The sequence below is a fragment of the Bufo bufo genome, chromosome 5 (genome assembly GCF_905171765.1).
Source record: "Bufo bufo chromosome 5, aBufBuf1.1, whole genome shotgun sequence".
NCBI lineage: Eukaryota > Metazoa > Chordata > Amphibia > Anura > Bufonidae > Bufo > Bufo bufo.
Window position 1 is genome coordinate 229,035,801 of NC_053393.1, and position 144,179 is coordinate 229,179,979.

The 144,179-nt window shown below is 45.3% G+C and overlaps 1 protein-coding gene across 3 annotated transcripts; it reads right to left on the reverse strand.

Annotated features, from left to right (window-relative positions):
- Window positions 1-14,277: 14,277 nt before the first annotated feature.
- On the reverse strand, window positions 14,278-73,654 carry HERPUD2 (HERPUD family member 2). Of its 3 annotated transcripts, XM_040432302.1 has the most exons (9): window positions 73,459-73,654; window positions 68,329-68,702; window positions 57,288-57,365; window positions 53,905-54,018; window positions 44,117-44,277; window positions 43,546-43,665; window positions 23,037-23,345; window positions 18,523-18,631; window positions 14,278-15,417 (listed from the first exon to the last, which is right to left on the reverse strand). In XM_040432302.1, the coding sequence occupies exons 2-9, from the start codon at window positions 68,473-68,475 to the stop codon at window positions 15,256-15,258; spliced, it is 1,200 nt and encodes a 399-aa protein (XP_040288236.1). In that variant the 5' UTR covers window positions 68,476-68,702; window positions 73,459-73,654; the 3' UTR covers window positions 14,278-15,255. The 3 variants fall into 3 exon arrangements, with proteins under 3 accessions (XP_040288236.1, XP_040288237.1, XP_040288238.1); XM_040432303.1 differs by lacking the exon at window positions 57,288-57,365; XM_040432304.1 differs by lacking the exons at window positions 53,905-54,018; window positions 57,288-57,365.
- Between the last annotated feature and the right edge of the window lie 70,525 nt (window positions 73,655-144,179).

Consider the following 144,179-nt stretch of genomic DNA (forward strand, 5'->3'; position numbering starts at 1 on the left):
TGTGGATGTAGTGCACGTAGGTATGTACTATGACCTGATGCTGTGCGCTGTGAGATCACAGCGCGGCGGACAGAAGATGAGGGATGGTGAGTGAATTTGCCAAGTGGCAGCGCCGTCCAGAGCTGGAGTGGTAAGTTTATTTATTTTAAACGTCTGATTCGAGGTCTAAAGAAGTGTAGGCTTCGGGGGGAGCTTATCTGAGGCTGTGGGGGGTCTGAGCTGAAGCTAATGAAGGCTGGAGAGGGTCCGATGGGGGTCTGATCTGAGGCTCTCAGTTGTAATTAATGCTAGGAGCATCAGGTACTTATGCACTTGGCTGGCAGCTGCAGGTGCCTTCCTTAATCCAGCTGTATCGCTGTCCTCAAGACATAATGGGGGGTTGGGGCTTATCTGAGGCTGGGGGGGTCTGAGCTGAAGCTAATGAAGGCAGAAGAAGCTAATGGAGGCTGGATGGGAGGCTGATCTATGGCTAATGGAGGCTGGGGAGATCTGATCTGAGGCTGGGGAGTCTGAACCGAGGCTGATCTGAGGCTAATGGTGGCTAGGGAGGGTCTGATGGGGGTCCTATCTGAGGCTGGGGAGTCTGATGGGTGTGTGATCTGAGGATGATGTAGCCTTGGGAGGCTGATGGAGGTGGGGGGCAGATCTGAGGCTGAGAAAGGGACAAAGACAGAGACAGTTGCGAATGCAGAGGCAGGGACAGTGACAGGGAGAGTGAAAGATGGGTAAACCCCTCTCTGGGATGAGCTTGGCTGCCATTAATGCCAAATAAAGAAATAAAGAACTAAATATATAAAATTCTCAACTTAAAAATTACACTGCTATATTTAGCAAAAATTGTGCCTGTACTATACAGTTGCAAGAAAAAGTATGTGAACCCTTTGGAATGATATGGATTTCTGCACAAATTGGTCATAAAATGTGATCTGATCTTCATCTAAGTCACAACAATAGACAATCACAGTCTGCTTAAACTAATAACACACAAAGAATTAAATGTTACCATGTTTTTATTGAACACACCATGTAAACATTCACAGTGCAGGTGGAAAAGGTATGTGAACCCTTGGATTTAATAACTGTTTGAACCTCCTTTGGCAGCAATAACTTCAACCAAACATTTCCTGTAGTTGCAGACCAGACGTGCACAACTGTCAGGAGTAATTCTTGACCATTCCCCTTTACAGAACTGTTTCAGTTCAGCAATATTCTTGGGATGTCTGGTGTGAATTGCTTTCTTGAAGTCATGCCACAGCATCTCAATCGGGTTGAGGTCAGGACTCTGACTGGGCCACTCCAGAAGGCGTATTTTCTTCTGTTGCCATTCTGTTGTTGATTTACTTCTATGCTTTAGGTCGTTGTCCTGTTGCAACACCCATCTTCTGTTGAGCTTCAGCTGGTGGACAGATGGCTTTAAGTTCTCCTGCAAAATGTCTTGATAAACTTGGGAATTAATTTTTCCTTCGATGATAGCAATCCGTCCAGGCCCTGACACAGCAAAGCAGCCCCAAACCATGATGCCCCCACCACACTTCACAGTTGGAATGAGGTTTTGATGTTAGTGTGCTGTGCTTCTTTTTCTCCACACTTAGTGTTGTGTGTTTCTTCCAAACAACTCAACTTTGGTTTCATCTGTCCACAGAATTTTTTGCCAGTACTGCTGTGGAACATCCAGGTGCTCTTGTGCAAACTGTAAACGTGCAGCAATGTTTTTTTGTGGACAGCAGTGGCTTCCTCTGTGGTATCCTCCCATGAAATCCATTCTTGTTTAGTGTTTTACATAATGTAGATTCGCTAACAGGGATGTTACCATATGCCAGAGACTTTTGTAAGTCTTTAGCTGACACTCTAGCAATTCTTCTTCACCTCATTGAGCAGTCTGCGCTGTGCTCTTGCAGTCATCTTTACAGGACGGCCACTCCTAAGGAGAGTAGTAGCAGTACTGAACTTTCCCCATTTATAGACAATTTGTCTTACCGTGGACTGATGAACAGCAAGGCTTTTGGAGATACTTTTATAACCCTTTCCAGCTTTATGCAAGTCAATAATTCTTAATCGTAGGTCTTCTGAGAGCTCTTTTGTGCAAGGCATCATTTACATATGGCAATGCTTCTTGTGAAAAGCAAACCCAGAACTGGTGTGTGTTTTTTATAGGGCAGGACAGCTGTAACCAACACCTCCAATCGCATCTCATTTTGGACTCCAGTTGGCTGACACCTCACTCCAATTAGCTCTTGGAGATGTCATTAGTCTAGGGTTCACATACTTTTTCCACCTGCACTGTGAATGTTTACATGGTGTGTTCAATAAAAACATGGTAACATTTAATTCTTTGTGTTATTAGTTTAAGCAGACAGTGATTGTCTATTGTTGCGACTTAGATGAAGATCAGATCACATTTTATGACCAATTTGTGCAGAAATCCATATCATTCCAAAGGGTTCACATACTTTTTCTTGCAACTGTATATAATATATTTAGTGCAGGCACCATTTTGCTGCATGAATACAGCACATTAGATTTTTTTTAAATTGAAGCACAATTTCTGCAACTTACCCCTAAGTAAATTATATGTTTGACCAAAAATAGCAGTCAAATTTTTAAGTTGAGAATTTTGTATGTTACAAATATCCAAATGGTCCTCGGCAGCAAAAAGGTTCCCCAACCCTGAATTAGACACATCACTTATCCTGTGGATAAGTGATAAGCCTTTGTAGTGGGATACTGGAAAGTTATTTTTTAGAATATACCCTACTTTCTGGACTGCCTGCCTCCACTCGCAGAGCTACCAAGGGGGGTGAGGGAGTATGACCTCACTACACTGCTCTACAATACATGGTAACGATGCAATCCTGCCAGGGGCAGACTGGCCATAGACCCTCCAGGTAAATTTCCCAGGGGTAAATGCTCAGGGGGGCACATGAGCCCAGATCTCATGCTCTCAGTAGTAATTAATGCTAGGAGCCGGGCCGCTTTTGCAACGAGGCGAGATGAGAATCGTGCCTCAGGCGACATCTTGTGTTGCCTTTGAAGGGGCGACATCAGCACAGCCTGTAGCCGATGCCCCCCTTGCCAGTGGTGCTGTACTTTTCCCTTTGTAAGATGCATTGCATTTATTTTACAGTCTGATATGGGGAATCTGCGGTCTAATGGAGAGGTCTGATATGGGGGTCTGTAATCTAAGGGGGCCTGGAGGTCTAATGGGCGGTCTGGAGGGCTAATGGGGATCTTATATGGTGGTCTGGAAATATAATGTTTATCTGGAGGTCTAATGGCGTCCGATATAGGAGTGTGGTCTGAGGTCTGATATGGTGGACTGAAAGGCCTGGTCTGAGGTTTGATACATGGGGGGTTTGGTCTGAGATGGGGGGTTTCTGACAATGAGGTCTGATCTGTGGTCTGACAGAGGTCTAAAGAAGGTCTTGTCTGAGATGGGGGGGGGGGTCTCATCTGAGGTTTGATATAGGGGTCTGATCTGAAAGGTAAGGGGGTATTTATTTGTACTGGTGCACTATCTGTGTGGTACCAGTATTTTCAGGGGAACTGTTTGTGCAATATAGTATTGGGGAGCACAGTCGGCACATTATTAGGGGTGGCAGGATGGGATGTTCAGAAGGTGGGAGGATGATGGAAAAGTAGCAAACTAAGATGTCTGTTTGTCAAACTCTGCAGAGAGAAGAGATGGCTGAAAGAAATGATCGTGGTGGTCTGGTTTGAATGGAGAAGATGAGGAAAGAGTCTACATCAGAGAAGAGACGTCACTGGATGTAAGAGGTACATATGTGCGGCTGTATTACCCTGTATGTTCTGTAGTGCTGTATGTAATGTTTTCCAAGTATGTCTTTAAAGTTTTTTTTTGTTTTTTTTTTTCATACAAGCACTGCCTTCTCTGCTCTGGTTACCTGCTCACCACTGCAATTGCTGCGGCGAGCAGGTAAACAGAGCGGAGAAATCAGCTCTCATATGAGCGCTGCCTTCTCTTCAAACAGCTGATTGGCGGGGGTGCCAGGGGTCGGAACCCCCACCGATCTGGAGGGAATGGGTTAAGATGAGAATTTATCAGTCGGGTGACGTTTCAATTCTTACCTCAGGCAGCAGAAAGGCTAGGTGCACCCCTGCCCCTGGACACAAATCACTGAGGGATAGGAAAGGAAGGGGGGGGGGGGGGGGGCGCGCCATTTCATTTTTCGCCTCAGGCAGCATAAAAACTAGAAGAGGCCCTGGCTAGGAGCATTGTGCACGTAAAACCACTAAATAAATCAGAAATAATTCAGGGAAAAATACGAAAGCTCTGCGTTCATTGGAAAATTAAGATGCAATGCGCCTAGTTGACCCTCAGTTGACTAAGTTGTTTTCACATTGGGTAGTAGGATGTATAAAAAAGAAAAAAAAAGATAAAAGTAAAAAAAATATATGAAATTTAAATACCCCTTTCCCCATAATAAAAAAATTTAAGATAATTTGCACAGCCGCATCCCAAAATGTCCTAACTATTAAAATATAAACATTTATCCCATTTATCTCGTAACAGAAAAAGATTAAATGGATGATTTACTGTTCTTTACCTCCCCAAAAAAAATTTAATAAAAAGTGATCAAAATCATTCACACTCCAAAATGGTATCAATAAAAACTACAGATTGCCCTGAAAAAAAAATTAGCCCTTGCATCGCTCCATAGAGCCAACTATAAAAAAAAAGTTATGGGGATCAGAAAATGGCAATGCAAAGCAAAAATCTAGTTTTTAATTTTTTCAGTATTAAAACATAACAAAATCTATATAAATGTGCTTTTGCAGTAATAATTCTGATCCAGAGAATGAAGGGAACAGCTCAGTTTTATCGTATAGGGAATGCTGCAAAGATGAATCCCATAAAACCATGGCGGAATAGATATTTTTTTCCAATTGCAGCTCTTATGGAATTTTTTTCCAGCTTCCACGATATCGTATACAATATTTAATGGCACCAATAGAGTGCAACTTGTCCCAAATAAAACAAAAAACTAACTCTCATACAGCTATGTGAATAAAAAAAAATAGAAATGTTATGGCTCAGAAAAACAGGGAGTAAAAAAAATTAAACCACAAAAATGGAAAATTACAAGGTTCTGAAGGAGGTTAATCTCACCATGGGCATTACATAAATATGTAAATCTTGCAAAAGTTCCATATTACTCTAACTATAAGTGAAACTTAGTGACCAAATCCATGTTTTCGTCAAAAGGGATTTTTACATTATACTGTACTATAAACGACTGATGACAGTGGGTAAGAACCTCAGTCCCCCACATGATCTGAAAAACAGGGATGAACAATAAGAAAAACTTTTAAACTGTAAGGCCCAAGCATTATCACAGCTTATGAAGTTTAGTGTATAGTGACACCCAGTGGCAATAACTATAGTTTGCTTAAAGCACTTAAAACCAGACAGCTGAATTTTTTTTCTTTTTAACATTGGAACATTTGACTACTGTTAGAAAGTAGGATGTTTTTGAAGCAATTTGCTCCAATTAAATTTTCGCCTGCTATATGAAGCCATACTTACATAGCATTATCGCAACCCATCTATAAATTTAAAAGTACATTTAAAGGGCTTCTGTCACCCCACTAAACATTTTTTTTTTGGTTACTTATAATCCCTATAGTGCGATTTATGCATACATACTGTAATTAATCATTTTGGTTCAGCAGATTCTGTTAAAAACTTACTTTTAAAATATGCAAATTACCTTGCTACCAGCAAGTAGGGCGGCTACTTGCTGGTAGCAGCCGCACCCTCCTATCCTAAAGACGCCCCCTCCGCATGTTGATTGACAGGGCCAGCGGACGGGATCTTTCTCTGCTGGCCCTGTTTGCTATTAAGATCTCGCGCCTGCGCCGTAACGGTATTCAGTTGGCGCAGGCGCACTGAGAGGCGGCCGCTCCATCCTCAATGCGCCTGCGCTGATGACGTCACATCTACACCCGGCGCAGGCGCATTGAGGAAGGAGCGGCCGAGCGAGAGTCCTCCTCTCAGTGCGCCTGAGCCGACTGAAGACAGGTACGGCACAGGCGCCAGATTTTGAATGCAAACAGGGCCAGCAGGGAAAGATCCCGTCCGCTGGCCCTGTCAATCAACATGCGGAGGGGGCGTCATTAGGATAGGAGGATGCGGCTGCTACCAGCAAGTAGCCGCCCTACTTGCTGGTAGCAAGGTAATTTGCATATTTTAAAAGTACGTTTTTAACAGAATCTGCTGAACCAAAATGATTAATTACAGTATGTATGGATAAATCGCAGTATAGGGATTAGAAGTAACCAAAAAAAAAAAGTTTAGTGGGGTGACAGAAGCCCTTTAAAGCTTGACCATGGACATTTTCTTGCCCCTTGTTGGTGTTAAGTCAAATATTGCAAATGTTTTAACAAATTTATTGTAAATGTTAACTTTATGCTAAAAATCAAGTGTTGGCTGAATAATAAAGGATGGCCTTTCACTCCAAAATAAAAGGTCAAAGAGACTGTAAAAGTAAAAGACAGTTTTCATATCTACAATTGGCTGTTTATATTATAGGGGTTTCCAGGATTCTTCCAGTATCATCACCTTGGCCTATGCAGGTTCATGATTGAATATCATTTTATTCCAGTCATCTACCTTCCATGTTTGCTTCTCTTTAGCTTACAGTAACCTTGATTTTTTTTTTCTCTTTAGCTGTTAATGTTGGTTTTTATTTGACTTTTCTATATGTAAATCCTATTTTATTTAGTTGATTTTTTACCGTTCTGTCATACACAGGAATCCTAATTCTGCCCATTTGTTTTGTTGTACAACTTCTATGTTCAAGGCATCTCGGTTTGCGTTTTTCATCCTAATATTTTCTTTGGCCTACCAATATGTTTCCCTTTTATTAGCCTTCCCATTTACTTGCATCAAATTCTACAGACAGCTTAATAGGAACATCATCATCTTTTGCTGCACTTCATTTTAAATTTGCATCCTTATGGTACAACCACACGTGGAAGAAATGCTGCCGATTTTCTGAAATGGATTTCTGTTTGAAAAATCCAAAGCATTTTAAAGTGGATCAGACTTGAGCCTCATGTACAAGACCGTGCTGTTTTTTGCGGACCGCAAACCACGGATCCACAAAAAAAAACGGAAGCCGCCAGTGTGTCTTCCGCAATTTGCGGAACGGGCAGCCCATTGTAGACATGCCTATTCTTGTCCGCAAAACGGACAAGAATAGGACATGCTATATTTTTTTTGCAGGGCCTCGGAACGGAGCAACGGATGCGGACAGCACACGAAGTGCTGTCCGCATCTTTTGCGGCCCCATTGAAGTGAATGGGTCCGCACCAGAGCCGCAAAAACTGCGGCTTGGATGCGGACCCGAACAACGGTTGTGTGCATGAGGCCTAAAACAATGTGATCCAAAACTATTTTGCACATAACATGTCAAAGAGACTATCTCAAGTAAAGTACAAAAAATAACTAGTTTTTCTTGCTGAAGTATATTAAAATAACATCAAACGGTGGCACTTTGAGTTCTAAATTATTTTCATTATTGCAATGCACAACTCTCTTGCTGGAGCCATGTTTGCTTTCAATCAGTCAACTTGTACACCTTGTTAACCTCTGTAAGGCTACTTTCACACTGGTGGCAGAGTGATCTGGCAAGCAGTTTCGTCGCCAGAACTGCCTACCGGATCCGGCAAAATGTTTGCCAACTGATGGCATTTGTAAGACTGATCAGGATCCTGATCAGTCTTAAAAATGCCTGACCAGTCAGAAAAATGCATTGAAATGCCGGATCCGTCTTTCCAGTGTCATCCAGCAAAACGGATCCTGCATTTATTTATTTTTCACCTTTTTTTCGGTCTGCGCAGACCGGAAGGACGGATCCGGCATTCCAGTATTTTGAATGCCGGATCCGGCACTAATACATTCCTATGGAAAAAAAATGCCAAATCCGGCATTCAGGCAAGTTTTTTTGGGCCGGAGATAAAACCGTAGCATGCTGCGGTTTTATCTTTTGCCTGATCAGTCAAAATGACTGAACTGAAGACATCCTGAACGGATTGCTCTCCATTCAGAATGCATGGGGATAAAACTGATCAGTTCTTTTCCGGTATAGAGCCCCTAGGAAGGAACTCTGTGCCGGAAAAGAAAAATGCTAGTGTGAAAGTACCCTTAATCTGTGGCGCTGTTTAGTTTTTTTGTTTTGGCTAATTCCAGACATGACCACACCTACAGCAACCCATTAACTATAATGGGATACGAGTTTGTGTTCTAGATTCCATCATTCTGCTTAACAAAATGCCTCTGGATGCTGCGTTTAGTTTTTTTTCTGTTGGAATCTGCAACTAGGTCTCCTGCCAGAATCACCGCTGCAGACATTTAGCAAAAGGGTCAAAATTTTACACAATATGGGGTGGTGGTGGTAGTAGTAGTATCATAGTATTTAGCAGAAAAAAATAAAATTAACATATAATGTTTAGAATATATCTCTTTTTTGAATTGAAAAAAAAAATATCTATTTCTACATATTATTTGAATTAACCCTATGTTCCCTGGAAAATTTATAATAAAAGTTTTAATAAATGTGGAAATATGTTTTCCTTTTGCAGTTAAAGGGCTTCTGTCACACCACTAAACTTTTTTTTTTTTTTGCTTACTTATAATCCCCACACTGCGATTTATGCCTACATAATCCAATTAATCATTTTGGTCCTGTAGATTTTGTTTAAAACATGCTTTAAAAATATGCAAATTACCTTGCTACCAGCAAGTAGGGCGGCTACTTGCTGGTAGCAGCCGCATCCTCCGATCCTAAAGACGCCCCCTCCGCATTGTGATTGACAGGGCCAGGGAATGGAATCGCAGGGCGCCTGTTAGCATTCAAAATCTGGCGCCTGCGCCGCGGCCGTACCTGTCTTCATTCGGCGCAGGCGCACCGAGACGTGGCCGCTCCATTCTCAATACGCCTGCGCCGGGTGTAGATGTGACGTCATCGGCGCATTGAGGATGGAGCGGCCGCCTCTCAGTGCGCCTGCGCCGATTGAAGACAGGTACGGCAGGCGCCAGATTTTGAATACTAACAGGCAGGGCCAGCAGAGAACAATTACGTTCCCTTGCCCTGTCAATCACAATGCGGAGGGGGCGTCTTTAGGATCGGAGGATGCGGCTGCTACCAGCAAGTAGCCGCCCTACTTGCTGGTGGCAAGGTAATTTGCATATTTTAAAAGCATGTTTTAAACAAAATCTACAGGACCAAAATGATTAATTTGATTATGTAGGCATAAATCGCAGTGTGGGGATTATAAGTAAGCAAAAAAAAAAAAAAAGAAGGTTTAGTGGGGTGACAGAAGCTCTTTAAGGCTTCATTTAAATCTCCATCGAATATTACGTTCTTCTGTTCGGTCATAGAAACAGGAAAACTGAATTCAAGCCATAAATGAATCTGTCACACCAACAGTGCCTGATAGACCCTATTGACTATAATGGGGTCTTTTGGGTTTCTGTCATGCGTCCATCATCTTCCCAGACTACAAAATGCAGCATGGTGTCTGGCATTAAGTGTTATGGCTCATTCTCTGCAATATTTGACAGAGTGCTCTTCATGACCTGGATTCTAAAACTCATCAAGAGATCAGTTATTGCCATGAAATGTTGCACCCAAACATTTCTCCTTCAATCGGCAGAAAACATCTCATCTATCCTATGCCACCAGGGATACAATCTCTCCCAAGCCCAGACCATGAGACATGTCGACATTTACTTTACAATCTTACTATAAACCCCTTCAACACCCTACGTGTGGGTACTGACTCTTTCACTACCCATCAAAAACCAAGAATCTTACTATAAAGCTCCTTAACTACCCTAAATGTGAATAGTCATTCCTTTATTACACAATGGTGGTAAATTCAAAGCATAGGCAATCAAGGTTAAATCTTAGAAAAATGCAGATACCAGGAGGGAAGAACACATTATATATGTACACTGATAAACACGAATGAAGAAATGTGTTCTAAACCTTTGTTGTAAATTAGTGCTAGAAAGAAAATGATTCACTGTAGGCTACATTTTACTGGATTTTATTACACTTCTGTACATAACCTATATGGATTTGAACCCATCCGAAGAAAAAACTGTATACATTCATGAGAAAGCTTCCTGACCAACTTTAATAAAGATACAAAAAATAAGCAAACAAGGGAAAAAAGTTTAATAAATTGGAAAGGAAAAGGTTATTAAAGGGATTCTGTCACCTCTTTTTACCCTATAGCGTTGCGGACATGCACGGCTAGATCGCCGCTAGCATGTCCGCAATATACTTGTCCCATGGCGCTGTGTGGTTTTATTGAGTGTAAAAATAAAATATATATATATATATATATATATATATATATATGTGTAAATCAGCCTGGTAAGGAGCCCAAAGGGCTGTACTAACCGTTCTGGAGCCTAGCCACGCCCCTCTGTGAAGGAGACCAGCACCGCCTGTATCCACGAATCTCCTCCTTGCTCACGAAGTCAGATTGCTGTAATCTCGCGGTGCTCGAGCTCGCGCATGCGCAGTTCCTTCCCTGAGGCTGATGCCAGCACAGGGAAGAAACACTATGCCGGCACTGCGCATCGCGAGCTTACAGCGATCTGACTTCGTGAGCAAGGAGGAGATTCGTGGATACAGGCGGTGCTGGGCTCCTTCACAGAGGGGAGTGGCTAGGCTCCAGAACGGTTAATACAGCCCCTTGGGCTCCTTACCAGGCTGATTTACATACATATAAAATCATTTTTTAGACTCAATAAAACTACACAGAGCTATGGGACAGGTATATTGCGGACATGCTAGCTGCAATCTAGCCGTCCATGTCCGCAACTCTATAATGTAAAAAGAGGTGACAGAATCCCTTTTAAATGTTGTTGGGGGGGGGGAAAAATTGCTATATGTATACGCCCTTAAATAATTGGATTTTAGTTAGCTGTTGAACAGCAATTGTAACACAAGATTTCTTAAAGAGGACCTTTCACCGATTCTTACCCTATGAACTAAGTATACAGCCATGTAGAGCGGCGCCCGGGGATCTCTCTGCACTTACTATTATCCCCGGGCGCCGCTCCGTTCTCCTGCTATGCCCTCCGGTATCTCCGTTCCCTAAGTTATGGTAGGCGGAGTCTGCCCTAGCGCTGGCCAATCGCATTGCAGAGCTCACAGCCTGGGAGAAAATAAGCTCCCAGGCTGTGAGCTCTGCGCTGCGATTGGCCAGCGCTAGGGCAGACTCCGCCTACCATAACTTAGGGACTGGTATCTCCGCCTACTATAACTTAGTGAGCGGAGATACCGGAGGGCATAGCAGGAGAACGGAGCGGTGCCCGGGGATAATAGTAAGTGCAGTGAGATCCCCGGGCGCCGCTCTAAATATCGGTATAGTTAGTTCATAGGGTAAGAATCGGTGAAAGGTCCTCTTTAAATGATGAATACAATTATACAATTTGTCAAGACAGATTGACTTTGTTTCCTGTAGACAGTTTTAAAAACATCATATACTACTATTCAGTTAGGTATGTTATATTAGCAACTGCGAGAGTGAAGAACTGTGCTTCTTGTATGATCTCCTTACAGTTATGTAATCCTTTGCTGTAGCAAGGATTGATATCCAGGGGCTCTGGGAGCAGCATATGAATCAGTTGAATCTCACCATGTATGGCAGACTTAAGGCACTATTACAGACACTATCACCAGCTTGTATTGGCAATCAGCCGATCAACCATCGACTGATGGATATCTTTCATCAGGATGAAAGATCCCCGATTATCAGCAGCACATCTTCCTGTGTAATCAGGGATGTGCTGCCGATAATGAATAGAACAGACTGAAGGAGGAACAGTTAGCGGTAGCTAGTTTGGCACATGCGCAGTACAGGAGTAGAGATTGCCAGGATAGATTGGGAGACAGCTGCACTGTGATTAATAGTTCTGGTCTCAAGTTCTGAAGCATCAGATAGCCATATATGTAATAAATTTGAGTAATGCTGGACAAATGGGGGCTTCCCAACTGTGTCCTGATGGCAGATGCCAGGAGAGAGAAAGATCAGGCAATGGAATCCCAACATGCCTGGCTTATAAGACTCCTTATGCAAACTAGGCACTCTCCATAAGGTGAAATAGTACCCCCCACCAGCCCCCGCAAATCCTAATGAAGGCCTTTCACCCAGTTATGAGAGTCCTTCACAGTGATGAGGGTCAATCAACTCAAAACAGCTGTCTACAGATGAGGTACTGGCTTAGCTATTATCCAAGTTATGCCATAAGAGCACAGAATTATAGGATAGCTAACTTACATCTGGGGCCTCACAGGTTCAGCTTTTTGTTTTTGGAAAGAGAGCTAATTTGCATACTTGATCTTTTTGTTCTCATGAAGATAAGCCTCAGACGTCAAGAAGCGGTTTACTCCCTTCTCTCCATTTGAAACACATGCACAATGAAGAGTCCCAGATTTACTAATCCTAAAGATGGCGCAAGTATAGACAGGCTTTTTAGACCTGCACCACATTTATCACAGTGGCTCTGGCTGGATTGTTGGTTTACTTTGAGACAGATGTTTACGCCACAATTGTGGTGCAAAAAGGTACCACTTAGGCCCTGCCCCTTGTCAAGCATGTCAGAAAAAAAGTGTAGAAACCCTAGATGCGCCAAACTGTGCCACTTTTTAGACAGATTCTTGGCACAGACACATTAGTTAAACTGAGTCAGAGCATACATCTGTACAGGAGAAAAAGCAGTCCGCTTAACACACAACTATCTAAAGTCAATTGCAAAGATATTTTACACTGCTGTGAAGCATGGAGACCAATTGGATGAAGTCCTTCCCCTCTTCTCATGTCTCAGCACGAGACGATACTGTATGCTTACACCTGAGGCTGGCGCAGAGTGAAAAAGAATGCTGAGACTTGGATCACATTTAGTAACATGGTGTGCAGCAAAGAAATATACCAAATCAAATATTGTACCTTTAAAGTATACTTCTAATGGTGCAGAATTGTCTGCCAGAGAGATGGGAAGTGCCAGCATTCCGATATCAAAGGATGCCAAAAGCCTCTCCAGCAAAGTTGCAATTGAATAGCTGAAAGTATGCTACCATTGAATAGCTGAATGTACATGCCAAGGCCTCCTGCACACGACCGTATGGTTTTCCGTTCCCTTTTAAACTGATCAGTTTTTCCGTTTTTTAGTTTCAGTAGTGTTTCCGTTTTCTTTTGCCGTTACGGTTTTCCATTTGGTTTCCGTTTCTGATCAGTTTTTTGCGGATCGGAAACGAAAGCATACAATAATGTTTAAACAGTAAGCGCGTAAAAAAGTTGGGCTGGGCATAACATTTTCAATAGATGGTTCCACAAAAACGGAACGGATACAGAAGACATACGGATGCATTCCGTATGCACTCAGTTTTTTTTTGCGGAACCATTGACTTGAATGGAGCCATGGAACGTGATTTGCGGGCAATTGGACATGTTCCATGTTTAAACGGAATGGAAATACGGAAACGGAATGCATACAGAGTACCTTCCCTTGTTTTCGCTGCCCCATTGAAGTGAATGGTTCCACATACGGACCGCAAACGGAACGCAAAAAAATGGAAAAAAGATATGGTCGTGTGCAAGAGGCCTAAGGCTAATGAAAAGTAAAAAAATAGCAGGCAATGTCTCATTTGTGTCTACTGTATATGCCAAGAAAATACAAAAACAACATGCTCATACAATTAGAGTTTATAGAACTGATAATTGTAGAAAAAAATAATACTGAATTTCAAGATGCTATTACATATTCTTCGTTAACTAGAAAACAGTCAAAATATTGCATTATAATCTGATTTATATCGCTCTTGAGCATATACCAAATAAAAAGTAGTGAAAGCCTATTTTACATGTCTGGAAAATCATCACAAGTCATGATAATGTAACATTAGTTGCACATACAGTATCTGAATAACAGACGCAGTTCAAATAATTCTTATATACCTGCAGAAACTGAACTGAATGATTCCATGTTAAACAAGACTCATATGAAACACCCAAAATGCAATGTTGCAACTTATAAAAGGCTTTGCTAAAGAATGGGGGAGTACATTATCTGAATGCACTGAACCACAGCGGTTGGGAAAACATGGCTGCATACATGTCTGGTAGAAAATCATTAATACTAATTTAGCATTACAAAGGTCAAACTGATCAGCCGTATTGAAAGTGTGTGCATGGGGGTGTTACATTTATTACAAATTAACACTTTTTTTTTTTTTTTTGTAGTCATGGCAGTGTTCAATGCACATAATGCTACATGACGATGCTCTCCCCTCCAGGTTATAGAGGGGGCTCCCAAGTAAAGGATGTTTCTATGAAGTCTGTACGCTCTAATGGGGCATATGGTTAGGGACTGTTCCCTTGGTATAACTTCTTAAATTTCAATACTTTAAGTCATACAACATATGTATGTAAAATTACTGGTTTGTGCAAGCTAAAGACTGACCATGCATATCCTGACATTATGCTGAAAATGATGAGGTGTACTAAGCTTCTGATAAAAAATAAATAAATCTCTGCTTGAAAAGCTTATTCATATTGTTGCACGCTCTTAGGGTAGGTTCCAACTTCCAGCAGGCTGTTCTGGCAGAGAACACCCTGTCTGAGCTCACCGGATCTGGCCTATCCGGATACTGCGATTCACTGCCGGACCCCATTGACTATAATGGGATCCACCCACTTTCCGGCAGGAGTGTCGGGTTTCGGCCAGACAAAAACTGCTGCATGGCTGTGAATGGCACTAGCCAGCTAGTGCCAGATCTGGTGAGATCAAGCAGGCTGTTGTATGCCAGAACAGCCTGCTGGATCAGGAAATGGAGGCATGAACCTACCCTTAAACTCAAAGTTTCCAACTGACTGCTTTAGCTACCTATAATAGCCGAGTCACAAAGAGAAGTTTTGGAATAACAAATAAAAAGCAATATCAGCCTCAAGTCAAAATTTGCATGACTGTACAATAATTTCACTGATTAAATAAAAATTGAAGAATGGAAGACGTGTTTTTTTTTTCTGTTTATGAAGAAAATAAAAAGTTGATTGTGCTTAAAATACCAAGACAAGCCAGTCATAATAGTTCAGGGAAACAGACATGTTTAAGATAAATGAAAACCTGAAGTATAGTTTTTCAGACGGCACTATTGAAACGGAAACAGTTTGCCCTTCCCTGCATTTAGGTCTGGATAGCAGTTAGTATACAAGCTAGTTAACAACTTGTGGGGGCCCCTCAGGTATAAGGGACGTGAAGAATGTGGTTATGAATGACCAAGCTGATGCCACAAGTCCAGGGTGTGCAACTGCAGGGGCATCATCCGTCCTCTCTTCGGCTCCATCCTCTTGAATGCCTTCATCCATCCTATGCTCCTTTGGTTGAAAACAAACATAGGTTAGAAAGAATACATTCCAGAAAAATACAGTACCCCCGTGCATACAATAGACTGTCTTCAAAAAACACTTCTTGGTATTTTCACAATTCATCCAGAAGTAGATCCAGTAGAAAGGAGTATACACTCACCTAAAGAATTATTAGGAACACCATACTAATACGGTGTTGGACCCCCTTTTGCCTTCAGAACTGCCTTAATTCTACGTGGCATTGATTCAACAAGGTGCTGATACCATTCTTTAGAAATGTTGGCCTATATTGATAAAATAGCATCTTGCAGTTGATGGAGATTTGAGGGATGCACATCCAGGGCACGAAGCTCCCGTTCCACCACATCCCAAAAGATGCTCTATTGGGTTGAGATCTGGTGACTGTGGGGGCCATTTTAGTACAGTGAACTCATTGTCATGTTCAAGAAACCAATTTGAAATGATTCGAGCTTTGTGACATGGTGCATTATCCTGCTGGAAGTAGCCATCAGAGGATGGATACATGTTCTCATTCTGTTTACGCCAAATTCGGACTCTACAATTTGAATGTCTCAACAGAAATCGAGACTCATCAGACCAGGCAACATTTTTCCAGTCTTCAACAGTCCAATTTTGGTGAGCTTGTGCAAATTGTAGCCTCTTTTTCCTATTTGTAGTGGAGATGAGTGGTACCCGGTGGGGTCTTCTGCTGTTGTAGCCCATCCGCCTCAAGGTTGTGCGTGTTGTGGCTTCACAAATGCTTTGCTGCATACCTTGGTTGTAACGAGTGGTTATTTCAGTCAACGTTGCTCTTCTATCAGCTTGAATCAGTCGGCCCATTCTCCTCTGACCTCTAGCATCCACAAGGCATTTTTGCCCACAGGACTGCCGCATACTGGATGTTTTTCCCTTTTCACACCATTCTTTGTAAACCCTAGAAATGGTTGTGCGTGAAAATCCCAGTAACTGAGCAGATTGTGAAATACTCAGACCGGCCTGTCTGGCACCAACAACCATGCCACGCTCAAATTTGCTTAAATCCCCTTTCTTTCCCATTCTGACATTCAGTTTGGAGTTCAGGAGATTGTCTTGACCAGGACCACCCCCCTAAATGCATTGAAGCAACTGCCATGTGATTGGTTGACTAGATAATTGCATTAATGAGAAATAGAACAGGTGTTCCTAATAATTCTTTAGGTGAGTGTAAGTCAGTCCTTTAGATTCACAGTTTAAATCCACTTCTGGCTTCAGTTGAAATGCCTGCAGCAAAATATGCCTCAAAGTCTTCGGCAAGAAATTCTTGTGTGCACCATGTGACCGATGGATATAACATCACAGGCTGTGGAAGAGGTCACAGCACTCTAGCAATGTGGCTCCTTCCAACAGCTGATCAATGTAGGTGCTGGGAGTCAGCCGCCGACCTATCAGATATTGATGACCTATCCTGAGGATAGGTCATCAATATTTAATTCCCAGACAACCTCTTTAATGGACCAGCAACAGCAAGTAACATGAACTGACAATACAGTGAGTAGCCAAAACAACAGTACGCATTGATGTTGCCACTGCAATATCAAGAGACATAGGTGCAAGTCATAGGTTTATGCAATATCTAAACGTGGCAAAACCAAAATGGTAAAGTTAGCTAAGTAGTCATAGAAATAGTAACTTACATTCACAGGAGTTCATTGTGTACTACTCACAATTCAACAAGATTTACAAGGTTCATTAAAACAATTATAAGCATGCCCACCCCAAAAATGTTCTACTTCTATTGGTTTTTGCACAGTTGAGTCACATTATTGCAACCACTTCCTACTTTCGACATCGACAGCATGTAGCTCATGAGGGAAGTCACGTGTGGTGAGCTGGCTTGGAGGGTATATAAGGTATGTCAGGGGCTGTCGGCACACATATCCCTCGTTGCTGTCATGGGTGAAAGGGGAGATTTATTAGAGTTGCAAAAAGGGATGACTGAGTTTCGGGCCAAGGGTGACAGTATTTCTGAAACTGCGCAGTTTGTGAACTGTCCGCATGCTGCAGTGGTGAAAGTGTGGTGAGTGGACAAATGGCACCATTGCGAATAAAGGATCTGGAAACTGCGAACAAGCACGTGCCACTGATGTGAGAGGTGAACATCGCCCATCAAGGTTTGCGAGGGCGGACCAACACGCTACAGGGGAGCAGCTCACCGCCAAAATAAACCAGGGGGCTACCAGACGGGTGTCTAAAACAGTTGGGTGAACCCTACTGCGTATGGGGGCTCTCTAGAAGACAGGTGGTCACTGCACCTCTGCTAACAAAGTTGCATCGGTAGAAAAGGCTTCAATCTTCCTGCAGTATCGGAATTGGATTTCCACCGATTGGCAAAGGGTTGCCTTCTCTGATGAGTCACGTTTTTTGTTTTATCGAATGTCAGTCGAGAAACACCAGAAAACAAACATCCTGCAATCACTGCTGGAAGAACACAAGCTGATAGTGTCTGGTCTGGAGAATGTTTTGGTGGCATTCTCTGGGCCCACTCATCTATGTGAAAGGCACTCTCAACAAATATGTATGAATCCATCCTTGCAGATTGCGTAAGCCCATACATAATGATCATCTTGCCTGGGGCGGATGTGATCTTCCAGCAAGACAATGCAACATGTCACATGGCTAGAAATGTCCAACACTGGTTGGAATGGCATAACCAAGACTTCCAAGTACTACCCTGGCCCAGTTATTCCCCAGACTTGAACCCAATTGAGCATCTGTGAGACAACCTTGATCATCGTGTTCACTCTATGGATGCTCCGTCATGCACCCACCAGCAGCTGTGGGTTGCACTGCAGTCAGCATGGCTCCAGATACCCCTGACAACCTACCGGGACATTACCGAGTCACCCCCAGCCTGTCTAGCTGCTGTCCGTGGTGCACATGGCAGTAACTCTGGATATTCGCTGGTGGTCCTAATAATGTGATCGACTGGTGTATAAAGCGAACACTAGATTTAAACCTACAAAGACTTTATTTAAGAAGCTCATGTAGGTCTTCACATACAGTGGCATCACAGTATTGTTGGCAAATTAGTCTGTGCATCCAAGAGCCTCACACAAAAGCAGAGAAGCTACACACCATCTCCAGAAGATCGTTGTTGTTTTCTCGATCCTGAATGACATCTGCTTCTTCTCTAACCTGTGGCTGACCATCTTCTTGTCTGAATGGAAACCATCCAGCCTGGTGCCTGTGCATTAAAATGAGGGTATAAGGTTTTAACATTTGATGCAACTACAGAAGACGATTTACCGTACATCACTCCATGCCTATACACATCACTTTCAAAAATCAAAAATAAAATCAGCCTTACCAATGTATTTCTCTAGGGGTCTCTGGCTGTCATCAACATATACAGGGTGGGCCATTTATATAAATACACCTTAATAAAATGGGAATGGTTGGGGATATTAACTTCCCGTTTGTGGCACATTAGTATATGTGAGGGGGGAAACTTTTCAAGATGGGTGGTGACCATGGCGGCCATTTTGAAGTCAGCCATTTTGAATCCAACTTTTGTTTTTTTCAATAGGAAGAGGGTCATGTGACACATCAAACTTATTGGGAATTGGTGTGCTTGGTTTTAACGTAACTTTATTCTTTCATGAGTTATTTACAAGTTTCTGACCACTTATAAAATGTGTTCAATGTGCTGGCCATTGTGTTGGATTGTCAATGCAACCCTCTTCTCCCACTCTTCACACACTGATAGCAACACCGCAGGAGAAATGCTAGCACAGGCTTCCAGTATCCGTAGTTTCAGGTGCTGCACATCTCGTATCTTCACAGCATAGACAATTGCCTTCAGATGACCCCAAAGATAAAAGTCTAATGTGCCACAAACAGGAAGTTAATATCACCAACCATTCCCATTTTATTAAGGTGTGTCCATATAAATGGCCCACCCTGTAGATTAGGTACAGTCAAATGGACATATCCCACATGCAATCAATGTAAACAGTCCTTCCATAAGCTATACTGTGCTCCAATATCTTTCTGTCATCATAGGGACATAGTTTCCATCTTCATACATGTTGTGTTGGGTTCAGTATTTGAAGATATAAACGAACACACAACTCACATTAACCCCTTCTACCCCGGTACAGTTTTTGCCCTTCTGCCCAGGCCATTTTTTGCAAATCTGACGTGTCACTTTAAGTGGTAATAGCTTTGGAACACTTATTTATCCAAGCTATTCTGAGATTGTTTTCTCGTGACACATTGTACGTCACGATAGTCATAAATTACAATTTTTTAAATCAATATATTTCACCTTTATTTATGACAAAAATCCCAAATTGACCCAAAATTTAGAAAAATTAGCAATTTTCAAAATTTTCATTTATCTGCTTTTAAGACAGAAAAGGGTTAGCTAATAAAATATTTATTACTTAACATTCCCCATATGTCTACTTTATGTTGGCATCATTTTGTAAATGTCATTTTCTTTTTTTTAGGATGTTAGAAGGCTTAGAAATTTAGAAGCAGTTCTTAAAATTTTAAAGAAAATTTCCAAAACCCACTTTTTAAGGACCAGTTCAGGTCTGAAGTCACTGTGAGGCTTACATAGTAGAAACCCCCCATAAATTACCCCATTGTAGAAACTAAACCCCTCAAGTTACTCAAAACTGATTTTACAAACTTTGTTAACCCTTTAGGTGTTCCACAAGAGATAAAGAAAAATGGAGATGAAATTTCACTTTTTCAGCAGATTTTCCATTTTAATCAATTTTTTTCTTTAACACATCAAGGGTTAACAGCCAAACAAAACTTAATATTTGTTACCCTGATTCTGCGGTTTACAGAAACACCCCACATGTGGCCGTAAACTGATGTAAGGGCATACGGCAGCGTTCAGAAGAAAAGAAGCGCCATATGGTTTTTGGAAGGCAGATTTTGCTGGACTGCTTTTTAGATGCAATGTTCCATTTGAAGCCCACCTGATGCACCCTTACAGTAGAAACTCCCAAAAAGTGACCCCATTTTGCAAACTAATTTTATTGGTACTATTTTGGGGTACATATGATTTTTAATTGCTCTATATTACGTTTTTTGTGAGGCAAAGTAACTAAAAAATGGCTGTTTTCGCACAGTTTTTATTTTTTACAACATTTACCTGACAGGGTAGATCCTGTGCTATTTTTATACAGCAGGTTGTTATGGACGCAATTATATCAAATATGTCTACTTTCTTTGTTTCAGTTTTACATAATAAAGCATTTTTGAAAAAAAATATTATGTTTTGTGTCTCCATTTTCTGAACGCCTTTTTTTTTCTGCTGATAGTCTTATGCAGGAGCTTTTTTTGCAGGAAGAGTTGATGTTTTTATTGGTACCATTTTTGGGTACATATGATTTTTTGATCATTATTACACTTTATGGGGCAAGGTGACCAAAAAATTTGTAATTTTGGCAGTTTTAATTTATTTTTACAGCGTTCACCTGAGGGGTTAGGTCATGTGACATTTTTATAGAGCAGATTGTTACGGATGTGGCAATACCTAAAATGTATACTTTTTCTTATTTAAGTTTCACACAATAATAGCATTTTTGAAACCCCCAAAAAAAATTGTTTTCCATAGTCTGAGAGCCATAGCTTTTTTTATTTTTTTGACTGATTGTCTTAGGTAGGATCTCATTTTTTGCGGGATGAGGTGACGGTTTAATTGGTACTATTTTGGGGGGGGGGGGGGATACGCATTTTTGATCGCTTGGTGTTGCAATTTTCGTGATGGTGTTTTTATTCTTAATTTTTTTTATGGTGTTCACCTGAGGGGTTAGGTCATGTGATATTTTTACAGAGCAGGTTGTTACGGACGTGGCAATACCTAACATGTCTACTTTTTATTTATTTATTTCACTTTAGCACAATAGCAGCAGCTTTGAAGAAAAAAATTAAAATTTTAAAATCATATTTTAGTGTCTCCATTGTCTGAGAGTCATAGTTTCTATTTTTTTTTACTGTGTTTTTATTTTTTTACAGTTTTTATTTTTTTTACGGTGTTCACCTGAGGGGTTAGGTCACGTGATATTTTTGTAGAGCTGGTTGTTACAGACGCAGCGATACCTAATATGTATACTTTTTATTTTTTTTATTTCACTTAATATATTTGAAACAAAAAAATGTTTTAAAGTGAGTCTGTCACTTCCATATGGCCATATACAGTGCTTGTGGCTCTGTAGCAAACCTATACAGGATTGTAACGGTACCTTTGTTCTTTTCTTTAGACTTGCACAAGCAGGAAAAACTAAATTTAATTCATATGCAAATGAGCACTCGGTTTGATCGGTACTATTTTGTGTGACATACGCCTTTTTGATCGCTTGGTGTTGAACTTTTTGTGATGCAAGGTGACAAAAATGGCTTTTTTTATGTTTATCGGACGGGGTGGATCATGTGATATATTTACAGACGCTGCGATATCCAATGTGTGTTTTTTTCTTTTTTTTCTTATTATAAAATCTGGGGAAAGGGGCGTTTTTTTCTTTTTTACTTGAAACTTAATTTTTTTAAAATTAAAAACACAAACTTTTTTTAAAAACTTTATTTTTGTCCCACTCTGGGATTTCTACTTTTGGGGGTCTGATCCCCTCTGCAATGCATTACAATACACCTGTATTGTAATGCATTGCCTGTTAGTGTATTACACAGAGATCAGCAACCTCCGGCACTCCAGCTGTTCTGAAACTACAACACCCAGAATGCTTCATTCACTTCTATGGGAGTTAGAAGAACAGCCGAGCATGTTGCATGCTTTGAGTTGTAGTTTCAAAGCAGCTGGAGTGCCGAAGGTTGCTGATCCCTGCACAGGTTGCCTAGGAGACCTAGCCTGAGAGTGGATCTCCTGGGCACCCGTAGAATGCAGGTCCCGATGCACAGCATCGGGCTGCCTTGTCACCCATCGGGTCCCTGCCACAGCAGCGCGGGCAAACGATGGGCTCCCTCACCCGCAGCAAACCCCTTCCTTGTCGCGGTCAGGGCTGACCGCGGCATAGAAGGGGTTAATCTGCTGCATCGGCTTTAACAGCGATGCCGGCGGATAGAGCAGGGGCCCCCTCCAATGCCTGCCTGATCACCATGACGTACTATTACGTCAAAATGCGGGAAGTCACTGACTTCCATGACATAATAGTACGTCCTATGTCAGGAAGGGGTTAAATGTCGATATCCTAACTGGCTGGTATATAGGCAGCATTGTAAGTACTAGTTTTTTTGAGTGTGCCCGCTGAGGATTTAAATTTTGTTCAGTACACTGGCCTGATACAACTTAGTAGTGCTGCTGAAAATATTACATGTGTTTCATAGACAACCCCTTTAAATAATTTAATGTGCAGTAAAAGTCACATTTCACTGTTAATTCTGACAGGTCTCTAACTACTCACATTTAACCTAGAACACTCTTAGTACTTTTTAATGGATACAATTTGAACTTAGAGGTGCAACTCACGCTAATGCTCTATTCAATGCTCTATTCAATGCCATATATTGGAGATTCAATTTCCAAAACAAATTTAACTTAATACATTTATTATCTACGGATATATCAGTATTTATTTATTTAGCCATCTATCTATGGTGACTGGGTCTATACTTACATGTATACAAGTATCATAGCTCCCATAACCATGACAAAGCGGCTAAAGGAAGAATAGAAGTACACAATACTGAGGAGTATAGCTGCTCGGGATACCGTGTACATCCAGTCGAGCCAATCACGGTTAATATCCTCTTCATTCATTACAGGGCCTCCTTGAGCATTCATTTGGACATTCTGATTTGCCTCTGGTGCAATGTTTGGCGCTGCTCTTGGAGGATTCGGCGGAGGTCGTTCAGGATTTACGGTGGGAATGGCTGGTGGCTGTGCCACATTACCAGGTAAAACTTGGCTGGAGGCAGCTGCTTGACTGCATGATCAAGAGAGAAAACAGGTTATGACAAAAGTTATATGATGTAAAATCTGTAACAAATACCTAAAGGGAAACCGTATTTGTTAAATCAGAAATGCATGTAACATACAGAATAAAAATATATTAAAAATGCAGAAAACGACATCTATTTGTAGTTGAGCTTGTGGCTTGACCCAACTACCTTATTGAGATTTTTAACCTGCTGGTTTTGTGCTCTTATATAGCGTACTGCAGTCTTACCTACTTGATTTCAGAATAGGATACTGGGTCGATGGCACGGAATCTCCCTGAGGGTTCATGCACACGACCGTAAGTAGTTTGCGGTCCGGAAAAAAAGGATCCGCAAATAATACAGATGACGTTGCGTGCATTCCGTATTTTGCGGAACAGAACAGCTGGCCCCTAATAGAACAGTACTATCCTTGTCCGTAATGCAAACAATAATAGGACATGTTTTACATCTTTACGGAACGGACATACGAAAAACCGAATGCACACGGAGCAACTTCAGGTTTCTTTGCGGACTTGTTGAAATAAATGGTTCCGCATATGGTCCGCAAAAAAAGGGAACTGAATAAGTTTGTGTGCATGAGCCCTAAGGCAACTTTGCTTGATAGCCTGAGATACTGACCCCCCCCTATACACGGTCAGTCTTGATATTGTGACGCTGGCAGTAAAGGGTTGTCCCGATTCCTTACTAGTGCTAATCTAGCTATGTATTCCCAGGTTGCTATGAACTACTATGCCTTGTGTAAACTAATAAGCTCAGTACGCTCAACGCATTTCTGCACTCTTTTAGTGTCTCATCAGGAGAGAGCAGAGGTGAAGCAAGGAGCCTATTATACGAGTATACTAGCAGCCGCCACACCATACAGCATTAAAATGTATGGCCTCTGACGAGGTGAATGATGCCTCGCACAAAAGAGCTCTCAGAAGACTTCCGATTAAGAATTGTTGACTTGCATAAAGCTGGAAAGGGTTATAAAAGTATCTCCAAAAGCCTTGCTGTTCATCAGTCCACGGTAAGACAAATGGTCTATAAAGGGAGAAAGTTCAGCACTGCTGCTACTCTCCCTAGGACCTTGAACCCAAACCTGAACTTCTGTGAAGAAGTTCGGGTCTGGGTACCACATTCAGTTTTTTATCACGCGCGTGCAAATCACATTGCACCTCCGTGATAAAAACTGAACAACGGAACGCAATCGCAGTCAAAACTGACTGCAATTGCATACCTACTCGCGCGGGTTTGCCGCAATGCACCGGGACGCATCCGGACACGCTCGTGTGAAAGAGGCCTAAGGGTCAGCCCTTAGAAACACCAATTTACATTGCGTTGTACTGATAAGGTTTCAAACAGACTGCGATGTCTTCCTCCGGCAACAAGAGGCCACTGTGTCGCTGAGTAAGTGAGAAATGAAAGTTGTTGCTTCCAGAGGATGTAGGAGGAGTTGAAGTTCCCGGACAAGAGAGAGAGAGAGTGCTGCGTCCTTGCTGAGGTGTACAGAGAGAGTCTGCTGTTATGGGACAGAGCTACAGGGACTATAAAAGTGTTTTTCCTAGCTGTGTGGGACAGATCAACAGAGACTGCAAAGTGTGTTCCAGAGGAGCAAAGTGTTCAATTCAGAGACCAGTGACAGGACAGGTTTCTCCTGTCAGAGCTGAACTATGTGGATGCCTGCACCTGCAATCTAGAGAGAGAGAGAGGAAAAGACCGCGCTGGGACAAGCAAGCGACCGGATGAGGAGCCCGACTGCACCTGCCAGACTAAGACAAGCAGCTACCTGCAGAACTGAGTGTGCACCGATGCTAATCTGTGGTAGGACATAGAGCAGGAAACTTAGTCAGTGCGTTTTAGAAACGTGCCTGGTTAGCAGGGGCAGACAGGAGAATATTATTGGAGAGTAGCTTGCATTTTTTTGTGTTTGCTGTTTAGAGCGCATTTTGTTTGGATGCAAAGTTCAGTTATCCTTCCTGTAAATTTATGTAAACCTGTTTACACTGTCATTTGTCGATTGCGCCTCTGGTGCATCGGCACAATACTGTTAATCCGATTTTCCGGCCGTTATATTTTGCCCTTTAATAAAGCCGGTATCTGCTTCAGCCTCCTTGTCTGCTGTACTGTATTTGAATCTGCTGTACTGTATTTTCCTCCCCTGACTGCTACAAGCAGGGTACAGTCACAGAGATGGAGGCGGCTGAAGGCAATGTGCATGATGTTAATGGGAGTACCTCAGGCAATGGTGGAACCCCTGCAAGAGCACTCCCTATGGGCACGCTGTTTAACTTGGTGTCCAAATTTGATGGCCAGAACATGTCACTGTCTGACTGGGTGACAAGGTTGCAGAGCGCTGCTAGGATTTAGAATGTCAGCTCAGAACTACAAGTAGAAATCGCTTTGGCCGCTTTAGAGGGTGAGGCCCGAAGAAATGTGTTCCTACAACCAGAAGCCACGCGCAATACATTGAAAGAGATCGTGCGATTCCTGGAAGAAATATACGGTGAAACAGCTAGTGCAGGGCACCTCTGGGCAAAATTCTACTAAGGGGTCTCACAATATGCAACTGCGCTACATGAAGTATTGGCCGAGGTACAGGAGAAAAAAAAAAAAAGAAGAAGAGGCAAACCGGCATGGGACCTGTGGACCGGATACTGCGGGAACAATTCATTCTGGGGCTCCACAGCCCTCCCCTGAAACAGGCCCTGCGAAAACGAGTCAGGGTGGACTCTACCCTAACCTTTCGACAAATATTGACAGAGGCTTTGGCACGAAGCAAGGAAGAAAGTTATACTTCCGGAGTGATACGGACCCAGACCGTCACACCCCTAGGGGTTACTAAGAATGAAGAGGGTCTGGTCAGGGTGGTACAAGACTTGGAGAGCTTCCTGAGTGCTATGCACGAAAAGTTGACCCCGTGGGTTCCTACGGCAGAATATCCTTACCCTAATTTACCTTCTCACCAAGTTCCTCAATATCCTCCACTGAGGCCAGTCAGTCAAGTCCTAAGGGCACGCCCCGCACGCAGGCAAAGAGAAGGCCGTCAAGAGGCACAGTGTTGGCAGTGTGGAAATTACGGACACTTTGCCAGAGGGTGTCGGAATGATCTGGCTGGACACCCAGAACCACCGTTAAACTTCCGGCCCACGCAGTAGCAGGGCGTACTGCGGGGGAAGTGGAGAGCCAAGTTACCCAGCATGGCTCCGAACACCTGGTCGTAGGGTGTCCCACCGTACGAGCTAAATTTGAAGGTGTGCCTGTCGACTGCTTAGTGGATACTGGGTCACAGGTGACGACTATGCCTGAGTCATTCTTCAACCGTTACTTTCAAGCCTTTCAAAGGTTGATCCGATTCTGTGGGGCACAGAAGAGTGTCCTAGCACATCAGTCCATGGGTACTATCCGAGTACCGGGAAGGGCTACCCTCACCCTGGCCAGGAGACTGTACTGACCCTGCCCGTGGGAACCTTCCACAAACTTGAAGGTATGGATGTGATCATTGAACCGGTGGGCCTAGGGGAGCTAGGCTAGGATGCCCTGGTGGCCCGGACACTGGCAGTGGTCCAGAATGGACGAGTACCCATAAGAGCTGTGAATATGGGACATCTAGAAGTCTCCTTGACGCCAGGAGTGAAACTGGCTCGTGTGTACCTACATCAGGGAGAAGTAACGAGTCAGAGAAAAGTGACTCTAGCTCCGGGAGGTGATGCTGTTTGGACCCTGGCAGTTACTGCCAGCGCAGAAGAGGCGCCGACCCCAGAATGGAATGGGAGAACCATCTTGGACCAAAATGGAGATAGATGTGAAGGCTCTCAGTTCGGACCGCTTGCAAGCAGTTGAAACCATGCTGTGGGAGAACCAGGCTGCGTTTGCCCACCATTCCAATGACTTTGGCTGCACAGATGCTATCACGCATGAGATACCGACGGGGAACGTTCCTCCAATTCAGGAGAGATATCGTCAGATTCCGCTCAAGTTGTACCAAGAAGTGAAGACGTTCTTAAAACAGATGATAGAATCCGCGGTGGTGCGGGCAGCCAGAGCCCTTGGGCAGCCCCAATGGTGCTTGTCAAGGACGGCACAATTCGATTTTGTGTGGATTACTGGCGGTTGAATGTGTGCACCGCCCGAGACTCATACCCTCTGCCTTGCATCGAGGAGTCTGACGGCTCTAGGATGGGCAAAATACTTCTCCACACTGGATCTAGCAAGCGGGTGCTGTCAGGTACCGGTGGCAGAGCAGGACAGGGCAAAGACAGTATTCATACTCCCCATGGGACTATTTGAATTTAACAGGATGCCTTTTGGGCTGTTTAATGCCCCGGGCACCTTACAGTGGCTGATTGAGAGATGTCTGGGAGACCAGAATTTTTAAGCCACCCTAATATACCTGGACGACATTGTGTACTCTGCTACTTTTCAAGAACACCTGAACTTAGGGTAGGTGCTCGAATGACTGCGATCCCATGGCCTGAAGGTAAAGCCAAAGAAGTGTCATCTCTTCAAGAGGGAGATCGAGTACTTGGGCCATACGGTGTCTCAAGACGGAGTGCTGCCGTCCCAAGACAAAGTGGCTGCAATACGACAATGGCTAGTGCCCAGAACGCTGCGGGAGTTGAAGGCCTTCCTTGGACTGACCGGATACTACCGGCGGGTCATCAAAGACTACGCAAAGATAGCGGGCCCTCTGAATGAGTTGTTGAGAGGAACAGCTGGGAGACCCAAGGGGCAAAGTGTTCCCTGGGGACAGAAGCAGGAGGAGGCCTTCCAGGCCCTGAAAGAAGCCCTGACATCGGCCCCCATCTTGGCTTATGCTGACTTCGACAAACCGTTCCACTTATCTACTGATGGCAGTCTTTACAGACTTGGGGCAGTCCTGTCGCAGGTACAAGATGGTCACGAAAGAGTTATCGCCTATGCCAGTAGGTCCCTGCGGTATACGAAGCGAAACCCCCATAACTACAGTTCCTTTCGGCTGGAACTCCTTGCCCTGGTGTGGGCCATGACTGAGAAGTTTGCGGGATATCTCACAGGGGCTAAGATCTTTGTACGGACTGACAACAACTCCCTGGCTCATCTGGACACTGCCAAGCTGGGAGCCCTGGAATAACGTTGGGAAGCTCGCCTTGCAAAGTATGATTTATCGATTCGCTACTGAGTACACTAATGCCGATGGTCTGTTGAGGGTTACTTTTAAAACTCCAGTAGGGGATCTCGAACAAAAAGAAGAGGATGAGACTCCAAACTTCCGCAAGTGCACACCCCCGGCAGTTGCGGCGCAGACAAGTGGAGAGGTCTGTGCTCTACCCAAGGCATTAGGCAGAACTAATGAAGAATGGGGCAGAATACAAGATGAAGATGTTGGTCTGCGGCAGATGAAAGGCTTGGTAACCCAGCGAGGGAAACCCAATAGAGAAGAAAGGACTAGATGGACCTAGATGCCGAGATGAATTATATTTTACATCAATGGGACAGACTGGAAGTTCACAGAGCTGTTTTGTACCGCAAGTGGCAGCAGACTGCTGACCTAGAGGCGAGGTGGCAAGTAGTAATTCCCAGAAGCGTGGCACGGGAGATAGCCAAAGAAGCCCATGAATTTGGAGCTCACTTCGGGCCAGTCAAGACCTACCAGTGGCTGCAGCGTTATGTATATTGTCCGCGACTGGAGGCCATGGTTGAGGAAGTTTGCCAACAGTGTTGAGTGTGTGTGAACTCACCAAAAGCACGGAACAGAGGGCACCCCTACAGGACATACAGACCAAAGAACCGCTGGAAGTATTAATGATAGACTATCTCCTCGTGGGACAATCAGCCAGAGGCCTACAGTACTGCCTGGTCATGATTGACCACTTCTCCAGGGAATGGGGCCAGCGAGCGCTTTAACCGGACACTGCTTCAAATGCTGAGGGCGCTAGAAGAAGACAAAACACACTGGCCTGACTATCTGCCTGAATTAGTCTGGGCTCACAATGATCGGGTCCACACCACCACCACCGGCTACAACCCATACATGTTACTGCAGGGCTCGACAAATCCCAGGCGCCAGGTCGCCATGGCGACCAGGAATTTAGTCCTGGCGCTTGGGTATTTGTCAGCACGTTTTCAAAGGTGCCCGGGCGATGGGTGCGGAGCTGCCGTTCTGTCCGGAGGCAGCACAGTTTGAAACAGCTCCATCACAGCACACAATAGCAGAGACGCTGGCAGCAGGGAGGGGCTCGGGAGGAGTGTAATCTGATCCTAGAGTGGAAGCTGCTTCTGCCAGCCCCTCCCCTCCCCGCCCACCAACCAATCAGAGCTGAGGCAAGGCAAGCACTAGCAGCTCTGGGTCTGAGTCACTGACACAAGTACAGGGAGTCTAAGGCTACTTTCACACTAGCGTTCGGGGCTCCGCTTGTGAGTTCCGTTTGAAGGCTCTCACAAGCGGCCCCGAACGGATCCGTCCAGCCCTAATGCATTCTGAATGGATGCGGATCCGCTCAGAATGCATCAGTCTGGCACCGTTTGTCCTCCGCTCAGCTTGCAGCGTTCGGGTGTCCGCCTGGCTGTACGGAGGCAAACGGATCCGTCCAGACTTACAATGTAAGTCAATGGGGACGGATCCGTTTGAAGTTGACACAGTATGGCTCAATTTTCAAACGGATCCGTCCCCCATTGACTTTCAATGTAAAGTCAAAACGGATCCGTTTGCACTATCATGAACAAAAATGATAATGCAAACGGATCCGTTCTGAACGGATCTAAGCGTTTGCATTATAGGTGCGGATCCGTCTGTGCAGATACCAGACGGATCCGCACCTAACGCAGGTGTGAAAGTAGCCTAAGTAAGAAAGAATCGAATGAGTCACAGGTTAAAAGAATCTGAAGATCCGATTAGTTAGTGACTCATTCGATTCTTTGAGTTAAAAGAACAGTCAGTCAGACTCTAGAACAGGTTACACTGAGGCTGTCGGCTGATGCTTTGCAGCAGTGATGAGGTTAAGGGACCGGAGCAGAGATAAGAGAAGTGACAGGACACAGTTTAGATTACAGTTTGAATTAACCCTTTAGGATCAAATTGGCTTCTCAAGGAGATCTATATGTTAAAGGCATCCCTTCTTCTGTCTCATTCAGTAGCTATAGAACTAAGGGTACTTTCACACTTGCGGCAGGATGGATCTGGCAGGCTGTTCACCCTGTCGGATCCGTCCTTCCGCTGTTTCGCCGGACCACCGCTCCGTCCCCATTGACTATAATGGGGGCAGAGCTCTGGCGCAGCACGGCAGTGCATGGTAAAAGTCCTGCATGTCCAACTTTTTAGTCCGGCGGCCTCTCACCGCGAACTGCCATGCTGCGCCGGAGCTCCACCCCAGTCCCCATTATAGTCAATAGGGTCCGGGGACGGAGCGGCGGTATATGTAACATGGTATACAGCATTATTGGGGGCAGGGCCGGCCTTAGGTGTCCAGGCACCCTGTGCGAGCTAACCTTGTGGCGCCCACCCCCCCAAAAAAAAAAAAAACACTGCTTGTTGCTGGCATCATGGCATAGGCTGGCTGACTATCCAACCAAGTAGTTACCAGCCCACACACCCCAAAGGCCGGTGTAATGTCATACTTCCCTACTTCGTGAGATTTCCCTACCCTCGTCACTTCCGGTCGCACCGGACATGACGTGAGGAGGTGTGCAGCGCCGCGCAGGCGCACAACGTCAGGTTAGGGAAGTTTCACAGCAGAGTGCGCATGCGCCAGGAGTCTCGCCGGCGGTTAGGGTAGGGAAAAACTATGGGCCAGTGCGCAGGCGCAGTGATCGGATGGATGTTCTCAGCTGAACACCGGCCGACACTGTGCATGCACCGGGAGCCTCACCAGCGGTTAGGGAAGGGAAAAATTACGTACGGGCCAGTGCTTTTTCCCTACCCTAACCGCTGGTGAGGCTCCCAGCGCATGCGCAGTGTCGGCCGGTGTCCTGCTGAGAACATCCATCCGATCACCGCACCTGTGCACTGGCCCATAATTTTTCCCTACCCTAACCGCCGGCGAGGCTCCCAGCGCATGCGCACTCTGCTGTGAAATTTCCCTAACCCATCGTTGTGCGCAGTGAGCCCCCCCCAATATAATAAACATTGGTGGCACAGTGCGCCCCCCCCAACACCCCAGTATAATAAACATTGGTGGCGCAGTGCGCCCCCCCAACACCCCAGTATAATAAACATTGGTGGCGCAGTGCGCCCCCCCAACACCCCAGTATAATAAACATTGGTGGCGCAGTGCGCCCCCCCCCCCCCCAACAACCCAGTATAACAAACATTGGTGGCGCAGTGCGCCCCCCCAACACCCCAGTATAACAAACATTGGTGGCGCAGTGCGCCCCCCCAACACCCCAGTATAATAAACATTGGTGGCGCAGTGCGCCCCCTCTCAATATAATAAACATTGGTGGCGCAGTGCGCCCCCCCTCAATATAATAAACATTGGTGGCGCAGTGCGCCCCCCCTCAATATAATAAACATTGGTGGCGCAGTGCGCCCCCCCTCAATTTAATAAACATTGGTGGAGCAGTGCGCCCCCCCTCAATATAATAAACATTGTTGGCGCAGTGCGCCCCCCCTCAATATAATAAACATTGTTGGCGCAGTGCGCCCCCCCTCAATATAATAAACATTGGTGGCGCAGTGCGCCCCCCTCAATATAATAAACATTGGTGGCGCAGCGGGCAGTGCCAATGAGGGTTAAAAAATAAAAAAAGAATTAACTCACCTCCTCCAATTGATCGTCTTCTGTTCTTTCTTCATGACCTGTCAAAGGACCTGTGGTGACATCACTGTGCTCATCACATGATACATCACATGATCCATCACCATGGTAATGGGTTCATGTGATGAGCTCAGTGACGTCACCACAGGTCCTGAAGAAAGACCGGCAGCTACGCGATCAACTGGAGGAGGTGAGTTAATTTTTTAAAATTATTTTTTAACCCTCATTGGCACTTCCCACTGAGCCACCAATGTTTCTTATACTGGGGGGGGGGGGTGCGCACTGTGCCACCAACGTTTCTTATACTAGGGGCGGTGCACTGAGCCACCAATTATGTTTGTTTCTTATACTGGGGTGTTTGGGGGGGGGGCGCACTGTGCCACCAACGTTTCTTATACTAGGGGGGGGGGCGCACTGAGCCACCAATTATGTTTCTTATACAAATACAGGAGGCGGGTGCCGGAATCAAATAGCCGGCACCTGACCTCTGTGACAGGGAGCTGCGATCAGCGGCAGTTAACCCCTCAGGTACCGCACCTGAAGGGTTAACTCAACTGCAGCTGATCGCAGCTCCCTGTCACAGAGGTCGGGTGCCGGCTATTTGATTCCGGCACCCGCCTCCTGTATTTGTATTCAGGTCAGTTTTCTTCATTGGTGGCGCAGTGGCCACAGCCCCTCCCCTCCTCCTTCTGTCTCTCTTCTTATTGGCAGCGGCGGGGGCAGCAGGCAGGTCAGACAGGGGAGGGGGAGATGGAGGGGGCGCCCCGAGGGAGAACACAAGTACAGCCTCGCCTGCCGCAGATTACATTGCGAGCTGTCGGCCGCCCCAGCGCCCCTGTTACTATGTCGCCCTGTGCGGCCGCACAGCCCGCACACCCCAAAGGCCGGCCCTGATTGGGGGGGCTCTATGGAGAAGTGGGGGGGGGGGGGGCACTATGGGGGCACCTACTAGGGGCTTTATGACACGGCTCCGCCTGGCTCCTAACTTTTTTAGCTGGCTCCTAGATTCCAAGGAAATTTGTCAAGCCCTGTGTTACTGTTCAGAAAAGCTGGTCGGGAAATCGTTGAATTGAATTTAGGACAACCAGAGGACCTAATAGAGGTGGTCGATACTCCTCCAGCTCCGGCCGGCTCGGCGCATGCGCACTAAGGCCCCATTCACACATTCGCAATTCCGCTCCGCATTTTGCGGAACGGAATTGCGGACTCCTGATCCGGAATTGCGGCCCGGATCCGGAATTGTGTACCCGCACTTACGGGTCTGCAATTCTGATCCCGAAAAAAATAGAACATGTCCTATTCTTGTCCGCAATAGGCATATTCATTGCCGCTGTCCGTGTTTTGCGGATCCGTGGATCCGCAAAACACACACGGATGTGTGAATAGACCTTAAGTATGGTGAGGCCGGGCATTCAACGCGCAAGCTCTCACCATTGATTTTGGCAAAGGACAATGCTCACCAGCCGGCCGGAGCTGAAGGAGGATCATGACGTCACAGTGGAGGGGGCAGGCTGGATGGAGCAAGGGGAGGTACGGGGAAAAAGTGAAGGAGGGCTTGGGCTCCAGCAGAAGGCGTGCCTGGGCTCCTATACAGTTATGCACGCCCCGCTGGCCACCTAGAGACCACATTTGCATATGAATAAAAAAGTTAATTTTCTGCACTTCGGAAATACACAGAATACTAAGACAGGTATGTTTTGCATTGTGGAAGACGGCACCGTCTCTTCATACAGCTGATCGGCAGGGGTGCTGGGCGTTAGGTTATCAATATCAGATCGGTGGGGGTCTAACACCCAGCACCCCTGCTGATCATCTGTATGAAGAGACGGTGCAGTCTTCCATCTCTCTTTCTGCTGCTATGTCTATGACAAAGCAGCAGTGAGCAGGATGAGAGAAGGCAGAGAGCACATGCACACTGCGTGCGCGCCTTCCCTTCATACAGCTGATTGGCGGGGGTGACGGGTGTTGGACCCCCGCCGATCTGATATTGATAACCTATCTTGAGGATAGGTCATCAATATTAAAAGTCCCGAGAACCCCTTTAAGATTAATAAGTCACAACAATCAATCAGAGATAAAAAAAAAGACATTTTTTCTAGTAAAAAAAATATATTTTATTTTTTGAAAACACATGTATAGAACTAACACAACTGTAACAACTTGTAGAAAAAAAAAGACAACATATTATCAAATCCATATCACAAACAGTGTGAAAAAATACCCCCAAACCAAAAGGAATTGCTGTTTTTTACCCGGTACAAAAAAAAACAAAGTCAATAAAAAAAAAAAAAAATAATAAAAAAAAATTATATATTTATTTATATTTATACAGTGGGATGCGAAAGTTTGGGCAACCTTGTTAATCGTCATGATTTTCCTGTATAAATCGTTGGTTGTTACGATAAAAAATGTCAGTTAAATATATCATATAGGAGACACACACAGTGATATTTGAGAAGTGAAATTAAGTTTATTGGATTCACAGAAAGTGTGCTATAATTGTTTAAACAAAATTAGGCAGGTGCATAAATTTGGGCACTGTTGTCATTTTATTGATTCCAAAACCTTTAGAACTAATTATTGGAACTCAAATTGGCTTGGTAAGCTCAGTGACCCCTGACCTACATACACAGGTGAATCCAATTACGAGAAAGAGTATTTAAGGGGGTCAATTGTAAGTTTCCCCCCTCTTTTAATTTTCTCTGAAGAGTAGCAACATGGGGGTCTCAAAACAACTCTCAAATGACCTGAAGACAAAGATTGTTCACCATCATGGTTTAGGGCAAGGATACAGAAAGTTGTCTGTTTCCACAGTTAGGAACATATTGAGGAAATGGAAGACCACAGGCTCAGTTCAAGTTAAGGCTCGAAGTGGGAGACCAAGAAAAATCTCGGATAGACAGAAGCGACGAATGGTGAGAACAGTCAGAGTCAACCCACAGACCAGCACCAAAGACCTACAACATCATCTTGCTGCAGATGGAGTCACTGTGCATCGTTCAACCATTCGGCGCACTTTACACAAGGAGATGCTGTATGCGAGAGTGATGCAGAGGAAGCCTTTTCTCCACCCACAGCACAAAAAGTGCCGCTTGAGGTGGGCTAAAGCACATTTGGACAAGCCAGCTTCATTTTGGAATAAGGTGCTGTGGACTGATGAAACTAAAATTTAGTTATTTGGCCATAACAAGGGGCGTTATGCATGGAGGAAAAAGAACACAGCATTCCAAGAAAAACACCTGCTACCTACAGTAAAATATGGTGGTGGTTCCATCATGCTGTGGGGCTGTGTGGCCAGTGCAGGGACTGGGAATCTTGTCAAAGTTGAGGGACACATGGATTCCACTCAGTATCAGCAGATTCTGGAGACCAATGTCCAGAAATCAGTGACAAAGCTGAAGCTGCGCCGGGGCTGGATCTTTCAACAAGACAACGACCCTAAACACTGCTCAAAATCCACTAAGGCATTTATGCAGAGGAACAAGTACAACGTTCTGGAATGGTCATCTCAGTCCCCAGACATGAATATAATTGAAAATCTGTGGTGTGACTTAAAGAGAGCTGTCCATGCTCGGAAGCCATCAAACCTGAATGAACTAAAGATGTTTTGTAAAGAGGAATGGTCCAAAATACCTTCAACCAGAATCCAGACTCTCATTGGAACCTATAGGAAGCGTTTAGAGGCTGTAATTTCTGCAAAAGGAGGATCTACTAAATATTGATTTCATTTATTTTTTGTGGTGTCCAAATTTATGCACCTGCCTAATTTTGTTCAAACAATTCTAGCACACTTTCTGTAAATCCAATAAACTTCATTTCACTTCTCAAATATCACTGTGTGTGTCTCCTATATGATATATTTAAAGGGAACCTGTCACCGGGATTTTGTGTATAGAGCTGAGGACATGGGTTGCTAGATGGCCACTAGCACATCCGCAATACCCAGTCCCCATAGCTCTGTGTGCTTTTATTGTGTAAAAAAAACGATTTGATACAAATGAAAATTAACATAAAAGAGTCATATCTCACTTGTGTGACCAGAGAAGTCATATTTTCAAGCTCTGACTCCTCTCAGGTTAATTTACATATGTATCAAATCGGTTTTTATACACAATACAAGCACACAGAGCTATGGGGACTGGGTATTGCGGATGTGCTAGCGGCCATCTAGCAACCCATGTCCTCAGCTCTATACACAAAATCCCGGTGACAGGTTCCCTTTAATTTACATTTTTTATCGTAACAACCAACGATTTATACAGAAAAATCATGACAATAACAAGGTTGCCCAAACTTTCGCATCCCACTGTATATATATTGCTACAATCTATCACAAAAATGACAAGCCCTAGAAGTCACATTAACTGAAGGATAAAAAAAAAAAAAAAGTTGCAGATAAAAATGTACTGACCCAAAACTAAAACATAAAATATATACATTTGACCCCACTCTGTCTCCTATACACAGATGCGGAAAAGGCCTTTGACAGAGTGGGCTGGCCTTGGTTGTTCACGGTGCTACGATATCTTGGTATCGCCGGTCCTCTGGCATCATGGATAAGAGCTTTATATGAGTCTCCCTCTGCGTCCGCAAAGGTGAATGGTGTTTTTTCCCCCGTCCTTTGCGATACGGAATGGGACCCGCCAGGGTTGTCCCCTCTCCCCGTTGATTTTTGTTCTTACCCTTGAGCCGCTCCTGAGGACAATCCGACAGAACCCGAATATATCGGGACTCTCCGTGGAGGGTAAAGAATATAAGATAGCGGCATATGCGGACGACCTGTTTACTTTGACTAATCCCAAGACTTCCTTCCCTAATTTGATGGCGGAATTTCATACGTTTCATGGTCTCTCGAATCTGAAGATTAATTTTCAGAAATCAGAGGCCTTGAATGTCTCCCTTCCTGCTATACTCGTGGCAGACCTAGTGGCCTCCTTCCCTTTCAAGTGGGCTTCTGGGGCAGTGAAATACTTAGGTACATATATCCCCACAAATCTGAAAGAGGTATACCACAGAAACTTTATCCCTCTCCGGGAACGGATTAGGGAAGATCTTAAGAAGTGGTCGAAAGGACTGCACACATGGTTTGGAAGATGCGCCATTTTCAAAATGAATATTCTCCCACGAGTGTTGTACCTCTTTCAGACCCTCCCTATCAAACTACCCGCTAGCTTTTTTAACAAGATGCATGGAGACATATTTAGGTTTATTTGGGCAAAGGGTAGCCTGAGACTTGCCAGATCTCTCTTACGCATACCGAGGGACAAAGGGGGACTAGGAGTACCTGACTTACGTAAATACCACTCGGCTTCCCTGCTCCAGAGGATAGTGGATTGGTGTAGGCATTCGCAGCTCAAGCAATGGGTATCAATTTACCAATTATGCTCGAACTACCCATTAGAGTCTCTGCCCTGGGTGGCTTTTAAACTACCTTCAGCCCTAGCTAATCATCCCACAATTGGACCCACTATCTCACAGTTCCATAGAATCAGAGATAATCCTCTGATCTCCCCTTCCCCCTCACCATTATTTCCCATCTTGGGGAATCCCACTTTCCCTGCGGGATGCAAGGGCGGTCCGTTCCTGCAGTGGAGAACTAATGGTAGGTCCCGAGCTCCCTTCTTCAGAACCTCAGGCAGATGGCGCACTTATGACGAGATTCTAAGTATAACAGATCCCTGCTCTTTGGGCTTCTGGAGAGCTAGGCAATTGACGCACTTTCTTTCATCTATTCCGACATCCACGGGATATGACAGGGCTCTCACATCGTTTGAAAAAACCTGTGTTGGGGTAGGCGCCTATAGACATTCTCTTTCTGAATGTTATCAGTCCTTGATAGCTCCTCGTCAGGACTACCTTCCTCCGTTTGTGGCTAAATGGTCACAAGACCTAGGAGTTAACATCCCTCCCGACCACTGGTTAAAACTCTTCGTTCTACTGTACAGGTCTTCCATAGTGAGTAGGTTCCAAGAGGCGGGCTACAAGATAATGTCCAGGTGGTACTATGTTCCAACTAGATTGCAGAAAATGTTCCCATCTGCGTCTCCTAATTGCTGGCGCTGTGACTCCGATATGGGCTCCATGTTACACATTTTCTGGGATTGCCCAAAAATTCGTCCTTTTTGGCAGCTGGTACATAAGACCTTGGCTTCAATTTTCCGATTTACGATTCCACACACCCCTGGTTTCTTTTTACTATTTTTCTCGTATCTGCCAATGAGTGTTCTCCGGAAGTCTTGTCTGTGCTCCCTGGTGATAGCGGCTAGGTCATGTATCCCCGCGAGGTGGAAGCTCTCGGTGCCTCCGACTATCAGTTTTTGGATCCAAAACGTGGAGGAGATCCGGAGAATGGAGGAACTTACCTCCCAGCTGAGGGCTAGGCATAAAGCCTTTCTTGATTCATGGGCCCCCTGGTTTTCTTTTCAGGAGTCTCAGGAGCTTCTGGTCTAAACTGTGGATTCTACTTTATACTTTTGATTCACCCTATACTCAGTCCCCACCCCCCCCCCCCTCCCCCCTCCCCCCTTAGTGTCTATTGTCTGTGTGTATTGTCTTCCTACTACTGTTGTTATTGTCTAAAAACGGCTCTTCCTAATCTGTGTCCATTTATGCACTTTACTCATACTGGTAATGTTGTTTTAATGCTAGGATTATGTTCTTATTTGCTTTTTCTTTTCTTAGCCTGATATGGCTATGGGCCAGTCGAAAAGGGTCCTCGCTTCGACGAGGTTACTTTCATTATATCACAAATGCCATAAGATATTATTATGGGAATTGATGTATGATGGGATATTGTTGATGTCCTATATATCTGATACAAGGATTGTATTGTATAATTTTACTAATGCATATTTGGACTTTTGTATTTATTTAAATAAAGGATTAAAATATTATATATATATATATATATATATATATATACATATACATTTGATACTGTTGTAATTCCTTTAGAATAAAGATTTCTTTATTAATGCTCCAAGGTGCATGTTATTCAAAACACAATGGAGGAATTCCTACATTCTCAACAAAAAAATATGTATAAAAGTAACCCAAAGTGGTTCTAATAAAAATTACAACTTGTCCTGCAAAAATACAGCTCTGTTGCTGGAAAGAAAAAAAATGAAAAAATGGAACAAAGGCCTCAAAAATAAAAATACAGCCACAAAATGGGATATTTTTTAAAACCATCCTAAAATCTAATTGTGAGAGGTACATAAGAGAGGTTGATAAATAGAATTGTAAAGAAAGCAATAAAATGACAAAGAGAAAGCATTTTAAATCACTAAAACAGCAGAGGAGCAAGGAAGCATTGAAAAACTATAAAGGAAAAAAATAGAATATGTAAAAGGCAAATAAAAGCAGCCAAACTAGAGACCGAGAGATTAATTGCTAAAGATAGTAAAACTAACCCTACAATGTTCTTCAATTATATAAATGGTAAAAAGTGAGGGGGGAGTTACAGAGAGTGATGAGAAGAAAGTAAAGCTACTAAATATTTTTTTACACTGTACCACACTGCATTTGAGTACTGTAGTCAAAAATTTATTAATGGAGGAGAACAAAAAGAGGAATAACGGCAAAAAAATATGGGATTTTGATGGAAGGAAAAAAAAAACGGATTACAATACTTGCCAGAGGAAAATGGGAAAAAGAGCTTCTGTCTTTTACGGAAGAAAAATGGAATGATGCTCTCAGAAGTTATACTAAGGTGTCAGAAAGGGGCTCACATAAGATCTCTCAGTTTTTTATAGTGCATAGGCTACATCGATCTCCTTGGGTGTTAAAGAGAATGGGTGAGAGAACTTCTGATAAGTGCCCAAAATGTATGGGAGAGAAGGCGGATTTCATACATTGTTTTTGGAGATGCCCCAAACTTTTTAGGTATTGGAAAGAAATTGCAGAGATTGTATTAGTATTTCTGGGTGTTCAAGTTTTTGAAGACCTAGTAGTTTGTATATTAGGGGCTACAGAACATCTTAAGCTAAATAAAGAGATACGATTGGTTTTAGGTAAAGTATTATTTCAAGCTAGACTTCTTATACTTAGGAAATGGGTAAATGGAGATCCCCTTACAGTAGGACAGCGGCAAGAAGCAGTTACTAATTTGATTAAAGTGGAACGGGTGTCAGAGATATAATGAGAGAACAGAAAAAAATTGATAAAATATGGAAAAAATGGTTAAACTAGGGCCGGATGTTTGTGTGTGTTTTATTTTTATATTTCTTTTCTCTCTCTCTCTCTCCAAAGGGTGGGGGGTGGGTAGTTGGGGTAAAATGTTATTATATTATTGATTGGTGTAATATGGATCTTCAGATTTTTCTGATTTTGTACATGTTCTTATATAAATGAAATAAAAAAAGATTAAAAAATAAATAAAAAATAAAAAAATGTCTCCACTGTATTCACTGAAGAAAATAAACTGTCAGATGAAATGCAGAATGTAAAAGTAAATTCCCTGTCTGACGCAGGAAGAAGTAATCGCGGGGACCAGATGGCATACACCCCCCTATCCTAAGAGAATTAAGTAATGTCATAGCCGGACCCTTATTTCTGATATTCAAGGACTCTATACTGACAGGGAGTGTTCCACAGAATTGGCGCAAAAACTGAGTCCGGAAACTATAGGCTGGTAAGTTTAACATCTGTCGCAGGTAAACTGTTTTAAGATTTTTTAAGATCAGTCATGTCAAACTACTTTAAATCAGTTTCTATGAGGAGGTAAGTTCTAAACTTGACCGCGGCAAATCAATGGATGTCGCATATCTGGACTTCTCCAAAGCATTTGACACTGTACCACATAAAAGGTTAGTATATAAAATGAGAATGCTTGGACTGGGGGAAAATGTATGTGGGTAGGTAACTGGCTCAGTGATAGAAAACAGAGGGTGTCTATTAATGGTACACACTCAGATTGGGTCACTGTCACTAGTGGGGTACCTCAGGGGTCAGTATTAGACCCTATTCTTTTCAATACATTTATTAATGATCTTGTAGAAGGCTTGCACAGTAAAATATAAAAATTTTGCAGATGACACTAAACTGTGTAAAGTAATTGACATGGAAGAGGACAGTATACTGCTACAGATGGATCTGGATGGATTGGAGATTTGGGCAGAGAAGTGGCAGATGAGGTTTAACACTGACAAATATAAGGTTATGCACAAGGGAAGGAATAATGCAAGTCACCCGTACATACTAAATGGTAAAACACTAAGTAACACTGACATGGAAAAGGACCTAGGAATTTTGATGAACAGCAAACTAAGCTGTAGAAACCAGGGTCAGGCAGCTGCTGACAAGGCCAATAAGATAAAGAGTTGCATCAAAAAAAAATAGTTGCCCGTGATGAGAACATATTCCTACTACTTTACAAATCACTAGTCAGACCACACATGGAGTACTGTGTACAGTTCTGGGCTCCTGTGAACAAGGCAGACATAGCAGAGCTGGAGTGGGTCCAGAGGAGGGCAACTAAAGATGATCAAAATTAGGGTTATTCACTTTAGAAAAAAAGACGACTGAGGGGAGATCTAATTACTATGTATAAATATATCATGGGTCAGTACAAAGATCTCTCCCATCATCTATTTATCCCCAGGACTGTGACTGTAACGAGGGGACATCCTCTGCTTCTGGAGGAAAGAAGGTTTGTACACAAACATAGAATAGGATTCTTTACAGTAAGAGCAGTGAGACTATGGAACTCTCTGCCTGAGGAGGTGGCGATTGTGAGGTCACTAAAAGAGTTCAAGAGGGGCCTGGATGTATTTCTGGAGTTTAATAATATTACAGGTTATAGCAACTACAGATGGGTTGTTGATCCAGGGAGTTATTCCGATTTTGCCTTCCTCTGGATCAACTTGCAGGATACCAGCCTTATAAACTATGTTACTATGTAAAAAGTGAACGGGAGCAGCACTGCTGAACCAGCTCTGTCCACTATACACGAGACTGAGCTGTAGTCCGGGCGCCGAAGCAAGCTACTGCAGAACAGCTGATCGCTGAAGTGGGGTGTCGGACCCACACCGATCAGATATTGATGACCTGAGGGGTGCACTTAATACATTCTCTCATTTGAATTTCTTTGCCTCAGGCTCCATTCACACGTCCGCAAACGGGTGCGGAACGGGTGCGGACCCATTCATTTTCTATGGGGACGGAATGGATGCGGACAGCACACAGTGTGCTGTCCGCATCCGCATTTGCGGAGTGCGGCCCCGATCTTCGCGTCCGCAGCTCAGCAAAAGATAGAACATGTCCTATTCTTGTCTGCAGTTTGGGGACAAGAATAGGCATTTCTATAGGGGTGCCGGACGGGTGTGTTGCGGGTCCGCAACACACCACGGACGTGTGAATGGAGCCTTAGGCCCCTTTCACACGGTAGAGAATTCCGTGTGGGTGCAATGCGTGAGGTGAACGCATTGCACCTGCACTGAATCCAGAACCATTCACTCCAATGGGGCTGTGCAGATGAGCGGTGATTTTCACGCATCACTTGTGCGTTACGTGAAAATCGCAGAATGTTCTAAATTCTGCGTTTTTCACACAACGCAGGCCCCATAGAAACGAATAGGTTTGGGTGAAAATCGCATAGCATCCACAAGCAAGTGCGGATGCAATGCGATTTTCACGCATGATTGCTAGGAGATTATGTTAGTAAATTGATTAAAGTCAATTTACTGTATTATTTTCCATTATAACATGGTTATAAAGGAAAATAGCATTCTTAATACAGAATGCTTATTAAAATGTTGCTTGAGGGGTTAAAAAAAATAAATAAATAAATAATAATATTAACTCGCCTATCGCGCAGCCGGCATAGTCTTCTTTCTTCTTCTTTGTGGACCTGCAAAAGGACCTTTGATGACGTAATCGCGCTCACCACGTGGTGAGCGCGATTACCTCATCAAAGGTCCTTTTGCAGGTCCTCAAAGAAGAAAGAGGACGATGCCGACTGCGCGATCAAGTGGATGAGGTGAGTTAATTATTATTTTTTTTTAACCCCTCAAGCAACATTTTAATAAGCATTCTGTATTAAGAATGCTATTATTTTCCCTTATAACCATGTTATAAGGGAAAATAATAACATCTACACAAAACCGAAACCCAAACCTGAACTTCAGTGAAGAAGTTCGGGTCTGGGTACCACATTCAGTTTTTTATCATGCGCGTGCAAAACACATTGCACCCCCGCGAGAAAAACTGAACGCAACGCAATCACAGTCAAAACTGACTAAAATTGTGTGCGCAATATACCCGGGACGCATCCGGAGCAAATCCGGGACGCCCGTCTGAAAGAGGCCTTACAAGTGCATAAATCTAATACATGGAATAGAAGAAGTAGGCTTGCAAACAAATAACGAACATAGCCTAACTTTATGAATTGTAAGAATGCAGTAAATAAGTTAACTCATTCCTATACACACAAACTTACTACACATGTAAAAAGAAGACGACATGAACTTACTACTGCATGTAGTACTGTCGTGCATATACTTGTTGCCACCACATCATCTGTAAGGGGGTGAAGGCTGAATAAGCAGGAAATCCCGCTGGTGGTGCTTGTGCAGGAAGATTTCCTACAGATCTAAGGAAAGTATAGCTGTTAATCTGACATTAAACAGGGTTTCCAGATTTGTAAAATAGATGGTCTCTCCTTAGGACAGATGGTCTGACTCTTGGCACCCACATGTATCAGCCGTTCGGCAGGCTTACTATTTGTAGTGCAGAACTCCATACTTTTAGTAGCGGTGGTGCAGGGTATTGCAGCTTTGTGCCATTCAGTTGAGCTTTCTGTTGTACGAACAGTGTCCAGACTGATGTAACAATGAACAGGTTGCAGCACTCACCCCTCTGCCAACGACTGATTGTGGGGGCAGCCAAGAGTTGGATCCCCACCAATTTAATATATTTAAGAGCGTATTCTTAGCATAGGCCATCAATTTTAAAAAGCTCAAGTAGAAAATGCAAAAAGAATCCTGTACAGAGGTAGTAAAAAAAAAAAAAAAACTGCACGCACATCATTATACTGGACTTACGGTTGTCTGTTGTATGGAAATGAGTGGTTGTGCATGGCATCTGTATATGTATGAGGATTATGGCGATGTCGTAAGTTTTCCTCGGTTCTAGAGTTTGATGGTGTGGACGGCATATCCCGGCTCGCAGATACAGGGAGATATGATCCTGAGTGTTCTAAATTCTGGAAAAAGAACATCCAAATTTAGAAATGACAAATGACCGACACGTGGAAAAAAAAAAAAAAAATTAATTGTAAAAGGTTGTACAAAAAAAAATTCTCCGGTTTATTAGTGTGACTGCTCTTACACTACAACAAAACGGCCTAGCTGTTTTAATCCCCTGTTCACAAAAGAATCTCATCTCTCACCAGTACATCTGTTATATGCCCACATTAACTCATTAGCGCCTATGACACTGTTGGCTCTGTTACATCATCACATTCAATAGGCACTTGACACACTTATATAAACCAGCCAAAGCAGTCCTGCAGTGACATAATGGATGACTTCAGCCAATTTCAGACATAGATCTAATTCACTGCCAGTTGCTTATCATTCCTCAGTAATCTCCTCTGTGCTTTTTATGCTTGACTGGATAACATATAGGAGACATCTTATCTGTCCTCATTTCATGTAGTGACCCAAAATACAACTCAATAAGTGCAACAACAAAAGCTTCCCCACTTTAAAAAATATAAAATCTAAATCCCTAACAGGCAGCCATGAGAACTTCTTTAGGGCATGTCCTCACAAACCGGTCAAAAACCCACTGTGGACTTCACCCTGCTGCATTTAACCACCTCAGCCCCCTTAGCTTAAACACCCTTAAAGACCAGGCCACTTTTTACACTTCTGACCTACACTACTTTCACCGTTTATTCCTCGGTCATGCAACTTACCACCCAAATGAATTTTACCTCCTTTTCTTCTCACTAATAGAGCTTTCATTTGGTGGTATTTCATTGCTGCTGACATTTTTACTTTTTTTTGTTATTAATCGAAATTTAACGATTTTTTTGCAAAAAAAATGACATTTTTCACTTTCAGTTGTAAAATTTTGCAAAAAAAAACGACATCCATATATACATTTTTCTCAAAATTTATTGTTCTACATGTCTTTGATAAAAAAAAAATGGTTTGGGTAAAAGTTATAGCGTTTACAAACTATGGTACAAAAATGTGAATTTCCGCTTTTGAAGCAGCTCTGACTTTCTGAGCACCTGTCATGTTTCCTGAGGTTCTACAATGGCCAGACAGTACAAACACCCCACAAATGACCCCATTTCGGAAAGTAGACACCCTAAGGTATTCGCTGATGGGCATAGTGAGTTCATAGAACTTTTTATTTTTTGTCACAAGTTAGCAGAAAATGATGATTTTTTTATTTATTTTTTTCCTTACAAAGTCTCATATTCCACTAACTTGTGACAAAAAATACAAACTTCCATGAACTCACTATGCTCATCAGCGAATACGTTGGGGTGTCTTCTTTCCAAAATGGGGTCACTTGTGGGGTAGTTATACTGCCCTGGCATTCTAGGGGCCCAAATGTGTGGTAAGTAGTTTGAAATCAAAATCTGTAAAAAATGGCCGGTGAAATCCGAAAGGTGCTCTTTGGAATGTGGGCCCCTTTGCCCACCTAAGCTGCAAAAATGTGTCACAAATGTGGTATCGCCGTATTCAGGAGAAGTTGGGAAATGTGTTTTAGGGTGTCTTTTTACATATACTCATGCTGGGTGAGAGAAATATCTTGGCAAAAGACAACTTTTCCCATTTTTTTATACAAAGTTGGCATTTGACAAAGATATTTATCTCACCCAGCATGGGTATATGTAAAATGACACCCCAAAACACATTGCCCAACTTCTCCTGAGTACGGAGATACCACATGTGTGACACTTTTTTGCAGCCTAGGTGGGCAAAGGGGCCCACATTCCAAAGAGCACCTTTCGGATTTCACCGGCCATTTTTTTACAGATTTTGATTTCGAACTACTTACCACACATTTGGGCCCCTAGAATGCCAGAGCAGTATAACTACCCCACAAGTGACCCCATTTTGGAAAGAAGACACCCCAAGGTATTCGCTGATGGGCATAGTGATTTCATGGAAGTTTTTATTTTTTGTCACAAGTTAGTGGAATATGAGACTTTGTAAGAAAAAAAAAAATAATAATAAAATCATCATTTTCCGCTAACTTGTGACAAAAAATAAAAAATTCTAGGAACTCGCCATGCCCCTCACGGAATACCTTGGGGTGTCTTCTTTCCAAAATGGAGTCACTTGTGGGGTAATTATACTGCCCTGGCATTCTAGGGGCCCTAATGTGTGGTAAGTAGGTAAATGACCTGTGAAATCCTAAAGGTGCTCTTTAGAATGTGGGCCCCTTTGCCCACCTAAGCTGCAAAAATGTGTCACAAATGTGGTATCGCCGTATTCAGGAGAAGTTGGGAAATGTGTTTTAGGGTGTCTTTTTACATATACTCATGCTGGGTGAGAGAAATATCTCGGCAAAAGACAACTTTTCACATTTTTTATACAAAGTTGGCATTTGAACATTGCCCAACTTCTCCTGAGTACGGCAATACCAGATGTGTGACACTTTTTTGCAGCCTAGATACGCAAAGCGGCCCAAATTCCTTTTAGGAGGGCATTTTTAGACATTTGGATCCCAGACTTCTTCTCACGCTTTAGGGCCCCTAAAATGCCAGGGCAGTATAAATACCCCACATGTGACCCTATTTTGGAAAGAAGACACCCCAAGGTATTCAATGAGTGGCATGGCGAGTTCATAGAATTTATTTTTTTTTGGCACAAGTTAGCGGAAATTGATTTTTTTTTTTTTTTTTTCTCACAAAGTCTCCCTTTCCGCTAACTTGGGACAAAAATTTCAATCTTTCATGGACTCAATATGCCCCTCACGGAATACCTTGGGGTGTCTTCTTTCCGAAATGGGGTCACATGTGGGGTATTTATACTGCCCTGGCATTCTAGGAGCCCTAAAGCGTGAGAAGAAGTCTGGAATATAAAGGTCTAAAAATATAGCAAGTATGGGGGGGCACTCACAAAAGGGACCACCACGGCAGTGACAGTGATTATACACTTTAATTTGTTAAAATTTTAAGAACATACCCCTAAAATCATACAAACATACAAATACATATCCCACATATGCCCCACACTCAGTCTCTGCGTCAATGCGTAGGTATTCAAGTATAGAACCGCGTGCAAAAGATATATTGTAGTAATGACACCAGTTCTGTGGATAAATGCGCCAGCACCAGTGTACTGCTTAGGTGCAGTGATTGAATACGCCGCTTCAATGTCCAGTGCACTTGGTATAGTGAAGCACAAGTCCAAAACCCAATGCGGTATGGCCCCACAATCGTGGGTATGACTCACTTGCCTCTACAGTGCTCAAAATCGAGCCCGGTCTTACCCGTCTTCACTGCCTCCTCCGCAGCGGCGATCCAGGCGGCCGCTCACCACACAGCGTCTCACGTGGTGTGCTCGGCCTGAACGTGGCGTCCCACGTGACCTGGTTGCCTTGGGGACCGGATACACGCTCGTATGACGTCACTATTGAGCGACTGCCTTGGAATCCGTACGTGATGCTTTGTTTACTTTGCTTTTGATTTTTATGTAGCCGGCTTCTTCCTTCTTTAAATGGATCCACGCTCACTTCCAACCGCCAGACGCGTTTCAGGGTCCTACACCCCTTCCTCAGTGGCCAACTGAGTGAGCGGATCCTCACTCCTTTTAAATGGGATAACCCCGCCCACATTTCTCCATATTCCTTATATCATTGTATTCTATGGAGTGGATTTGCCCCTTGTGGAGTGGGTTCCTATTCCTAGTACATGGATCATACGTTCATATATCAATTCGTTATACATATTTAAAACAATAAATACCCCTAACAACATATCTATTACATATATATAGATAAGAATGAATAAAAATACATAAAATAGATACTGAAGAAGACTGCAAGGTCATATCTTCTATCCGCATAGAAAACGCAATAAAAACGCAATAGAAACGCATACGTGTATATTGCGTTTTACATATAAGGCAAACGTACTCATTCGGGGGAACTGTATTATTCATCCCGAAGGACCGATGAGTGAGATTGGGGAGCCTTCCGGCGAGGAGGGGAGATCACAGTGTCGATAAACGACCAAACTGCGATGTCCCATCCCTACCGGAAAATCCCCCTACAGGAACCCAAACACTTCCATTTCGGCGTTGAGGCCTCTAGGAATGATTGTATCATACTCAAAGATCCTTCGGGATTCTTGTCGTGACATGTGTGCAATATGATTACCCCCTCTCCATGCCTTTTTAACTCTTTCTATTGCTACAAACTTAAGGCCTGTAGGGTCACAGTTATGTATTGTTTTGAAATGTTTGGATACGGAGTGCGTCTCTAGGCCTTTTTTAATGTTTGCCACATGTTCCGCTACCCTCTTTTTTAACGTTCTCTTGGTCCTGCCTATATATTGTTTCCTGCATCCACATTGTAACAGATATATAACATCTGTGGAATCACAGGTCAGGCATTCTTGTATGTCCAAACTAAATGTGTTAACTGTAGACTTTACTACTGTAGTTTTTTTGGGGAAACTAGTTATTTTGCAATTAGCACATCTGCCACACTTAAAAAACCCATTTACTGCTAACCAATTTTCCTTTTTATGGTTATCTTTTCTCACCTTCACAGTTGGAGCTACTTTCCCAGCCAAGTTATTTGCCCTTGTGTATGTTATTTTTGGTGCTTCACTTAAGAGGGGCCCTACTATCTTGTCATTCAATAAGTGTCCCCAGTGCTTCCGGATACTCTTTTCCACTAATTTAAATTGTGAATTAAATGGAAGAATAATCCTCAATGTTTCATCGCATGACTGGGGACCACTAGCTAGAAAAAACTCTTTTCTTTCCATTTTCTTTACCTTCTCCAGTGACCTATCTATCACTTGAACTGGATAGTCTCGTTCTAATAGTTGTTGTTTCAAAATAGTCGCTTCTTCCTCGAATTTATTGACATCAGTACAGTTCCGTTTGAGTCTACGGAACTGACTGGTTGGCACGTTAATCAGCCATCGAGGAAGATGACAACTGGCAAATCTAATAAAGCTGTTTTTAGCGACTGGTTTGAAGAAGGTATTACAATGTAGTTGGTTTCCCCTTACCCATATCTCCAAATCCAAAAACTCAACTTTCAATTTGCTCACATTGGGGCTGAACACTAAATTCCTGTCATTGACATTAATATTCTGGAGAAATAAATCCAAAGATTCAGATGTGTCCTGCCAAATGAATAAAATGTCATCTATGTAGCGCCGCCATAGCACCAGATCCGTCCCCAGCCTGGGCATGATGATCTCCTTCTCCCATTGAGCCAAAAACAAGTTGGCATAGCTGGGGGCGAATCTAGTGCCCATGGCGGTGCCCGTGCGCTGTACATAGAAATCCCTTTCAAAAGAAAAATAGTTATGGGACAGAATATATCTCACTCCCTCCAATATGAACTCCAACTGTTCCATGGAGAGACCGGCATCTCCCGACAGTTGTTCTTGCAATGCCTGCCGGTCTCTCCATGGAACAGTTGGAGTTCATATTGGAGGGAGTGAGATATATTCTGTCCCATAACTATTTTTCTTTTGAAAGGGATTTCTATGTACAGCGCACGGGCACCGCCATGGGCACTAGATTCGCCCCCAGCTATGCCAACTTGTTTTTGGCTCAATGGGAGAAGGAGATCATCATGCCCAGGCTGGGGACGGATCTGGTGCTATGGCGGCGCTACATAGATGACATTTTATTCATTTGGCAGGACACATCTGAATCTTTGGATTTATTTCTCCAGAATATTAATGTCAATGACAGGAATTTAGTGTTCAGCCCCAATGTGAGCAAATTGAAAGTTGAGTTTTTGGATTTGGAGATATGGGTAAGGGGAAACCAACTACATTGTAATACCTTCTTCAAACCAGTCGCTAAAAACAGCTTTATTAGATTTGCCAGTTGTCATCTTCCTCGATGGCTGATTAACGTGCCAACCAGTCAGTTCCGTAGACTCAAACGGAACTGTACTGATGTCAATAAATTCGAGGAAGAAGCGACTATTTTGAAACAACAACTATTAGAACGAGACTATCCAGTTCAAGTGATAGATAGGTCACTGGAGAAGGTAAAGAAAATGGAAAGAAAAGAGTTTTTTCTAGCTAGTGGTCCCCAGTCATGCGATGAAACATTGAGGATTATTCTTCCATTTAATTCACAATTTAAATTAGTGGAAAAGAGTATCCGGAAGCACTGGGGACACTTATTGAATGACAAGATAGTAGGGCCCCTCTTAAGTGAAGCACCAAAAATAACATACACAAGGGCAAATAACTTGGCTGGGAAAGTAGCTCCAACTGTGAAGGTGAGAAAAGATAACCATAAAAAGGAAAATTGGTTAGCAGTAAATGGGTTTTTTAAGTGTGGCAGATGTGCTAATTGCAAAATAACTAGTTTCCCCAAAAAAACTACAGTAGTAAAGTCTACAGTTAACACATTTAGTTTGGACATACAAGAATGCCTGACCTGTGATTCCACAGATGTTATATATCTGTTACAATGTGGATGCAGGAAACAATATATAGGCAGGACCAAGAGAACGTTAAAAAAGAGGGTAGCGGAACATGTGGCAAACATTAAAAAAGGCCTAGAGACGCACTCCGTATCCAAACATTTCAAAACAATACATAACTGTGACCCTACAGGCCTTAAGTTTGTAGCAATAGAAAGAGTTAAAAAGGCATGGAGAGGGGGTAATCATATTGCACACATGTCACGACAAGAATCCCGAAGGATCTTTGAGTATGATACAATCATTCCTAGAGGCCTCAACGCCGAAATGGAAGTGTTTGGGTTCCTGTAGGGGGATTTTCCGGTAGGGATGGGACATCGCAGTTTGGTCGTTTATCGACACTGTGATCTCCCCTCCTCGCCGGAAGGCTCCCCAATCTCACTCATCGGTCCTTCGGGATGAATAATACAGTTCCCCCGAATGAGTACGTTTGCCTTATATGTAAAACGCAATATACACGTATGCGTTTCTATTGCGTTTTTATTGCGTTTTCTATGCGGATAGAAGATATGACCTTGCAGTCTTCTTCAGTATCTATTTTATGTATTTTTATTCATTCTTATCTATATATATGTAATAGATATGTTGTTAGGGGTATTTATTGTTTTAAATATGTATAACGAATTGATATATGAACGTATGATCCATGTACTAGGAATAGGAACCCACTCCACAAGGGGCAAATCCACTCCATAGAATACAATGATATAAGGAATATGGAGAAATGTGGGCGGGGTTATCCCATTTAAAAGGAGTGAGGATCCGCTCACTCAGTTGGCCACTGAGGAAGGGGTGTAGGACCCTGAAACGCGTCTGGCGGTTGGAAGTGAGCGTGGATCCATTTAAAGAAAGAAGAAGCCGGCTACATAAAAATCAAAAGCAAAGTAAACAAAGCATCACGTACGGATTCCAAGGCAGTCGCTCAATAGTGACGTCATACGAGCGTGTATCCGGTCCCCAAGGCAACCAGGTCACGTGGGACGCCACGTTCAGGCCGAGCACACCACGTGAGACGCTGTGTGGTGAGCGGCCGCCTGGATCGCCGCTGCGGAGGAGGCAGTGAAGACGGGTAAGACCGGGCTCGATTTTGAGCACTGTAGAGGCAAGTGAGTCATACCCACGATTGTGGGGCCATACCGCATTGGGTTTTGGACTTGTGCTTCACTATACCAAGTGCACTGGACATTGAAGCGGCGTATTCAATCACTGCACCTAAGCAGTACACTGGTGCTGGCGCATTTATCCACAGAACTGGTGTCATTACTACAATATATCTTTTGCACGCGGTTCTATACTTGAATACCTACGCATTGACGCAGAGACTGAGTGTGGGGCATATGTGGGATATGTATTTGTATGTTTGTATGATTTTAGGGGTATGTTCTTAAAATTTTAACAAATTAAAGTGTATAATCACTGTCACTGCCGTGGTGGTCCCTTTTGTGAGTGCCCCCCCATACTTGCTATATTTTACTTTTCTACTGGTCCTGAGGGTGGGACCTGGGGGTGAGCACCTGTTCCGTATAGAGAGAGGGTGAGCCGCTGTATTCTTCTTTTTCTACTTTATAAAGGTCTAAAAATGTTTACGCATTTGGATTCCGTGAGGGGTATGGTGAGTTCATGTGAGATTTTATTTTTTGACACAAGTTAGTGGAATATGAGACTTTGTAAGAAAAAAAAAAAAATTCCGCTAACTTGGGCCAAAAAAATGTCTGAATGGAGCCTTACAGGGGGGTGATCAATGACAGGGGGGTGGAAAATGACAGGGGGGTGATCAGGGAGTCTGTATGGGGTGATCACCCCCCTGTCATTAATCACCCCCCTATAAGGCTCCATTCAGATATCCGTATGTGTTTTGCGGATCCGATCCATGGATCCGTAAAAAACATACGGACATCTGAATGCAGCCTTACAGGGGGGTGATCAATGACAGGGGGGTGATCGGGGAGTCTATATGAGTGATCACCCCCCTGTCATTGATCACCCCCCTATAAGGCTCCATTCAGATATCCGTATGTGTTTTGCGGATCCGTAAAAAACATACGGACATCTGAATGCAGCCTTACAGGGGGGTGATCAATGACAGGGGGGTGATCAGGGAGTCTATATGGGGTAATCACCCCCGTTATTGATCACCCCACTGTAAGGCTCCATTCAGACGTCCGTATGTGTTTTGCGGATCCGATCCATCTATCAGTGGATCCGTAAAAATCCTACGGACCTCTGAATGGAGCCTTACAGGGGGGTGATCAATGACAGGGGAGTGGTCAATGACAGGGGGGTGATCAGGGAGTCTATATGGGGTGATCAGGGGTGATCAGTGGTTGATAAGGGGTTAATAAGTGACAGGGGGGGTGTAGTGTAGTGTAGTGGTGCTTGGTGCTACTTTACTGAGCTGCCTGTGTCCTCTGGTGGTCGATCCAAACAAAGGGGACCACCAGAGGACCAGGTAGCAGGTATATTAGACGCTGTTATCAAAACAGCGTCTAATATACCTGTTAGGGGTTAAAAAAATCACATCTCCAGCCTGCCAGCGAACGATCGCCGCTGGCAGGCTGGAGATCCACTCGCTTACCTTCCGTTCCTGTGAGCGCGCGCGCCTGTGTGAGCGCGTTCACAGGAAATCTCAGCTATCGCGAGAGGACGCGTATATGCGTCCACCCAGAAGAGCAGGGCCGCCGCCAGGACGCAATCCTGCGTACGGCGGTCCTGAGGAGGTTAAAGGGGTGACATCTATGATGAAAAATCTCATCCATTTTGCTGCAAATGTATTCTGCTGCTGATCTTCAGCCTACAAAGCAGAACGAAAAATTTGCGGCATTTCCGCAACGTGTGAACCAACCCTAAACCCACATGCACATGGTGCATATTGGATTGTCGTCATGAAAATCTGCAGCCTAATACAGTACCAGATAAGACATTTTTCAACGTCGAAATTGACCTGCAGTGCGGATGTCAATTGTTTGCAAGGAGATTCAGTGCAGATATTACGGTTTGCAATGTAAAGTGTGCTATCTTGTAGCACATGCAGACTTTGGTGTGGAAACAAAGAGAAATACCGTATGCAAGAAAATCCAAGCAGAAGCTCAGCATAAACTGCAGTGCTGCATGCATGCACCCTTAGTGCAGGACCGAGAGGAATTTTAGGCGTTTCGCCTATCCGACAACTTACTGATCTACTGCTGGTGTTGTCAGTTGCAGCGCTCTCTCTGCTGGTGCTTGGTTTGGGGGAATTTGGTGGGGTCCTGGAGGCACATACTAAATGAACCATGTGATATTCATCTTGCTGAAATGAGAAAGAATAACAGTCTAACGGCCTATTCACACAGTTTCGACCACACTTGTTCACTTCAGATGCCACAGACCCACCAGCGGCTTAGCTCCATCGCATGCCACAGCTTTAACCGACTGTCCCCACAATGCACCATTAATGGATACGTTCTTGGCACGGTCCTGGCTTTTATCCGCCGGGCCTTAAAGGAGTTGTCTCACTTCAGTAAGTTGCATTTATCATGTAGAGAAAGTTAATACAAGCCACTTACTAATATATTATTGTCCATATTGCCTCCTGTGATGGCTGGATTCATTTTTCTATCACATTATAGACTGCTCGTTTCCATGGTTACGACCACCCTGCAATCCATCAATGGTGGTCATGCTTGCACACTATAGGAAAAAGCACGAGCCTATGTGCGCACCCATGGTCCCGGCCACCAGAGAGGCTGATGCTTTTTCCTATAGTGTGTAAGCACGACCACCACTGATGGATTGCAGGGTGGTCTGTAACCATGGAAACGAGCAGTGTATAATGTGATGGAAAAATGAATCTAGCCAGCAAAGGAAGCAATATGGAGAATTACAATACATTAGGAAGTGGCTTCCATTGACTTTCTCTACATAATAAATGCAACTTACTGAAGTGAGACAACCCCTTTAAACTGCAGAGCTGCCTCCCACTGAAGACAAAGGGAGGCAGCCACCGCTGGAATTTTGGCGCAGTGTCCACGCCAAAACTCCAGGGGCAAAATCTGCTGTGTGAACAGCCCCTGAATCAGAAAAATATTACACACGAAACATCTCAGACCACCTCACTGTTGGAGATTGTACATGCAAATGAACTACCACATTCAAATGTCACAGGGTGAACAAAAAGCACAGCACCAATGCCAGTTCTGACATAAGATCTCTTTCACACGTTTACAATAACCATCACTCGATAAGTGCTAAATACAGTCATCCCTCAAGTTACAATATTATTTGGTTATGGAATGACCATTGTAAGTTGAAACCATTGTAACTTGAGTCCATAACTCTATGGAAAAATGGTAATTGGTTCCTAAGTCCCAAAATGTCAACCCAAGATAAGAGAAAATGCAGATATAAGAAAAATATTCAGATAACTAAGGCATATAAAGCAAGTCCTTACATAGAACAGTCAGGAAAAGCTGCTGTAAGAAGGAAATCACGTTCTATGATGAGGACGGGAGCTTCTTCAGAGTCCTTTACAGTATGCATTCAATAGAAAAATAACATTGAGCCACCAAAAAAAGTCATGCACACTCCAAAATGGTATCAATAAAAACTACAGATCGTGCTGCAAAAAAAGGTGCCCTTAGGGTCCATTCACACGTCCGTTGTTTCTTTCCTGATCTGTTCCGTTTTTTGCGGAACAGATCTGGACCCATTCATTTTCAATGGGTCCTGAAAAAAATCTGACATTGAGCTGTCCGTTTTTTTTCAGGACCCATTGAAAATGAATGGGTCCAGATCTGGTCCAGATCTGTTCAGCAAAAAACGGAACAGATCAGGAAAGAAACAACGGACGTGTGAATGGACCCTTAGACTACTTTCACACTTGCGGCAGAGTGATCCGGCAAGCAGTTCTGTCGCCGGAACTGCCTGCCGGATCCGGAAATCTGCATGCAAACGGACAGGATAATGTCATTTAGTTCTAGGAAATCATCTAAGCTTTTTTCAAAACGGTCCACTGTTCCTGCTGTGACTACATCCTGAGAAAGTCTATTTCACAGATTTAGGGTCCATTCACGCGTCCGTAGTGTATTGTGGATCCGCTATACACCCGATCTGCACCCCCATAGAACTGCCTATTCTTGTCCGCAATTGCGTACAAGAATAGAACATGTTCTATTTTTTTCGGGAGCCGCGGACTGGAAAATCGGGAAATGCAGATGCGGACAGTATAGTGTGCGCTGTCTGCATCTCTTCGGGCCCCATAGAGAATAAATGGGTGCGGATTAGGACCCATTCTACGGACGTGTGAATGGACCCTTACAGTTCTTACAGTAAAGAAGCCTTGATGCTTCTGGAGACTGAACTTTTTCTTCTCCAGTCGGAGGCAGTGCCCCTTGTCTTTTGATGAGATTTTACATGGAAGAGCTTTCCACCATATTTTTTATGCGTCCTATTTATATATTTGTATAGGTTAGGGACAGTTCACATCACTGTTATTTTCCCGTTCTTCTGATCCTGCAGAAGAACAGAAAATTAAGGAAGAAAAAAACACAGATCCCATGCATCAGTTAGGCACATTTGGGATCTGTTTGGATCATTTCCGTCTGAGATCCATTTTTCAAGACGGAAAACACAGTACTGCATGTAGTAAAGGTGATGTGATGCCTCCTCTCAACATTAAATGAATTTCATTCTTTCCACAGGACGACACAGCAGGAGATTGTTGGGATGTAAGCGTTCCTTCCCAACAATCGCCTGCTCGTCAATGGAGACCACCGCTTTAGCATGCAGCGATCTCCTCCACAGTATGGGCTAATGCCATTGCTCGTCCCCATACTGACTGGTTGTTTGCCAGCGGCAGAGGCTGTTCACACAGTATGATTTGCTGCCGTAAAAAGACGATTTTTGTGTCCACATGAATTATTTTTTACCTGGGTAATCAGTAGCATTTTTACAATGCTAGTTAGCGATTAACTTGCGGATTCTCGGACTGTGTAAAGGGCCATTAATGCCTATGTACACCTTTAGGGGCATTTTTATTATGGCATTGTACTCATTTTGAGTTAATCATTTTTTCAACTGGTCTTTAATAAAAGTTTAGAGCACTTTTCTCTGTAACAGGATCTGAATTTCATCTCTGTTCTGTCAGGCAACTCAGCTGATGGGCTCATTATTTCTGACCTTATAAACACTCATAGCTAAATTCTTCTCTTACTGATAAGCATGTGGCTTAAATAATTGTTTATGACAAAGTGAAAGTACCAGTCACACAGCTAGAAAAACAGTTAACCCTTTGTGACAGAACGGCTCAATATTTTTAATAAAGACCCAATGCAAAAATGATTTTTAGCCCAAAATGCCTTTAAGACCCTCCATGTCCCTAATCAGTAATACTTTTCATGGGATAACCCCTTTCAAGTCATTGTAAATGTTTAGCAAATACTTTAGAGTTCTACACAGATTATTTATTGGGGGACGTCTGTAGCATCAAGATACTATCTGAAGTTTTTGGATCAAAACACTTTGCAGGCAGCAAACTCACAGGTAGAATTAGGAAGGCATAGCAATATTCTGAATACTTACTTTCCTGAGAACATCTTTCAAACGCAAGTGATCAAGGAGGAGTTTGCCAGAATACACAAGCCTTTGATCCTTGGTTTGCTAGAGAAAAAAAAGTCTGACGTTACAGATAGCAGGTAGCACACCAAGTACGACAGATTCTATGGCAACAAATAAAGCATGGTACAATTACTTCATAACAGTCCAACAAAAACACTAGTGTATAGTTGCCAATGTTTGAGGGAATTTAGGTTATTTGGGGGATGCTTGATCCACAAAAGCCAGGGATTTGGCTCTAGTTTTTGAAATCCTGTATTTTTCCCAAATACGACCTGTTGTCTTTTTACTCCAAGTAATAAAAATCTGAATGCAGGAATCCTTGATGGTCTTTAGATTCATATACTTTCAAAATAATAAAAAGGTACACTCTCTCCATAGCCATTTTAACATGGTGACTGGGAAAAGTACTGGAGGGGTGTATATCTCACCCAGGATGCTCAGTAAAAGAACCCAGGAAAGCTGGGTGGTTTCAGAAAAGTGTAGTTTGCAGGGGCACTTTTTTTTTTTTTTTTAAGTGCTTTATGGGCCTGGATTTTTTGTGAATGGCATGTTAGCATTGGTAGTGGGACCTGCCATTCCCTCCACACTCCAGTACAACACTTTTACCTAGCCTGAGGTAGACACGGGTGTAGCTGCAAAGCTCATTACTGTGGGGATAAATACAGGGCTGAAATGCTCAGTGTCAGAACCTCGAAGCTAGTTGACTTGGTGGCTGAGTGAAGCCTGATCTTCCGGAGTTTTGTGAAATTAGCGAGGTGAGGTGACAACTATGTTTAGTTAGCACCCAGACGGGCAAGGAGTTTTGTTGTTTATGTTCTGTTTGCCATGAATTCACTCAAGTGTATAACTAGGATGGAAAAATGAAGATTACTCTTACCGGTAATTGGATTTTCCTGAACCCACGACAGCACCACGAGGATTTGCCCCCAAAGACAGGAAACCTGAAGTACAAAAAGGCGGAGGCTCTCCTCCCACTTCAGTAGGTCTTTCCAAGGATGAGAGGAACTCCTCACAAAATTATTAGCATTAAAACCTCCAATCAAGTTATGTATATATATTTTTTCTTTTTTTCGTCCCCCCCCCACACACCCATACCCGTGTAAAATTTGCACCAACCACCAACACAAACAGGGAAGGGAAATAAGGGTGCCGTCGTGGGTTCAGGAAAATCCAATTACCGGAAAGAATAATCTTGATTTTTCCCATCACCCACAACAGCACCAAGAGAGTGAATAACCAAGGAGACCCTTAAGGTGGGTTGACAGCAGAAAGCACTTTAGTAGCGAAGGTTTAATCAGAAGAAGAGTCTAACTGTAACTGGTAATGTCTGAAAAAAGTGGTTGGAGAAGACCATACCGACGCTTACAGATATCCTCAAGAGAGATAGAAGCCCTCTCAGCCCAAGAGGTAGAAATAGCTCTTGTATAATTGGCCCTAAGGCCTTTTGGAGGAGACTTTCCTGAAGATGAATAATGTCAAAGATATTGTTGACGTAATCCATCTAGCCAAAGTATTTTTAGATGCAGTATGACCTTTACTTTTTCCCCTAAAACACAACAAACATCGAGGAAGATTTCCTCCAGTCTTTAGTTTTGGACAAGTACTGTATCAAACATCTCCTAACATCAAGACAATGGAAAGACTCTTCGTCAGATGGAGGCCCTTTATCTGCGGATGAAAAATCGGCCCCTGAGACAGAAGGTCGTGGACTTCCCGAAGTTCCCATGGGACAGACAACTTTCTTAACCAGGTGAACCACGTCCTTCTGGGCCAAAAGGAAGCTATCAAAATGACTCTCAAGCAATCCTCCCTTATCTTTTGCAAAACCCTGGGAATCAAGGGAAAAGGAGGGAGTGCATAAGCCAGAGGGAAATTCCAACTGTGAAGGAAAACATCCAGTCCACAGGGGAATCCTTCTGGAGACAGGGAATATAATTTGTTCACTTTCTTGTTCTGACTTGTAGCAAAAAAAGTCTATTGAAGAGAGCCCCCAACTGTCTTTTTGAAAATCCTCTGATTTAGACCTCACTATCTGGGAAATCAAATCATGACTTAGAAAATCTGCCTGAACATTTTCTGTCCCCTTGATGAGAACCACATAAATGGATCTGCAATTCTGTTCGGCTAAATGGAGAATCTCGCCCGTCAAAATCGTCTAGATAAGGGATAAAGAGAATGTCCTTCTCTCTGATATGAGCCCCCATTTCTGATATCACCTTTGTGAACACAGTTGGTGCCATTGACAGTCCAAAAGGAAGGGACTGAAACTGTAGATGTCTGACGACTCCCCCTAACTTTACCGCTACTCTGAGGAAACTTTTGATAATCCTGATGAATAGGGAGATGAAAATAGGCATCTTTTAAAGGGAACCTGTTCACCAGGATTTTGTGTATAGTGCTGAGGACATGGGTTGCTAGATGGCCGCTAGCACATCCGCAATACCCAGTCCCCATAGCTCTGTGTGCTTTTATTGTGTAAAAAAAACGATTTGATACATATGCAAATTAACATAAAAGAGTCATATCTTACTTGTGTGACCAGAGAAGAGTCATATTTTCAAGCTATGACTCATTTCGGGGTTAATTTGCATATGTATCAAATTAGTTTTTATACACAATAAAAGCACACAGAGCTATGGGGACTGGGTATTGCGGATGTGCTAGCGGCCATCTAGCAACCCATGTCCTCAGCTCTATACCCCAAATCCAGGTGACAGGTTCCCTTTAAGTCCAGTACCGACAGAAGCAATTGGGAAAGAGCAGATTTATAGCTGATCTTATAGTCTCCATTTAGAATTTTTTTTACGAGCAAGAAACAATTTAGCTTTTTTAAATTTATAAACAGTCTGGTTTTCTCACTAAAAAGAGAGGAGAATAAAAACCTTCTCCCTCCTGACCACTCAGAACCGGAATTAGAACTCTCTTTTTTATCAACTCTAGAACCTCGTTCTATAGGAGTCGTTTCCCCCTCCAGCAGTCTTTGTGACCACAAACCTTACCGGAGGAGGAGAACGAAACTCCAGCTTTAACCCTGACCTATGGTGTCTAGGATCCAAGAACTGCTGGAAACTTGTTGCCATGCAGGAAGAAAATTTGCTAACCTTCCTCCTACATGCAATATGGTCTCATTGCTGATTGTACTTTTTCTTTTTACCCAAGGATTGACTGAAGAAAAAAAAAAAACTTCCACCTCTCCTTTGTGACCTAAACTTAAATTGTTTGTCTTTTTATCTCCTTCTCTACTACCTCGAAAGGGACGGTCAAACCTTACCTTTACCTTTTTTAAAGTAAATCTCCATCTCAGCCCTTTAGCCATAAAGCCCTACGGGCAGAAGATCTAGCTGCTAACCTAATAGAATCCGCCGAGGCATCCGCTAAACAATCTGCTGCTTTTTAATGGTGAGAAGCCCTGCTAAGATTTCTTCCCATTTGTTTTTAATCTGGTCCTCTAATTCTGAAAGCCAAATAATTAAGGAACGGGCCGTACAAGTGGACACAATAGAGGGTCTAATAGAAGACGTAGAAGCTTCCCAGTCCCCTTTCAAGAATCCATCCGCTTTTTTATCTAAGAGGTCTCTAAGAGAACACTACCTCTTAGTCACTTTATAAATAGCTACGTCTATCTTAGGTGCTTTATTACAAGGCTTCATGCTGGAGGTAACTAGTCAGTTGTCTGTAAGTCAGACCTCACGCTCCTGTAATTCGCCCACTGGCCCCTGGTATTGCCCATACGGCACAGGTAGGTGAGTGTTAGGACCCGAGCTACTTGAGAAACCTTGGTACGGTGCTCGGGCTCAGACATGTCCTCCACAGTAGGATATGTTGGCTGATCTCTCAATTTTAACATCAGTTTGAGGGTTTAGCAAGAACGCAGAGTGCACCTGTCTTTGCTATTATTATATTGCTCTATTCAAAGAGGCACAATTAGGGCTGCAGCAAAAGATTATTTTAGCAATCAAGTATTCTACCAATTATTTTTACAATCAATCAAGTACTCTAATAAGAAAAAATGAATCGACTGTTTTCCTTTATAAAAACTCATCAGCCCAAGTGCATCAGCTCTCCCCCACCCCAGTGCCACCAGCTTTCCCCCACCCTTGTGCCACCAGCTTTCCCCCACCCTTGTGCCACCAGCTTTCCCCCACCCTTGTGCCACCAGCTTTCCCCCACCCTTGTGCCACCAGCTTTCCCCTACCCTTGTGCCACCAGCTTTCCCCCACCCTTGTGCCACCAGCTTTCCCCCACCCTTGTGCCATAGTCTCCGCTCCCCCTTGTGCCATAGTCTCCGCTCCCCCTTGTGCCATAGTCTCCGCTCCCCCTTGTGCCATAGTCTCCGCTCCCCCTTGTGCCATAGTCTCCGCTCCCCCTTGTGCCATAGTCTCCGCTCCCCCTTGTGCCATAGTCTCCGCTCCCCCTTGTGCCATAGTCTCCGCTCCCCCTTGTGTCATAGTCTCCGCTCCCCCTTGTGCCATAGTCTCCGCTCCCCCTTGTGCCATAGTCTCCGCTCCCCCTTGTGCCATAGTCTCCGCTCCCCCTTGTGCCATAGTCTCCGCTCCCCCTTGTGCCATAGTCTCCGCTCCCCCTTGTGCCATAGTCTCCGCTCCCCCTTGTGCCATAGTCTCCGCTCCCCCTTGTGCCATAGTCTCCGCTCCCCCTTGTGCCATAGTCTCCGCTCCCCCTTGTGCCATAGTCTCCGCTCCCCCTTGTGCCATAGTCTCCGCTCCCCCTTGTGCCATAGTCTCCGCTCCCCCTTGTGCCATAGTCTCCGCTCCCCCTTGTGCCATAGTCTCCGCTCCCCCTTGTGCCATAGTCTCCGCTCCCCCTTGTGCCATAGTCTCCGCTCCCCCTTGTGCCATAGTCTCCGCTCCCCCTTGTGCCATAGTCTCCGCTCCCCCTTGTGCCATAGTCTCCGCTCCCCCTTGTGCCATAGTCTCCGCTCCCCCTTGTGCCATAGTCTCCGCTCCCCCTTGTGCCATAGTCTCTGCTCCCCCTTGTGCCCTCCTCCTGACACCTGGAGTGCACAGCGTCATTGGTTGCTATGAAGCTGTGCACTTCGGGCGCCCGGCAATAGTCACGCCCCCACCCCCTCGGTGTCACCAACTTATATTTCCAGCAGGGGCGCTGCCGGCACTCCATCGTTCTGCGCTGCTCTGGCATGCGTATGTCAGGAGGTTAGTGCAGCGCAGAACCATGGACGTGCTGTGGAGTGTCCGGAGGCCCCCTGCTGGAAAGGTGAGTATTCCAAGTGCATTGTGGGCCAGCAGGAGACCACAGAGCTGGAGTAATAGCAAGCGCTTCACTACCGCTCCGTGGTTACGTGACACAAATGAATCAGATTTTTTTGTGTCGAGTTACTCAATTTAATTGAATACTCGTTACAGCCCTAGGCACAATCCTCTTCCGAAAAGGGGTATTTCCTTTTAGTATTTTTACAACTATGAACCCTTTTATTGGGCCTATTCCACTCCCCTTTAATCAAAGTTGTTACATTTTATGGACTGGAAAACATATTTGATGCCTAATGTCAAGACGCCAAACATCATATCCTGCACGCACAGATTTAGGCTCTTTTGAATCTTCGATACCCATAGTTGATTTCACTTCTTTCAATAAACGATCAATATCCTCTACTGGAAAAAAGGGTCTTCCCATTTCTCTTTCATCTTCTCCAGAAGAATAAGATGAGACCTCAGAACAGGGGTTTTCAAAGGAAGGGAGTCCAAGGAACACAAAATTTCTATTGGCTGACCCCGTCTAGGCTTTTGTTCTCTTTGTACTCCAGACTTTTTGTGGCCAGGAAAGAGCTAACCTCGGATTTGACTAAAGATTTTTATAAAAAGACAGCGATACAATTTATTTTCATATTCAGAAGCCTTTTTGGGTTTTCCCTGTAACACACACACACACATATATATATATATATATATATATATATACATACACACATACATACACACACACACACCATTAATACAGGCTTTTTAAAAAACAAAAACAATGGCCAGAAGCCCCAGGTACCAGAGCTGGAGTGGATTATCCGCCTTATCTTTTCTTTCTTCCTCCATAATAGCTTGCGAGCAAGTTCCATGCTCCTAATCCAGGCCATCCAAAGAAACCCACTAGGAGACGTTCACATGCAGCGTTAAACTCCCATGTAACCTGCCGGCAGCTACATCCGTGTTTCACGCTCTTTATGCGCCTCTTCTGACATCATCACTCATCGCACTATGCCACATCCGTCACATGTGCGTTCCAGGCCTTGTTCTCAGACGCCTTTACTTCCTGTAAGCCGCCAGGCTTCAGTAAGTAACCGCTCCTCCCCTGGGCCAAGCAGAAAGATGCCCAAGGTGCGCATCTATGCCACCAAGCAACATGCCCCCATAACGCTCCAGAGCCCTCAAGATCGGCTACTCTGCCCTCTGCCGGACCTCCAGCGCATCACAACATGCCGCCAACCTCCATAGAACGGGGGAACTGCAGGTAAAAAGGGCACCCAAGGGAGAAGCCACACAGGAAACCATACTGAAGTGGGAGGAGAGCCTCCGCCTTTTTGAACTTCAGGTTTCCTGTCTTTGGGGGCAGATCCTGTCTCTTGTGGTTAATGGGGGAAAAAAAAAAAGCATTATTTGGACTTTTTACCTGTTGAAACCTATGCGTGTAATTAGATAAAACTGGGTCAGTCGCTACACCAAACTGAAAAACCTATGGCTAGGTGCTCTACCCGGCGACTATTTTTTTTAACATTATATATATATATATATATATATATATATATATATATATATATATATAAAAATAAAATAAATATATCTTTTTTTTTTTTATTCTTAATAAAATTTTCATTCATTTTAGTTGATCAACTATAACATTATCTTTTAATTTTTTATCATTCTCTCACTAAGTTGTCTGAATTGGAAATATAATAAATTATTAACAGTATCACGTACATTGTGGTTAATACACACGACCCTAGATATTTTGAGTGCCTATGTCGTGTAATGACTGTCCTGGCCTACAAGCACAGACCCGTCACACTATCCAGGACGTGTTCACATCGCTGTTTAGTTTTCTGCGGTAACATCTGTCAATGCCGGATCCAGAGATACAGCCTGCTGGAACTAATAATCTAGCCTTAGTGTATTTTTTTTATTGTTGATTTCTTCTGTAACTGGGGTTGTAGTCCCAGGTACAGGGGAATACAACCTACGGGGCCTTGCTGCAGAGGTGACCTAGGTCTAAGACCCAGCAGCACCTGCAGTCACCTGGAAGCCCAGAGATCATGTGATTGATAGGACAGGGGCAGGAAGCATCATGGCCAGTGAATGGGAGCTGAGCTTCAGTACGCCAGCATAGCATTCAACACAATGTACAGAGCCTTCTGCTTCCACTCCATACAGGGTTAGCTTCTGGCACCACAGCAGCCCAAAACAGCTTTTCAGGGGATAGGTCATCAATATACAGGGCATGGAGAGCCCCTTTAAAGCATATGAAAGCAAAAATTTATTGTGCCCCCACCAATGTCCTAAAGCAGTCATCAATGGGATACAAGCTTTTACTGGACATCTGTATTGCAGGGATCTCAAGTCTCCCAGACGTTCAGGGAGTCTCCCGCTATTAGATAGCGGCTCCCTGAAACCCAAATAGGAAAGGTTTACTGATAGCAGAGCAGAGAGATAAGAGAAGTGACAGGACACAGTTTAGATTACAGGTTGAATTAACCCTTTAGGGTCAAATTGGCTTCTCAAGGAGATATATATGTTAAAGGCATCCCTTCTTCTGTCTCATTCAGTAGCTATATAACTATTGAGAGAGATGTATTTTTTTTTTATATATTTACACATTTAACCCTCCATTTTAATTCTATTATTTACCCCAGTGTTAAATTCACTCCCCCTGGATGCTTGTTTTTTTCCTACAGTGGGGTAGATAATTACACACAGGGTTTTAAAGAATAAACTTCCTGACTCAGACCAAGAGCCGAATGGAATGGAAGCATCCGCGCATGCGCATTGCGCAACCTAAGCTTCGGTTCACTTGCTTCTTGTCAGCTCAGCAAATGAACCGAAGATTCGATTCATGAATTGGTTCATTTGAATGAACTGATTCAAATGAACCGATTCATGTGAAAGATCCGAACTTCCCATCTCTAGTTTACTAGCAGTAAACCTTTCCGGCAACCTGTAGCAGTGTCCCCTTCTCGGCGCGTGCGCACAGAGCAAGAAGAAGCCGATGCCAGCAGTCTGCAACGGCGCATCAGGCTGAGCCTGTGCGCACGCGCGGGATCTCGAAGCGGGAGGAGGGGGAGGGAGAGGCGGCACTGAGGAGTAGAAGGCGGCGCTGGGCACGAACGGCGATGCGTGCGGCCGGGCACCATGCATCCACAGACCTCCCCTGCTTGGGCACCTTAATTCAATGATTGACAGGTTAGTAAAACCAGTTTTTCCGCAGAATAAAGCCACAAATAGCTTTTATAAGGCCACCTTAGAAACCAGAATGCTACCCTGGACATGAGCATATGTTTAGCTCACATGGCTTATAGGTGGTGACAGAATCCCTTTAATCATATACATAAATAGGATAATTTGGGGCAGGGTAATGAGCCCAGTCCTCCACACCATAGAGCAAAGTGTGCAGATACTGCATATGTTTGGAAAATGTAATAAAAAGTTTGTGAAAGAAAAAAAAAGAAAACCTCCCTGAAATGAGAAGTGCACCTCCCTGAAATGAGTTTTTGCAGGTCGGGATGTCTGGTATTGTGATTAAGCCACTAGAAAAGTGCTATAGACAGCCTTGGGAAGGAAACTGATTTCTCCCCAGCTCCGAAGACTTTGTATTGAAATGAATTACCTCTGACCATATGGATAAAGGTTCTCCAGAATATACAACTAGTTTAAGTGAAGAGGGTAGTGGGAAAGTTTGGGAAACTAATCCGTGGTTGCCCCAGCACTTGCAAGATGTTAAGAAATCTACCACAGATAGCAGTTAGTATGCTGCCCATTCCTACTGAGGTATAAGGTGGAGTTTGTGATGGCTTTGGATGTTGGTGGGAAGGGGGGGGGGGGGGTAGAAAGTGATTACTTTGTACATTTTACTATAGCGCTCAATGGTCATACCACTTGTATCACACTACTTTTTACATTATCATTGTACTGTGACATCATTGATTTATTTTTCCTATACTACATGTATACTACATAAAGCATACATGGTGAGCTTTCTTTTACTCCTGTGCTATGATGTCATCCTGTGCATTAAACTTGTACTATGACATCACTGTATACTTACTATGGTGTAAAGGCACTGCATAGATTATTCCTGTACTGAGATATCAGTGGGCGTTATTCCTGTACTGTGACATTAATGTGCACTTCATTGTGTGCATTTATCCCAATTCTGTTACAACATCCCTGAACTAGTCATTCCACTACGGGAACCAGTCACCTGGATTTTGTGTATAGAGCTGAGGACATGGGTTGTTAGATGGCCGCTAGCACATCCGCAATACCCAGTCCCTATAGCTCTGTGTGCTTTTATTGTGTAAAAAATCCTATTTGATACATATGCAAATTAACCTGAGATGAGTCCTGTCCCTGACTCATCTCACATACAGGACTCATCTCAGGTAATTTGCATATGTATCAAATCGGTTTTTTGACACAATAAAAGCACACAGAGCTATGGGGACTGGGTATTGCAGATGTGCTAGCGGCCATCTAGCAACCCATGTCCTCAGCTCTATACACAAAATCCCGGTGACAGGTTCCCTTTAAAGAGGGCCCTTTCACCGGTCCGGACATTATCATATAACTAGCGGGTTGTGTAGGGCATACTGAAGTCATGTTACAGCTCTTACTATTTTCTCTATGTGCTGCTCCATTCGTATTGCTTTCCCGCCTGGTATGTAAATTCATACCATCGGTACAGGGATGAGGAGACTGCTTTGTTTCTGAAAGTATGTAGGGGAAAAAAGGGTTGAAGAGCAGCTCACAAACAGTAGTGCAAAACCTTGAAAAAGACCAAGGTCTTGTTACATATGTGCAAAAAGAAGCCAAGGCAGCACCCAAGTATCCATGTCAAACAATGGGTGATTTATTAACCCATGTGATAGCAGCAACGTTTCAGCTCACTCCATGGAGCCGTTGTCAAGCCATGGCTTGACAAAGGCTCCATGGAGTGAGCTGAAACGTTGCTGCTATCACATGGGTTAATAAACCACCCACTGTTTGACACGGATACTTGGGTGCTGCCTTGGCTTCTTTTTGCACATGTGTTTCTGAAAGGGCGTCTCCTTCTCCCTGGCTATAGCGCTGTCCATTTGCAGTGGAGAGTGCCACAACAAGGGAGAAATAAAAAGCTCACCTTCTTCCTGGCTGTGACGCGCTCCACTGCTATTGGGCAGCTCACCGCCAGGGAGAAGGAGACACCCCCTGAGAAACAGGGCCAAACCCTCCTCTTTGTACCGATGGTATGAATTTACATACCAGGCGGGAAACAAATACGAATGGAGCAGCACATAGAGAAAATAGTAAGAGCTGTAACATGCCATCAGTATGCCCTACACAACCCGCTACTTATATGATAATGTCTGGATCGCTGAAAGGCCCTCTTTAAATATTACTGTGTGCATCATCCTTTTTCTGTAACATCATTGTGACCATTATCCCTGTACTGTGGGACATTAGGGTGTACATTACCCTTGTAATGTGACATCACGGTGTGCATGTTGCCTCATGCACACAACTGTGTCCATTTTGCAGTCTGCAAACCATGATTCCCCAAAATACAGATGCGGTCCATGTGCCGTCACCTTTTTTTGCGGACCCATTAACTTCAAGACCACAAAATACATATGGGTCATGTGCATGCGGCCTTAACCTTGTTCTGACATCACTGTGTGCATTAAGGGAGATCAACATTTTCATGGTCTTAATTTTCTGCTGAAGGCGGTTTTGGTGAAGTGGGCCCCACTGTTATGTGTTATGCCCCTGAAATCAACAATACTCACTGGTTTGCTGGGGTAAACCTTAGAGAGATGAGTTTTAAGCTTCTCCACTGTCCAGTCTAGGAAGCAGTTAATGGTTTGGTCATCATATTTCTGATTGGGAGCTTTAATCACCAAAGTCACAGGATTATCCATCACAGATTGATCCATGGCAATGTAAAACTAACTTTCCAGGTCCGTCCTTTAAGAAAACCCCAGTATTTCAACAAGCTTGCGACATTGTAACATCACACTGTGTTTTGTCTCATCACTGCATCATCTCAGACTTCAGAAGTTATGGCAATCAAGGTGAAGAAATGTAGAATATGCTGAGCAGCCCCTGGACACTGTAATACTGCCCATTAAGAGTCCTTTAAAAGCGGTTATTCCTTGGAGACCTGAAAAAAAAAAAAATATATGAAACATTCCGTAATAGATCTTGAAATGTAACCTAACTTCATCTGCATAAGGCCTTTAAAGGCTATGTATACCTTAGGAGGCAATTTTTGTTTATGATTGTATTTTACTCATTTTTTTGCTAAAAATCTTTTTTTCAATTGGTCTTTATTAAAAATGTTAAAACCTTTTTTCTAGCTGTGTGACTGGTACTTTCACTTTGTGCCGGTCATACTGAGAGATCATAAACACTTAGTTAAAGGGGTTGTCCGGGATCAAATGTATTTTTTCAAAAATAGTTTACTCGCTATTACTATCCGAGTCAAGGTTCCCCCGATGTTTTTCGGTATTTTTTACACTGCTGCATGGCTTCTACGGTCCCCCACAGATTGTTGACATTGATGTTTATTTGTGTGATGACTTCCTGCCACACTGCACTGCGGGTCCCGTCCCTGCACCTGCCCCCCCCATACATATTCTGCCTCCTGCCGCACATCGTCCACTCCTCCATCTATCCGCCCGCCTCATACATATTCTGCCTCCTGCCGCACATCGTCCACTCCTCCATCTATCCGCCCCCCCTCATACATATCCGCACATATTCCTCCCCCATTAGAAAGATCCATGCCCGGTGAAAACACCGGACCAGTGGGGCATGGCTTAGCGCAATCTTTGCAAGCCTAGTTGCCTCCCCTCTGTGCGCTCTGCATAATGACTTAGACTGACGGTGACGTCACCGGGTTCCCTGCGAAGCGGAAGAAGAGGCTTTGCTCGCCTGCAAGGGACCCGGTACGTCACCGATTTTACAAAAATAGTCACTTCTGGACAATAATTTGCAGTATCAAAATGGGGCTTCAGAAATATGTGGCGCAGGTAGGACATGCATGTGTGAAATATGTATGTCACTCTAGTACTATTACAACAATGTCCCCAATCCCGGACAACCCCTTTAAGACACATTCTTTTCAGTAAGATAAGAGCTGTGCTTTAAAGAGTGTTTATAATGTCAGAGAGCAGAGATAAAGAGTCCGTCAGCACCCCCACTGACGGAAAAGAGGGAATATCCAGAGGCCGCTACCAGAGCATCTCAGCCGAGTACAGAAAAAATGATTCCATATTATTAAAGACAAACTGAAAAAATTATTTTTAGCTGAAACTAAGTACAATGCAATAATAATAAAATGCCCCGAAAGGTGTACATAGCCTTTAAGACCAACCCTGCAAGATGAGCAGCAAATTGGCTTTTAAAGTCACGCTTTAGGCAGTGTTCACATCACCGTTTAGTTTTCAGTTTTTCTAATCCCATATTCTGGGCATCTATTGTGCTCATTTTGCATCCGTTTTTGTCAGTTCCGTCGGAGATCAGTTATGTATAGAACTCCTAATCACTAGATTTTTCTCCTGTCTAAAATAACAGAGGCAAAATGAGCACAATGGAAGCTCAAAACAAAGAATCCATTTTTTTTATTTTTCGGTTCTCTTGACGGATCAGAAGAACAGAAAACTAAAACGATGATGTGAACCCGGCCTTCGTGGTAAACTTTCACCCTTTGGTCCAACCCTGCTGAGAAGGCAGAGTAGCTTACTACCATCTCTGCTTTCCAAAATGCTAAATACATGGCACTAGACTGTATGCTGCAATGCTGCTTACTGTATTAATCGTGGCGATCATATGATGACTAGGGTTGCTCTTAGGCAACCCAGAGGAACTCAAAGATGAAGGGATGTACAGTAAGTAAAAAAATAAATAAAAAAAAAACACAATGGAAAACAGACTATGTAAAAAGTAGTAATAAATTAAGGCTAAATTCACAAATCTGTTTCTGCCCGGGCCCAGCATAGCTGAATACTGCCGTTCACCGCCAGACCTCATTCACTATGATAGGATCCGGGCTCTTTAGGGCACGTTGCATGCAACAGTTTTTGTTTGCCTGGAAAGAGGCTGGATGCCACTATAGTCAATGAGGTCCAGCGGTGAACGGTAATCTCCAGTAGGCTGTTCTCTGCCAGATCAGTTAAATGGAGGTACCCTAACAAAGAAAAAAAAAAAAACCATTGCTAGCCTAAGGCTGGGTTCACACGGGCGTTGCGGGAAAATGTGCGGGTGCGTTGCGGGAACACCCGCGATTTTTCCGCGCGAGTGCAAAACATTGTAATGGGTTTTGCACTCGCGTGAGAAAAATCGAGCATGTTTGGTACCCAAACCCGAACTTCTTCACAGAAGTTCGGGCTTGGGATCGGTGTTCTGTAGATTGTATTATTTCCCTTTATAACATAGTTATAAGGGAAAATAATAGCATTCTGAATACAGAATGCATAGTAAACTAGCGCTGGAGGGGTTAAAAAAAATAAAAATAATTTAATTCACCTTAGTCCACTTGATCGCGTAGCCCGGCATCTCCTTCTGTCTCCTTTGTTGAACAGGACCTGTGGTGAGCATTCATTACAGGTCAAGGACCTGTGGTGACGTCACTCTGGTCATCACATGATCCATCACCATGGTAAAAGATCATGTGATGACCGGAGTGACGTTACCAAAGGTCCTTGACCTGTAATGAATGCTCACCACAGGTCCTGTTCAGCAAAGGAGACAGAAGGAGATGTCGGGCTACGCGATCAACTGGATTAAAGCGAGTTAAATTATTTTTTTATTTTTTTTAACCCCTCCAGCGCTAGTTTACTATGCATTCTGTATTCAGAATGCTATTATTTTCCCTTATAACCATGTTATAAGGGAAAATAATAATGATCGGGTCTCCATCCTGATCGTCTCCTAGCAACCGTGCGTGAAAATCGCACCGCATCCGCACTTGCTTGCGATTTTCACGCAACCCCATTGACTTCTATGGGGCCTGCGTTGCGTGAAAAACGCAGAATATAGAGCATGCCGCGATTTTCACGCAACGCACAAGTGATGCGTGAAAATCACCGCTCATCTGAACAACCCCATTGAAATGAATGGGTCGGGATTAAGTGCGGGTGCAATACGTTCACCTACCGCATTGCACCTGCGCGGAAATCTCGCCCGTGTGAACGCAGCCTAAGGCTGGATCCAGACAGCATATTAAGATTCATCCATGTTGTGGATGCAGGATTTTGTCTCCACCGGTCCCTAGGACCGTGTCCTAGAAGTGCATGCACTGAGGGCTAGTGTGGAAAAACAGAAGTGGGAATTGAACTACTTGTATGGGTCTGTGGCCAGTCCGCTGCAGACATGGATAGCACACAGACTTCAAATACGCCCGTCTGAATGAGGGCCAATATATGTCACATGCTACTAAACTGCTGCACAAGAAATCACAAGAAAAGCAGCAAAACCTTAGGGTACTTTCATACTAGGGTTATTCTTTTCTGGCACTGAGTTCCGTCCTAGGGGCTCTATACCGGAAAAGAACCGATCAGTTTTATCCCCATGCATTCTGAATGGAGAGAAATCCGTTCAGGATGCATCAGGATGTCTTTAGTTCAGTCTTTTTGACTTTTCAGGACGGAGATAATACCGCAGCATGCTACGGTTTTATCTCCGTCCAAAATTCCGGAAGACTTGCCGGAATGCCGGATCCGGCATTTTTTCCCATTGACATGCATTAATGCCGGATCTGGCACCGAGTGTTCCGGCATTGCGGTCTGCGTATGCTCAGACCGCAAAAAATGTGAAAATAAATAAATGCCGGATCCGTTTTTCCGGATGACACCAGAGAGACGGATCCGGCATTTCAATGCATTTGTCATACGGATCAGGATCCTGATCCATCTGACAAATGCCATCAGTTTGCATGCGTTTTGACGGATCCGGCAGGCAGTTCTGGCGACGGAACTGCCTGCCGGAATCCTCTGCCGCAAGTGTGAAAGTAGCCTTAGTAAATTAGAATAAGCCCATATATACACTAATAACTCCCCCAAACTATTCACCCTGTCCGACCAAAGGGCGGCCAGTCCAACAATGGCACGTCTATGGCGGCCAGTCCAACAATGGCACGTCTATGGCGGCCAGTCCAACAATGGCACGTCTATGGCGGCCAGTCCAACAATGGCACGTCTATGGCGGCCAGTCCAACAATGGCACGTCTATGGCGGCCAGTCCAACAATGGCACGTCTATGGCGGCCAGTCCAACAATGGCACGTCTATGGCGGCCAGTCCAACAATGGCACGTCTATGGCGGCCAGTCCAACAATGGCACGTCTATGGCGGCCAGTCCAACAATGGCACGTCTATGGCGGCCAGTCCAACAATGGCACGTCTATGGCGGCCAGTCCAACAATGGCACGTCTATGGCGGCCAGTCCAACAATGGCACGTCAATGGCGGCCAGTCCAACAATCGCACGTCTATGGCGGCCAGTCCAACAATCGCACGTCTATGGCGGCCAGTCCAACAATCGCACGTCTATGGCGGCCAGTCCAACAATCGCACGTCTATGGCGGCCAGTCCAACAATCGCACGTCTATGGCGGCCAGTCCAACAATCGCACGTCTATGGCGGCCAGTCCAACAATCGCACGTCTATGGCGGCCAGTCCAACAATCGCACGTCTATGGCGGCCAGTCCAACAATCGCACGTCTATGGCGAGCGACCGGATCTGCATAGACATTGCCATGCAGAGTTTAACATTTCCACTAATTTTACTGTATTTCTATGGGGTGGTCATTGTCACTTCAGGTGAAGACCTCAATGCCATCATGTTGGCACTGGACAGGCACAGGGTCCTCCAGTGCAGCAGTCTGCCTGTGCTCGGGTACTGCTGCATGCACCATTACCTTCTAGCTTCTTGTTGTCCTCTCTAGAAACCCCCTCCAGTTCCTTGTGTCAGCTGAGGGTCCCTGCCTCGGACACAGCTGCACAAACAGGGAGGGATTGTGGACAGGCGTCTAACGGAATTACGTCAGCAAACTCCACCTGAGGAAGAACTGCAGAGCCCTCCTCCTCCTGGCCCGCCGTCATTCCCACACAGCACCGCGGCTTGTGTGATCGGCTACGCAGCAGCGCGTCACGAAGGCTACGAGCGGCTGTGCTGCTGTACAGATAGTGAACGCTAGAGGGCAGCAGCGCATCACTGTCTGAGCTGTAATCACAGGAGGGCTTGGGGGAATACACGGGGCACTAGTCCCTCGTGCGGATTATATCAGCCGTGAGGCGTTTTATTACACCATTATTATATGAACACGTCAGTTAGTATCCATTGAGATAATGGGAGGCAGTAACTTTCAATACTTAATATAAGATCTAGCACAAGTGATGGACATTTTCACCTCACATGATACCTGCTGGTTCAGATTATAGGGGCAGTTACCATGGAGTCACCAGCACCCCTCAAAAACTGAGCTTCATCAGTCTAAACAGAAGCTCAAATCTCTTCTGTCCACACCACCTGACATTTGTGCACAAATACCTCCCAAAAAGATACCACCCAGTTTCTGTAGTGTACGGGAGCTGTAATGCCCGTCACTACAGAAGGGTCACTTGTGTGCTGTCGTTTCCCCTTATTTAAGGGAAAGTTGGTATAAGTCATCTTTATAAAATGTTATGTAATGTAATGCTATGTATTTCCCTGTTACTGTGAAATGTGCATGTACAGGCCTGCTAGGGGTGTCATTCCAGCTTTGAGTCACTAGAGGGAGCTAGGGAGCCCTAGTTTATATAAGGCCCAGTCAGGGTAAGGAGAGGCAGTCTAGAGTCTAGAGTTAAGGAGTTGGAGTTGGAGATTAGACTATGTCAGAGTCAAGTCCAGGCCTGAAGCCTGCAGACCAGGAGAGGGTATTGCAGTCCCTGTAATCGGGTTCCAGATCCAAGGAGAAGGTTCCCCTCCTGAGTTCATATATGCAGAAGCAGGAACACCACAGTTAACCAGCCTGAGGAAACTGAGAGAGACAGAGGCAAGTCCAGAAAAGCAAGAGGTACTAAAGACAACAGAGGAGGTACTTGATAATTATAAGACCAAGGATATACGCCAGAGCTAGGGCATTGGGCCTTGGAGAAGAGTTTCTATGTTCCAGGATCAGTCAGGAATAGAGTGCAAGCCGCCTGTACTGCAAGTCCTGTGTTTAACACTCTGAAGTCACCTTGCTATATATATTGCCTGCATCAAATGTACTGCAACCAACTGTCTACAAAGGAACTGCGCTTCCATCTATGTCCATGTATGATGACTACTAAAGTTTGAGTTCTGTTTTAACATCACGTGGTTCCTCAGTTATTCCTGCTATCAGCAAACGGCGTGCCACCGTTTAATTGGCACTGGCGTCACGAACATTACTTATCATCACCTGCCCTTGCAGAGAGTCAGCTGTCTCAGGTTAGTGTCACAATTGCACTACAACACCCAGGAACATTTTTAAACCTAACTTGAGTACGCTGCATTTCTCACCACACCATACCAACTCAGTAATAGTGCCCCGCACACTGACAGCGCCCTCTTTGTATGACACACTGTAAGTGTCCCCTCAAAGTAGGTATTCCTCATTAGTGCCCCCTCACAATAATAGTGCCCCCTTTGGGCTCTCTACAGTAAGAATGCCTTCTTTGTGTCCCCACGCAGTGATAATTCCCCCTTTTTGCCCCCTCACATTAAGAATGCCCTCTTAGTTCTCGCCTTACAGTATAAATGGGCCCTATGTGCCCAAACACAGTAGTTATGCCCCGTTAGTGCCCCCTTCAAGTAAGAATGACCCCTTGGTGCCACCTCATGATAGTCTTTCCCCTTTAGTAACCTACTCACAGTAGTGATGCCCCTATAGCTGTATTAGCCCCGTTGCTCCGATGAACACAGCACATCATCCTGGCTTGTGCCGCCTCCTGCGCAGCAGACACCTTTACATCACTGCCTCACGCCTGCCTGCACTGGCCGGGGAATGGGGGTGCCAGGGCTTTTCAACTGGATCTGCATCCAGAGGAGCTGACATTGGGACAGGTTGCCGCCCTTCAGAAAGATACATAAATTTGGGACTATCCCACTGTTCTCTCACTCACGCACTGTCACGGCCTTTGGTTTGCGCTGTGACACTGTTGCCACACTTGCGGTTGCCCGCGGCAACATGTTGCTGTGAGAGCATGCGGTGGCAGTGTCTTGGCCTTCTGGGTGATTGCCATGACATGGTTGCCACGCATGCTGTTGCCGGTGGTAACATGTGGTTTAGTATGCTTGTGTGTGCACTTCCCCTTTAAGTTGTAGCCTCCCTCTGTCTGGTTCTGTAGGAGGTGACCTGCTCCCTTATTACTCCTTTTGGCCAGGCTGATCCCTTTTTACCCTTTGACACCGCACGGTGGGGGGTTTCCCCCACTCCCCATCATGACAGTGTCAAAGGGTAAAAAGGGATCAGCCTGGCCAAAAGGAGTAATAAGGGAACAGGTCACCTCCTACAGCACCAGACAGAGGGAGGCTACAACTTAAAGGGGAAGTGCACACACAAGCATACTAAACCACATGTTACCACCGGCAACAGCATGCGTGGCAACCATGTCACGGAAATCACCCAGAAGGCCAAGACACTGCCACCGCATGCTGTCACAAAAACACGTTGCCGCGGGCAACTGCAAGTGTGCCAACAGTGTCACAGCGCAAACCAAAGGCCATGACACGCGCATCGTGCATAGAGTACAACCTGTTGACCAATAAACAAGTTAGACCACAAAGAAATGTCCTCTTATTTGGAAGACAGGAATGGTCTATGCTGAATGTCAGACTGCACACTGTGTGAACGTGTATGAAGACAAAACAGTAAAACAGATGCTAGTCACCAGCGATAGTGGATCTGACTATACGGAGCCACCATCACACACGGGTTCTGCGTACAAGATTGTAGCGGCTGCCATACAGTCACAAGAAGTGAGAGTGCAGCCCCCAGCAAGTGCAGCACGATCCAGACCACACTGAAGTCCGTTTCTACCTAGACTGACTCCTCACAAAAGGCACACAATGTCTGCTAGCCAGGCATCATCATACAGGACCAGGTCACGAGTAAGCTGCTCTAGCAAGTCCTCAATAAAAGAAAAGGCTGCTCTCGCCCGTGCAGAAGTTGAGGCTGCAAAAGTAAGGTCTTCCATCACTGCACAAGAGATGCAACTAAAGAAAGAGCACACCTGCAAGCGTCACTGGAAGAAGAGAAAGCATGCCTGCAAGCGTCAAAGGGAAAAGAGAGAGCATGCCTGCAAGCATCACTGGAAGAAGAGACAGCATGCCTGCAAGCATCACTGGAAGAAGAGAAAGCATGCCTGCAAGCGTCAAAGGGAAAAGAGAGAGCATGCCTGCAAGCATCACTGGAAGAAGAGACAGCATGCCTGCAAGCGTCACTGGAAAAACTTGCCGCAGAGAAAGATGCGACAGCCGCAGTGGCCAAAGCAGAGTTCCTAAAAGCCTTGGAGTTCCCCAAATACGAGAAACACAGCCAAGTACTTGGGCCAGACCTAGATAAACAATATCCAACACAGCATGTCTCAGAATACGTCCATCCGCAGATGACTATGATCCGGAATATCAGCCAGCCTATACAGAGTGTCAAAGATCCTACTTACCACAGTACCTCGAGCAGGACGGTATGCGACAAAATGATGCTGACCATAGCTACCGCCCTACAGAACGAAAGCTACAACCTTTTCTTCGACTTTGCGTCAGAACGGTATTATACAGACTTCACTAAGCCAGAAACCCCTAAAAGGTATGGTGATACACCACAAATGCAGCATAACACCAACACACCGGGTAGTATTGGTGCTAACCAGGCCACCATGGACTTCGCTAAGCTCTTTGCTAAACGGGAGCTGGTTACCAAAGGACTTATAAAGTTCATTGATCGCCCCGAGAACTACAGGGCATGGCGAGCCTCCTTCCAAAACGCCATAAGAGACTTAGATCTTTCCTGTAGTGAGGAGTTAGATCTCTTGGTAAAGTGGCTTGGAAGAGAGTCTGCTGAACACGCCAAAAGAATCAGAAACATAAACTATCCGGGCAAAGGCCTAAAGATGGGGTGGGAAAGACTTGATGAGTGTTATGGGTCAATAGAAGCTATAGAAAATGCTTTATATAAGAGAATTGATAATTTTCCCAGAATAGTGGATAGGGGTTACCAGAAGCTCAGGGAACTCAGTGACTTGTTAATAGAGGTACAGGTTGCTCAGGCAGAAGGAGATCTGCCGGTGCTAGCATTCCTAGACACCGCCAGAGGTGTCAATCCGATTGTCCAAAAACTCCCTTATAACCTACAGGAGAAGTGGATTATGCATGGTTCCCATTATAAACAGTTTCATAATGTACCATTCCCCCCCCCCCCCCCTTCGTGGTGTTTGTAGACCTTGTTACTCAACAGGCGAGGATTAGGAATGATGCAAGTTTTGACTTTACTTTGTCATGTCCCACTACCCCTGGTGCCAAACCTCATAAAACTCCAGTGGCAGTCCACAAAACTAATGTTGCCTCCACAGGTTCTTCTTACAGGCAGTTTAAGACTTCTCAAGAACAAACTCAAAGATCTTACCAAAGAATGCCCCCTGCACAAGAAACCACATCCTCTACTAAAATGCAGAGCCTTTAGGGAGAAGTCTTTAGAGGACCACAAAGAATTCCTCAAAGAAAACATCTGCTTCAGGTGCTGAGCTACAACATTGCACTTCGCCAGGAACTGTAAGGTCAGTGTGATATGCACAGAATGCGGTAGCACAGAAGACAACAAGCCTTTACACCCTGGACCACCATCTCAGGTATCATCCCAAGCAGAGGAGCATGACAGAAAGCAGATAGACATGGACGTAGATACCCAAGTAGTCACATCTCACTGTACAGATATCTGTAAAGGACTTGTAGGAGGGAAGTCCTGCTCAAAAATCTGCCTTGTCAGTGTTTATCCGGTCAGCCACCGAGATAAGGCTATCAAGGTATATGCAATCTTAGATGATCAAAGCAACAGGTCTTTAGCTAAATCCACCTTCTTCGGCACCTTCAACATCGTAGGGCCCGGTTCTTCTTAAGGACATGTGCAGGTACCGTTGAGACGGCGGGGAGGAAAGCAACTGTGTACAAGGTAGAGTCCGTGGATGGTCAGGCCTGCTTGTCACTGCCAACCATACTGGAGTGCAATCACATACCTGACGACCGGTCTAAGATACCTACACCAGAGGTAGCAGCATACCACCCCCAACAGAGGCGTATAGCTCACCTGATACCAGAACTGGACCCAGAAGCCGAGACAGTCTTACTCCGGGGAAGAGACATACTATGAGTTCACAAGGCTAGAGGACAGATTAACGCTCCATACGCTCAGAGACTTGACCTAGGATGGGTCATCATAGGAGACGTCTGCCTAGGAGGAGCACACAAGCCGACCTCAGTGAACAGTAAGCTCACCAACACTCTTGAAAATGGACGTCCTTCCCTATTCCAGCCATGTCACAGTAGTTTCCTGATAAAAGAACTGCCACACAGTGCTCCTGTGCCTTGTCCTTTTGCAGATACCTCCTGTGAAGACCACGCCTGCGATGGTGAGCAAGATCTCTTAGGGTGCACAGTCTTCCACAGGACAAGAGAAGACAGCAGGGTTGCAATGTCAATAGAAGACAGGCTGTTTTTGGATATCATGGATAAAGGAATAGTAAAAGACAAGTCAATAAGGTGGGTCGCACCTTTACCGTTTAAACCCCAGAGACAACGCTTACCTAACAAAGAACTTGTCTATAGTCGATTATCTCCCTCAAACACAAACTTCAGAGGACACCAGAGATGAGAGAACATTTCTTTACCTTCATGGAAAGGCCAGCCTTCACGTGGCACAACCCTATGCTCCCGTGCTATCAACTGAAGTCAAGATGCAAAGACTGTATATCTTCTGCGATGCCTCAGTCAAGGCGATTGCAGCCTTAGCATACTTAAAGACCATAGACGTCAAAGAACGATGCCATATAGGATTTGTCATGAGCCAGACCAAACTGTCGCCACTCTGCGAACACATGATTCCTAGACTGGAGCTCTGTGCTGCTATGCTTGCAGTGGAGTTGGCCAGGGACATAGCTAGAAGTGACTGGGCCCCACAGCAAATTTTTGTATGGTCCCCCCCGCGCTTCTCAACTCCCTTCTACTGTGTAAACCCCACTACTTTGGCTAGTTACGATCTAGACCAGACCAGGCTGCCATGCCATCCTTTTCCTATATAATATATATATATATATATATATATATATATACACGCACACTGTCTGTCATGTAACATGATTTTGTGTGATTTTGTAGTAAAAGGTCACAGAGAGGCACAGAGCATTATCAATCATGTTAATGCTCTGTGTATCTGCTATCCCGAACGGGGCTTGACACTCTTCCACGCAACGGATCCGCTCGTGTGAAAGACCCCTTATATGCTCAGATTATCAGTAACAAGCATCCTCACTAGGGTTAAGCGTACTGATCTTCGAAGCCAAGATCCAAAGTCAATTTGCTTCAAACTTCATTATTGACGAAGTCTTGGGAGACTTCGGTCAATAACTTCGGTATTTGATTATTTAACTTAAAACAGATTTTAAACAGGAATCTAAAGTCGGCTTCAGAACCAAGGTACCAGTCAGTACCGAAGCCAACTTCTGATATTCATTTTAAAATCGGTTTTAAAAAAACGCAAAACACTGATTCTGCCCTAGGGCGTGCCGTCCTTTATTTTTGGCTTCTGCAGAAATTTCCTATCCTTGCCTGTGGAACCGCCATCCGGACATACAGGCATGTAATGCACTTTGTGTCATTTACATTTTTTGCCAGGCCCATTGTAGTGATTGGTTATACATACAGGCCTAAAAAAAAATGAATGGACATGGGGAAAATTATATTTTATGCATGAGCTCAAATGTTGATGTGCTATCCGGATCGGCTATCAGTTTCACAAAAGCAGATAATTTCCTTAAAAGGGTTTTCAGCTTTTTTCTATTGATGACCCATTCTCAAGATAGGTCATCAATATCAGATCAGCGTGGGTCCGACACCAGACACATTCCAAGTCCCACTCAGTGTAGCTTGGCGGCCAGTGCTGGATGCCACGGAAGTCCATCCTTCTCCTCCTCTAATTTTACTAAGATGTAGAGGCTGAGAAGGAGACACTCGGGTCCGCAGCACTGAAGCCAGCCGTACTCACCCTTGTTGGGATCTTTCTCATTGGACTGCAGTCTTCACTGACATTCTTCTGTTCTTCTCCTCTACAAGTTCTGCCGATGCACTGCTCCAAGCAATGCAATCTAGAAGGTAGAAAAAAATGTTTTGTAATATACTATTAGCCCAAAAAGGTAGAAAATGTAAGATGAGGGTAAGAAAGTCAACGAATCCTAGACATGACCTGAGCAGTGCGCTTGCCTATTTTCAGTTTTGGTGTTTCGTTATAAGAGATAAGTGTGGGCACCACAGGTGGGACCCACACCTAACTGCCATTGGTGGCATTTTGCAGCAACATTGTAACGATGAGCCGGCGACGCGCTTTCTCCTTCCTGTGCCGCCAGCATCCCACCTCTGTGCAGGAGCGAGGACGTGGCCAGCGTCCTCATCTCCAGGGGGCGGGGATTACCCGGCCGCGCACGCCTCCTCAGCGCGGCCGGCGTCCTCCTAGCTGATGTGTGAACTGAGTGCCCATCGTGAGTAGTTAGCGCTCAGATGGTTTGGCCAGGACTTGGGTCATGTGACGCTGGCAACACCACGTGACTCACTTGTTCCTGCTATTTAAACACCCAGCCTGCTGGTCACAGGTTGCCTATGATTGGTCTTTCAACCTCACTAGTGTTTGCCTTCATGTGTGTCTTTGTGTACTCGACCTCGGCTTGATTTTGACTCTTGATCCTGTGTTACCCCTTTGTACTGTGTGAACTCCTGACCTCAGCTTGTATTTGACGTTGATTTTGGTGTTTCCCCTGGTACTGACGTGATCTCCTGATTCTCACCTCGGCGAGTTTTGACCATGGTATTGTGTTCTGCTTAGCGTTTGCTTCTGTGTGTTCTGTCCTAGCTTTGTTGTTTTCTCCACTTTTGTTCCTCCCTATAAACCCCCGCACGTACTTAAGCTAGGGATCGCCGCCCAGTTGTACACCATCAGTTAGGACAGACTGTGCAAGTAGGTAGGGAAAGTGGTGTGGGTGGAGCTTAGGGCTGCATTTATCCCTACCATTTGTGACAAACATGCCACCAATGTCTAAGATTACACAACCCCTTTAAATACTTAATTTTTATTTTTTTATTTCCTCCTTTGCTTCCAAGATCAGGAACTTTTTAATTTACATAGTAATTTTTTTCCAATAAGCGCTTCTAGTAAATGCTCCAGACCCCCTGTGTGGCGATCAGAGGATCTTGTGTACGGCAGCCCCTGTCATAGTGAATGACAGGAGGCTGCTGCACAGTGTTTCCTACGGAGCCCCTGTCTGATAGGAAACTAGTAAAATCATTATAGACTCCAATGCTAGTTAACTACAAAAATCTTATAGGGGTCCGAAAATGGCAAAAAAAAAATAGTTTCCCAGCGGGAGATTAGGGAGATTAACAAGTGGCTCAAGAACTGGTGTAGGAAGGAGGGGTTTGGGTTCCTGGAGAATTGGGCCGACTTTTCTATCGGCTGCAGGCTCTATCGTAGGGATGGGCTGCACCTCAATGGGGAAGGGGCAGCTGTGCTGGGGAGAAAGATGGCTAGAAGGTTGGAGGAGTGTTTAAACTAGGGACTGGGGGGGAGGGAAATTATATTACAGGAGGGGAAGATAGGGCAGATAGAGACCGGGGGCAATGTAGTGGGACTGGGGGAGGAATGGAAGGAGGGACTAAAAACAGTTCAGAGGGAAAGGTGTAGGGTAAAAAAAATATACATAAACCTCTCAAATGTATGTATACTAATGCCATAAGCCTGATTAATAAAACTGGGGAGCTGGAATTAGTGATGTGTGAGGAGAACTTTGACATAGTGTGAATAACTGAGACATGGCTGGATGATAGCTATGACTGGGCAGTTAATGTACAAGGTTACAGTCTGTTTAGAAAGGATCGTCAAAACCGGAGAGGGGGAGGGGTTTGCCTTCATGTAAAGTCTTGTCTAAAGCCCACACTCCGTGAAGATATACACTCACCTAAAGAATTATTAGGAACACCATACTAATACGGTGTTGGACCCCCTTTTGCCTTCAGAACTGCCTTAATTCTACGTGGCATTGATTCAACAAGGTGCTGATAGCATTCTTTAGAAATGCTGGCCCATATTGATAGGATAGCATCTTGCAGTTGATGGAGATTTGAGGGATGCACATCCAGGGCACGAAGCTCCCGTTCCATCACATCCCAAAGATGCTCTATTGGGTTGAGATCTGGTGACTGTGAGGGACATTTTAGTACAGTGAACTCATTGTCATGTTCAAGAAACCAATTTGAAATGATTCGAGCTTTGTGACATGGTGCATTATCCTGCTGGAAGTAGCCATCAGAGGATGGATACATGTTCTCATTCTGTTTACGCCAAATTCGGACTCTACCATTTGAATGTCTCAACAGAAATCGAGACTCATCAGACCAGGCAACATTTTTCCAGTCTTCAACAGTCCAATTTTGGTGAGCTCTTGCAAATTGTAGCCTTTTTTTCCTATTTGTAGTGGAGATGAGTGGTACCCGGTGGGGTCTTTTGCTGTTGTAGCCCATCCGCCTCAAGGTTGTGCGTGTTGTGGCTTCACAAATGCTTTGCTGCATACCTCGGTTGTAACGAGTGGTTATTTCAGTCAACGTTGCTCTTCTATCAGCTTGAATCAGTCGGCCCATTCTCCTCTGACCTCTAGCATCCACAAGGCATTTTTGCCCAGAGGACTGCCGCATACTGGATGTTTTTCCCTTTTCACACTATTCTTTGTAAACCCTAGAAATGGTTGTGCGTGAAAATCCCAGTAACTGAGCAGATTGTGAAATACTCAGACCGGCCCGTCTGGCACCAACAACCATGCCACGCTTAAAATTGCTTAAATCCCCTTTCTTTCCCATTCTGACATTCAGTTTGGAGTTCAGGAGATTGTCTTGACCAGGACCACACCCCTAAATGCATTGAAGCAACTGCCATGTGATTGGTTGACTAGATAATTGCATTAATGAGAAATAGAACAGGTGTTCCTAATAATTCTTTAGGTGAGTGTTAGTGAAGGACATGAACATGTGGAGTCACTGTGGGTAGAGATACATGGAGGCAAAAACAATAATAAAATACTAATAGGAGTTTATTATAAACCACCTAATATACCAGAGTCCACAGAAAATCTGCTACTAAACGAGATAGACAAGGCGGCAAATCATAATAAGGTCGTTATTATGGGGGACTTCAATTACCCAGATATAGACTGGGAAACTGAAACTTGTATATCTCATAAGGGAAACAGGTTCTTGGCAATAACAAAAGACAATTACCACTCCCAACTGGTTCAGGACCCGACTAGAGGGACGGCCATACTGGACTTAGTATTAACCAATAGGCCTGACAGAACAACAGACGTGCAGGTTGGAGGACACCTGGGAAATAGTGACCATAAAGTAATAACCTTCCAATTATCATTCAAAAGAGCGTTTCTACAGGGAGGAACAAAAATTCCAAACTTCAAAAAAGCTAAATTTAGCCAACTAAGAGAGGCCATAGGCCTAACTAACTGGGACAAAGTCCTCAAAAATAAAAATACAGCCACAAAATGGGATATCTTTAAAAACATCCTAAAATCTCATTGTGAGAGGTACATACCGTATGGGAATAAAAGGTTAAGGAACAAAAAGAAACCAATGTGGATAAATAGAACTGTAAAGAAAGCAATAAATGACAAAAAGAAAGCATATAAATCACTAAAACAGGAGTGTAGCACGGAAGCACTGAAAAACTATAAGGAAAAAAATAGAACATGTAAAAAACAAATAAAAGCGGCCAAACTAGAGACCGAGAGATTAATTGCCAAAGAGAGTAAAACTAACCCTAAAATGTTTTTCAATTATATAAATGTTAAAAAGTATAAATCTAAAGGTGTCGTCCCTTTAAAGAGTAATGAGGGGGGAGTCGCAGAGAGCGACATGGAGAAAGCAAAGCTGTTAAATATTTTTTTCTCCAATGTATTCACTGAGGAAAATAAACTGTCAGATGACATGCAGAATGTAAAAATAAATTCCCCATTAAAAGTGTCCTGTCTGACCCAGGAAGAAGTACATCAGCGACTTAAAAAGATTAAAATAGACAAATCGCCAGGACCGGATGGCATACACCCCCGTATCCTAAGGGAATTAAGTAATGTCATAGCCAGACCCTTATTTCTGATATTTGCGGACTCCATACTGACAGGGAATGTCCCACAAGATTGGCGCATGGCAAATGTGGTGCCAATATTCAAAAAGGGTCCAAAAACAGAGCCTGGAAACTATAGGCCGGTAAGTTTAAAGGGCTTCTGTCACCCCACTAAACTCTTTTTTTTTTTTGGTACTTATAATCCCTATACTGTGATTTATCCATCCATACGTGTAGATGTGACGTCACCGGCGCAGGCGCATTGAGGATGGAGCGGCCGAGCGAGCGTCCTCCCCTCAGTGCGCCTGCGCCGACTGAAAACAGGTACGGCACCGGTGCCAGATTTTGAATGCAGACAGGGCCAGCAGAGAACGAGCGCGTCCGCTGGCCCTGTCAATCAACATGAGGAAGGGGCGTCTTTATGACAGGTGGATGCGGCTGCTACCAGCAAGTAGCCGCCCTACTTGCTGGTAGACAGGTAATTTGTTTTAGTTTTTTGCAGTATCTACTGAACCAAAATGATTAATTACATTATGTATGGATAAATCGCAGTATAGGGATTATAAGTACCCAAAAAAAAAAAAGTTTAGTGGGGTGACAGAAGCCCTTTAACATCTGTTGTGGGTAAACTGTTTGAAGGTTTTCTGAGAGATACTATCTTAGAGCATCTCAAGGGAAATAAGCAAATAACGCCATATCAGCATGGCTTTGTGAGGGATCGGTCATGCCAAACTAATTTAATCAGTTTCTATGAGGAGGTAAGTTCTAGACTTGACAGTGGCGAATCAATGGATGTAGTATATCTGGACTTCTCCAAAGCATTTGACACTGTACCACATAAAAGGTTAGTATATAAAATGAGAATGCTCGGACTGGGAGAAAACGTCTGTAAGTGGGTAAGTAACTGGCTCAATGATAGAAAACAGAGGGTGGTTATTAACGGTACACACTCAGATTGGGTCACTGTCACTAGTGGGGTACCTCAGGGGTCAGTATTGGGCCCTATTCTCTTCAATATATTTATTAATGATCTTGTAGAAGGCTTGCATAGTAAAGTATCAATTTTCGCAGATGACACTAAACTGTGTAAAGTAATTTACACGGAAGAGGACAGTATACTACTACAGAGGGATCTGGATAGATTGGAGGCTTGGGCAGATAAGTGGCAGATGAGGTTTAACACTGACAAATGTAAAGTTATGCACATGGGAAGGAATAATGCAAGTCACCCGTACATACTAAATGGTAAAACACTCGGTAACACTGACATGGAAAAGGATCTAGGAATTTTAATAAACAGCAAACTAAGCTGCAAAAAACAGTATCAGGCAGCTGCTGCCCTTTCCAATAAGATAATGGGTTGCATCAGAAGGGGCATAGATGCCCGTGATAATTACATAGTCCTACCACTTTACAAATCGCTAGTCAGACTACACATGGAGTACTGTGTACAGTTCTGGGCTCCTGTAAACAAGGCAGACATAGCAGAGCTGGAGAAGATCCAGAGGAGGGCAACTAAAGTAATAACTGAAATGGGGCAACTACAGTACCCTGAAAGATTATCAAAATTAGGATTATTCACTTTAAAAAAAAAGACGACTGAGGGGAGATCTAATTAATATGTATAAATATATCAGGGGTCAGTACAGAGATCTATCCCATCATCTATTTATCCCCAGGACTGTGACTGTGACGAGGGGACATCCTCTGCATCTGGAGGAAAGAAGGTTTGTACACAAACATAGAAAAGGATTCTTTACGGTAAGAGCAGTGAGACTATGGAACTCTCTGCCTGAGGAGGTGGTGATGGTGAGTACAATAAAGGAATTCAAGAGGGGCCTGGATGTATTTCTGGAGCGTAATAATATTACAGACTATAGCTACTAGAGAGGGGTCGTTGATCCAGGGAGTTATTCTGATTGCCTGATTGGAGTCGGGAAGGAATTTTTTATTCCCCTAAAGTGGGGAAAATTGGCTTCTACCTGACAGTTTTTTTTTTGCCTTCCTCTGGATCAACTTGCAGGATAACAGGCCGAACCGGATGGACAAATGTCTTTTTTCGGCCTTATGTACTATTATGTAATATGTTATTTTTTATTTTTTTCCAGTATCAAAACGCGAAAAAAACTATACATATGTGGTATCCACCAGATATATACTGACCTGGAAAATCCAGATCACAAGTGAAAAAAAAAAAAATGTAAAACTGTGGCAAAGTTGTTTTTCCAATTCCACCACCATTTTTTTACCACTTCCCACTACATTTTATGCAATATTAAATGGTTGCGTTGGAAAGTACAACTTGTCCTGCTAAAAACCAGCCCTCATACAGCTATGTGAACGGAAAAATATAAAAAAAGTTAAGGCTCTGGGAAGGCGGAGAGCACAAAACGAAAATGCAAAAGGAAAAAAAAGCCTCTGGGGTAGAAGGGGTTAAAAAGTTTTTTCTTGCATCACCATTTTCTGACAACCATAACTTTTTCATATTTCTTTATGAGGGCTTTTTTGTGGGTGAACTGTAGTTTTTATTGATACCATTTTTGGGGTGAGTGCAATTTTTTTATCAATGCTAGGGCCCATGCACACAACCGTATGCCCTCCGAGACATACAGTCCATGAGCGAGCCATATGTCCTGGAGTGGCATTGATCGTGTGCACAGGAGTGCACAGCATCATAGGTTATGTGGGCGTTGGGCTGCACGTGAGACTACTGTCCCATAATAATACATTTTAGTAATCTATGAAGCTGTGTGCTCCCGTGCACACGATCAATGCCGATCCAGGACATATGGCCCGCTCAAGGACCGAATGTCTCAGAGGGCATATGGTTGTGTGCATAGGCCCTTATTCAAATTTTTTTTTTTGTTTGGTGCGTGTGTGTGTGTTGTGGGAAAGGGGGGTGGGGGCTGGAGTTGGTCACCAAAACCGTGTTTTTAGTATTTTTATATTTTAATAGTGAAGACTTTTTTTTTTTGTTTATTTATCTTTATATAAAACATTGGGAAGGGGGGTGATACTGTCTATAGCTTACAGTACATGGCAGCCTCCCCTTCCTGCCCGCTGTTCGGCCATGTACTAGTGCTTATTATGGCACATATAAGCGTTCATCCTCTGCATATATAAAAGTAACAAAATAAGCAGTAGTAGATGGCATAACAGCAAGCAGGGGGGCGCAGACAGGGGCCAAGGGGGCACAGACAAGGTCCAGGGAGGTGCACACTGGGGCCAGGGGTGCAGACAAGGGCCAGGGGGGACACAGATAAGGGTCAGGGGGGCAGACAAGGGTCAGGGAGGGGGCACAGATAAGGGCCAGGGGCCAGGGAGGCGCAGACAGAGGCCACGGGGGGCACAGGCCAGGGCCAGGAGGCGCAGATAAGGGCCAGGGACGGGGCACAGATAAGGGCCAGGGGCGCAGACAGAGGCCAGGGAGGTGCAGACAGGGGCCAAGGGGGCACAGACAAGGGCCAGGGTGGCACACACAGGGGCTAGGGGTGCAGACAAAGGCCAGGGGGGGCACAGATAAGGGCCAGGGGCGCAGACAAGGGCCAGGAGCGCAGACAAGGGTCACGGAGGGGCCACGATAAGGGCTATGGCCCAGACAGGGTCCAGGGAGGTGCAGACAGGGGCCAGGGGGGGTACAGAAAGGGCCAGGGTGGTGCAGAAAAGGGCCAGGGGTGCAGACAAGGGCTAGGGACAGGGAACAAATCAGGCCCAGGGGTGCAGACAGGGGCCAGGGAGTTGCGGACAGGGGCCAGGAAGGCGTAGCCAAGGGGAGCACACAGGCAGCGGGCACACACATGGGTGGACGATGGAAGGATGATGATGGACAGGCCAGTCCCCCAATGTCGCCGGCGGCGCACTATATGTGAAGGGGCCTGGCCTGAAAAACTGTATTAAAGAGGACCCTTTCATGGGTACAGACTTTGTTAACTAAGTAGCAGAACATGTAGAGCGGCGCCCAGGGGTCTCCCTGCACTTACTATTATATCTGGGCGCCGCTCCGTTCGCCCGCTGTTGCCCCCGTTACCGTCTCCCGCGCTGTATGCAAATTACTACTATCAGAACACCAGGGAGGAGACATCAGCTTCTCTCCCTGGGCGTTCCTTCTCCCTGGCTGTAGCGCTGTCCAATCTCAGCGCAGAGCGTCACAGCTAGGGAGAAGGTGAGTTTTTGTTTTCTCCCTGGCTGTGACGCTCTGCACTGCGATTGGACAGCGCTACAGCCCGGGAGAAGGAAGCTGATGTCTCCTCCCTGGTGTTCTGATAGTAGTAATTAGCATACAGCGTGGGAGACGGTAACGGGGGCAACAGCGGGCGAACGGAGCTAGGAGATCCCTGGGCGCCGCTCTACATGTTCTGCTACTTAGTTAACAATGTCCGGACCCATGAAAGGTCCTAGTTAGGGTTGAGCGAACCCGAACTTTAGGATTTTTGGACCCCGGACCCGAACATTTCCGTAAAAGTTCGGGTTCGGTGTTTGGCGCTTTTTGAAAGGCTGCACAGCAGCCAATCAATAAGCGTCATACTACTTGCCCCAAGAGGCCATCACAGCCATGCCTACTAATGGCATGGCTGTGATTGGCCAGAGCAGCATGTGACCCAGGCTCTATATAAGCTTGAGTCACGTAGCGCTGTACGTCACTCTGCTGTTACAAGTGTAGGGAGAGGATGCTGCTGGACTTGTGATTTCAGGGAGAGAATAGGAGAGAATCTAACTCAGCGATCTACCTAGCAATAGTTGTGTGGGTGCAGGACACAATCGTTTTACCCTGCCCTGAAACCATTCACCAAAAAAAATATAACTTTTATAATTCTGTTAGTTAACCACCTCAGCCCGCAGTGCTTAAACACCCTGAAAGACCAGGCCACTTTTTACACTTCTGACCTACACTACTTTCACCGTTTATTGCTCGGTCATGCAACTTACCACCCAAATGAATTTTACCTCCTTTTCTTCTCACTAATAGAGCTTTCATTTGGTGGTATTTCATTGCTGCTGACATTTTTACTTTTTTTGTTATTAATCGAAATTTAACGATTTTTTTGCAAAAAATGACATTTTTCACTTTCAGTTGTCAAATTTTGCAGAAAAAACGAGATCCATATATAAATTTTGCTCTAAATTTATTGTTCTACATGTCTTTGATAAAAAAAAAATGTTTGGGTAAAAAAAAAAAATGGTTTGGGTAAAAGTTATAGCGTTTACAAACTATGGTACAAAAATGTGAATTTCCGCTTTTTGAAGCAGCTCTGACTTTCTGAGCACCTGTCATGTTTCCTGAGGTTCTACAATGGCCAGACAGTACAAACACCCCACAACTGACCCCATTTCGGAAAGTACACACCCTAAGGTATTCGCTGATGGGCATAGTGAGTTCATAGAACTTTTTATTTTTTGTCACAAGTTAGCGGAAAATGATGATTTTTTTATTTTTTTTTTATTTTCTTACAAAGTCTCATATTCCACTAACTTGTGACAAAAAATAAAAAGTTCTATGAACTCACTATGCCCATCAGCGAATACCTTGGGGTCTCTTCTTTCCAAAATGGGGTCACTTGTGGGGTAGTTATACTGCCCTGGCATTCTAGGGGCCCAAATGTGTGGTAAGGAGTTTGAAATCAAATTCTGTAAAAAATGACCTGTGAAATCCGAAAGGTGCTCTTTGGAATATGGGCCCCTTTGCCCACCTAGGCTGCAAAAAAGTGTCACACATCTGGTATCTCCGTACTCAGGAGAAGGTGGGGAATGTGTTTTGGGGTGTCATTTTATATATACCCATGCTGGGTGAGAGAAATATCTTGGCAAAAGACAACTTTTCCCATTTTTTTATACAAAGTTGGCATTTGACCAAGATATTTATCTCACCCAGCATGGGTATATGTAAAAAGACACCCCAAAACACATTCCTCAACTTCTCCTGAATACAGAGATACCAGATGTGTGACACTTTTTTGCAGCCTAGGTGGGCAAAGGGGCCCATATTCCAAAGAGCACCTTTCGGATTTCACAGGTCATTTTTTACAGAATTTGATTTCAAACTCCTTACCACACATTTGGGCCCCTAGAATTCCAGGGCAGTATAACTACCCCACAAGTGACCCCATTTTGGAAAGAAGACACCCCAAGGTATTTCGTGAGGGGCATGGCGAGTTCCTATAATTTTTTATTTTTTGTCACAAGTTAGTGGAAAATGATGATTTTTTTTTTTTTTTCATACAAAGTCTCATATTCCACTAACTTGTGACAAAAATAAAACCTTCCATGAACTCACTATGCCCATCAGCGAATACCTTGGGGTCTCTTCTTTCCAAAATGGGGTCACTTGTGGGGTAGTTATACTGCCCTGGCATTCTAGGGGCCCAAATGTGTGGTAAGGAGTTTGAAATCAAATTCAGTAAAAAATGACCTGTGAAATCCGAAAGGTGCTCTTTGGAATATGGGCCCCTTTGCCCACCTAGGCTGCAAAAAAGTGTCACACATCTGGTATCTCTGTATTCAGGAGAAGTTGAGGAATGTGTTTTGGGGTGTCTTTTTACATATACCCATGCTGGGTGAGATAAATATCTTGGTCAAATGCCAACTTTGTATAAAAAAATGGGAAAAGTTGTCTTTTGCCAAGATATTTCTCTCACCCAGCATGGGTATATATAAAATGACACCCCAAAACACATTCCCCACCTTCTCCTGAGTACGGAGATACCAGATGTGTGACACTTTTTTGCAGCCTAGGTGGGCAAAGGGGCCCATATTCCAAAGAGCACCTTTCGGATTTCACAGGTCATTTTTTACAGAATTTGATTTCAAACTCCTTACCACACATTTGGGCCCCTAGAATGCCAGGGCAGTATAACTACCCCACAAGTGACCCCATTTTGGAAATAAGAGACCCCAAGGTATTCGCTGATGGGCATAGTGAGTTCATGGAAGTTTTTATTTTTTGTCACAAGTTAGTGTAATATGAGACTTTGTATGAAAAAAAAAATATATATAAAAATCATCATTTTCCACTAACTTGTGACAAAAAATAAAAAATTCTAGGAACTTGCCATGCCCCTCACGGAATACCTTGGGGTGTCTTCTTTCCAAAATGGGGTCACTTGTGGGGTAGTTATACTGCCCTGGCATTTTCCAGGGGCCCTAATGTGTGGTAAGTAGGTAAATGACCTGTGAAATCCGAAAGGTGCTCTTTGGAATGTGGGCCCCTTTGCCCACCTAGGCTGCAAAAAAGTGTCACACATCTGGTATCTGCGTACTCAGGAGAAGGTGGGGAATGTGTTTTGTGGTGTCATTTTACATATACCCATGCTGGGTGAGAGAAATATCTTGTCAAAAGACAACTTTTCCCATTTTTTTATACAAAGTTGGCATTTGACCAAGATATTTATCTCACCCAGCATGGGTATATGTAAAAAGACACCCCAAAACACATTCCTCAACTTCTCCTGAATACAGAGATACCAGATGTGTGACACTTTTTTGCAGCCTAGGTGGGCAAAGGGGCCCAAATTCCTTTTAGGAGGGCATTTTTAGACATTTGGATACCAGACTTCTTCTCACGCTTTGGGGCCCCTAAAATGCCAGGGCAGTATAAATACCCCACATGTGACCCCATTTTGGAAAGAAGACACCCCAAGGTATTCAATGAGGGGCATGGTGAGTTCATTGAAAAAAAATAATTTTGGCACAAGTTAGCGGAAATTGATTTTTTTGATTTTGTTCTCACAAAGTCTCCCTTTCCGCTAACTTGGGACAAAAATTTCAATCTTTCATGGACTCAATATGCCCCTCAGCGAATACCTTGGGGTGTCTTCTTTCCAAAATGGTGTTATTTGTGGGGTGTTTGTACTGCCCTGGCATTTGAGGGTCTCCGCAATCATTACATGTATGCCCAGCATTAGGAGTTTCTGCTATTCTCCTTATATTGAGCATACGGGTAATGAGATATTTTTTTTTCCGTTCAGCCTCTGGGCTGAAAGAAAAAAATGAACGGCACAGATTTCTTCATTCGCATCGATCAATGTGGATGAAAAAATCTCTGCCAAAAAAAGAAAAAGGAGGGGAAAGGCGTCTGCCAGGACATAGGAGCTCCGCCCAACATCCATACACACTTCAGCTCGTATGCCCTGGCAAACCAGATTTCTCCATTCACATCAATCGATGTGGATGAATAAATCATTGCCGGGATTTTTTATATATACAAAGTGTTTGCCAAAGTATATGAACACCGCCACCTCCTCAGCTCATATGCCTCGGCAAACGTATCTTTTACTGCAGAGGAGAAATCTCGTCTTGCAGCGCCGCATACACCGACTTGCGTGTAATCTGACAGCAGCGCAATGCTTCTGTCCGAATGCACATCAGTGCTGCAGCTGGTCGATCGGTTGGTCCACCTGGAAGGTAAAAAAAACAAAACAAAAAAGAAAAAACCAGGCCGCAAAGCAATAACTTTATTAACTTTAGAACAGAACATATTAACTTTTTTTAACTTTTTTACTTACCGGTAATTTTTTTTTTGTTTAGTTTTTTTTACTTTTATAGAACAAACCTCTCCTTCCCCATGGGACAATGTGCAAAGCGCAAATCGCCCAAAGATGTGGCGAAGTACGTTATGCACTTTATCCCAGGTGAAAGGAGAGGTTTGCAGCAGCTGTGAGAGTAAGGGCCCTAATAGCCCTGTGTGCCTGTCCTGGTGAGATGTGATCCCTATGCTAGGTGTACCTGTGTGTGGTACTTCCGGAAACACTCACCATAGCATAGGGCAGGGTGGTCTGGACAGTCAGGACAGAAATAGCGGGTGTCACGCCTTATTCCACTCCTGCTACAGACACGACATTTTTTTCGGGGTGGCGGTTGGGTTGAGGTACCAGCAACGACACTGGGGAAATGTCGCTCGTGTAGACAGCTAACTACACTGGTGGATGGGGCCACGGAACCTCCCGGATAAATGAGGTTCTCGATGATCTCTTCCTGGAATTTGAGGAAGGATCCTGTTCTCCCAGCCTTACTGTAGAGAACAAAACTATTATAGGCAGCCAATTGAATTAAATATACAGACACCTTCTTATACCAGCGTCTGGTTCTGCGGGGAACTAAATAGGGAGCCAACATCTGGTCATTGAAGTCCACCCCTCCCATGAGCGCATTATAGTCGTGGACTGAGAGGGGCTTTTCAATGACACGGGTTGCCCTTTCAATTTGGATTGTCGTGTCTGCGTGAATGGAGGAGAGCATGTAAACGTCACGCTTGTCTCTCCATTTCACCGCGAGCAGTTCTTCGTTACACAAGGCAGCCCTCTCCCCCCTTGCAAGACGGGTGGTTACAAGCCGTTGGGGGAAGCCCACGCGACTAGTTCGCGCGGTGCCACAGGCGCAAATCCGTTCTAGAAACAAATGCCTAAAGAGGGCCACACTTGTGTAAAAATTGTCCACATAAAGATGGTACCCCTTGCCGAATAAGGGTGACACCAAGTCCCAGACTGTCTTCCCACTGCTCCCCAGGTAGTCAGGGCAACCGACCGGCTCCAGGGTCTGATCTTTTCCCTCATAGATCCGAAATTTGTGGGTATAGCCTGTGGCCCTTTCACAGAGCTTATACAATTTGACCCCATACCGGGCACGCTTGCTTGGGATGTATTGTTTGAAGCCAAGGCGCCCGGTAAAATGTATTAGGGACTCGTCTACGCAGATGTTTTGCTCGGGGGTATACAAATCTGCAAATTTCTGGTTGAAATGGTCTATGAGGGGCCGAATTTTGTGGAGCCGGTCAAAAGCTGGGTGGCCTCTGGGACGGGAGGTGGTGTTGTCGCTAAAGTGCAGGAAACGCAGGATGGTCTCAAATCGTGTCCTGGACATAGCAGCAGAGAACATGGGCATGTGATGAATCGGGTTCGTGGACCAATATGACCACAATTAATGCTTTTTAGTTAGACCCATGTTGAGGAGAAGGCCCAGAAAAATTTTAAGTTCGGAAACTTGGACTGGTTTCCACCGGAAAGACTGGGCATAAGAGCTTCCCGGGTTGGCGGATATAAATTGTGTGGCATACCGGTTTGTCTCTGCCACGACTAAGTCCAAGAGCTCCGCAGTCAAGAACAGCTCAAAAAATCCCAGGGCCGAACCGATTTGAGCCGTCTCAACCCGAACTCCAGACTGGGCGGTGAAAGTGGGAACTACAGGTGCGGCTGAAGTTGGTGACTGCCAATCAGGGTTTGCCAGCACCTCAGGGATTCTAGGGGCTCTACGGGCCTGTCTGCGCGGTGGCTGCGACGGGGTAACTAGTGCACGTGCCACCGTACCAGCTTCAACTGCCCTTCTGGTGCTCGCCACGTCACCATGTTGTACGGCAGTGCTGGTACTAGGTCCAGGAAGGGCTGCGCTGCTGGTGTATGCCTCACCACGTGATCCGGCAGCGACAGCCCCACTCTGCTGCTCTTGAAGCGGATCCTGCATAACCTGTGGTCTAGCGACACGGGGCCGGGTACGCCTGGTGCTGCCAGGGACCTCCACCTCCTCGTCCGAACTTTGGGTCAGAGAGCCACTGCTTTCCACAGGTTCATATTCTGACCCGCTAGATTCGTCAGATGAGGGTTCCCACTCCTCATCCGACTGGGTCAGAATCCTGTAGGCCTCTTCAGAAGAATACCCCCTGTTTGACATTTTGGACTACTAAATTTAGGGGTATTCCCTGAGACTACCCAAGAAAAAAAGCAAGCCTGTCTTACAAAGGGGAGGCTAGCGAAGTACCGGAGGCCGCTGCGGTTGATAAAAAATATCAAAACTGATTTTTTTATCGCCGCAGTGCGTGTAAAGTGAATGTGCAGTGATCAAAAAACAAATTTTTTTTTGTCACTGCGGTGGGGCGGGCGTGGGTGAACGCACGTGTGGGCGACCGATCAGGCCTGATCGGGCAAACACTGCGTTTTGAGTGGAGGGCGAACTAAGGTGACACTAATACTATTATAGATCTGACCGTGATCAGTTTTGATCACTTACAGATACTATAAAAGTACAAATGCTGATTAGCGATACGCTAAACAGCGAATAAAAGTGACTGCGGTGCGGTGGGCTGGGCGCTAACTGACGCTAACTACCTAACCAAGGAGCCTAAACTATCCCTAAAACCTAACAGCCAATACTAGTGGGAAAAAAAAGTGACAGTTTACACTGATCACTTTTTGTCTTTCACTAAGTGATTGACAGGGGGCGATCAAGGGGTTAATTAGGATGATGGGGGTGATGGAAGGTGATCAGGGGCTAAGGTGTAGTGTTGGTGGGTACTCACAGTGATCTCTGCTTCTCTGCTGGATCCAACCGACGAAAAGGACCAGCAGAGAAGCCATATAACAGATCATATTTACTAATATGATCTGTTATCTGGCTTCTGATTAGATTTTTTGAAAATCGCCAGCCTGCCAGCCAATGATCGTGGCTGGCAGACTGGTGACGAAATACTTCTTTAACTTTTGCCGGCCCACGATGCGCATGCGCGGGCCGGCAATGCACGAAATCTCGCGTCTCGCGAGAGGACGCACCGGCGCGTCCACCCAGAACAACAGGACCGCCGCAAAGACGCAATCCTGCGTACGGCGGTCCTGAGGAGGTTAAGTGGGTGGCGGCGGCGGCCATTTTATGCATGCTCAGTGCACCAGCACTGCATCTGAGCTTTTGGAACATTGCAAATCACAATTTTTTTGGGGCAAACTACAACATCTGGATTAGTCAGTGTGCAATTTAAGATAGAAATACACCCATCATTTTCTGGGGTTTGAAAAACACACTTTTTTGACAAAAAACACTATTTTCAGGCCTTGCAGCATCAGCACGTGTGAAATTACAGGCTTATTTACTGCTGTCAAATTCAGTTGTTAAGCAAACAGTCGTTAGGGCACAAAAAATTTAGTTGGCAGCCTTTGATGCAGATGTCATTGTGAGATACACCCTTAATACATTTGGGTTACATTCAGAGATTTTAAATACCGCCATTTGGTGCACCAATATTGAATTCAGGCCTACAGAGGTTCATGCCCTGTGAGATACCACCTCTACATACAGGGGTTTGAATTAGGCATTTGAAATACAGCCATTTTTTTTGTGCAAAGATATATTTACTTCAGGCCTACACTGATTCAGGGCGTGTGTGATCCCCCTTATACATACAGGGGTTTGATTCAGCCATTTGAAATACAGCCATTTTGTGCAAAGAAATCTTTAATTCATGCCTACACTGATTTCGGGGCGTGTGAGATACCCCCCTACATACAGAGGTTTGATTCAGCCATTTGAAATACAGCCATTTGAAATATAGCCATTTTGTTCAAAGGTATATTTACTTCAGGCCTACACTGGTTCAGACGGTGTGTGATCCCCCTATACATACAGTGGTTTTATTCAGCCATTTGAAATACAGCCATTTGAAATACAGCCATTTTGTGCAAAGATATATTTACTGCAGGCCTACAGAGGTTCAGGCCCTCTGAGATACTACCTCTACATACAGGGCTTTGAATTTGGCATTTGAAATACAGCCATTTTGGGCAAAAAAATCTTTTATTGAGGCCTAGTCTGGTTCAGGCTGTGTGAGATACGGCCTTTACATACTGTCGTTCTATTCTACTATTAATTAACCACTTCAGCCTCCAGTGCTTAAACACCCTGAAAGACCAGGCCACTTTTTACACTTCTGACCTACACTACTTTCACCATTTATTGCTCGGTCATGCAACTTACCACCCAAATGAATTTTACCTCCTTTTCTTCTCACTAATAGAGCTTTCATTTGGTGGTATTTCATTGCTGCTGACATTTTAACTTTTTTTGTTATTAATCGAAATTTAACTGATTTTTTTGCAAAAAAATGACATTTTTCACTTTCAGTTGTAAAATTTTGCAAAAAAAACTACATCCATATATAAATTTTGCTCTAAATTTATTGTTCTACATGTCTTTGATAAAAAAAAAATGTTTGGGTAAAAAAAAAATGGTTTGGGTAAAAGTTATAGCGTTTACAAACTATGGTACAAAAATGTGAATTTCCGCTTTTTGAAGCAGCTCTGACTTTCTGAGCACCTGTCATGTTTCCTGAGGTTCTACAATGCCCAGACAGTACAAACACCCCACAAATGACCCCATTTAGGAAAGTACACACCCTAAGGTATTCGCTGATGGGCATAGTGAGTTCATAGAACTTTTTATTTTCGTCACAAGTTAGCGGAAAATGATGATTTTTTTTTTTTTTTTTTTTCTTACAAAGTCTCATATTCCACTAACTTGTGACAAAAAATAAAAAGTTCTATGAACTCACTATGCCCATCAGCGAATACCTTGGGGTCTCTTCTTTCCAAAATGTGGTCACTTGTGGGGTAGTTATACTGCCCTGGCATTCTAGGGGCCCAAATGTGTGGTAAGGAGTTTGAAATCAAATTCTGTAAAAAATGACGAGTGAAATCCGAAAGGTGCTCTTTGGAATATGGGCCCCTTTGCCCACCTAGGCTGCAAAAAAGTGTCACACATCTGGTATCTCTGTATTCAGGAGAAGTTGAGGAATGTGTTTTGGGGTGTCTTTTTACATATACCCATGCTGGGTGAGATAAATATCTTGGTTAAATGCCAACTTTGTATAAAAAAATGGGAAAAGTTGTCTTTTGCCAAGATATTTCTCTCACCCAGCATGGGTATATGTAAAATGACACCACAAAACACATTTCCCAACTTCTCCTGAGTACGGAGATACCAGATGTGTGACACTTTTTTGCAGCCTAGGTGGGCAAAGGGGCCCATATTCCAAAGAGCACCTTTCGGATTTCACAGGTCATTTTTTACAGAATTTGATTTCAAACTCCTTACCACACATTTGGGCCCCTAGAATGCCAGGGCAGTATAACTACCCCACAAGTGACCCCATTTTGGAAAGAAGAGACCCCAAGGTATTCGCTGATGGGCATAGTGAGCTCATGGAAGTTTTTATTTTTTGTCACAAGTTAGTGGAATATGAGACTTTGTATGAAAAAAAAAAAAAAAAAAAATCAGCATTTTCCACTAACTTGTGACAAAAAATAAAAAATTCTAGGAACTCGCCATGCCCCTCACGGAATACCTTGGGGTGTCTTCTTTCCAAAATGGGGTCACTTGTGGGGTAGTTATACTGCCCTGGCATTTTCCAGGGGCCCTAATGTGTGGTAAGTAGGTAAATGACCTGTGAAATCCTAAAGGTGCTCTTTGGAATATGGGCCCCTTTGCCCACCTAGGCTGCAAAAAAGTGTCACACATGTGGCATCGCCGTATTCAGGAGAAGTTGGGGAATGTGTTTTGGGGTGTCATTTTACATATACCCATGCTGGGTGAGAGAAATATCTTGGCAAAAGACAACTTTTCCCATTTTTTTATACAAAGTTGGCATTTGACCAAGATATTTATCTCACCCAGCATGGGTATATGTAAAATGACACCCCAAAACACATTCCCCAACTTCTCCTGAGTACGGCGATACCAGATGTGTGACACTTTTTTGCAGCCTAGATGCGCAAAGGTGCCCAAATTCCTTTTAGGAGGGCATTTTTAGACATTTGGATACCAGACTTCTTCTCACGCTTTGGGGCCCCTAGAATGCCAGGGCAGTATAAATACCCCACATGTGACCCCCATTTTGGAAAGAAGACACCCCAAGGTATTCAATGAGGGGCATGGCGAGTTCATAGAAATTTTTTTTTTTTGGCACAAGTTAGCGGAAATTGATATTTTTAATTTTTTTCTCACAAAGTCTCCGTTCCGCTAACTTGGGACAAAAATTTCAATCTTTCATGGACTCAATATGCCCCTCACGGAATACCTGGGGGTGTCTTCTTTCCGAAATGGGGTCACATGTGGGGTATTTATACTGCCCTGGCATTCTAGGGGCCCTAAAGTGTGAGAAGAAGTCTGGAATATAAATGTCTAAAAAATTTTACGCATTTGGATTCCGTGAGGGGTATGGTGAGTTCATGTGAGATTTTATTTTTTGACACAAGTTAGTGGAATATGAGACTTTGTAAGAAAAAAAAAAATAATTCCGCTAACTTGGGCCCAAAAAATGTCTGAATGGAGCCTTACAGAGGGTGATCAATGACAGGGGGGGTGATCAATGACAGAGGGGTGATCAATGACAGGGGGGGTGATCAATGACAGGGGGGTGATCAATGACAGGGGGGTGATCAGGGAGTCTATATGGGGTGATAACCACAGTCATTGATCACGCCCGTGTAAGGCTTCATTCAGACGTCCGTATGCGTTTTGCGGATCCGATCCATCTATCAGTGCATCCGTAAAAATCATGCGGACATCTGAATGGAGCTTTACAGGGGGGTAATCAATGACAGGGGGGGGTGATCAATGACAGGGGGGTGATCAGGAGTCTATATGGGGTGATAACCACAGTCATTGATCATGCCCCCTGTAAGGCTTCATTCAGACGTCCGGATGCGTTTGCGGATCCGATCCATCTATCAGTGCATCCGTAAAAATCATGCGGACATCTGAATGGAGCTTTACAGGGGGGTAATCAATGACAGGGGGGGTGATCAGGGAGTCTATATGGGGTGATAACCACAGTCATTGATCATGCCCCTGTAAGGCTTCATTCAGACGTCCGGATGCGTTTTGCGGATCCGATCCATCTATCAGTGCATCCGTAAAAATCATGCGGACATCTGATAGAGCTTTACAGGGGGGTAATCAATGACAGGGGGGTGATCAGGGAGTCTATATGGGGTGATAACCACAGTCATTGATCATGCCCCTGTAAGGCTTCATTCAGACGTCCGGATGCGTTTTGCGGATCCGATCCATCTATCAGTGGATCCGTAAAAATCATGCGGACGTCTGAATGGAGCTTTACAGGGGGTTGATCAATGACAGGGGGTAATCAATGACAGGGGGGTAACCAATGACAGGGGGGGTGATCAGGGAGTCTATATGGGGTGATCAGGGGTGATCAGGGGCTAATAAGGGGTTAATAAGTGACGGGGGGGGGGTGTAGTGTAGTGTAGTGGTGCTTGGTGCTACTTTACTGAGCTACCTGTGTCCTCTGGTGGTCGATCCAAACAAAGGGGACCACCAGAGGACCAGGTAGCAGGTATATTAGACGCTGTTATCAAAACAGCGTCTAATATACCTGTTAGGGGTTAAAAAAAACACATCTCCAGCCTGCCAGCGAACAGATCGCCGCTGGCAGGCTGGAGATCAACTCTCTTACCTTCCGTTCCTGTGAGCGCGCGCACCTGTGTGCGCGCGTTCACAGGAAATCTCGGCCATCGCGAGATGACGCATATATGCGTGACTCTGCGCAGGGCTGCCACCTCCGGAACGCGATCCTGCGTTAGGCGGTCCGGAGGTGGTTAAACACCCATTTTAGGGCAAGATCCTAAATTTAAAAAATATGAGGAGAGCATCAAATAAGGGACGTGGCCCAGGTCGTGGTGCTGCTGGTGGAGCTCCTGTTGCAGGGAGAGGACGTGGTCGATCTGTGCCAGCTACACGCACAAGTGAAACCCCTTCCTCAGGTGCGAGTAGGCGACAAAACCTGCAGCGGTATTTGGTCGGGCCTAATGCTCTTCTACGAATGGTGAGGCCTGAACAAGTACAGGCGATAGTAGATTGGGTTGCTGACAGTGGATCCAGTTCCTTCACATTGTCTCCCACCCAGTCTCCTGCTGAAAGACCATAGTTGGCACCTGCAGCCGATGTCTATCAGTCTTTCACCTCACCCCCTTGCAAATCAGCCAAGCAGTCTGAGCCCCAAGTCATGCAGCAGTCTCTTCTGCTTTTTGATTACTCTGTTAGCAGAGTTTCCCAGGGCCATCCACCTAGCCCTGCCCCAGAAGTGGAAGAGATTGAGTGCACCGATGCCCAACCACTTATTTTTCAAGATGAGTACATGGAAGGACCATCGCAGCACGTACGAAACACAGGTGCCAACTGCTGGGGCTTTCGAAAGTGTGCAGACCGACAAGGAAGTCAGGGGTGAAGACTGGATGGAATCAAGGTCATGCGAGTGACCGATGTAGTTCAGAGGAAGAGGCGGTGGTCGCACAGAGCCACCAGCACAGCAGAAGAGGGAGCAGGGTGCAAAAGCGGAGCGGCCGTCCTCTAGAAAGTACGCCTCCTACTGCCCACCGCAGCAAGGGACCGAGCACACCAAAGCCAGCTCCAAGGAGTTCCGTGGCGTGGCAGTTCTTCAGACAATGTGCTGACGACAAGACACAAGTGGTTTGCACGCTGTGCAATCAGAGCCTGAAGCGAGGCATAAACGTTCTCAACCTGAGCACAAACTGCATGATCAGGCATTTAAGTGCAAAGCACGAGCTGCAGTGGAGTAGACACCTCAAAAACTAAGAAAGGTCTCTGGCTCCTCCTGCTTCCTCTTCTGCTGCAGTCGCGGCCTCTTCATTCAACTCTGGAGTGACAGTAAAGGAAAAAAGACAAAGGAGACAGGAGGCCGCGCCTCGTGTGTGTGGCTGTATTACAGTCTGAATGCACTTCATACAAGATGCGCTTACCATGTGTTGTTGTGTGGAGCCACAACAACTTTATAAAGCTTGTGTCGGTATTCTCCCGTCCAGCATGCGGGTTCCTGTACTGCTGCCAAGGTTCCTTTTCTCTGCCCCAGTTGTGGCAAGAGAGGTAAAATATTAAAGATAAAATGGAAATTTTTCTGAACCTTTTTCCGGCGCTGAACACAGGAGGCGTAGATGCTTCTTTTTTAGAAAGAAAGTTTTTTTTTTTTTTTTTGTCAACGCGTTTCAAGGGCGTACAGCCCTCTTCATCAGGACAATAAAAAGTATATAAAATAGTATACTTTTTATTGTCCTGATGAAGAGGGCTGTACGCCCTTGAAACGCGTTGACAAAAAAAAAAAAAAAACTTTCTTTCTAAAAAAGAAGCATCTACGCCTCCTGTGTTCAGCGCGGAAAAAGGTTCAGAAAAATTTCCATTTATCTGGAGTGACAGTGCCACCTGGCACCCCACAAACAGAGGATCTGCCAGCAACACCAACACCTAGGTCACCAAGCATCTCCACAATGTCACACAGAAGCGTTCAGCATTCCATATCCCAAACGCTGGAGAGGAAGAGGAAGTACCCCCCTACCCACGCGCGATCCCTAGCCCTGAATGCCAGCATTTCTAAGGGCAACACTCTGCCCTTACCCCTGAAGACGCCGGTAACGGCGAAACATGTCGGGGGGCAGCGTGAGGCTTTAGTTTTAATACAGTGCAGTTTACAGCCCCAAACAGCATAAGGGGAATCGCACACTGAATGTTGAGCATGCTGGCAGCGCGCAGCCAGCAGCATCAGTGGTGATTAGGAGTGACCTGTACCCCACAGGAAGGGGATGCTGCATACACTATAGTACTCTAATAGACAAGTGAGGACTGTAACGCACTGCAATTTTAAGATATAGTTAAGGTAGCAATTCGTTTTACTAATATACAAATAAAAGTTAAGTATTAGGTAACTTGGAATAGGTGCTGGATTAATAAGTGTATATTAGTCCTCTGGACATCAGTAGTTATTATTTTGGAAAAAAAACACTGCATCCAGCACTAAGGGAAAGCACAGTTTTTCCTCACCCTGCTGCTGCTCGCCTGTCAGCGCTGCAGCGTAATTTCGGCTTTCCCGCTCACCGCCTCATATGCGACGTGCCCACAAGGTGGAACTCCACCTTGCACATGCTGGCCAGACTGTGCGAGCAGCAGCAGGCGATAGTGGAGTTTCAGCTGCAGCACGAACGGGTGAGTCGCTCGGCGGAACAGCACCACTTCACCACCAATGACTGGGCCTCCATGCGAGACCTGTGTCACTTGTTGCGCTGTTTCGAGTACTCCACCAACATGGCCAGTGCCGATAATGCCGTTCTCAGCGTTACTATCCCACTTCTATGCCTCCTTGAAAAAACACTCCTGGCGATGATGGAAGAGGATGTGGCACAGGAGGAGGAAGAGGGATCATTTCGTAGGGTTTCCGGCCAGTCATTCCTAAGTGGCTCCGATGGTGGGTTCCTGCACCCACAAACCCAAGGTACACAATTGTCCAGCAGGGCACAGTTCTGGAGGATGAGGAGGTGGAGGATGAGGAGGAGGAGATGCAGGAGGAGGAACCATGCTCACAGCAGGGTGGCATCCAGACCAGCTCATGGCCATCACTGGTGCGTGGATGGGAGGGGATACAGAGGACACAGACGATACACCTCCCACAGAGGACAGCTTTTCGTTGCCTCTGGGCAGCCTGGCACACATGACCGATTACATGCTGCAGTGTCTCCGCAACGACCGCCGAGTTGCCCACATTCTTACTTGTGCTGATTACTGGGTGGTCACGCTGCTGGATCAACCGTTACTAGGTCAACGTACCGTCCTTAATTCGTCACTGGAGAGTGGATCGTAAGATGCGCGAGTACAGGCGCACGCTGGTAGACGCGCTGCTGGTGGCATTCCCACTGACAGCGGGGGCACAGTGGAAGCACAAGGCGAAGGCAGAGGACGAGGAAGAGGTCACCAACGCAGGCTGGGGCACCGCCAGCACCTCAGAAGGCAGGGTTAGCATGGCCGAAATGTGGAAAAGCTTTGTCAGCACGCCACAACAACCAGCACTACCAGCTGATATGAACGTCTTAGCAGGAGCATTTCACCAACATGGTGGAGCAGTATGTGTGCACACGCCTACACGTACTGAATGACGGGTCCTGCCCCCTTAAACTTCTGGGTCTCCAAATTGGGCACATGGCCTTGAGCTTGCCCTTTACCCCTTGGGGGTGCTGGCCCTGCCCTGCAGCCAGTGTATTATCTGAACGTGTGTTTAGCATGGCAGGGGGCATCATCACAGACAAGCGCAGAGCCGCCTGTCCACAGCCAACGTGAACCAGGCTTGGATCCAGAAGACTTGTCTGTACCTTGTGTAGAATAGACATATATACCACCATCAAACATACATTCTTGTACTCAAGTCAGGTGCAATGATTCTTTGTTTTATTTATTTTTATATTGTCCCAATATTTTGGGGGCTACCTACCCCATTAAAAAAAAATATATATACATTGTTGGCTACCTCCTCCTCCTCCTCCATTGCTGCCTCCACCTACAACACCACATTCACCCCCCCCCCCCCCTCAACCTCCGACTCCATATCCACCTCCTTCTCTGAGTTGCAGGTTAATAATTTGTAATTTTTAGTTATTTTATTTACAGTTATTTCCCTATCCACATTTGTTTGAAGAGCAGTTGCCATGCTCTTAAGCACATTTTACTGCCTTTTTACATCCCTCTAGCCTTTTCAAAGCCATTTTAATGCAAAAAAATGCAAATTTTAGTGCCCTAAATTTGAAAAAAAATCTTATTTTCAATTGTCGGGTGACATTTTACAATTTTTTGGCGTATACAACCCCCTGCTGTGCCTGGGTGACAGGGGCCTAAATCTCTCAAAATCCTCTGTTCTATTGCTGGGTGACATGAACCCACTTTTGCCGTGAATGAACCTCTGCTTTGCCTGGATGACATGGGCCTAAATCTCTCAAAATCCTCTGTTCTATTGCTGGGTGACATGAACCCACTTTTGCCGTGAATGAACCCCTGCTGTGCCTGGGTGACATGGGCCTAAATCTCTCAAAAATCCTCTGTTCTATTGCTGGGTGACATGAACCCACTTTTGCCGTGAATGAACCTCTGCTTTGCCTGGATGACCATGGGGCCTAAATCTCTCAAATCCTCTGTTCTATTGCTGGGTGACATGAACCCCCCTTTTGCTGTGAATGAACCCCTGCCTGTGCCTGGGTGACAGGGGCCTAAATCTCTCAAAATCCTCTGTTCTATTGCTGGGTGACATGAACCCCCTTTTGCTGTGAATGACCCCTGCTGTGCCTGGGTGACAGGGGCCTAAATCTCTCAAAATCGTCTTCTGTTCTATTGCTGGGTGACAAGAACCCACTTTTGCTGTGAATGAACCCCTGCTGTGCCTGGGTGACAGGGGCCTAAATCTCTCAAAATCGTCTGTTCTATTGCTGGGTGACAAGATCCCCTTTTGCCGTGAATGAACCCCTGCTGTGGCCTGGGTGACAGAGGCCTAAATCTCTCAAAATCCTCTGTTCTATTGCTGGGTGACATGAACCACCTTTTTGCCGTGAATGAACCCCTGCTGTGTCCTGGGTGACAGGGGCCTAAATCTCTCAAAAATCCTCTGTTCTATTGCTGGGTGACAAGATCCCTTTTTGCCGTGAATGATCCCAGGCATGGATCCCACAGGACTTGTCCGTACCTTGTGCAGAATAGACATTTATACCAGCCTCAACCATTCATTCTTGTACTCAAGTGCACTTATTCTTTGTTTTATTTTGTTATATGTCCCAATATTTTGGGGGATACCCCAATTTAAAAATAAAAAAAACACAAATGCAGTGTTTGGCTACCTATCCTCCTTCACCGCCGCTTCCACCTACACCGCCACGTTACCCTACACCGCCACATTCCACCCATCCACTGCCTCCTCAACCTTCTACATCCAGATTGTTATTTTTAAATTTTTCAAGTATTTTATGTTATTTTAAGTCATTTCCCTATCCACATGTGTTTGCAGAACAGTTGCCATGCTCTTAAGCACATTTTGATGCCTTTTGCAGCCCTCTAGCCCTTTCCAGGTCTATTTTTAGAGCCATTTTAGTGCCCAAAAGTTTGGCTCCCCATTGACTTCAATGGGGTTCGGGGTCAAGTTCGGATGCCGAACCCAAACTTTGTTTTTCAAGTTCGGCCGAACTCGTAAGAACATCCAGGTGTCCGCTCAACTCTAGTCCTAGTCTTAAATAATATAACTGACATGCTGCCGGGCCTCTTGTCAGCCCAGGCCCAAAGCAGCCGCTTCCCCTGCTTCCCCGGTAGTTACACCACTGGTCAGGATTTTGGTTAGGGTTTTTACTAGAGGTGTCCATCTTTCTTCTGAGTTCTCATGCCTGATCCCTGTTTCCCCCTTTCCCTCCTATGCTTAGGTGTGGTGTTTCCCTCTCCACACCGAAGTGTGACATCCACAGATCATCACACCAGCTGTTTGGGGCGGTGTGTCATTACACAGCAAAACAGAGGATTGAAGGCCTCCATACTCGAACCTGATAATGGGATCCCAAACAGAACCTGAAATCATCATTAAAGATGATATGATTTAAAGGGCTTCTGTCACCCACTAAAGTGATTTTTTTTTGGGGGGATAGTTAAAATTAGTTATATAGCGATATATGAAAATATAATTGTGTTACTTACATTGATCCAGCAGTTTATTCAAAAAACGAAGTTTTTATCATATGCAAATTCGGTCTCTACCAGCAAGTAGGACGGCTACTTGCTGGTAGCTGCTGCAGAAATCCGCCCCCTCCTCCTTGTTGATTGACAGGGCCAGCCGGGAACTCCTCCTCCGGCCAGCCCTGTCGGCATTTCAAAAATCGCGCGCCTGCGTTTTGAATCGGCGCAGGCGCTCTGAGGATGAGGAGGCTCGTCTCCTCAGAACTCCCCTCAGTGCGCCTGCGCCGATGACGTCTTCTATTTCGGCGACGGTAGGGGTAGTGGGGAATGAACCACCCGGGGGTGCGAGCCTGTGTTAGCAAAGAAGGGGCTGTGCTTGGTTGAGCTGTGCTCAGGCATTGTTGTAGGCGAACTCAGCTGTGGGGAGATGATCAAGCCAGTCATCCTGCAGGTGGGAGCTGAATCAGCGTAGGTATTGCTCTAGGGTCTGATTAGTTCTCTCCGTCTGCCAGTTTTGACTGAGGGTGGAAAAGCAAGAGGGACAGGTTCACTTTAACCCCTGAGCGCCAGGCAGAAGTTCTCCAGAACTTTGAGGCAAATTGTATGCCTCGGTCAAGAGACCACGTCGTCCGGGATCCATGCAGCCTGAAGACCTCTCTGAGAATAAGATCGGTTGTCTGTTTGGCTGTGGGTAGGCCTTTGTAGGGGATGAAATGGGCCATCTTGGTGAGACGGTCGACCACGACCAGGATGGTGTTCATCCCTTTTGAAGGAGAAGGTCTACCACAAAGTCCATGGAGATCGAGCCCCAGGGCGGGAGGGACTCGGGATGGGGTTTGTAAACAGACCCACGGGAGAGTGAACGAGGAGTCTTTATTTGCGGCACAGACCGTGCACGAGGAGATTTACCCTCTTGATGTCCTCCTTGTATGTTGGCCACCAGAAGGAGCGGGGAGAGAAGCACTGGGTCTTTCTTGTGCCAAAATGGCCGGCCACCTTGGAGTCATGGTTGAGTTTTGAGCACTTCGAGCCGTGCGATTTCTGGTACATATAGTTGTAGGTCCTGATTGAAACCAATAGACCGTTCTTAAACGTAAGGCTGACATTCCCTGTGGGGTGGGAGGAGGAAGGGGTCCTTTTTCATATCCTTCTTTGATTGTGCCCAGGAGTTCTTTAGAGTAGGTTGGACCCTACGGAACCCTTCTCTCGGGTAGATGTTATTTTGGCCCTTGTTACTCTGTGAGGGCTCGGAAAACATTCTGGAGAGGGCGTCAGCCTTGCCGATTTTTTGATCCGGGGCGAATAGGTGATGAGAAAGTGTATGCGGGAAAAGAATAGGCTCCATCTGGCCTGTCTGGCTGAGAGTCTCTTAGCGCTGACGGATGAACTCGAGGTTCTTGTGTGTCAGTTAGTACGATTATGGGGTTGGTGGCTCCCTCCAGCAGGTGTCTCCACTCGGAGAAGGCATCCTTGATCGCCAGTAGTTCTTTGTTCCCGATGTCATAGTCTTTCTCGGAGGGGGACATCTGGCTGGAGAAAGATAGCGCACGGGTTGTAATCCTCTCCCCTGTCCGTTTGTGACAAAACTGCCCCCACCGCGGAGTCTGATGCATCCACTTCGACTGTAAATGGCAGCTCGTGGGTTCGGGTGGATTAGGATTGGAGCAGAAGTTGAAGAGGAGTTTACAACTTGGTGAAGGCTCCTGGGCCTTGAGTGTCCAGGAGAAGGGGACTGCCTTCTTGGTGAGTTGGGTGATTGGTGCTATGACGCTTGGAGAAGTTCCCGGATAAACTTCCGATAGAAGTTGGCGAAGCCAATGAATCTTTGTATCTCCTTCTCGTTTCTCGGAACGGGCCAGTTCATCACAGCTTGGACCTTCCCCGGATCCATACTTAGGCCCTCAGGGGAGATGATGTATCCGAGGAACTGAGTGGTGGTTCGCTCAAACTCGCATTTCTCTAGCTTGATATAGAGAGAGTTCTGTTGGAGTCTCTGCAGTACCCTGCGGACGTGTTCGCGGTGCTGCTCGAGGTCTTCAGAGAAGATCAAGATGTCGTCCAGGTAAACGACTAAAAACAGATCCAGCATGTCCCTGAGGATGTCGTTAATGAAGTGCTGGAAGGTGGCGGGAGCATTGCAGAGTCCGAAAGGCATGACCAGGTACTCGAAATGACCATAACGTGTCCGGAAGGCGGTCTTCCATTCATCCCCAGGGCGGATTCGGACGAGGTTGTAGGCCCCTCGAAGGTCGAGTTTAGTGAAGATCTTCGCTGCCCGGAGTCTCTCGGGGAGTTCTGAAATTAGTGGGAGCTGGTACCGGTTTTTTACGGTTATGTTGTTAAGCTTTCTGTAGTCTATGCAGGGACGCAGGAAGGAGTCTTTTTTCTCTACGAAGAAAAAGGGGGCTCCGCTGGGGAGGTAGAGGGCCGGATGAACCCCTTCCTCAGGTCCTCGTCCAGGTGCTCTTTCAGAGCCTTGAGTTCAGGCTCTGAGAGGGGGTAGATACTGCCAAAGGGTATTTCGGCCCCGGGCAACAGTTCTATAGGGCAGTCGTAGGGTCGGTGTGGTGGCAGCTTGTCTGCGTTTTTCTTGTCGCAGACATCCTGGAACTCGCTGTATTGAGGGGGTAGCAGATCCTTGACGGATAGTTTTGAGATGGTGGTGTCTTCGGGTGGAAGGACGGGTTTGTGGGGGAATTTAGCGAGCAGAACTCGGACGGGAATCGTATGCAGCGGGTTTCCCAGTCCACCGAGGGGTTGTGGGTGGCCAACCAAGGGATGCCCAAGATCACCGGGAACTTCGGGGAAGCGATCAGCGAGAAGTGGATCTTTTCGCGGTGATCGGGTTCTATGAGGAGTTGTAGTTCGGTGGTCTCGTGAGTGGCCGGCCCCGAGGAGAGTGGGGATCCGTCGACGGTTTCCAGGTCAACGGGGGCTGCCTTGATTGTCAGTGGAATGTTCTTTTCGCGGGCGAAGGTTAGGTCCATGAAGTTGCCTCCCGCCCCGGAGTCTAACATCGCTGAACAGGGGAATTGTCGCCCCTCAATGTCGATGAGGATGGGAACGATGAAGTAGGATCCATGAGCCGCCGTGTTGTTATTTTCCGGGGCTGCTAGCGGGCTTGGAGTCTGTGGTTGCTCCTTTAGTTCCGTGACGGCAATAGTCTTTCGGATATTATGAGGACATTTGATGGCAAAATGACCCGGCTCCCCACAGTAGAGGCAGAGGTTTTCGGCCAGCCGTCTCTCCTTCTCAGCTGTAGATAGAGACCTACGTAGAGCGTCGACCTGCATAGGTTCAGTTGCTGATTGGGGGTCGCGCTGGGCGTTGGAAGAGAAGGAGTAAGTGGGTCTGTGGTCCGAGGACCAGAGTCTTTCTTTCTTCCTCTCGGAGAGTCTTTGATCTATCCGGATGCATAACTGAATGAAGTCATCCAGATCGTCCGGGGCCTCAACTCTGGCGAGTTCGTCCTTTATTAATTCTGACAGGAATTGGCTCCTCTGTGCCGCTGGGTTCCAGGTGGTGTCCGTGACCCAACGGCGAAACTCGGCGACAAAGCGTCTCCCTTGCCGCAGACCATGTAGTCGCGCCTCAGCTGTCGCACAGCGGTTGGGGTCGTCGAAGACTTGGTTCATGGCGGTGATGAAGTTGTTTAGGTTGTCCAGGAGCTGACTGTTAGTCTCCACGTAAGGTGATGCCCATGCTAATGCTTCTTCCGTCAGGAGATTGACCATGAATAGCACCTTCTTTTTCTCGGTGGTGAAGGGGGCCGGGTACATCTGAAAATAGATGCGGCATTGGTTTAGAAACCCCCGATACTGGCGTCTGTCGCCGCCGAATCTTGATGGGAGTGGCATGCGGGTATCTGCGGCCGCGCCACGGACGTCCAGGTGTTGCCTCTGTAGTTCAATAATCTCCCTTTTCTGGCTTTGGACTACGCCTTGGAGCTGGCCAAATTTCTCCTGATATGTAGTACCAAATTCTTGAAGTTCGGAGACCTGCTTACGCAGAGTGGCCATTGCGGACTCCATAGTGTTGCTGATTATTCTGTAACAGTCCTACAGGCTCACCTGAGTCAGAGGACCGCTTGCTGGAGGTAGGAGTGGAGCCCAGTGGCAAGGACCGCAGGCAGGTAGTAGGTGCAGGAAGTCTGGCAGAGGCGTAGTCAGGGCAGGGCGGCAGTAAGCGTGGTCAGACAATCCGGATGGCAACGGTGGAGGCAGTTCAGTAGGTAGGGACAAAGCAGAAGAGTAGTCAGCAGGCAGGCGGTGGGTCAGGGCAGGCGGCAGTAAGCGTGGTCAGACAATCCGGATGGCAACGGTGGAGGCAGTTCAGTAGGTAGGGACAAAGCAGAAGAGTAGTCAGCAGGCAGGCGGTGGGTCAGGGCAGGCGGCAGTAAGCGTGGTCAGACAATCCGGATGGCAACGGTGGTAGCAGTTCAGTAGGTAGGGACAAAGCAGAAGAGTAGTCGGTAGGCAATTCCTGGTCAGCAGTGCACTTCCAGCAGTAGCAAGAGCAGCAGATGAGGAGAAGCTTGATCAAGGCTCAGGAGCTCAATAATCAGCAAACTGGAGTGCAAGGGGCTGGACTTATATAGGGAAGTACCAGGTGTGGGGAATCAAGGGTAATGAGCAAGGCTTGGCAAGACTGAGGTTAACTAATAGGCTACCGCCTGGGATGTGGCTGGTCACGGGTTCGAATCCCGACAGGGTGTTATCCTGGAATTCCCCTTGTAGTCACCCTTAAGCCTCTATACAGTAATCTAAACTTCACTTCTACCTCTTGGAATAGTCCTGATGTGTTTGACAGCTGGCCCATGGGGGTCAGAGACACTTATGCAAAACCCGTAGTTAGTAACAGGTCGAGGTCAGAGCACGCAAAGTTTGTGCGAATCTGTAAAACAGTCCAAAGTTTAGGGCAGTTAGGACATGATCAGTATAGTGAACAGGCACTACTCAGGTTAGGCAGCAGAGGGTCATAGTCCAGTAATCAGGCAGAAGTCGATACTGGGGCAGACAACAGATTATAGCACCTTTGCAGGATTTAACAAATTACTAAATCTATTGCTCAGGCAGAAAATGAGACAAACAGTAGGGTATAAATAGCAGAAGCTGATTAGCACATTAGAAATGCACACAAAGCCAAAGGTGCACTGCACCCTGGAACTGCGACAGACACACGGCAGCAGAGAGCATGAGCTGCCGACATAACAGCAGGACATTTCCGAGCTGCCGAAATAACAGTTAAGCACCTGGAAATAATACAGTCAGAGACAGGGGTGTGTAATGAAGGTGCCACCTGTGTTTGAATGGTGGACAATGAAACCTTGGGAGGTGCTCGTCTTTGTTGGCAGATCAAAGGATCCTCTCTACTGGTGGTCTGTCTGGGTCGTCCAAAGCCTGTTTACATGTGAGTCCCCTTGAATGTGCCCTTATGTAATCACTGCCCTTACTTAACACCTCCTAAGGGCTCATGCACACAAATGTATTTTCTTTCTGTGTCCGTTCCGTTTTTTTTGCGAACCGTATGCGGAATCATTAATTTCAATGGGTCCGCAAAAAAACGGAAGTTACTCTGTGTGCATTCCATTTCCATATTTCCGTGTGACCATTCCGCCCAAAAAAAATAGAACATGTCCTATTAATGTCCGCATTACAACAAGTATAGTACTGTTCTATTAGGGGCCAGCTGTTCTGTTCGGCAAAATACAGAATGCACACAGATGAAGTCCGTATTTTTTGCGGATCCATTTTTTGCGGACCGCAAAATATATACAGTCATGTGCAGACAATTCATCAAAATGATCATCCTGCTTCTCTCAGTACAATGATGCCCCCTCTCTCAAAGTCTGTCAACTTGGCAAAATGTCTTCACGTGCATTGGAGATGCATGTATAGCAGTTAATGACCAAGAGCTACACTACCCAAAAGTAGCCCCTGAGAGCCTTTTTATAGGGCAGTGGTGAAGAACTTTTATGCCCTCTTATGGCAAGACCCAGTGTCTAATCACATCAGTAATCATTTACATATCTGAGACATAATTTCAAGCTGATTTTTTCAGCAATCTGACATTTCTATCTGGGTGCGTTATTTTTTTGTCAGTCAGTGTAAAATGCTTTACATTTATTGCCTAGTGCCGCAGAATACGATGGTGCTATTTGCATATGTAATCCATTCTGTGCCAAATGTAAGGCAGAACTTTCAATCTATAAATATTTTTAAAGAGGACCTTTCACCGCTCCTGACATGTCTGTTTTAATAGCTTCATGCATTCCCCATGTAATAACAATTCTGGAGCATCTATTCTTATGTCTCAATGTTGTGCCATTCCTTTATTATTTCTACTTCCCTCTGTACCCTTACTGCAGACTGCTAGCAATTCATTCATAACTTCCAGTTGAAATAATAATAATTGTATTCTGGTCAGCTCAAGATAAGTACACCTACCTACTTACCTACCTATTATGCTAAGCAGTAAGGGTATGCCGAGACTGCTGTACGGAGGGTAGGCTAAAGGGGCCCACCCCATTGAGTAGTTAGAATAAAAAGGGGACTTAGGAGGGTGGGGCAGAAACGAGCCGCCAGTAAGGTGAGGAGGAGGCTGTGGCTTATAAGCAATATAGCCCCGCCTCCCCTCACACAAATGCGGCAAATAGCCATTTGCCTATAACTTGTATTCGGGTTGGCTCAAGATAAGTACACCTACCTACCTACTATGCTAAGCAGTAGGGGTATGCCGAGACTGCTGTACGGAGGGTAGGCTAAAGGGGCCAAAAATAACAAACATAGCTCAGGGCAATAGTGTAATTAACAAAATTACAATACCAGATTCCTGAAAGCATTAAACATTTCACACTGCGGATTTGGTATATATATCGTGCATAACAAGCCGACTGCCATCTGCCCAACTTCTTGATAACATGCACCGGGACGTTGTGCTTGGAGGCGGCTGAAGCCGCACCAATGCGATAGGAATGCCCTGTGATGGAACTGGGACTGACCCCAACATTCCTCAATAATATGCAGATGAATTTGAGAAAATTCTGACAACTCAAAGGCGCAGAACCCAGCTTTAGCAGAGGAGCATCCCCTGGGGTTGCTTCGGTAAAGCGCGTCCATTCCTGCAATGCCATAACTGGGCACCACTTATTACCAGTGGGGAAGTATCTAACCTCTGTGAGCTGACCTGCTCGGGCCGTCTTTGTGGACATTAAGGTAAGAATGTAGCATGACCCATCCCATGACAGCTGATTCTTCCTCAGATAGTTCTTGCACGTTGTGGCGCAGGTGAACTCGCCTGTCTGAGGAAGCCGTAGAAGGCTAGGTACATGGTTGTCTTGATCAATAAACTAGTGTGCTTACCGAAGGGTTTTTTGCGTAGTTTATCTAAAAGCAAACTGAACATTGACCCTGTAAATGGCTGTCGTGTAGGGCGGGCCACAGCGGACCCCTTCTGGATACCCTTCAGTAGCATTCTAATTGGATGGGCTGAAAACAAGGAGGGTTGATTAGGATGCCGTAGATATGCAATGAGCATGACCGTGGTACGGTGGCCAATTATGCAGTGGGTCAGGATATGTGTATAAAAGTCTATGATTTGTTCGTGACGCCAATTGCAGTTTGCGCAGGGTACTGTTGCAGGGCCCTTTAAGATGTTATAACTCACGTACCAGGTGAGGAATGCCAGAGTGGAAATAATGTCTCTGTGTAGTGTCAACGGTGTCTCCTAACTTGGTACGGCTGGACTCCTGGATCCTGGCTCACTTGCAATAAATTGAGTGTTGTTAGTAGGAGTAATTGAGGAACTTTGGTAGCAGTAAATGAGATCCAGACTGGTAATATAATCCAACTTGTCTTTACTGAATGGCAGCATAAATCCATACGAATTACAGCATTAGTCTTTAGGTCCCAGCAAGTTTCTGGCAATGTATGGCAGGGATCAATATCCCTTATGCTCCTATACTATGTGCCTGGAGAATATGGCAGGTATCTGTCTTCTGCTCTATCTTCTGCTTGGTGTGGGCCTGACTAGCTGAGGAGGAATTTGGCTTCTCCTGGTCTCTGGATATTTACTCACAGTTCTGATCGCAGGGAATGTTTCGTCCTGGAGATCTGTAGTTCTGGAGGTACTGCTTGCTTGTCAACCAGCTGAGGCTAAAGGCTCAGTCTGGGAAGGGTGTTCTTTGGTCTCAACCGAGACGAGATCCTGGTTTGGAATCCCTATTTCTGGGAGCTCCTACTTGCACACCCTTCCCCTTGCAGGGAGAGTGTCACGAGGGTGTCAAGAGCCACGCCTGACTCCGTTATACCCGGGGTCAGGAAGTCGCAGCGGGTGGCTGCGCGCTCTATGTCTAAAGACAGTACTGTTTATTAATGGTAGCTTTCTGGGTTTGCCTTGCAATCCTTTTTGGCTCACTCAGGGATCCGTAGCTTCTCCTCCTCAGCTGTTTCTTGTCCAGCAATCCCAACCTCCGTATATTCCCATCTCTCACTTCTCTGGTTGCCAGATATAGAGCTTCCTGCCTGGACTTCTATACTGACCCACTGGAGCTGAGTAGCTGAGATCACTGGTTGTTGTTCCAGAGTGTTACCCTCCGGATCCCTGTTGGGCCTTGGTGGTCTGCTGTTGTCGCCCACCTGGGATTATATGTTTGTCTGTATTGTATGTCCTCTCCTTGGTGTTTTCCCTTTAGTGTCAGTGGTGCGGACTAGTGATCCCACCGCCCCGTTCACTACATAGGGCTCATCTTAGGGAAAGCCACGGTTTAGGCACGTGATCAGCGTACGGGTGAGGAACCCGTCTAGGGACGTCAGGGCAGTCAGGTGCCAGCCGCAAGGTGAGTCAGGGGTCACCATCTTTCCCTCTCCCTTGGACAGGGCCTTCCCATTTCCCTCCCTTTGCGTGACGCCGGTCATTACATTATATCTGGCCCTTATTTTGTGTAGGTAAAAAAAAATAAAAAATTTCTTTCTACCTACTTAGAATCCAGTATGGATCCAATTGCTGCTTTGTCAAAGCAACTTCAAGGCTTGTCTTTGGAGGTGGCAGGATTGAAGGCGTCGGTCCTCCAGCAACAGCAGCAATTGCTACAGACCGCAAGCCCAGTGTTTGCTACAGGTAACCAGGTTGTTGCGGAACCCAAGGTTGCTCTTCCTGACAGATTTTCTGGGGGAAGGGACAAATTTGTGACGTTCCGTGAGGCCTGTAAATTATATTTTAAACTGCGCCCTTACTCCTCTGGTAATGAAGAACAGCGGGTGGGGGTTGTTATTTCCCTGCTTCAGGGGGACCCGCAATCCTGGGCGTTCTCTTTACCCACTGATTCCCAGGCTCTCCGGTCAGTGGATGAATTTTTTAAGGGCTTGGGTCTCATATATGATGACCCTGACCGAATCGCACTGGCTGAATCAAAGTTACGGAGACTCCTACAGGGAGAGCGGCCAGTAGAGGAGTATTGCTCAGAGTTCCGTAGGTGGGCTACGGATACCCAGTGGAACGACCCGGCTCTCAGGAGTCAGTTCTGCTCTGGGTTATCCGAAAGGATTAAGGATGCGCTTGCGCTGTATGAGACGCCCTTTTCCCTTGATGCGGTTATGTCCCTTTCTATCAGGATAGATAGACGTCTTAGGGACAGATTGAAAAATCCGGAGCAACTGGTAACCCCTCCCAAGCAGCAGTTAGTCTGTACGACTTAGACGAGCCTATGCTGCTAGGAGGAACTACTCGTCAGGTCCGTCCTCCTGAGGCTCGCCGTAGGCGTGGGGTTTGTTTTTTCTGTGGGGAGAGGGGTCAATTTATTAATGTCTGTCCTTCCTTTCTCAAAAACAAAAGACCGTCGGAAAACTACTAACCCCAGGCTGTGTGGAGGATGTCAGCCGGGGGGTATACGTTTCCTCCATACGAACATCGCAATTTGTGTTGCCAGCAGTTGTTGTTTTTGGTGTTAAGACGGAGACTATTTCTTTTTTTCTAGACATCGCAATTTGTGTTGCCAGCGGTTGTTGTTTTTGGTGTTAAGACGGAGACTATTTCTTTTTTTCTAGACAGTGGAGCAGGAGTAAATTTGATAGATGCCCATTTTGCCCACACTATGGGTTTGTCTCTCAGTACGCTACAGAGACCTATTCCCATATTCGCTATTGATTCTGCTCCTCTGTCTCAGAGAAACCTCACTCACATTGTCCATAACTTACACCTTCGGGTAGGGGACCACCATAACGAGTGGCTTTCATGTTATGTTCTGGAGGGGCTTCCCACTCCTGTGGTGTTGGGTCTTCCCTTGTTGCTAGCGCACAATCCAGTGGTGGATTGGCAGGCCAGGGAGATATTGGAGTGGAGTGAGCATTGCAGAGAAAATTGCTTAAATAGCAATTGCTTAGTTGCCTCCATAGCTACCCTACCTACATTTGTTTCAGACTTTGAGGACGTTTTTTCTGAAAAGGGTTGCCAGAAGTTACCACCTCACCGTCCTTATGATTGCCCGGTTAACCTGATTCCCGGTGCAAAATTACCCAAGACCAGGTTATATAATTTTTCGGGTCCGGAGAGACAAGCCATGAAAGATTATATCTCCGAGAGCTTGGCTAAGGGACACATCAGACCCTCTTCTTCACCCGTGGCTGCAGGGTTTTTCTTCGTTAAAAAGAAAGATGGGGGCCTGCGTCTTTGCCTAGATTTTCGCGAATTAAACCGGATAACCATCCGAGACCCATACCCTCTTTCTCTCATTCCTGACCTGTTTAATCAGATTGCGGGTGCTAGGTGGTTCTCCAAACTTGATCTTAGGGGGGCCTACAATCTGATTCGTATCAAGGAAGGGGATGAGTGGAAGACAGCTTTTAACACCCCTGAGGGGCATTATGAAAATCTAGTCATGCCTTTCGGTCTGACCAATGCTCCTGCTGTCTTCCAACATTTCGTTAATTACATTTTTAGTCATCTTATCGGCAGGTTTGTGGTGATATACCTAGATGATATTTTAATTTATTCGTCTGATCTGAAAACACATGAGGTGCATGTCAGACAGGTACTGCAGGTCCTACGGACGAATAAATTATATGCTAAAATTGAAAAGTGTGTCTTCGCCGTTCAGGAAATACAGTTCCTAGGTTATTTATTATCTGCTTCAGGTTTCCGTATGGATCCTAGGAAGGTCCAGGCAATTTTAGATTGGGATCTTCCTGAGAACCTGAAAGCACTGCAACGGTTCTTGGGCTTCGCAAATTTCTATAGAAAGTTCATTAAAAATTATTCGATGATTGTAAAACCCTTTACTGACATGACTAGGAAGGGGACTGATTTTTCTAAATGGTCTGACGCCGCTAAAATTGCTTTTTCCTCTCTAAAAGAGAGGTTTACCTCGGCACCTGTACTAATCCAACCTGATGTCTCCCAGCCTTTTATTGTTGAAGTAGATGCGTCAGAGGTGGGAGTGGGGGCTGTGCTGTCTCAGGGTCCGTCTCCTGGCAAATGGCGTCCTTGTGCGTTCTTTTCTAAAAAACTATCTGCAGCAGAGAAGAACTATGATATTGGCAATAGGGAACTATTAGCTATTAAACTAGCGTTTGAAGAATGGCGTCACTTTTTAGAGGGGGCAATCCACCCCGTCACTGTGATTACGGACCACAAAAACCTTCAGCTAAGCGTCTTACCCCTAGACAAGCTAGGTGGTCGCTATTTTTTACCAGGTTTAACTTTGTTATTACCTATCGTCCTGGGGCAAAAAATACCAAGGCAGATGCACTATCTCGTTGTTTCCCTGGAAGGGGTAATGTGAGTGATACGGTACCCATTCTACAAAGAGGAGTGGTTGTCTCTGCGGTACACTCTGTTCTGGAGGGGAAGGTGTTAGAGGCCCAGGGGGACGCCCCGGTCTCTTGGCCCTCAGAGAAATTGTTTGTACCGTTAAACCTGCGTCTCGAATTATTAAAGGAACATCATAATTCAGCACTTGCTGGGCACCCGGGTAGTAAAGCAACCTTGGAGCTATTGTCTCGTCGTTTTTGGTGGCCAAGGTTGCATCAGGATGTAATGGATTTTGTGTCTTCCTGTTCTACTTGTGCGCGCGCAAAAGTCTCTCATACACGTCCTGCAGGGTCTTTACTGCCACTTGTCATTCCCAATAGGCCATGGACACATCTGTCAATGGATTTTATCACTGACTTACCATTGTCTGCGGGTAAAACAGTTATCTTGGTAGTAGTGGACAGGTTTAGCAAAATGGTACACTTCATTGCGTTACCCGCACTACCTAATGCTAAGACTCTTGCACAGGTATTCATCAGTGAAATCGTGAAGCTTCACGGGGTCCCTTCCGATGTTGTTTCGGATCGGGGAACCCAGTTTATTTCTAAATTTTGGAAAGCTTTTTGTTCCCGTTTGGGGGTACACTTGTCCTTTTCCTCAGCTTTCCATCCTCAGTCGAATGGACAGACTGAGCGTACCAACCAAAACCTTGAGACATATCTAAGATGTTTTGTGTCTGAAAACCAAGAGGTGTGGTCATCATATTTACCGTTAGCCGAGTTTGCCATAAATAATCGCCGTCAGGAATCTACTGGCAAATCACCATTTCTTGGTGCATATGGTTTTCATCCCCAATTCTGTACTTTCAAAGAGGGGGGTCTTCTGGGGTTCCCGAAGAGGAACGGTTTTCGTCATCTCTTCCTTCTGTATGGCAGAAAGTGCAAGCTAATTTGAAAAATATAGGAGGTAAATATAAATACATGGCTGATAAGAGACGGTCTCCAGGTCCGGACCTAGGAGTGAATGACTATGTGTGGTTGTCTACTAGGAATATTAAATTAAAGGTTCCCTCTTGGAAACTGGGTCCTAGGTTCATTGGCCCTTACAAAATAGTAGCCATCATTAACCCCGTGGCTTTTCGCCTGGAGCTACCTCAGACTTTTAAAATCCATAACGTCTTCCATAAGTCGTTACTCAAGAAGTATGTTCCACCTCTAGAACCGTCACCGCTGCCACCTCCTCCTGTTGTTGTGGATGGTAATCTAGAGTTTCAAGTATCCAAGGAAAGAATGTGGGTTCCAGCGTCTGAGGTAAACGCCGACAGGTTAGTTCGGGCTTTTCATGCCTCTCATCCTGAGAGACCTAGTCCTGAGTGTCAAGAGGCCCCTCGTAGAGAGGGGGGTACTGTCACGAGGGTGTCAAGAGCCAGGCCTGACTCCGTTATACCCGGGGTCAGGAAGTCGCAGCGGGTGGCTGCGCGCTCTATGTCTAAAGACAGTACTGTATTAATGGTAGCTTTCTGGGTTTGCCTTGCAATCCTTTTTGGCTCACTCAGGGATCCGTAGCTTCTCCTCCTCAGCTGTTTCTTGTCCAGCAATCCCAACCTCCTTATATTCCCATCTCTCACTTCTCTGGTTGCCAGATATAGAGCTTCCTGCCTGGACTTCTATACTGACCCACTGGAGCTGAGTAGCTGAGATCCCTGGTTGTTGTTCCAGAGTGTTACCCTCCGGATCCCTGTTGGGCCTTGGTGGTCTGCTGTTGTCGCCCACCTGGGATTATATGTTTGTCTGTATTGTCTGTCCTCTCCTTGGTGTTTTCCCTTTAGTGTCAGTGGTGCGGACTAGTGATCCCACCGCCCCGTTCACTACATAGGGCTCATCTTAGGGAAAGCCAGGGTTTAGGCACGTGATCGGCGTATGGGTGAGGAACCCGTCTAGGGACGTCAGGGCAGTCAGGTGCCAGCCGCAAGGTGAGTCAGGGGTCACCATCTTTCCCTCTCCCTTGGACAGGGCCTTCCCCTTTCCCTCCCTTTGCGTGACGCCGGTCATTACAGAGAGCTGGAACACACTGAATCTAACTGGTTTTTCCCTCCCTTGCTGCAGGGCGTGGGAAACTCCACTTCCCTTAAGCAGGGGGGCAGAACAGAACTGGAATGTTCCATTCTGAATGGCCATAACATTAAAACAAATGCCTACCAACGATGCCGCCACCTGCTGGTAGACCTGAAACATTACAAAGGAAATATAACATTTAAAATGGTTTCAACTGCACAGTTGTGAATGACATGAGGGAAATCACATCAGATGACAATATTAATGCTCTTAGCAGATTGTAGCGGGGTAAAAGCGTTTAGTAACCCCACTCTGGGGTGTTACCGATACAAATGATGTTGAATCCCAGCCAGGTATAACTTAATAGTGCTAAATGACAGCTTCTGGTGAGAGTGGCAAAATGCGGCAATGGCCAGTAGGTAAGAGATGTTGCCCACTCCTGCCGAAGAATGGGTTCTCTTAAAATTACAGAACAAGGTCCATGCCTTCTTATATATCCTCAGGGTGTTACAGGACAGGGCCTTAGTCATAAGGGACCTGGCGGTGGCGAGATGAACTGTTAGTCCATCACTAGCTGGACGAGCCTGGGCACTGGTGATGGTACGCGGTCTGCTTGTGGAGAGACCTGAAAAAAGAGTGACAAGTTACCTCTGGATAACGCATCTGCAGCTACATTAACTTGCCCCCTAATGTGTTCACACTTGATGTAAAAATTGTATTGAAGCGAGAACCAAACTAATCTCCTGACGAATGACATGATCTGTGTGGAAGCTGACCTACCCTTTGAGAGAATCTCGACTAGTGCCTCGTTGTCAGTCAGGAAAAGAACTGTCTGGTTCCTCCATAGTGGTCCCCATACCCAAGCAGCCCCCACGAGGGGGTAAATCTGGAACAATGGGGAACACCTGGAGAAACCCTCCAAGATCACAATCTCCGGCGGCCACCGGTTGGCAAACCAATGAGCGCCGAAGATAGCTGCAAAGCCTACTGAAGATGACGCATCCATGTGGACTACTGAGGAGCTATTTGAAACCGTCGGGATAAACAACGAGATGCCATTCCATCGTGAAAGGAACTCATCCCACGTGACCAAATCTGCCATAGCTTCCTGATCCAAGACTACTGGACTATCCTGATCGCGAGCGTGTGGCAGCAATTTCAAGAGTCTGGAAATAAATGACCTGCCTTGGGGTATGATGCGCATGGCAAAGTTAAGCATACCAAGCAGGGACTGAATATCTGATTTAGTGGTGACCCTAACTCGGGCTAGCTTATGTACTGCTTCTTTGACCCTGAGCAATTTGTCTTGAGGAAGGCTATCTTCCATACTGCCAATATCCAGACGAATACCAAGAAATGTAATGGTAGTACCGGGCCCTTCCACCTTGTGTGGGGCTACAGGCACCCTGAGGTCTGCAAACACCGACTGTAGGTCCTGGGGTGTATGTACTGGAGGTTCTATCAAAAGGAAGTCATCCAAGTAGTGAATGACGTGAACGACACAAAATAATTCTTGAAGGATCCAATGTAGGAATCTGGCAAACTGATCAAAAATCCATGGGCTGGATTTCGAGCCAAAGGTCAACTTATTGGCAAAGTAATATTTGTTTAACCACTTAATCCCGTGCCATTGCCACAACTGCAGCTGGATTGGGAGTAGCTTGAAGGCATCTGTGATGTATGCTTTAGACAGCCAAGCTCCCCGACCCAACCTCAGTTGTCACAGCCAGACAGCTGAGAAGCGCTCACAGGAGCTTCTCAGATCCTCCTCCTTGAATTTCTTTGTTTTGGTTTAGTTTCTCATCTCGTTAGTCTATCTCAGCTGTCATGCAGTTGGACTAATTGCTACCCTTTAAGTTCCTCCCCATAATGCAGTAGTGTGCGCCTGATACAACTTCCTGGAGTGTGTGTGCATGCTGTTCCCAGTTTCCAGTCCTCAGTCGTCAGTTGTCTGCAAGATAAGTGCTGTTTATGTATTTATGATTTTGTCTTTTCTGGATCCAGGTGACCCTGACTCCCTCCGTGTCAGTGTAGGGAGCCGGAGGTCGTGTCCCTTCACTATTGTAGGGTCTTCAGGTAATAGATAGCCGAGGAACGTGGATATGCGGCCATTCACCTTTGGGGTGTTCGCATAGGCTGAGCAGTGAGGGAGAGCGGCAGGTCTATTGCAGGGGTCTCCCTTTGTTCCTTAGTTGTGGATCCAGAGAAACATTGTTTATATGGTATTGTCTTGTTTCCTGTACACCATCCGTGACATTATCAGCCGCCAAAACCGTCTCAAGCATGGATCCGGTTTCACTTTTGGCTGAACGCTTTCAGGGTCTTTCTTTGGAGGTAGCTGATCTCCGTAAGACTTTTTCTCAGTTTCAAGTGACCGGTTCAGCTTGCGTTCATGGAGTTTGTGCTGAGCCTAAGATCTCGCTCCCGGATACGTTCTCCGGGGGTAGTGAGAATTTTGTGCGTTTTAGAGAGGCTTGCAAACTCCATTTTCGCCTTCTTCCCCATTCTTCTGGTGATGAAGAACGGAGGGTGGGGATCATTATATCGCTGCTCAGGGGTAACGCTCAGTCCTGGGCATTTTCGCTGCCGGAGGGGGCACGGCCCCTTCGTTCAGTGGATGAATTCTTTTTAGCCCTGGGTCAGATATGTGATGATCCGGATCGTATTGCTCTGGCTGAGTCTAGACTACGTCTGTTATGCCAGGGTAAACAATCCGCAGAGATATACTGTTCAGAATTTCGGAGATGGGCAGCAGATACGGGTTGGAATGATGCTGCACTCCAAAGTCAATTTTGCTATGGCCTTTCAGAGGGATTGAAAGATGCATTTGCCTTTCATGAAAGACCTACCTCCTTGGATTCTGCTACAGTATGTCTAAGGCTGTTCGTATTGACAGGCGTCTTAGAGAGAGAGGAGAGATCTCTCCTTCCTGTCATACTCAGTCCCGGGACAGTGCAGCGGTCTCATTCTGTGCACAGGGGTCTCAGTCGCTGTCAGCCCCTTCTGAGCAGGAGTCCATGCAGCTGGGGTTGATTGCCTCTGACAATAGAAGATTCAGCCCGCAGGGGAGGGTTTGTTTTTGTTGTGGAGGTATAAATCATCTGGCAAATGTTTGTCCCTCTAGGAGATTCAGGCAGTTTTCTGGGAGTAATAAAGAGACAAAAAGGAAAAAATCTTTTAAAAATGTTCCGTCTGTTACTATTGGCAGGGTTGAGGCGGAAATTGAAGGTTTTCCGTTTGCTTGTAGTTCCCGTTTTGTCCTGCCTGCTAGGGTGGCGCTAGAGAGCAAGAGCATTTTTTTGTGAGATTTTTGTGGATAGTGGAGCAGCTGTCAACCTCATTGATAATCAATTTGCAATAACTCATGGTTTCCAGGTATGCACTTTGGGAAAGGATATTCCTGTTTTTGCTATTGATTCAGCTCCACTTTCTCAGAAATCGTTAAAGGGCATAGTTCACAATATCCGTTTAATTGTGAGTGATGCTCATGTTGAGGATGTGTCATGTTTCGTCCTTAGTGGTTTGCCTACTCCTCTAGTGTTGGGGCTACCCTGGCTCACTAAACATAACCCCACCATTGATTGGCAAGCGAGGCAAATAAATGGTTGGAGTAACTTTTGCAGAGAGAATTGCCTCATAACATCTGTTTCTGAGGTTTCTACTAAGACTGTACCACCTTTCCTCTCTGAATTTTTGGATGTCTTCTCTGAGAGTGGAGTTCAGGGTTTACCTCCGCACAGGGAGTATGATTGCCCTATTAATCTCATCCCAGGCGCCAAGCTGCCTAAATTTCGTTTATACAATCTCTCCCAACCTGAGAGGGTCGCTATGCGGGCTTATATCTCTGAGAGTCTGAGAAAAGGACACATACGACCCTCGAAGTCACCTGTTGCCGCTGGTTTTTTCTTTGTTAAGAAAAAAGATGGTTCTTTAAGACCTTGTCTGGATTTCAGGGAGCTGAACAGTATCCCTATTCGTGATCCTTATCCGCTTCCTCTGATCCCGGACCTGTTTAACCAGGTTGTTGGGGCTAAAGTCTTTTCCAAATTAGACCTAAGAGGGGCATACAACCTGGTTAGGGTCAGAGAAGGAGACGAATGGAAGACGGCTTTCAATACCCCTGAGGGCCATTTTGAGAATTTGGTTATGCCTTTTGGTTTGATGAATGCCCCAGCCGTTTTTCAGCATTTCGTCAACAGCATTTTTTATCATTTAATGGGAAAATTTGTATTAGTGTATTTGGATGACATTTTGATTTTTTTCTCCTGATTTCAAGACTCATAAGGAACACTTACGTCAGGTCTTGCTCATCCTGCGGGAGAATAAATTATACGCGAAACTGGAAAAATGTGTGTTTGCGGTTCCAGAAATTCAATTTCTGGGGTTTCTTGTCTCCGCTTCTGGTTTTCGCATCGACCCCGAGAAGGTCCGCGCTGTGCTTGAGTGGGAGCTTCCTGAGAATCAGAAGGCGCTGATGCGTTTTTTGGGCTTTGCCAATTATTACAGGAAATTTATTTTGAATTATTCCTCTGTTGTTAAACCACTCACTGATATGACCAGAAAGGGGGTAGATTTTTCTTCCTGGTCGGTAGAGGCGCGTAAGGCCTTTTCTAATATCAAGGAGAGTTTTGCTTCCGCTCCCATCCTAGTACAACCTGATATTTCGTTACCCTTCATAGTTGAGGTTGATGCTTCTGAGGTAGGGGTGGGTGCGGTCTTGTCTCAGGGTTCCTCTCCTGCCAAATGGCAACCGTGTGCCTTTTTCTCAAAGAAACTCTCCTCCGCAGAGAGAAATTATGATGTGGGAGATAGGGAATTGTTGGCCATCAAGTTGGCTTTTGAGGAATGGTGCCATTGGCTAGAGGGAGCCAGACACCCTATTACTGTGTTTACTGACCATAAAAATCTGGCCTACTTGGAGTCAGCCAAGCGTCTGAACCCGAGACAGGCCAGATGGTCTTTGTTCTTTTCAAGGTTTAATTTTGTTGTTACGTTCCGCCCTGGGGTTAAGAATGTGAAGGCAGATGCCCTGTCACGTTGTTTTCCGGGAGGTGGGAATTTTGAAGACCCGGGTCCCATTTTGGCTGAAGGTGTGGTGGTCTCTGCTCTTTTTCCTGAATTGGAGGCAGAGGTGCAGGCAGCCCAGTCAGAAGCTCCTGATCTTTGTCCTCCTGGGAGGTTGTTTGTGCCTCTCGCTTTGAGACACAAAATTTTTAAAGAACACCACGACACGGTCCTTGCTGGGCACCCGGGGGCAAGAGCCACACTGGATCTCATCGCTCGGAGATTCTGGTGGCCTGCGCTTCGTAAGTCGGTTGAGGGTTTTGTGGCAGCTTGCGAGACTTGCGCTCGTGCCAAGGTCCCTCATTCACGGCCATCTGGTCCTCTCCTTCCTTTGCCCATTCCTTCCCGTCCTTGGACACATCTGTCCATGGACTTCATAACGGACTTGCCTCGTTCCTCGGGGAAGTCTGTGATTCTGGTGGTGGTAGACCGTTTTAGCAAAATGGTGCATTTTATCCCTTTTCCTGGTTTGCCCAATGCTAAGACGCTGGCGCAGGCATTTATTGACCACATTGTCAAATTGCATGGGATTCCTTCAGACATAGTCTCTGATAGGGGCACGCAGTTTGTTTCCAGATTCTGGAAGGCTTTCTGTTCTCGCTTGGGGGTTCGGTTGTCATTCTCTTCTGCTTTCCATCCGCAGTCGAATGGCCAGACAGAGCGCGTCAATCAGAATCTGGAGACATATCTGCGCTGTTTTGTGGCGGAGAATCAGGAGGATTGGTGTTCTTTTTTGTCCCTTGCTGAGTTTGCTTTAAATAACCGTCGTCAGGAGTCCTCTGATAAGTCACCATTTTTTGGTGCATATGGGTTCCATCCGCAGTTTGGGACTTTCTCGGGAGAGGGCTCTTCTGGTTTGCCTGATGAGGACAGATTCTCCTCGTCTTTGTCATCTATTTGGCAAAAGATTCAGGATAATCTAAAGAGCATGAGTGAGAGATATAAGCGTGTGGCGGATAAGAGACGTGTGCCTGGTCCGGACCTGAATGTTGGTGATCTGGTGTGGTTGTCTACCAAGAATATCAAATTGAAGGTTCCCTCCTGGAAGTTGGGTCCTAGGTTTATTGGGCCTTACAAGATCCTGTCTGTCATCACTCCTGTTGCCTACCGTCTTGATCTTCCTCAGACTTGGAAGATCCATAATGTTTTTCATAAGTCCTTATTGAAACCTTATGTTCAACTTATTGTACCCTCGCCTTTGCCTCCTCCTCCGATTATGGTTGATGGAAATCTTGAATTTCAGGTCTCTAGGATTGTGGATTCTCGTCTTGTCCGCGGTTCCCTCCAGTACCTCGTTCATTGGGAGGGTTATGGTCCTGAGGAGAGGATGTGGGTCCCAGTGACGGACATTAAGGCCTCTCGTCTCATCAGGGCTTTCCATAGGTCCCATCCTGAGAAGGTGGGCTCTGAGTGTCCGGAGTCCACTCCTAGAGGGAGGGGTACTGTCACAGCCAGACAGCTGAGAAGCGCTCACAGGAGCTTCTCAGATCCTCCTCCTTGAATTTCTTTGTTTTGGTTTAGTTTCTCATCTCGTTAGTCTATCTCAGCTGTCATGCAGTTGGACTAATTGCTACCCTTTACGTTCCTCCCCATAATGCAGTAGTGTGCGGCTGATACAACTTCCTGGAGTGTGTGTGCATGCTGTTCCCAGTCCCCAGTCGTCAGTTGTCTGCAAGATAAGTGCTGTTTATGTATTTATGATTTTGTCTTTTCTGGATCCAGGTGACCCTGACTCCCTCCGTGTCAGTGTAGGGAGCCGGAGGTCGTGTCCCTTCACTATTGTAGGGTCTTCAGGTAATAGATAGCCGAGGAACGTGGATATGCGGCCATTCACCTTTGGGGTGTTCGCATAGGCTGAGCAGTGAGGGAGAGCGGCAGGTCTATTGCAGGGGTCTCCCTTTGTTCCTTAGTTGTGGATCCAGAGAGACATTGTTTATATGGTATTGTCTTGTTTCCTGTACACCATCCGTGACATCAGTATGACCTGAATGGCTTCATCGATGGAAGTGTATTTCATTGAGAATTCTTCTGACGGGATTAGAGAATTAAGACTAGGTATGGGTAATGAGGGTGGGGCTGACAGGTCGTATATCAATCTTTTTTTATTACTGAACTTCCCAGTCACTACCCCAACGGGGTTAATCCTCCAACAATCAAAGGGGGGGTATTCGAAAAGCCCGATGAGATACCCCTTGTCCAACTCAGCCTGAACGAGCTGGGAAATGGCCACGGGGTCTCTCGAGGCTGACAACAGGTTCTTGCACTCGTAAGTGACCTGTGGAAGAGCCAATAGCCCTGTATGGAAACCTGCGGAAAGACCATTGATAACATACTGTACCCAGTCGGCATGTGGATGGGACACTAACAGGATACGAAGGAGACCTACGTCCACCACGCTTAGTCATGCTGGATCCTGATTTTTTTGTGGACAAGACACGCGGGGGTGGGCTCTGAAGCATATCGCACATAAATGCAGAAGTCTACACTGGCTGTAATTGCATGCAGAGTGCATGCAGAGAAATTAAAATTATTGCAGATCTGAGACTTCCCTAGATACTTGATGGGGCGCCCCAAATTGTCCACTCCCGGGACATTTCTGCTGACTGATGGCCCAGGAATACTACTAACTTGCGACTGTGCTGGATTGTTGACAAATGATCACCAGTCTGTCATATGGGAGTAGGAGTGGCATTTAGAACAGGCAGGAGCTTTGAGGCCCGCAAAGTGCCTACAGAATAGTCCTGTGTCCATATTAGACCAATCCACAATGTGTTGGAATTGAGCCAACGCCGCTGCAGCTTTTGCTGAGAAGGAACGGTGATAGTCGTAAAAGGTGGACCCACCATATTTATAGGCTAGATCCACTACTTTGTACAAATAAAGATCTAACTCCTCCCTGCATTGTGGATTAACAGAACAGACAACATCCCTGTACAGACTAAAGGCTAAGACAAACTCTGGTATGCTGAGTTTTCTATTCAACCTCACATCCTTAGATTTGAGGACCACCGAGACCTCCCCACAGACTATGGTCTTGTTGTCTGGCGCCTCATGAGCTGTTATGAGTAACGACGCTAAGTTCACGTCCTTGCCGTCAATTATGTCCTGTCGAATGTTGGCTGGAACTAAGTGGGACGGTGCGATAGGGGGTATAGAACCTGACCCACCAGCCACACTAGCCTGGAGGCTAGAAGAACCTGCCGGACTCTGGCACACCAAACGGGCAGCTGTGTCGCCTGCCTCGACCGACTCTAGCCTGGCCTGAAAGTTCGACATTGACGCCATGGAGTTGATGGCCGCGTGCAGTTGCGTAAGCGAGGTCTGAATAGTGTCCATGGACACCACCTGCGGATTTTGGACCTCCGGAACTGAAGACAGAAGACGGAACAGTTCCGCCTTCCTTGCAGAAGCTGGAAATGGAATGCCTCTCTTGGATAACTCTGCCATCAACTTGGGCACAGTCCATGACCTTAATGATGGTGTGGAGTCTCTTGCGGAATGTGACGCCACGCTCCCACAGGATGATGATGTATCGCCCATCAATGATTCTTGAGACATCCTACTAAAACACAACATGATTAATGCAGAAGATGAATACCCAACACCAGCTTGCGCCATTCACCAGTATCACGGACTACCGATGTGCCAAGAACCGCCGAACCAGCACACAAGATACCGTCCAGCATGCGGAGCACCCCTTCACCGAAGTGACTGAATATGGGAAGATGTGTACATAGCAAAATAGAATGTGCCCTACTTAGCCTTGCAAGCCCCGAACGAGTGTAGACTGATACATGAGAGTGAACAAGGCATGCACTGTAGGACCGTATCCTGTAGTCGTGACAGGACTTAACGTGTCTGTTAATGTGACAGACGTATCTAATTGAGGTCTGTAGTCGTGACAGGACTTAAACGTGTCTGTAGAGGTGATAGACGTATTGAATTGATGCCTGTAGTCGTGACAGGACTTAAACGTGTCTGTAGACGTGACAGACGCATCGAATTCATGCCTGTAAACGTGACAGGACTTAAGTTTTTTTTTTTTGCGAGTCTGTGGCCGTGACAGGCTAGAGTCTAACCGAGGATATAATAGACACGTGAGAGACCTGTCCGACAGACAGACTTGCCATAACCAACTTGGTAAGTGGAATGTGAGTACGCACCCACAATGCTACTGTACCTGGTAACTGCGTCCTTGCTGATGGGGTGACTGAACGTAGCTAAACATGTTAAAAACTGAGTATTAGAAACTGTACAAAACCCCCTAGTCTTAAAATCTACTCCCGTGATGCACAATAGCTTACTTTGGCCCTGATGCCAAACGTGTCTACTAAGTATAGCTGCGTCTGCTGGTACGAAGCCGTGCAGCGGGTGGATAGAAGGAGCCACGAACCTATGGACGCACATATGAAAGAAAAACCTGTAGACAATTGACCCAATAATTGGTAAGTAACGCACTGCTTGAGATGACCTCACTAGTTTATGAATCAGGAAAAAGAATGCAACCAAGGCCCCTCTGCGGACAGACATAAGCCTGATGGGACTGAATTTATCCTATGCACTGCCCCGTCCTATGACGTTAAACAATATCGGATATACATATAAAACACTCCTCATCATTCTTAACCCCTTTTTTTTTTTTTTTTTGTAACACACCTCTTTCCCCCCTTTTTGTTTTTCATTTTTCCTATTTAACCACTGTAATACTGCATAACCATAACCAGGATGTATCAAGACATGACAGGCAAATGTAAGCTGTAATACCACTGGCGACCAGCAGATGGCATGCTGGGACAACCTAAGGCAGCAGAGCGCGGCTCTGAACTCATGGAAGCCGGCTCTGCTGTCCGCCGAGACCTGCAGGTAACAACATGCGGTTTGTGGGTTCCGATCCCTCCCCCCTGCCCAGGAATGAAGCCGCAAGGCCCAGATCTTACCGCTGGAAGACGTGAACGCTGGGATGTAGACACCGATGACGATGAGAGGCAGAGACCGTATACTCACGTGCATACTGGCGCCCGAAAGTGACACAGAAACGAGCCGCCGGTAAGGTGAGGAGGAGGCTGCGGCTTATAAGCAATATAGCCCCGCCTCCCCTCACACAAATGCGGCAAATAGCCATTTGCCTATAACGAGCCATACGAGTAGGTGTTCTGGAATTGTTATTAAATGGGGAATGTGTGTAGCTATTAAAACAGGCATGTCAGGAGTGGTGACAGGTCATCTTTAAATACTTTTTTTTCCAAGTAAGCCTGTGCTTTACAATAATCAGAGAGAAGGGAAAATGGTTAGGGGTGTATTGGTTCCATATAGCTTAACTCGGACCAAATTAAATTAGATTGCAGGTAATAGGTTAGGACAACACTATATGATGGTGCTACCTTGACACTGTTGCTTATGCAGCTTAGCCCTAATGTACTGTATAAGGCCTTATTCACACATCCATGTCCATATTATGTCCATATGAAGATGTCAGTGAAGTGGCCAAGCTGCATCCATATTCCACATACACTGCAAGGCTGACAAGGGATTACCAGAATATTAGCCACCAATGGTCCATAAAAACACTGTGTTCTGTCAGTGGTTTTCACAGGCTCATAGACTTCAGTTGGTGTGTTGAGTCAGCAACACAGACCATAGTAGTGCATGCTTCTATTGTTTTTCCACTGACCTTCTATGGAGAACATAGACAACACATTTCCATGAATCACTCACTTTAAGGCCAGTTTCAAACTAACACTAAAATCTTTCGAGCGGGCTGGCTATGTCGGATACGCTGAACTCCAGCAGACTGTTGTCACGGCCTCGGTGTGTGCCGCGACATTTTCGCCGCGCATGCTGGTTGCCGGTGGCAACTTGTTTTTATGCATGTGTGTGCGCTTTCCCTTTTAGGATGTTTCCTTTCCCTGCTTTGGTGTGCATGGGGTTAAGGTGTGCATGGTATGTGTGGTGGGTGTGACCTCAGGCCTCCTATATGTTGGTGTGGTGGAGCCTGAGTGTCAGTTTGGTTTGTTTGTCAGCTTGGTGTGGAGCTCTGCTCCTGAGCTGAATGATACTGTCTGTGTGAGCTATCCTTATTTGTTATTTTGTATTTCTTGCTTTGTCTGATGTCCCCTCCGGTGTGTTTCTGTCATTCCTCCCCCCACCTGGTGTATGTAGTTATGGTGCGGGTTTTGCTTGGAGGTTTGATTGTTGTATGAGGCTCCGAAAGGGGCGGGCTTTCCCGGAGGGGTTTAAGCGAAGACTCGCCTGTGGGCTTTTCCAGCTTAGAGCCACCTTCCATCATGGCTACGGCAGGTAAGTGAGGATTGCATAGTTATGTTACTGTGTAACTTACCTGCCGTACTGTTTAGCCCATGGCCTTCTATCCTGCTTGCCACTGGGCCGTTTGAGACACCATTCATCCGTGGTGCTGGATGAATGGGTGGTCTCTGCCCTGTCATTAGGCCTAGGGCTTTGTAGGGATAGTAGGGTCAAAGGTTGGTGAGCATGAGCCCCCTTACCTTCTGAGGCTGCTCATGCGGTAGGAGTCTAAGGTGAGTTCAGGGTTGTGCTAGGTGGTGACCTGCTCCCTGTTCCTTCCTATCTGGCATTGCAGTCTCTGCCTTTGCACGGTGGGGGGTTTTCCCCACTCCCCGCCGCGACAACTGTTCCTCTGCCGGAATTTACTGTGTTTTCTCCCTATGGCATGTGTTAGGAATGTCCTTACCTGGCCTAGCAGTAAAAGATCATTATCTTAGATACTAGCAATGTTAGAAGTATTCAGAGATAAGATTATATTTCAGTACTGTTTCTGCAGGGATTCATATGATAATAACATATCGCACAAAGGCGCTCATGTTACCACATTCCTCGTCTTTGCGGAGAATCAAAGATACTGAGTCACTGTATAGTCTGGTTCCAGGCTCTGGATATAGAAACTTGACTCATTACTTTTCCTACTTCTGTTCTATAGCCAAACCATTCCAAACATTGTCACAAAGTATATGCATATTATCATGCTAGTCCAAATCAGCAGAGCTGGAAATGAATTGCTTCCCTAATCTCCAAGAAACTCCCCAAATGGAGCCTCCGCTTTACTCTTTCCTGGGTTCAAAACCCAAAAGAGATTTAAAAATAGAGACTGAATAAAAGTTAAATACACTGGAGTGTATACTGACAGTACTTGGGGATAACCCCCCTCATTGTCATAACACTGTGGAGTCAGCAGAGCACGGACTCCTAAGTTCAGAAACTATCTTCTATTACTTTTACAGAACAAACCAGAGCAAACTGGGCTTCTGCATAGGGGGCAGTAGTGAAATGGGTGGAGGGGAGGGATTTTTCCTATTTTGTGGACATTTGCTTCTCCATAACAGCTAATTTATTACACCTGTACACACATTAAAATAGAGCATCATTGTAGTCTTAGCGGTATGAGATTGCTGCTTATGCGGGCCAGTTTTGAGGCATCCCACGTGGTATCTGCGTGCTGTTCATATCGCTGCTGCTTGTGCGGCCCAATGTTAGGGCATCACACATTCCATCAGCGTGCCGTTCGTGAGAGCCGTCTGGCCTGAATTGTTTCTGCTTAGCAGCTCTCACAAACGGAGCGCAGATACCACATGGGATGCCACAACGCTGGGCCGCATAAGCAGAAGCGACATACCGCTAAGGAACCTGCACAGAATGCAGATAAGTAAAACCGAACTATATCTATATAATCATGCATACCTATTGAATATCAAGTCTATATCGACAGCAATATATTGGCATTATCTACCATCTATATATATTAACTGCCAACATTGCCTGTCCTCATCATCAATACTCTGCATAAGCAATATCTAGGTGTATACCCTCCAAACCTCAATGAACATTCTTTGAATATATAAGAATATCATTTTATTTTTTTTTACTTTATATCCCGGGCAAGGATGATGAACCAATTCTATTAATAAGGCTAACATTTTGGACAATTTTTTTTATACAAAAATGTTTTTATTTATTATTATTTTTGGAGGGTAATTATTTGTTATATTTATTTTGTTACATCTATTTTGTACTAACTAATATCTATACCTGTCATTGGGGAGTTGTCACTGGTTTATGGAAATAAGTATGACGTAGTGTGAGAGTCCCATGTATCACTGACAAATCCACATGAAGGTATATGACAATCCCATACGAAGGTATATTATCTAACCAAGAAGTAACATGTCTCTAAACGAGAGTTAGGGGGAGCAATAGATCTTATGAATTGGTCTTCACTTACATCTCTTCTGTTATACTAATCAACTGATGTTTTTTATATTTTTAAACAATAAATGAAATATATATCATGAATACATAGAGTGTGATTCCTGTATGCAAGTGTGCCTACCAGACAGCATTATATTACCAAGTATTTTTGGCAGTGGGTTAGCCATTGGCTAGAGCACCTTAATCCATAGTAACCAGAAGGGTGAGCCACCATATATTGTGTTTAGTACATGTGCTGTGTCAGTTTACATTGCCATTCTGTCATTTCATTCATGAATTAGCAAGCTCAGGATGAATCGTGCTATAGATTCCCCTGTCAGGTGAGTCAGACAGCACAACATCTTGCACTACAGGGGCAAAGGAGCCAACAGTTACCATCCATTCATTCGCATAGGCCACTAGGCATGAAGTCTGTGAGGCAGTACAGTGCCACAGCCAGTCCCGATTAACGAGACCTCATGCGGCGGGTGTCTAGGCGGAACGATTACATTTTTAATCCAAGAGGTGGACGTCCAGGCAAAATATCAGAGTCAACAAGTCGGCTCATCACAAGTTCTATCAGTTCTGGCTCGACAAACATGGCAGTGGAGATGGCTCATATGCTTTGTTAATAGTGAGATCACAGACGTCCATGCAAGAACCATGCGACGCACATTACACAAGTCTGGAATGGTGGCCCGAAAAAAGGTGAAGAAGCTTCAACTTCAATATTGTCATAAGAAGTGTCAGCTTGAGTTTGCAAAAAAGTTTGAACAGTGGACAGTAGAAGATTGGAAACGGGTGATTTGGAACAATGAGATGAAAGTAAATAGACTGGGCTCTGATGGGTGCAAATGGGTCTCTAAGAAACAATGGAAAAGTAGGTTAACAGATCAAGAAATTGAAGGAACTGTCAAGTTCGGTGGAAGAAGCCTGATGACATGGGGTTGTTTCACAGCCAAAGGCGTTGGATACTTCACCAGAATCAATGGTGGTTTCAATGCTGAGCTATATGACGAGTTACTTTGTACACTTGAGTACTATTCGTATGAAAAGGATGACAGTGTTCCAGCAGGACAATGACACAAAGCATACGTTGAGATTGGCAAATAAATAGTTCAATGACAATAAAGTAGAGGTGCTGGATTGGCCCCCACAGTCCCCAGACCTCAACCCAATCGAACACTTGTGGGTGGAGTTGAAGCAAAAAATGTATTTGTACCCAATCGTCACCTAGCAACCATGCGTAAATATCGCACTGCATCCGCACTTGTTTGCGGATGCTTGCGATTTTCACAGAGCCCCATTCACTTCTATGGGGTCCGCGTTGCGTGAAAAATGCACAATATAGAGCATGCTGCGATTTTCACGCAACGCATAAGTGATGCATGAAAATCACCGCTCATCTGCACAGCCCCATTGAAATGAATGGGTCCGGATTCAGTGCGGGTGCAATGCGTTCACCTTACACATTGCACCCGCGCGGAATTCTCACCCATGTGAAAGGGGCCTTAGTGTGTCTCTGTTCTTGCTCATAGAGGGCAGTGCTGAGTGAGAAACCCTCCCTCTATGATGTCAATATCAGAGCACATAGAAATGGATTGGCAAGATTAGACCGTTTTAAGACTGACAATTTTAGATTTAAAGGGGTTGTTTCACTTGGACGTTGCTGACATATTCACAGGAACAGCTCCTATGACAAGAATAAGACTCAGTCTTGGGCCACTGTGAATGGAGAGGTGGTTAAAAATAGCCAAGTGGCTTCCGTTTTTTGCGGATCCGCGGTTTGCGGACCACAAAAAACAGCACGGTCGTGTGCATGTAGCCTAAGAGGAATAAAACCTAGTAGAAACTGACCCTGAACTGCTAAGTTCAACAAAACAGTAGAACATCAAAACCCAAACAGAAAGCTGAACTCACAATAAACATGCAACTACAATATAGACAGCAGTAAGACCGTAAAAGAAAAAATCTCAGAATGCATACAAACAAAGCCAATGGACTAGGATTCAGGACTCTAAAAACAAACTGCACAGCGCTATATACTGTACATATATCCTGCAAGGCACAGAAACTAAAGGTATTCAAAAAACCCTCCCAGCAAACACCAGACTAAGGCCTCATGCACACAGCCGTTGCCGGCCGTGGCCCATATAGCGGCTTGCATTCACAATATGTGGGCACCAGCCGTGTGCTCCCCGCATCACGGATGTGGACCTATTCACTTGAATGGGTCCGCAATCCAGAGCTGCAGTGCAGAACGAAGGCACGGAACCCCATGGAAGCTTGTTCTATTTTTTTAAGTTGAATGGGTCTGGATCCGTTGTGGCAGCCGCACTGATCGGCCATTTATGACACATGCCGTGGATATGCAGTAAATATCCAGATGGGAAAGAACCTAGGAGACAGAAGCTGAGCTCTGTGATATACAGATTTAAGTGATTCAACCTCTTCCGGACACAGGGCGTACAGGTATGCCGCGAGCAGGCACCTGGGGCAAATGTGCCGGGGAGTCCTGAGACCCCCCCCCCCCCCCTCCGTGTAGGCGATCGCAGCAAACCGCAGGTCAATTCAGACCTGCGGTTTGCTGCGTTTCCAGGTTATTCGGGTCTCTGAGGACCCGATAACCCGGAACAGGATGATCGGTGGTGTGATTTTACCCCACCAAACACAATCCTGCGATCCTGAGTGGTGATGGTGACATCACCTCTCAGGATCGCCTCTGATTGGTAGGAGGGCGGGCCGGCGGGAGATTCAAATGATAGCAGCGCTCCTCTCCTCCTCCTTTTGTGTCCGGAGCCCGAGGAGAGAGGAGCGCTGCCTGCACGTGTCGGATCTGAGCTAGCATCTGTGCCCCAGCACCCATCCTTGCCCCAGGACCCGATCTGTGCCCCAGCACCCCCCATCTTATCTGCAGGTAATTAGGGAAAGCTTGGGCTAAGCAGGGAAAATAAAGGGAAAGTTAGTGGTAAAAAAAAGTTTTCTTGCATCACCCTAAGTAGGGTGTCTGGGGTCCACAGCACAGCTGTGTGACCCTAGACACTCCCCAGGGGTGCTGCCGCTTGCCCCCCTGCTCCCGCCCCCACAGTACGTATGCTGACTGTGGCCGGCACTCTTAGCGTCCGGCCACTGTTAGCTCATCGCACACCCCACTTCGGACAGTTGATCGGCGGTTTTTGAATTTATTTTTATTTATTTTTTTTTCACATTATTTCCACTTTTTTTAGTTTGTCTTTTTTTTCTGTTAGTTTTAGGGATAAGTACTCGAACACCCGTGCCCCCACACACACACACACACACACACCAAATAAAGATTTACACACACACTCCCCTATGGCCCGCTGGACGTTCTCGGCCGAGGAGGCATACGCCCAGCTTGCCTCCGACTCTGAGAGTCCCAGTGAGGACGAGGATGACCCCACTTTCCTGTTGTCATCCGCATCCTCATCATGAATGGTGGAGCAGACGAACCTGTACGCCCAACAGTTCGTTGCTCAACACCTGGGCTCCTTTTTGGCTAGGCCCGGTGGCTGGACCCCGGTCAGTGCAGCCGAGATAAGGACATTTTGGGCCCTCGTGCTGCATATGGGCCTAGTCAAGAAACCTAGTGTCAGCCATTACTGGAGTGGGGACGTCCTCTACCAGACCCCACTTTACAGTACGGCCATGACACGCTCCCGGTTTGAGGCCATCCGGAAATGTCTGCATTATTCAGATAATGCAGCATGTCCCCCCCAAGGTGATCCTGCCTATGACCGTCTGTATAAGATACGGCCGGTCATCGATCACTTTGGGACCAAATTTGTACAGGCCTATGTACCTGGAAGAGAGGTCGCGGTTGATGAGTCTCTCATTGCGTTCAAGGGGAGAGTCATTTTCCGCCAGTATGTTCCCTCAAAGCGGGCGAGGTATGACGTGAAGCTGTACAAACTTTGTGAGAGTACCTCAGGGTACACTTACAAGATTCGTGTGTACGAGGGCCGAGATTCCCCCCACTCCGGGTGTTAGCGGGAAACTTGTGTGGGACCTTATGCACCCACTGCTAGATAAGGGTTACCACTTGTACGTGGATAACTTACCACAAGCGGACGTGGATCTGGCGGCGAGGGACTGGAACAAGGGGATACTAGTTCCAGTCCCTCGCCGCCAGATCCACGTCCGCTTGTGGGACCGTGCGGAAAAATCAACGCGGCCTCCCTGCCCACCCCCTCCAGGTACCTATCCCCAGGGGTGAGACCCGTGCCCTTACCAGTGAAAACCTGTTGCTGGTCAGATATAAGGACAAGAGGGATGTCCTTGTACTGTCCACAATTCATGGTAACGGCATCACCCCTGTCCCTGTGCGAGGTACCGCGGCAACGGTCCTCAAGCCCGATTGTATTGTCGACTACAATCGGTATATGGGAGGAGTTGATCTCTCTAATCAAGTCCTCAAGCCATATATATTGCCATGCGCAAAAGCCAGGCATGGTACAAAAAAGTTGCGGTCTACTTGGTGCAGGTTGCCTTGTACAACTCTTTTGTGCTGTCCTGGAGCGCTGGCAACACAGGGACATTCCTTCAGTTCTATGAGGCAGTCCTCAAGGCCCTGATCTTTTCGGACCGGGAAAGAGCAGACCGGAGTACCTCGGGAACTGGAGGCGCCCGGATCGTCCCTGGCCAACACTTTCCAGGTGTGGTCCCCCATACTGGAAAGAAGGGACGAACCCAAAAAAAGTGCAGAGTGTGTCACAGGAGGGGGATACAGAAGGACATCACTACTCAGTGCGACACGTGCCCCGATCATCCGGGCCTCTGCATTGACGGTTGCTTCAGGGAGTATCACACTTCCATGGAGTACTAAATTTATATCCCAATTTAGCCACTGACTATCGGATAAAAAAACTGGTTCTCAGACTTGAGACACCCAAAAAAAATTGTAAAAACTAAAATAAATAAAAAGAAAAGTATACAAATTAGGTATCGCTGCGTCGGTAATAATCTCCTCTATAAAAATACCCCATGACCTAACCCCCCAGATTAACATGGTACAAAAAAAAATAAAAAACGTTTTTTTTGTCACCTTGCATAACAAAAAGTTTAATAGCAAGCGATCAAAAAGTCATACAGCCCCCAAAATAGTGCCAATAAAACCGTCCTCTCATCCGGCAAAAAATGAGCCCCTACATAAGATAAGACAGTTAATGGTAAATGGAGATGAAATTTCAGAATTTCAATTTTTGGTAACCTTACCTCACAAAAATGGAATATAGAGCAACCAAAAATCATATGTACCCTAAAATAGTCCCAACAAAACCGCCACCTTATCCCGTAGTTTCCAAAATGCGGTCACTTTTAGGGAGTTTCTACTCCAGGGGTGCATCAGCGGGGTTGAAACAGGACACGGTGTAAATAAACCGGTCCATAAAAATCAGCCCTCCACAAACCACACGGCGCTCCTTTCCCTCTACGCCCTGCCGTGTGGCCGTACAGTAGTGTACGGCCACATATGGGGTGTTTCTGTAAACAGCAGAGTCAGGGCAATAAATATACAGTCTTGTTTGGCTGTTAACTCTTGCTTTGTTAGTGGAAAAAATGGGTTAAAATGGAAAATTTGGCAAAAAAATAATTTTCTCATTTCATCCCCATTTGCCAATAACTCTTGTGCAACACCTGAAGGGTAAACAAAGTTTGTAAAAATCAGTTTTGAATACCTTGAGGGGTGTAGTTTCTTAGAAGGGGTCACTTTTATGGAGTTTCTACTCTAGGGGTGGATCAGGGGGGCTTCAAATGGGACATGGTGTAAATAAACCAGTCCAGCAAAATCTGCCTTCCAAAAACCATATTGCGCACCATATGGCGCAGTAGTTTACGGCCACATATGGGGTGTTTCTGTAAACGGCAGAGTCAGGGCAATAAATATACAGTCTTGTTTGGCTGTTAACCCTTGCTTTGTTAGTGGAAAAAATGTTTGGGTGGTTTCTATTATATAAGCCTCACAAAGTGACTTCAGACCTGAACTGGTCCCTAAAAATTGGGTTTTTTTTTAAATTTCAGAAAAATTTAAAGATTTGCTTCCAAACTTCTAAGCCTTGTATTATCCCCAAAATATAAAATATCATTCCCAAAATGATCCAAACATGAAGTAGACATATGGGGAATGTAAAGTAATAACTATTTTTGTAGGTATTACTATGTATTATAGAAGTAGAGAAATTTAAACTTGGAAATTAGCAATTTTTTTAAAAAAATTGGTATTTTTTTTTTATAAATAAAAATTTATTTTGACTCCATTTTACCAGTGTCATGAAGTACAATATGTGACGAAAAAACAATCTCAGAATGGTCTGGATAAGTCAAAGCGTTTTAAAGTTATCACCACTTAAAGTGACACTGGTCAGATTTGCAAAAAATGGCCTGGTCCTTAAGGTGAAATAAGGCTGTGTCCTTAAGGACTTAACCCCTTAGTGACTACCCATACGTGTTTTTACAGCGGTCACTAAGTGACCTTATGAAGAAATCCCAGCAACCGTGTCTTGCTTCCAAGTATATTCTTTTATTTCATTGTCATACAATATTAAATATGAAGCGTTTCGGCACAAAGCCTTTTTCAGTCAAATTGACTGAGAAAGGATTTGTGCCGAAACACGTCATATTTAATATTGTATGATAAAAAATTTAAAGAATATACTTGAAAGCGAGACACTGTTGCTGGGATTTCTTCATACGCTTCATGTGGAGTTTGCTCCTTCCCGCTGCAACGTGAACGTTTGAGTCGTGTGACGGCTGGATTTGAATTTGACTAAGTGGCCTTAGGCTGGGCTGCCCCTTTTTTACGGCAGCCCAGTCTAAGCCGGGAGTGGGCGCCCGCCGCATGTAAAGTGCTGACAGAGGGAGCGGACCCCCTCTGTCTCCCATCAGCACCCTGCAAATGCGATCGTGGGGTGCCAATGTATGTGAAGGATGGCTGGGGTCTCATGTAAGCCCCAGACCAGCCTTGAGTAACTTCCAGCATGATACCAATGAAAAATACAAGTCGTCCTGCAAAAATTAAAGGGGTTGTCCCACTTTGCTTTTTCAATCTTACCAGCAGTAAATGTCCTGATAACTTCCTGGTTTGGCTCAGGCAGTTGAGTGAAGGCCGGCCACGCCTCCTCATGACTCACCCTGAGAGCTCAGTCCTTGTGTGCTCGTTCATGTGGATGAGTCATCTTTCTGGAGCCTGCAGAGTATGTAAAGCCCATCCCCCTGCTGGGGAATCACTCAGTGACCACTGACCAATGCTAGTGAACTAATGTAGTAACTTGTGGCTGTCCTGCATTCTAATACACTTTTACACATAAAACTTGTGTTACAAACCCATTCTGTGCAGCAAAAACAATAAATCACTACAGCCCAAATGCATGTTAGCTAGTAGCCATATGATCTGTGCTAGATATAGATAGATATATTCACTGACTTATTACCCAGCTTTCCCGATGTCTGATATTATCACTGACTTATTACCCAGCTTTCCCGGTGTCTGATATTATCACTGACTTATTACCCAGCTTTCCCGGTGTACAATATTATTACAGACTTATTACCCAGCTTTCCCGGTGTCTGATATTATCACTGACCTATTACCCAGCTTTCCCGGTGTCTGATATTATCACTGACTTATTACCCAGCTATCATGGTCGGCGTGACTATCACATACGTGACGCAGAGGGAGGGAACAAGGAAGGCCCTGCCCAAGTGAGAGGGAAGGTGGTGACCCCTGACTCACCTAGCGGCTGGCACCTGGCTGCCCTGACGTCCCTAGACGGGTTCCTCACCCGTACGCCGATCACGTGCCTAAAGCCCTGGCTTTCCCTAAGCTGAGCCCTAGATAGTGAACAGGGCGGTGGGAACACTAGTCCGCACCACTAGCTCTAAGGAAAACACCAAGGGAAGGACAGACAATACAAACTCAACATATAATCCCAGGTGGGCGACAACAGGAGACAACAAGAAGCCCAACAGGGATCCGGAGGGTAGCACTCTGGAACGACAACCAGGATTCACAACTCCAGTGGGTCAGTATAGATGTCCAGGCAGGAAGCTCTATAACTGGCAACTAGAGAAGTGTGAGGGGAGAATATAAGGAGGTTGGGAGTGGCAGACAAGAAACAGCTGAGGAGGAGAAGCTACGGATCCCTGATTGAGACAAAAAGGATAGCAAGGCAAACACAGAAAACAATCACTAAGAAACAACGTGATCTTTAGATATAGAGCGCGCAGCCACCCGCTGCGACCTCCTGACCCCGGGTATAACGGAGTCAGACGTGGCTCTTGATACCCTCGTGACACCAGCTTTCCCGATGTCTGATATTATCACTGACTTATTACCCAGCTTTCCCGGTGTCTGATATTATCACTGACTTATTACCCAGCTTTCCCGATGTACAATATTATTACAGACTTATTACCCAGCTTTCCCGGTGTACAATATTATCACTGACTTGTTACCCAGCTTTCCCGGTGTACAATATTATTACAGACTTATTACCCAGCTTTCCCGGTGTCTGATATTATCACTGACTTATTACCCAGCTTTCCCGGTGTACAATATTATCACTGACTTATTACCCAGCTTTCCCGGTATCAGATATTATCACTGACTTATTACCCAGCTTTCCCGGTGTACAATATTATCACTGACTTATTACCGAGCTTTCCCAGGGTAAAATATTATCACTGACTTATTACCCAGCTTTCCCGGTATCAGATATTATCACTGACTTATTACCCAGCTTTCCCGGTGTACAATATTATTACAGACTTATTACCCAGCTTTCCCGGTGTCTGATATTATCACTGACTTATTACCCAGCTTTCCCGGTGTACAATATTATCACTGACTTATTACCCAGCTTTCCCGGTATAAGATATTATCACTGACTTATTACCCAGCTTTCCCGGTGTACAATATTATCACTGACTTATTACCCAGCTTTCCCGGTATCAGATATTATCACTGACTTATTACCCAGCTTTCCCGGTGTACAATATTATTACAGACTTATTACCCAGCTTTCCCGGTGTCTGATATTATCACTGACTTATTACCCAGCTTTCCCGGTGTACAATATTATCACTGACTTATTACCCAGCTTTCCCGGTGTACAATATTATCACTGACTTATTACCCAGCTTTCCCGGTATCAGATATTATCACTGACTTATTACCCAGCTTTCCCGGTGTCTGATATTATCACTGACTTATTACCCAGCTTTCCCGGTGTACAATATTATTACAGACTTATTACCCAGCTTTCCCGGTGTCTGATATTATCACTGACCTATTACCCAGCTTATTCATATATTTGCCCCCAGTGTCCATAGAAATAATATAGTTGCCCCCAGTGTCCATAGATATAATATAGTTGCCCCCATTGCACATAAAATTAATATAGTTGCCCCCAGTGTCCATAGTTATAATATAGTTGCCCCCATTGTGCATAAAATTCATATAGTTGCCCCCAGTGTCCATAGATATAATATAGTTGCCCCCAGTTTCCATACATATAATATAGTTGCCCCCAGTGTCCATAGATATAATATAGTTGCCCAAAGTGTATATAAAAATGCCCCCATTGAATTCACTATGAACCCCCTTTATTGCAGAGTTTTCAATAATCGTTGGTCGATTAGTGGGCCAGTAGATATTATACTTACAGTATCCCGTTCCTCTGAAGTCCGTCCGCTCACTCCGCTGACTTCGCCCGAACTGTTCGGATACCCCGCGCATGCGCAGCTCTATCTAAGACGCGGTGGATTATACTGCGCATGCGCGGTCGTGCGCGTTCATGTAATGGAAGAGGCCGGCCGATTAATTTCTTAGCCTGTAGTGCGCAGGCGCGGCTAAAAGGATTGCGGCCGGCGAAAAGAGGCCCGTATCCATGGGAGATCTAAGTAAACAAA

What these genes read in the sequence shown, in the direction of transcription:
- HERPUD2 (XM_040432302.1), bottom strand. Translation starts at nt 68,475, where the DNA reads ATGGATCAATCTGTGATGGATAATCCTGTGACTTTGGTGATTAAAGCT. An exon ending in CGACAGTACTACATGCAGTA is followed by an intron (nt 23,346 to 43,545) that starts GTAAGTTCATGT and finishes TTGATCATGCAG; the next exon opens with TCAAGCAGCTGCCTCCAGCC. An exon ending in ACAACGATCTTCTGGAGATG is followed by an intron (nt 15,418 to 18,522) that starts GTGTGTAGCTTC and finishes TTTCAACCAAAG; the next exon opens with GAGCATAGGATGGATGAAGG.